This window comes from Scatophagus argus, chromosome 19, assembly GCF_020382885.2.
Source record: "Scatophagus argus isolate fScaArg1 chromosome 19, fScaArg1.pri, whole genome shotgun sequence".
NCBI lineage: Eukaryota > Metazoa > Chordata > Actinopteri > Scatophagidae > Scatophagus > Scatophagus argus.
In genome coordinates this window covers 10453387-10569195 of record NC_058511.1, presented here as the reverse complement: position 1 = coordinate 10569195, position 115809 = coordinate 10453387, and the positions used below count along the sequence as shown (strand labels likewise).

General features: G+C 40.3%; 4 protein-coding genes and 2 long non-coding RNA genes across 10 annotated transcripts; 4 read left to right on the top strand and 2 right to left on the bottom strand.

Moving 5' to 3' along the window:
- Window positions 1–11408: 11408 nt before the first annotated feature.
- Window positions 11409–18510, top strand: si:ch211-142k18.1. Its single transcript, XM_046372660.1, has 3 exons — window positions 11409–11646; window positions 15923–16464; window positions 17412–18510. Exons 2-3 carry the CDS (start codon window positions 15929–15931, stop codon window positions 17548–17550), a joined length of 675 nt encoding a protein of 224 aa, XP_046228616.1. The 5' UTR covers window positions 11409–11646; window positions 15923–15928; the 3' UTR covers window positions 17551–18510.
- LOC124050290 lies at window positions 15941–18937 on the bottom strand. Its single transcript, XR_006841590.1, has 3 exons — window positions 18879–18937; window positions 17346–17520; window positions 15941–16076 (listed from the first exon to the last, which is right to left on the bottom strand). It is a non-coding gene; the product is annotated as an uncharacterized LOC124050290 (long non-coding RNA).
- A 606-nt stretch (window positions 18938–19543) lies between these two features.
- Window positions 19544–28744, top strand: chrna2b (cholinergic receptor, nicotinic, alpha 2b (neuronal)). The gene is made up of 6 exons (XM_046372659.1): window positions 19544–19676; window positions 23476–23624; window positions 24226–24270; window positions 24437–24546; window positions 25478–26645; window positions 27337–28744. The coding sequence occupies exons 1-6, from the start codon at window positions 19610–19612 to the stop codon at window positions 27460–27462; spliced, it is 1665 nt and encodes a 554-aa protein (XP_046228615.1). The 5' UTR covers window positions 19544–19609; the 3' UTR covers window positions 27463–28744.
- A 51-nt stretch (window positions 28745–28795) lies between these two features.
- On the bottom strand, window positions 28796–46625 carry ptk2bb (protein tyrosine kinase 2 beta, b). Of its 4 annotated transcripts, none has more exons than XM_046372654.1 (31): window positions 46488–46625; window positions 40834–41069; window positions 40237–40415; window positions 40017–40104; window positions 39423–39502; window positions 39204–39266; window positions 38903–38957; window positions 38652–38792; window positions 38422–38496; window positions 37268–37369; window positions 36988–37105; window positions 36795–36834; window positions 36587–36621; window positions 36369–36413; window positions 36178–36275; window positions 35751–35832; window positions 35563–35663; window positions 35211–35326; window positions 34084–34184; window positions 33723–33812; window positions 33300–33504; window positions 32713–32821; window positions 32564–32623; window positions 32332–32454; window positions 32056–32208; window positions 31780–31815; window positions 31008–31032; window positions 30870–30904; window positions 30485–30619; window positions 30270–30350; window positions 28796–29684 (listed from the first exon to the last, which is right to left on the bottom strand). In XM_046372654.1, the coding sequence occupies exons 2-31, from the start codon at window positions 41029–41031 to the stop codon at window positions 29469–29471; spliced, it is 2985 nt and encodes a 994-aa protein (XP_046228610.1). In that variant the 5' UTR covers window positions 41032–41069; window positions 46488–46625; the 3' UTR covers window positions 28796–29468. The 4 variants fall into 4 exon arrangements, with proteins under 4 accessions (XP_046228610.1, XP_046228612.1, XP_046228613.1 ...); XM_046372656.1 differs by having other exon boundaries at window positions 36587–36618; XM_046372657.1 differs by having other exon boundaries at window positions 36587–36615.
- Window positions 46497–48959, top strand: LOC124050289. The gene is made up of 2 exons (XR_006841589.1): window positions 46497–46633; window positions 47517–48959. It is a non-coding gene; the product is annotated as an uncharacterized LOC124050289 (long non-coding RNA).
- A 21927-nt stretch (window positions 48960–70886) lies between these two features.
- On the top strand, window positions 70887–82257 carry LOC124050652 (bcl-2-modifying factor-like). 2 transcript variants are annotated; one of them, XM_046373395.1, is made up of 4 exons: window positions 70887–71010; window positions 74073–74321; window positions 75770–75990; window positions 79020–82257. In XM_046373395.1, exons 1-4 carry the CDS (start codon window positions 70950–70952, stop codon window positions 79134–79136), a joined length of 648 nt encoding a protein of 215 aa, XP_046229351.1. In that variant the 5' UTR covers window positions 70887–70949; the 3' UTR covers window positions 79137–82257. The 2 variants fall into 2 exon arrangements, with proteins under 2 accessions (XP_046229351.1, XP_046229352.1); XM_046373396.1 differs by having other exon boundaries at window positions 70917–71066.
- The last annotated feature ends 33552 nt before the right edge of the window (window positions 82258–115809 follow it).

The following is a 115809-nucleotide window of genomic DNA, read 5'->3' as shown; positions in this document are numbered from 1 at the left end:
CAAAAAAGTATAACCGACACTTCATCTGGTCAAAGTATTTTGAATCCACCATGAGCTGTGATTGACTTTCCTGCTACTAAAAAGAAATAGATGAAATAAAGCTCCTTTTTCCTGTGAATGTTAAAATACCTGTTTAGCATATGACTGAAATACACTGCAGAAAACAGCTAGGTTTACAGTCAGAGTCAAAACTGTTACAGGCAGCGACGGTGCGTCATCATCCGGTAATGGGCTGCAGAGTGATCACTCAGCACTTCAGGAAATACACACACACACACACAAATGTACTTACATCCTCAACATAAGGTCTATCCCTCCCCTACTTTTGTCTGACCGTTGTAGCTGCTGTATATTTTAGTTGACAAACTAGATGTCTGGTTGTTTCCTCCTGTTGTCTTGAATTTGAAAGGAAACAGCAACTAAATCACCTCTGCAGTGTTCTCTCCTCAAACAAAGACCAGATTGAGGTGTCTGGACACAGCACTGCTAGCCCATGTGCCCTACTATACAACAACATTTTAATAATTCCAGCAGGAGAGCTGCACTGGACTCCATAAGGAAGACATGAAAGATGCATGGATGACACTTTCCATGGTCATAAAACAATACACACAAAAAAGGGCCGCATCAAGAATCTGCATGTGGATGTTTGTTTATTCAGACAAAAGGGAGGGGTGCTTTATCTCCATTAGCATAGCAATATCTATTCTAATTAATTTCATATTCACCTTAAGAGATGGAGCATTTCATTAAGATGTAATAGATGAATTTTGCGTAATAATACAATTTGTGTGAAGCGTTAGACAAAGCTTTGTGGACAGGTAATGTCCAAGAGGTAATGCGACCACTGAGCAAATTCAGTCCTTGTCAAATTTCATGAAACATTGTGTCACTAATGATTGTATGAGTGTGTGTGTGTGTGTGTGTGTGTGTGCGTTTGTCCAAAGGTGAAAGGACAGGAAACACAAAGGAAGTGAGGAGCAAGCAGCCAAAACAGCAGAAATTCCAGACGCAGCAAGGTGCTGGATATTAGCACGAAAAGTGTTCAACTACAACCTATTTACACTAAGCAGATCAGCTAAAATCAGTGTTAATGTTTGAACTGTACGAAGTGTGTGGCAAACCCGGAGCAGCACCACCATTTAATCCTCTGCTCGGTGCTCAGCTGCTCAGTGGAGCGAGCTATTATTTCCTGGGCATTAACACGTGCCACAGCCTCTTTTTAAAGTCAATGTAACATTGTGAAATTCAATTTGGGACTCGAGTGCACCTTTTCCCAGAAATATTATTCTCCCACATTAGCGCCCACTGAGTTTGTATGTAATGTGTGGAAATCCCATTATTAAGGCAGACTGACGAGAGTCTGAAGGACAGCCTGATTCCCTCAGGGCTATCTTGAGTGTGTTTGGCACAGGTGTGATCTGAATGCCAATGGCAGGCAGCATAGCAGTGCACGTTTGAAAACCGACATCAAGAGAGGATGAAGGAAGAGTTGTGTTGAAGGAGATTATTTTACCAAATGTCTGTTCTTCCCAATTTAATTTTACTTTTGAAGAGACAAATCAAATACCGCACTGCTGACAGAGCAAGAGTAAAAACCAAAAACTTTTTGCCTAAACCTTAAACCAAATCTCATTAAGCGACAGATAAGAAAACACATATCGTTTCTACTCTTCTTCATACAGATAGGTCAGCACCCAAAGATCCTCTGGAATCCCAGTGTTCAATTTAGCACACAAGACTGTCTCGATATTTGTGACCTTGACCCTTGATATTCTTGACATGAAGCTTTTGGCTGCCTGCTCTTGATTAAGAGTTCCTGCATGGATGAGGACACAGCTGGGGTCCTGATTCTCACTTTCCCTCTTGCTGACCTCCCTCCATTACCTACCAGAGAGGCACAGAGGGACAGAGGAAGCCGTGGATACACGTGGGAATCACCTCAGCTGAACCACTAATACTATTTCCTGTAGTTTTAATAAATGCTACTAAAGTATGACTTTCATGCTATGAGAAAATGAGGGTTTTTAGGGTTTAATTATAGACAGTAAATTTTGCTTTTTTTACAATGATAGCCAAAGGGACATGCAAGAATCCAAGACTGCTTAAATCTATTTTTAACTTTAAAAAGTGCCTTTGTTTCTTCAAAACTTCTCGTTTATCTACGCTCACCAGTGACAAGGGGGTTTCAAGCAGTCATCGCTTCATTTTAAGCATTCACAAGACCAAAAGGTTGGGATCAACTGCTCTTAAACAAGACTGCTCCTCAACAACTGCTAACAAGACCTGCATTTTGCAAAAACGTGTCTTTCAAGCACAGCAAGTTTAGAGAGTTTACTTTTTTCCCCCCAGATGAAATCAAACACATCCAAGGCTTCCTCTTTGTACAGTATGGCTCCTCAAATTCTTTTCATGTATAGCAAATGTATGGAAAAGATCAAACGTATCATAATTGTAAGAAGAAAGAAAAAATCAATGTATCCAACCTTAATCAGAAAACCTCAGCAAGCGAATCTCCAACTGTGACTTACATAGTATAACAGACTTTACTTGCTATATTGAGTAAATTGTTGCCTCAGGTCCCTTATCGCATTTCTAACAATATTCCTAACTTCATGGATATTTGCAAGAAAAGAGGGAGATAGGAAAAAAAGAGGATGATAAAAATTAGGGCCAAAAATATGGATTAGCATGTAAGAGACTTCAGGAGAGCTTAAATAGCAAGAAAGTAAAAAAAAAAAAAAAAAAAAACACAAGAAAAGTGAATAAAACTTTAAGGAGTGCTGCCTACTGAAGATTTTTACTTTGCTATTTCAGATTTGTAAGGCTTGACTGTGACGAATGAGCACCAAGGGTTCTCAAATGCTGTTTTCTTTAGAGTTTCTTCCTATCCTGCTTTGATTTCTCCTATTTAAGGACTACGGCAAGCTGTGTGGCCAAGGGCCTGTATTACTGACACTATCACATCAAACAAACAAATGCCCCCCCCCAGGAGATCAGACAGTAGGACTGTGCACTAAACTTCTCCCAGTGGGGGGACTGAGTGGGTGCACAATGAAGGTTTTCAGTAAAAAAAAGCTCATCTTTCACTGTTAAGCTGGTGGAAGTTAGTAAAAAAAAGAAAGAAGAAGAAGTCTTTAACAGTGGCAAAGCAAAACAAATTTTGTTCAGCTACAATGTTGCATGAATACAACATACTGCTGCTTTAACTGCTTTATACGGCTTTGCCTGGCTGCATGCACTCAGTACTGACTGCTGCTGTTGTATTTCTGCATGTGTTTCTTCCTATTGGTCTGCATGAGTTTGTGAGCGTGTGCAGGTTCACTGTGTTGTGCATGCTGATTTTGTTGCTTTTACTGACGTTTTGATATCCTTCTGTCTTGTGTTTTGCATTTAGACAGATACTGTCATGTCTTTGGTTTCAGAAGATTCTGCCAAAGGACTGCAACTGCAAACTAGCAGGCTAAAAACTGATGACGGAGTTTTGTCTCTCTAAATAAAGAAATTAAATACTGTATGAGGCATTACTTCACAGTGACAAGAGGATATGGATGGCTCGTGTACAAACAAAGTTACAGGTATGCAAATGAATCCTAACTATAGTACTGTATGCCAAAGGCATCAGGTGCCAGCTTTCAATACCTTCATTTCCAGTCATATTCCATCAGAGAAATCCCTTTCATTACTGTTTCTACAATCAGTGCTGCTTCAGCAAACTGGCAAAACATGTGAGGTGTGTATTTACATGGACAGCTAGTGGCTAAATTCTAGACAGGAAGTCCAGCTAAAACCACAAGCGACTGGCACTAAAGTCATCACATAGTGTGTGTGTGAGTATGCGCCATGCAACAACAGCATAAGCAGAGGCAATCCAATACAAAATCTACAATTAATGTTTGCTAAAACCATGTCAGAGTGCTGTTCATAAAACTATTAAACAATTTTTCTGGCTGTTTTTTGTGGTGTTGTTGTATTGGACAGCATTACATGTACATTGTGACCGTGTCCAAGTCCTGCAAAGCCTGTGTGATATTTCTCTTGGTTTTATACATCTTGCTTCAGGCAACAGTGGTGGCAATGAAGTTACAGAACATGAAAACATGATTATCCAACGGAACCCCCCCCCCCCTGAATATTTCTCTACAGAAGTACAGTATTGCCGGTGAATGTAATCAAAATTCAAGCTGAAAAGAAATCATTGAACTTTCCCCACTTTTTCTGAGATGATTGACTTTTTTAACACTGAAAGTGCCAATAGTACATCACAATTCAGAATGTAAATATAATATTTCGGTGTTTACTTTCAAGCAATAAAAGTAATTAATGAATAAGCCTAAAATCAAACACACTTTTCTTTTGGTTACGTTAATGAGAAAGAAACAAATCCCTAATTAAATCTAAACACTTCCTCCGTATCTCCATGACGATGTCACCTTAGTCTGGGAACTACAATGACCAAGAGAGCAACACACTGCAGCTTAAGAAAACAAAAGCAAATAAAGAAAACTTGTTCATTAATTTGACAATACATGCATTGAGAATACATACAATGCAAACCAAGAGACAACCATTGAAACTCCAGGCAAGACCAAGACTGTGACCACAGTGCTGTGGACACTAAACCACACCATATGTCTCTCTAACACACACACACACACACACACACACAGACCCACTTCAGATTTCCTGACATGGAAAACAATTTCTTTTGAAATTAGTAACCTGTAACACCTGACACCCCATTTACTTCACACCTCTCAGACTTGTGAAGGTGATCAAACCTCCTTCTGGTGTCACTGTAGCAGTGTGTTCCCCTCCCACATCTTTCCTAAGCCACATAAATCAATTTAAATTAAAAAAGAAAAAAACAAAAAACAAAAACGGGATAATTGTGAGCGAGGAGTCAACAGTGCGTTATCTCCCCTGAATTTAATGATCACTGAGTGACACCATGGAAGATCTCCAAGCTTTTAATGATATTGCTGTTAAATAGTCAAAAGCAGTCCAAAATGTGCAAAGTTGTCTGAATTAAGGGGGCAATTTCACAATTTGATTTGTAGGGTTGGTTCCAGATATGTGTGTTTAGATATTTAGCATATGGAAACAAAGATTTAATAAGAAACAGCTTCCTTGTATATACAAAGATTTTACATGCTTAATATCTTCCTGACACTGTACTATGGTACTTCCTCATGCAATGTTTGTATTTATCATTTAATTTACATGTAATTTAGTTATCATATTTTTTTGGCAAATGACGACCTAACCGTAAGAGGATGGAGTCACACAATTACTTCCATTATGTAGTCATTTATTCTGTCCTCGTGGTCTCCAGGAAGAGTCCAAACTGGGTAATTATGTTTGCCTGATTAAATTTTGGCTTGCCTCCTAACCATTTATCATATATTTATCCAGGGATACTTAATTTCATTAAACATAAGGTAAGAGAACTGGGATGTAACAGAGCACAGCCCTTGATATGTGCAGACACTTGTGCTTCCATTGGTCCAAATCAGTGTCAGTCTGATTGATCAGCGCTCACAATATCCTCCGGCTGTCTCATTTCCTGCTGGTTGACTTATATAATGAGGTCTGGACGGAGGTCTGCGTTGTCTTTTCCTAGGCTGGCATCTGCTGTGAAACACATAAGGTAGCCCAGGCACATCATGCAGAGCCAAGTGCCCTTTGGCTGCAGGGCAGGGATAGCAGGGATTCAACTTATAGCCTTTCAGTTTCCACTTAAACGCCATCGAGGGGCCTTGTTTTTGTGAAACAAGATGTGTAGCTTTAAGTGTGGTCAAGTGTGCAGTTTGCAGAGGGCGTGATGACACTTTTAGTATCTTTGTGACCTGTGGCCCTCTTGGAAATGGGGTGAGATTAGGAAGGACCAGTATTACAGTAGCAGCTCACATCGATCATAGCCAATCACAGCACATCCTATTCCTTTGCGTCAGCAGAGTCCTGCTCAACTTCTGAAAAAAGTGCAAACTCACATTGCTCGGAGAAATGTAATCGTACAGCAGCTCAAAAGCAAGTATTTCCTTAAGTCAAAACCTGGACACAATGTGCAATAATATGCACAATAACGTGCGGTTATATTTGAGATCGCAATAATCCTCAAAATAGACAATCAGTACCATTTCAAACATACGTTGTATTGCACAAACTGGGTAGCTGGGTAAAATACTAATGCTTTTTTACAGCATCCTGTTCCACAAGGCTTAATCAAGGAAAGGAAGAGGAACTAGCATAGTTTCATTTTGAACATATGCACCACACAATTCAAAGTCTATCTCTTCAACCAGCTTTAGGGAATCAACTGAAAGCCTCCGTAAAGCCTACAAGCTGCTGAAGACAGATGCCAGTAAGAATTAGAAAATAATCTACATCCATACATACAAGACTCACTGGCACAATTGACACAGTTGGAGTAAAATTGGATTTTGCTGGCTATCTATCCTACCTACACATGTCCACTTGTGGGGCAAATAAGACTAAAATGTTTAGGTCTACAGTACTTTAATAAGCTGAAAACAAGTCCATATCACATCGAGTCCATTTTCATGTTAAAGGTCTTCTCTCATTGACAGCAACACAACCAGCTGCTTCAATTTAAAGCTACATTAAGTATCAATGTGCATGGCGTGTCAAAATGTACATGTGTGTCGGTTGGCTGTCGGCTGTTTTGCAGCGTGCTCAAGTGCAGCTTTATTAATGGGCCTCTGTTGTTGCTTGTTATTTCAGATCACTCTGGTGTGTCAGGACCCCGACAAGGTAAATTTGTCATTGTTCTGCCCTAAATTTCATAGAACATTTCCAGTGACGGACTTAATTAATTGTTGGACACAATTTGACATGTTATAGATTTAAAAGTGAATGTTATCACAAATCCCTGCCAGTTACTCCCAAAGCTCTGTGCTGTAAAAGGGAACATGGATAAAGTGGCACGCTGGTTCTGAGCACTAAGCAAAGCCTGAACTGTGTTGGGTTCCCAGAGTGGATTAGCCGAGTTTATCAGCACTGGCACACTGTGGCACTCATTGCCTGTGCACTGCTGTGGATAAGTGGCTGCAGAAAGCACTGAGTCCTTGGCTTTGGTCAATAACAGCCCCAGGGGTAAACTAGGTGCTGGTCAATTAGAAAATGAATGCTGAAACAGTTTCTTAGTCAATATATTCATGGTCACAACCTGATCTACTATGTATTTTGTAAACACTCCAGTGGATCGTTGTGTGAATTCATATGTTGCTTTCATTTTAAACTAAATTCACATTAGATGATTTTAACACGGGAGCAGGTGAAGTAGTAGGAAAGGGAACAAACTATAAAAACTAAAAAAAAAAAGTGCAAATAGACAAAACTAACAAAATAAATCAAGAAAAGATCTTCATCAATTTGAAGATGCAAATGAGACGCAAATACAGAAACACGCTGCTAATACAGAAAGGAACAAGAAAAGTGTTTCCACAGGACATTAGTGCTGAACACGGCTTTGACACGCTTGTTGTTGCTACAGTTTGTGACCCATGAAGCTACTAAGGTTGAATGGGTGCCAGTTTTCTTAAGATGGCAAAGGAATGACCTGCCCCACTCTGTCTCTGAATGGCAAATACTTTTGGAATATGTTGTCTGGGTTCAGGCAGGAGGAGCGATGATTGGTTAGGGTCAAGAATATCAGATTAAGCCAATCAGAGAGAGAGGAGGACGGGTCATTTCATTGCCAGATTGCTGTGGGTGCAGCATCGCTTTTCCTGCATGTGCTCTTAATTTACTTGAGTTTTATATACTTGCATGAGTTCTATGTACTTGCATGTGTTTTCCGCCATACTGTTCTGTTTTGTTTTTTAAATCAGCAGAATGTGTTACATCAGACATCTTATAAGCCTTCAAACAGCTCTGTTGGGGTGTCTATCTGCCAAATCACTTTGAGGTTTTAAAGGAAATTTAGTATTAGAAATCCACTTTTGCCTCTGAAAACATTCTTACTAAGTTACAGTATGAACGATTGGATTTGTTATCTGTTGTCCAACAGCTATCTTTCCCACCTACATAATGGCAACTACTGCAGTTCACGTAACGTTCATTACAAATGTCAAGGATGTTGCAGTCAGTTATGCGCACCATATGGGAGCTGTTTTTTCAACGTAAAACAGCTCCCATATGGTGCCTTCCTGTCCTTCAGGGCAATATATTGAGCGTCCTGCTACATGTACATCGGAACATGGCTGAGAGCCTTTAACACTGACGTTTGACAAAGACTATGTGGCCCACTGCAACATGAGGATTACATGTGTGTGGTTCAAAAGTGTTGTCAAGATTCCTTGAAATGTTTGAGAAAGAAAGATTCAAATTATACAGTAAAAGTAGGAAATTATGTTAAAAGGTTGTGGATGCTGGATGCCAAACTACCACAATGTTGCTCTTTTTAAATCCTTTCTGCATGTGTTCAGGTTACACTTGCCTTTAAATTATGATGATGCGATTTTCAATTAGGGATTGATGGATTTTCTCAAGGGGCGGCACGGTGGTGCAGTGGTTAGCACTGTCGCCTCATAGCAAGAGGGTTCCAGGTTCGAATCCCGGTCTGGGCCCTTCTATGTGGAGTTTGCATGTTCTCCCTGTGCCTGCGTGGGTTTTCTCCGGGTACTCCGGCTTCCTCCCACAATACCAAAAACATGCACATTAGGTTAATTGGCTACTCTAAGTTGTCCCTAGGTGTGAGTGTGAGAGTGTGTGGTTGTCTGTCTTTGTGTGTTGGCCCTGCGATTGACTGGCGACCAGTCCAGAGTGTACCCCGCCTCTCGCCCGTAGTCAGCTGGGATAGGCTCCAGCTCCCCGGCGACCCTGACGGATAAGCGGTATAGAAAATGGATGGATGGATGGATTTTCTCAAGGCCGGTACAGATTGGATAATTTCACATTTTTGTATTTTCAAAAACAGGTTAAGAAAGACACAATGAGGTAAGATGGTAGATTTAATATTCCTTTGCTGTCAGTCATGGGGCCTGTCGCATTTTGGTGGATTTCTGATTATTCCTAATAAGTCTCCTCTCTCCACAGGTTTGTTGTACAACATTTCTTATAAAATGAGGATGAGTTACAGCCTCAGCTAACAATTCTAATAAAAAGTTTGTCCTTCCTGAATTCTTTTTGACACCAAAAGAAAATAAATAAACTCATGATGCACAGTTAAGTGCTGCATTACTCGCTGTCAGTCATCTGAGTTTGATTTCCCCCTCGTGGATCCATACAGCGCAGATGATGCAGGATGACAAAGGCCAAAACCGTCCAATAAATCATCATGTCAGTCCATATGAAATCATGTTTACTCCTGTTGGGCTTTTTATATGAAGTCTGTGCAAACACAAGCTGAACCAAAAAATAATGCAGCAATTAAACATCTGAACGAGAAATATGAAAGTGACCTAAATGCAAGATGCCATGAGGATATAATTAACAAAACCGTGTTTTACATCAATCCTTAAATCAAAGGTGCTGTTATTAAAGCATCATATGAGGTCAAAGCAACGCATAAAGTAAATATATCTTATCAACACAACAGCACGGATACTGCTATTGCACATTCCTATATCAGATACTTCATTATCCATGACTTCTAATGTGTTTAATCCTCTTCTCAGATAAGTTAAACTGTACCAGAGACCCGTCAATGTTATGTCTCACTTGCCTATTAGAGGTCGATAAAAATCATAGATCTCCTCCATGCCCTTTTAAAATTCAGCCTCCAGTGAAACATTGTTCTGCAGTGAGTATCATGAATCATTCAAATCATCTGATCTGGATTACTGCACACCGTCAGCAGCTGTCAAGGATTTGTACCTCCAAGATTAAGTCAGTGAACCCACCTGCCTGTGGCCATCTTCCAAAATGACTGTTTTCTAGCACTTCTTAGAACATCTGGGAATGGTGGGGGAATGAAAAAGATCCCATTTATACCTGGTGTTAAATGCCCTCTGTGCATGTCGTTTTGTCAAAACAAAGCAAACAAGACTTGGTCATTAGATGTGAAGCGGTGCCGCCTCTATTTTATTTTAAATGGAAAACATTGTCTTTTATGACTCTTGTGCACATTATGGTCATTTTTTTTCCTACTGTGGTGTGCAGCTGCTGTGAATTGCTTTCGATGAACGGATGCCTCAATGAGTGCTGTGAGAAAAACAAAATGTTATTGTAATTGTTATGTTATTCTGCAAAGTATTTTAGTGTATGTCCAATACCGAAGTTTTTAAAATTATGGCACACTGCAACTATAGAAGTACTGTAACTGTTAGGTCACTACATTAAAACATAGTTACAGTTAATAAAAATATACATGGGAATAAATTCCTACAAATACTAACGCCCCTTTTGCTTTTTAAGGAAATCCTTCAGTTTAATTTTAACTTTACTTCTTTTCTTGCTTTTACACTGATGAAGGTTTTTGTTCATCATCGCAGAGCTTTTCTACTGTAAAGCTCTACGTACTCTACATCTTAGTTAGCAGGAAGAACTGTGTTCCAGTTCAGTCTAACAGAGCGATAATTAATCCCACAAGCATCTAACGTACAGTTTTGTTTTCAATAAAATAACACTCATACTGTAGGGATACTTGCTGTACTGTATTTTCTAATCCACAGCATGAAGCTGAAATAAGAACATACATTTAAATAACTCTAAAGTTAAGTGCAGATAGAAAGACACCCAACTGCACACTAAATTCCCCTTTAATGCCAGGTGTAAATGTGATAAAAGCTCCTTGGCCTGACGCTGATTACATGCTGTGTAACTACTCACTTATGGCTTATTCTTTCATAATAGACAGACTGGTATAGGAACGCTGATGCAAAACTAAGAAGTTTTTAAAGAATCGGAACAATCAAAGAATTTTTTTTTTATAACGTTGCTGTATGTAAAAGGGAAATTCTTTTTAGTTTGAGTTTACGAATCAGAGTTACAAATGAGGTGATGCCTACATGCCAGTGCTCTCAAATACTCTGTGTTTTTCGGAAAACATTTCATTACAGGTAAATAAAATTAAATGACGTTATTGGAGCTTTTAGCAGTTTGGCCAACCAACCAATAAAGTCAACTTTACAGTCTATTTTTAATGTATCACTACTTAGTTTGGAAGTCATAATAAGTGCTGGGGAAAAATACCTTGGTGGGTTTTTTTTCCACATTTTATCAAAGTGCATACTTCATCCATGTTGTCATTACTAGAATAAATAGAAAATCTCTATCCTTTAAAAATACCCCACCCCACCCCCATGTTTCCTCTGTCCCCCACCAGAGCCCACAGATGTGAAGTAGATTACGCCCCTTCTTTAGCCCTCCTTTTGCCAGCCCCTCTTTCCACTGCGAAGAAAGAAATCATTCAGTTTCAGCCTTCTCTACAAACAGCCCCCTCCCCTGCCTTCCCCTCCCAACAGCAGGCAGGGGCACACAGACGACCACACTCTCCAGCCAAACCCTAATTGTGTGTGCGTGTGTCTGCATTTTTTTCCCCCCCCTGACATGAAGAAGGAAACTAAGTGAGTATTTGTTCTCTGTGCCTCTGAATTGTAGTCCTGAGCCTTTTGAGTCGTTCTGCTTGACAAGAAAAAGTGGAGGTGGCAGAATTTAGCTGTGACAAATTACTGGAGTTCGGTAAGTTTGGTTTCTGGATTTACAAAACTTTGGTGGTAGATAATAATGGGGGACTAGAACTTTCTCATCTGATGCAATAAGTCTACTGTTGCATTTCTGTGGCATTAAAACATTTGTATACACATAAATATGTTTGGTTGCAAAATACTGTTATTGATGTGGATGGTTACTTTATGGTTCACTAGAAATGTAGATAAAAGAAGTAGAGATGTGACCTTTTTACTACATCTAATGGTATTTGTGTTCAGTCCGTTTGTGCAAACATCTCTCTAGTATGTTTCCATCTTACCTGATTACCTACAAGGCCCATGAACCTCTGAGGCTGTTCTATGCTCCACTGCCTCAGTGCCAAAGAGCCTTGTTGTCATAGTGACACTGAAGCGGCTGAGTGTTGTGACACCTGTGAAACACACCTGTTCAGGCTTTTGACAAGAGGGGCCACAGGGCTGAGCTGCAGCTACACCACATGCGCTCAGATTAGCTCTGATCCACAGCTAATGAGGCAGCCAGGAATGATTATCAAATCTAAGATCCACTTTTACATGTAAAACGTAGGGAAATGAGACATTTCAGTGATAAATGTAACATAACTGTGCTGTTCTGCAAATGACTTGCTCTTAATCGACACCAAATTAAGAGTGGCAGAATTAACTTGAATTTAGTTAGGAGTTACTAAAGAAGGATTTATAGTCGTCTGTGCTTTTCTTAAAGATTACAAAGAAGAAACGAAATATCCTCTTGTTCATGTTCTGCGTTACTGGCAGTGAACTGCTTGCTCTGCTTTTTGCCAACGAGCTTCAGCTATTTAAAGCCAAAAAAAAAAAAAGTCAGCCTATGAAAGCCGCTTCACAATGTCAGATCCTTCACGGTGATGCCAAAAAAGGTCACCACAGTCCACAGAGTCCAACACAAACACTGTTTCAACTAAAACATAAGGCGCCAGCGTGGAAAGAAAGCGCAGACATTTTCCAAAAGACAAAGGCAACTGCTCCTGCCAATCTGTGACACAGAGAAGAGCATGTGAGCTTCTTGTCAGCAGGCCTTTTAGAGAGTGAATTAATGTCACTAAGTGTCCTCTGACTTGTGCCTTTTACTGCTGCAGCGGTAATTGGATACAGAGACAAAGTTAGGTTTTAAGATGAAGTGTGTTTCCATTTGGCTGTATGCTGTCATTAGGCTGAAATTGTTGTCACTCTATGCCATAAGGTTTTGATTTATTATTAAAGTCCAAACAAGTGCAGCAAAAGTTCAGAACGATATAAAGTTTTGGATGTGCTGTTTTCTGCTTTCACTCAATGAAAACTTTCACCTGCAAATGTTTTTTTTTTTCTTCTTTTTTATGTGTCGTTACATTACACTAATGTTACTCTTCACATTTTTTTGTTTTCCAAAGATCTGCACACTGTCTACTATATGATAGGCGGGTTTAAGGTCAAAGACTGACTAGGAAAGCAGCAGATATCTACTCTAGTACAAATTTATCACCTCTGGAAAAACTCATTAAACCTGTTTTATTCTGGTGCACAAATCAATCAAAAGAAATAAGCAAATTTATTACTCTTACTGCTGTTTTTATGTATTTATTCTATATTTAGATCTTTATCTGTTTTCTACGACATTTATGTTCATTTTCTATCCTTTTTCATGTTCATTCTATGCCTTTATATTGGTGAATGTTTATTATTTCACTTTTAGCTGCACTTATTGTATGAAAGGTGCTCATGATGCAAAGCACCTGGATTGTGTCTCTACTTGCAGTCTGGATTAGATTGAAGGTTTCTGTTTACTACTCGGCTTACAGCTGCTGTAACATGCGTGAGGTCACCATTTTAAATAAACAGAAACAGGGGGAGGGAAAGGGCCGCCAACAGTTGGCTGTTTTATGGGGTTTTGGCCACACCAACACTCATCTTAAAATAAATAAGACAATTTTATGGTGTCTGTTCCAGCAAACATTATAGCGTATTTATTCTGTGTTTCTCGACGGAGCATGGAAATATGTGCAACGCAACCAACTGAAATTTTCATTTCAGCTATGAGAAGTTCAAATAGTTTCAAGGCTGCTGTAAAAAGTGAACTGCAGTTGAAACCAAATGTGCCCTGAGAGCAGAAAGAGCTGTGCAGTGCCTCCGCCTCACAAGCCTGGTTCGGGGTTTTTAAACATATTTCCAGATGCAGAAGAGGAAAAGCACGGATGGCAGTCTGCATCATGATAAAGTGGCAATGCTGCTGTCAGAGTGAACCCTCTAACACATGCAGGCTCTTTGAGAAAACAAACCCTCTTTTGTGAGAGAAACCCACCTGACGTAAGACATTTTGCAAAAGCAGCTCCGTCTCTGTACTTTGAGGATTTACGAGGTGAATGGATGTTGTGAAAGATCCCCAGACACCTACTAGTTACCAAAAACAACACAAATACTGCTTCACGAGGCTATATCAACTTTTAAAGCCCCAGCGTGACACACCTCATGCATCTGCGACAGTAAGCCATGGCCCACCACAGAGCGTCAGGCCCTCTCAAGCCTGTCAACGTAACATAAAACAGCACACGGCTCGGTGCAACATTTTTACAGATAACAGTGGAAAAAGCATGAACAAATAATCAAAAGTACAGTCTAGGATGTTGTCACATGGATTTCTATGGACGCAAGGACTAATTAGAATCTTATCAGAAAGCAAACTCCTCACTTTCTTTGCATAATTTAAACCATTACAAATCAATTTGAAGAACTCGATTTTAAATGACTGATTTATTGATTAAAAGCCTGATCTAAAAATTCAGGTCAAAAACTCAAGACTTGAACATCTGAGCGACATGGGGATAGCTTTTCATTGGACGTAAGCTGACAGGACTGAGGTCTGATCAATCACTGACAGCCTGGATGTTCAAGTGTGAACATCAAAATCTGATCAACCTGAACTTAACTGAACTTGTACCAGCACTGCAGGACTTTGAAATGAACGTCAGTTACCTTCAAGCTCTTGCCAAACGAGTTCACGCAATGCTGATTAAGCACCGCCACATAACTCTTTCTGTATTTCACAGCAGACTGTTGGTTTTAAATCTGTCTGTGGTGCCTTACCTGCACTAGCACACCAACAGTGATGTGGTTTATGTCAACTAGCAAAGACCGGTCCGAGAGAACTGAAGGGGTTAGCGACCGTAGAGACGGAGTAGACTACAGCCTGGATAAAAACATGAAGTCCTCCTAATATCACTTCAAACTTACTCAGTTACTGTAGTAAGTGCTGGCTTCTTTGACTAAATAATTTATGTTGCGTTTGATGACTTTGTACAGTTTATTTTGTCAAAGACATATTGCATAAGTTCAAGGAAATGTTAGCTGATACAGTATACGCGGGTATGGATTGATCACTGCTAAAATATGCAGTGTGACATTCAGAGTGTCACATTTTTGAGCCACTACAGTATTAAAAGATTAAATTGCAGCTATTTCTATGTAACTCAAAGGTACACTGTGACAGAAGGAGTGACAACTGGGAGATGTGTACAATAAATGTGTAAAGGTCAGGGAACAGATTTAAGTCCCCATTATGTGATTTAGCCTTTAAGGCCACCAGAGCACCTTTCTTTTAGCATAATAACAATCCACAGTATCTGTGTGATCTTAATAAAGCTGCTTGAAATATGGAGATGCTGAAAGTACCATGGGAAAGCTTCTGATGAGGTTTTAAGCTGTGCTAAAGTACCTGAGAAAAAAAAAACACACCCCATCTTTGGATTCACAAGTGAAATCATATAAAAACTGAAGTGTTTACCTCTGATGACTGAGGCAGCAGAGCTTATTTGTTGGCAGTTTAGATGGAAAAAGGTGACTGAGGACAAATGAGGAGCAGCACTTAATGTTCTCTCCAAAGGTCTGCAAAAATATTAACTTTCTAAACAATATACTAGAAAATGAATTTTAAATTTTTTTTTTAAGTAGAATCGTCACTTAATTAGCACCCGAGTCATGTGAAGTGAATGATTTCATCTTGAAGGATGTAACAGTTACACTAATGTCCATAGTTTATCTATAGTTTTGCTTACTAAGGACACTACATGTACAAAAAAAGGTACATAGAAAATGTTGGTCTGTACTCTTTGGGAAATAACATTCATTCACTTCTTGCAGAGAGTCATATGACAACATTGATATCACTTTTATTTTATTGCATAATGTCAGACAACCCCTTTAAAGTGTCACCTCATCTGTTGATCAAATTCACAGTTATCACAAGTTATCCATAGTCACTCACCTTCTCCTCTTTTCAGGCTAAAATGTGCCGTTGTTGGATGCCCTTCATCCTGGCCTGGGTATCCATGGCAACTCCAACACTCTGCCAAAGTGGAGACTGGGGTTCAGGCTTTGACATCTACTCTGCGGTAATGTCCACCAACGCCACCACGCAGGCGATTGGTGATGAACCTGAGAGGATGAGTGACAACAAGGACTGGATCACATCCGCAGCTTTCTCACCATCATCCTTACCTACGCTACAGTATGAACCTCATCCGGACAAGTGCTCAGTCCACTTCAGCACAAACGCTGCTTTACTTCGGAGACAGAAGGCACAGAAAGAAGAGCTGGCCTACCTGCAGGCCATCCAGCATGGAAACAAGGCAGTGATTGAGAACTTGGCACAGTTTGTGGGAGCAGAGCTGGGAGATCAGAGCTACGAAGATGTGATTAAGGAAAACATAATTGGCATCCAGGAGGACCAGAAGAGCTGCCATGAAGTGGTAGAGAAAGCAGAAGAGGATCTAGAAAAGCAGCTGGAAGGAGAAGTGTCAAGCGCCATCACTGGGATGCAGAAGTGAGTGCAAAGAATCAGTTTTTTAATAAATTTAAAGATCAAGTGTGTAGGATTCAATCGGGCTGCCAACTGAACAACTTTTGTCATCTCATCCTCCTTATTGTGGCCGCTAAAATGACAAAAGCCTCTCTAGACCCTGTGGTTTGTCCGCTCTAGGCTACTGTAAAAACATGGCAGACGCTGTGGAAGAGGACCAGCTCCCTCTGTAAATATAAAGGTCTGACTCTAGGGTAACAAAACAATAATAATGACAATGACAACAATGATGATTCTTAGTTTCAGGGATTATACGCTAATGAAAACATAATTATGAATATTATATTCCATTTGTACCCCTACATCACACACACTGGGCCTTAAAGAAGAATCAGTTTGAGTTTCATAGAGGTTGCAATGTAAAGATAAGGAAAGATCAGCTCATTTGTTGGTGTGAAGATCTGTGTTCAAACGATAGCAGTCAGACAATATTTTCTGAAATTCATTGAACTAAACAATGGATTGAAAAACAATAAACAGATTAAATAATGACAATAATCATTATTTGCAGCCCTGGAGATGAATAAATCTGTATCCAGTGATTCATCTGATATGCAGCAGCATGTTCTTCAAAGTTTCATCTGCAAATGATGAGTACAAATTATACTACTAAGGAACATTCATGTCTACAGGTACAGATATTACTGATGATGAGGTGCACCTCTAACTTGACTATTTCTTACTACAGGCACTAATTATGTCTGCAAAATTACCCTCTTACTGCTTCTAACATTTCTAACATCTTTGTAATGTCTTTTACCTCGTATATGATTTGGCTTCCCCTGTACCCAAACCTCCCCAAGACAAAAGCAGCGTTAACAGCAAACAGCTTCTCTTCGACTTACTCTGTCTATCTTTCCTCCATCCCTTCACTCCACCTGGTGATTGGGATCATTTGTCTTATGGAGCAGGATCAGAGAGGAGTCCAGAGCCTTTGAAGACATGCTTCGTGCTGCTGCAGACATTGCCAACAGGCTGGAGATCTCATCGCAGGTCCTGCATGCTTCATTCACCAAGCAGCTGAAAGACATTGCCAAAAGACATCGTTAAGAAGGTGCTGAAGACCTTGGACGCTGCACACGTCATCCCCAGACTTGTGAAAGGTGTTTATTATACTGTGTGAGAAAATAAGGCAAATTATCCATCCTGCAATTTTATATTTTCACTTAACCATGTGGGATTTACAGCACTGAGATACAACAATGTGTCAAGGTCAGTTTTTACGTCAACTGTAGAAATGGTTCGAAGGAGACCAGCCCAAACAATGGGAGAGCACACAATGCTTTCCTTTCACTGAAGTTATAACCCCATAACCCATGAAATATTATTTTCCATCCAGGCATTATTTGTGGAATTTGGTGAGGTCAGATGTGGCAACAGTATGTGGGGCAGGTTTAAGCCAAGCTGAGTGCTTATGGATCAAACTAGATTGGCCCTCGGAGAGCGAACATAATGGCTCTGTTAGTCTTCTCTCGAGGAGGCTATGCATCGGCCATCTGGTTCCAGGGTGAGGATGGAGGCCAGGACAGGATGGCTGGTGTGTACCAGAGATGATTTTGTTTTTGCAACAAAAAAGGAGTACATCTTGGAGAACTTTGCTAAAAACAAAAAAAACATTGCTATCTGTTGTTTGGAGAAAAATAATGATGTGTGGATGAGAGAGAAGATATTGTATTAACAGTCAGACAGCTCCTGTGATTAGTAGGAAATAAACTGGAAACTCAGCAGAAAGCTTGAAGCTAAGAAAACTTGACAAAGCTTTTAAAACAAAGAAACTGAATCTGCACATTGTTAAAAGTACTGCAGGATTTACAGAAATGGTCTAAGTCAGATTTACCTATTAAAACATCAGTTATGCATTAGCTGTGTCTCCAGCTCCAATATAACATTCTCTCTTTAACCCTGCCAGGGCTCATGAGAGAGAATATTTTCATGTTTGCCATCATAAAATGTGTAATAATATGAATTTGTACAATGTTTGATATTGACATGTATACTTTATCCAGTAAAAAGCAACAAACAAAAAAAATCAGCATTTGGATAAGTACATTTTTGACAGATTATTTGTTTATTGCATATCTTCTTCTCAAATCAATATTTTAGGGGAACTAAAACTTTACCACGCATATTAATTCACCCAGTCTGCCCTCTAGCTGTTTCCCACAAAAATATCCCATGGTGGTTTGTTTGTTCAGCTGCGTGCGCACACACACTTTAATGTTTTACAAAATGAACAGTCAGTCTTTTGAGCTACTGGTTGATCACTTCCCACAAGTTCAGTGTGTGTGTCTGTGTGTGTGTGTGAGTGAATGTGGGGGAGAGAGAGAGTGGAAGAGAGTGAGCAAGAGAGAGAAAGGAGGAGGGACTGTAATAGGTACCAGATGAAAGTGCTGAATGTGTCCTGCCTTCTCAGAGTGGATGATGGTTCTGTGGACCTAATAAACAAGAGGGGGCATTAACAATGCTTTATCTGGGAGACGAAATGAATTTGAAACTGAAAAACGGATATCAAATCTCAGATTAGATTCACCAAGGACGCGTAAATACTTGGCACCGTGCGTAAAAACGTGGAAATTGTTTGGGCAACATATACTTAAACAGAAACAAACCGGAATATTTTCTTAAACAGCGAATTAATTTCTTGATAGTAAAGGATATTCACAGGCAGTACTGTGAAGCGGTATTTAAGTCTGCAGACCCACCAGAGGTCCGCGACACTGTCACGGTGCCGCTCCCTGATTCAGCGCCGGGTGATGGATAGCTCACCGACTCCGTGCGCGAGCAGGCTGGCGGAGCGCGGAAACAAAAGGCACATCACATCTCTTTCCTCCGGTCTAAACAGCGCCGAAGTGAGAAGAGGTAAAACAACCATCGATCTTCCAGTCTAAGCTTTTAAGTTAAATCATTCGGTTCAGGCTTCGTTAAACTCACTCCCCGCCCACAGACAGAAACGGAGCTCGTGGTGAAGTTGCCCTGATATGCCTCCCAGCTGCGAAGATGACTGATTCTGCTCACACATCACGGCTTCAAGATAACGTTTTGACACTGGACGGTAACAGCTCCGCGCTCTCCGGTGAAGTTGGACTTTTTATCACCAGCACAAAACAAAATGGGACACAACCACCTGTTCTCTGTGAGCACGGCTCTTGTCTGCTCGCTACTCTTGTGTCGGTCAGGTAAGAACATTTTTTAAATGTCATCTCTTGGTCTCCAAGTGTCTAAATGAAACGGAAAATAAAATAGAAAAAAATAAAGATGTGTAATGTTTAAGCCTACATTTTACACGACGGACGGACAGGTGAACATTTTTAGTTAGTGATACCAGGCACAAAAGTAACAAAAGGTAAGCTTACCTTTCAGTCGTCACACCTGCGCGCTTTCACCCAAAACTCCCATAATGCATTTCTCATATTTAAAGATCACCACATTATTCTACTAAACAAAATTAGTCATCTCGCTTCGTATAACATCTTGACAACATGATACAATGTTCCACTGTTGATTATTTCTTTAAATTTACTCTGGAGTCCTCATTCTTTCATTTTCACTCATTTTTACTTTTATAGCACAACCTAATGTTAGCAAAATCCTTCTCTCTTTTAACCAGACTTTGGTATCTTTAACTGTGCAAATTTAGAAATTGCCTACAGATGCAGTGCACTTCACCACAAATGTAAAAGTTCCCAGAATAGTGCAAGAAAATATTCCACACAATATGCTACAGCAGTTTAGACAGTCTTAATGTTTTATGTGGATGTTAATTGTAACAGTGGACAAGACAAAGATGCATATTTATAGTAAGAATTTTGAGAGAATGTCGTAACTTTTTATTAAAGTATTGCATTAAAGTGCATCAAGAGAATAACACCTTTTGTGAGGAAACAGTAAACTAGTAATGATTCATTTCACTTGGATTTTAAATACATTAAACTTGGCTCTGGAAATCGTGGCAGCTCAGGTTGGAAGTTGATTCAGGAGCTTCTATATTGTGTCTCTTCACTTAAATGCAAAGAAGGATTGTGTGCACAAACTAGTGCTCACTAAGAGGTCTAAGATAATCTGTCTCCTTGTGGCATACAACAATCAAATCTGCAGGTGTCTGATCTCCTGCCAACATACTTCTCATTGTGATACTGACAGAGCTCGGCTATCTAATGTAGCTTTTTGTTTTAGTCATCTCATGCACAATTGTTGCATGTGATGAGCTTTTTTAATTTAAGTTTTTGACAGTCCAGTTTCACAAGAACACCTTTTCCCAAGAAGCTGCTGACTCGATTATCCTAAACTGGTCTGTACACCCCATACACTTTTTGCCAAGGGGCTTGGCATTGGTCCAACATCCACAACCCACTGTGCTGGATGCTGGAGGTGTCATCTCATTTCAAGTCTCTGCTGGCAGAAGGCTTTGATCTATGGCACCCAGGAGCCTTTTTTTTCCCATCCCCACATCTGGTCCTTCCCAGATGCACGGACAGATGAACACGCTCCGCCCTGACTGTCAGGAGAACAGATAAGAACTCTCTGGTGCATCCTTGTTTGCCAGAATGAAATTACTTCATGACTGCAGAAGAGGAGCCCAAGAGTACTGTTGGCAAATTAACTCTGAATTCATACTATTTACCTTGTTTAATGCCATGCCTTTTTTAAAAAATAATAAATAAATAAATAAAAATCCTGCCTTCGCTTGATTTCCACAGACCGCATTTGTAATTTGTAAGTTGCATTACAGAGAGACTTGTTTGGCCTTGCATCTGCGCATTTGTTCAGCCTTTCTTTATTAAAGACCCTCAAGCTACAGAATTAACATAGGCAATAAATCATTTGAACAGGTCTGCATGTTTCCCTCAGGTTAGCTCCATGCAGCATTTAAGCCCCTCTCCTGGGTATCCTCTACTGGACTGTCCTGCAGTTGTGGGATTTAAATATGTGGCCTCGGGTGAAGTGATCATGACTGCTGCCAGATGCAGTCATTTTAGGATCCTTGATGGAAGCACATTTTATTGTGTTGCATTAAACCCTCATACTGTCAAACAGAGATCCAATAGGGAGTGGGTGTTAATGGCATGAAAACCCAATCTCAGTAGATTTTTTTAAAAAAAATACTGATTCATGAGCTTTGGCTTTGGTGTGAAGCTTGAACATTTCCTTACATAAATCTATAAAGAGAATGTGTCATTAGATATTAGATCTCTTTCTGTACACCAAACAATGAATACATGTATTGCATTTTACAGTGAAAATGAAGCTTGAGCTAACAGATAGCTACCTTAGCATAACAAATAGAAGATTATTCTTTTGGCAGGGATAATTTGCAAAGCAAAATATTTACTGTTTAGTGTGTGTTAACAAAACACAAGATATAAGATGTTAATTATGAGCTGTAAGTTTTGTTACATCAGACAGACTGATGACAGACAGGATAGCTGTGTCTTTGTGTGTCCAGTCTTTATGCTAAGCTAAACTGACCAGCTGCTGGCTTCAGCTTCATATTAACAATACAGACATGAGAGTGGTATCAATCTCCTTATCTAATTTTTGGCATTAAAGTGAACAAGAGTATTTCCAAAAGAGAATTATTTCCAAAATATCAGCCCAGAGATAACGAGTACCAGCAGTATAGTAAGAGCAAGATGTTTGAGGTAGTTTGACAGACACTGACAGCGTACTTTTTTAAAAAATGTCAGATGTCCCTCTCAGTAGCTTGTGGCAATTAAGAGAATGAAAGAAAAAAAAAACAAACTTAAAAATTTTTCTTTTAGCTGTGTATTCCTGTTAAAAATGAATATTGGTGATGCGTGATCATGATTATTTTAGAACTCTGAAATATCAAATGCTCACACACGTTTCAAACATCCAGCATCTGTTGGGACATGCACGAATGCACACTATCGTCACCCTCCGATTCAACTGTCAGTTAATTGTTTTATGCATCAATTGTTACACAGAGTGACAGTCAGCTCAACAATAAACACCCTTCACTAGTGAGAAATTAGCTCACCTCCACTTAACACAAGCAAGTAATGATGTGTGTAATTGACTCCGACTGCGTTGATGAAGGTGGAAGCGGTAATCCCTAAAGGATGGGATTTCTGTCTCTCTCTCTGTGCTATTCATTCTGCAGACAAATAATAGAGTGACTCAGTCCCGGCTTGTACGCAAATATGTCTAGACTGCATATTCAAAATCAATTTAATTAAGCCACCTCTCATTGTGAAGGCACACATATATTATAATAACACTACTGAGATAAAGCAGCTGTCGAGGGAGAAGAGATACTTCCTCAGTCTCATCCTGCTCACCTCAAGAGATTTCAGGAGGCAGCCCACAAGATCAACAGATTTGCTAAGACGTGGGAAAGTCAATAAGATTTTACAGAGAAAAGTCTTAGATGTTCGGAGTAGGCTTTTGTGCTGAAACATGAGATGTTCACAATACGTACTCTCACCTCCAAAAGCCATAATATCACGCCAGCCTGATTTACCACTTTTTGTTAAGAGAGGATTAGGATAGACATGGATGAAAGAACATGGATATGATCCCAGCATTCCCTTTGCAGTTCACTCCTGTCCTCTTCCACTGCACTCATTTTCCATTGTTTGTATATCATACCATTAGATCATAACTGCTGAATGCCAGCTAAACAAAGGCACGAGTTAAAGCTGTCCAAATGGCCAGAATGGTCAAAATGTTAGGACATCTTCTCTAACATCAGTTACTTTAGTTTTAACAGTGTCATATTAGCTTGTGGTTGCAAGAGTGATAGTTTAAAGAAAAACTTTGTAGATCTAGTAATTGTACATTCAAATGAAAAAAAAAAAAAAAAAGATTGATATGAAATTTAATAGAATCTGAAATTTTCCTTGTATGGTGCTGAATAAATCTGACTAATTTATAAATTCCATTACCCTGGATCTGTCCTCTATAAATGTTTAACACTCAAATGAAGAAGACTTTAAAATTTAAATGTATCTACAGTTCTTTGTGACAAGACCCACTCGCACGCCGAGGATGATCTCTTCAAGACGCTGTTCACTGGATACAACAAGTGGTCGAGGCCAGTGCCAAACATCTCTGATGTGGTCATCGTCAAGTTCGGACTGTCCATAGCGCAGCTCATTGATGTGGTGAGTCATCAACATGCATGGACGGCTTAAGGCATGTTTGTCCAACTCGTGGTACATAAACACATGTGGCTTCGTAATAGGATTATGTCATTTCTGTTTTGTCTCCTCAGTTAAGTCTGTCTGTTTAAAGCCCTTTATTAAAGTATGGATTTTTACATGGATGTGAATGAAATGCTGCAAATTTCAAGGTCAGACTGAATAGTGGGCATTTTAGTTTAATTTTGAGTGCAAGAACTTTTAACTTTAATATGATTAATACACCATATTCCTCCCCACATTTACCTAAGCTGTAACTGTGACCCCTTTTACCCTCTAAGTTTTACACTATATGTGGGTTTTCAACAGTATGTCTTAGTATTTTTATATACAGCAGCAAAAACAAAGTTAGAAAAACTAGATTATGCACCCTCTGCCCTGTCACAGAAATAAAAACTGTTATGGAATGCTTCACATCCATAAAATTTTTGAAGTAAAGTTGCTGCAAGCTATATTTGGGTCTGCTCTGACAAACCTCCAAGAACCTCTCACACTGATTCATCTGGCCTGAACCTGGAGCTGACAGCCTTAACTCAGTCAGTCTGTCTGTCTGTCTGTCTGCTAGGATGAGAAGAACCAAATGATGACAACCAATGTGTGGCTTAAGCAGGTCAGTAACATTTGTTTCGGTGTCGGTGTGTTATTTTTTCTTGGTGATATACAGTGTTAGGAATATAAAAGCCTACCTGTGCAGTGCTCAAGAGACTGAATGACTTAAACCTTTAAATTACTATTAATGTAATGGTCATGTCGCTAAATTATCTGTGTTGTTCCAGGAGTGGAATGACTACAAACTTCGCTGGAGACCATCTGACTTTGACAATGTGACATCCATAAGAGTGCCATCAGAGCTCATATGGGTACCAGACATTGTCCTCTACAACAAGTAAGAGTGATATGACAGACTGACAAACAGATGCTGACAAACATGACAGTACATGAACCTTAAAATTATGTCTGCAATTAAAACTTATTATCATTTTTGTTCATAAAATATCAGAAAATAGTGAAGAGTGGCAATCACAATTTCCCACATTTGAAGCTGACTACACATTTGAAGTAATTCGAGGACAATAAAACTTTTCTTTTCTTAACATGCTACAGTGGATGTTTGCAAAGCAGTTGCAGACAAATAAAACAGCTGCACCCATCATATAATGATGAACTGGTGCATATTGATATCTCCTTACTGAGTGGTAGGAAGATGGCGCCATCTAGTGGACTTCATATGACATCTTCTGTTCAGATTTGAAACAAATTCTGCTATAACTTGAACAGCTCTCTGTTTCAAATTGTAAGTTATGTTAAACATTTATATTGGTTTGCATCTCTATTGACATAAGTTTATTTTTTTTGAAAATCTTCACAACCATATTGCTTCAGCAAGTCAGCGAGTCTGCTGGGAAATAGATTCTGCTTAAATCCCCTCATGGAGATCAAACTGAGGGGGTTGATGATGGAGTTCTGCTCCATCGAGCCAGTGTAATCACATTCTGTAAGTGAAATTAAAAAAGGTGTGAAACTGATGAAATGATAAAGACTCATCATTATGTTTTCAGGAGAAGCTATTATCACCATTAAAGCGATGAATGGAGGGGAGATTTCTGGAGAAGATTATTACTGGGATATCATAACATTTTTTCACTGCCTATTTTCTAAAGTGATACAAGACATTTTTCCCAGCAAAAGGGTTATTACAAGTTCTCACAATGCAGGATATGACTGTTTAAATGCTATTTTAACATTTGTTCTCACTTAACTGAGGTGTCTTGCTGCATGTCACCATCACTCTCATATGACATCTTTTGCTTTTCCAGTGCTGACGGTGAGTTTGCTGTGACCCATATGACAAAAGCTCACTTATTCCACACTGGTAAAGTTCGCTGGGTCCCTCCTGCCATTTACAAGAGCTCCTGCAGCATTGATGTCACCTTCTTCCCCTTTGATCAACAGAACTGCAAAATGAAATTTGGCTCTTGGACGTATGACAAGGCCAAGATTGACCTGGAGCGAATTGAAAACACTGTGGACCTGAACAATTACTGGGAGAGCGGCGAATGGGCCATCATAAAGGCTGTGGGGACATACAATACAAAGAAATATGACTGTTGCCATGAGATCTACCCAGACATCACCTACTTCTTCATCATTCGGAGGCTGCCCTTGTTTTACACCATCAACCTGATCATCCCCTGTTTGCTGATCTCTTGCCTAACCGTTTTGGTTTTCTATCTGCCCTCAGACTGTGGTGAGAAGATCACCCTGTGCATCTCTGTGTTGCTGTCCCTCACCGTTTTCCTTCTCCTCATCACAGAAATCATACCATCCACATCCCTTGTCATCCCACTCATCGGTGAGTACCTCCTCTTCACCATGATTTTTGTCACCCTCTCCATCGTCATCACTGTCTTTGTGCTCAATGTGCACCATCGCTCTCCCAGCACTCACAAGATGCCCCGCTGGGTTCACTCAGTGTTCCTGGACCTGATCCCACGCTGGCTGTTCATGCGACGACCTGCACCAGATGGCCGGCGTCGAAGGCTGTTGCTACTGCAGCAGGAAGCAGTGGCAGAGAGGCGACAAGGCCGGATAGCCGGGTACAAATCTGGCAATTGCCTCAGCACCTCGGCGAATTGGTTAATAGATGGGACCACATCAGAGGACCCTGAAAGAAGCAGTTATGAGGATTTAGAGCTGGGAACGCTGACATCATATTTCTCCTTTCGTCCTCCTTCACCCAGACCGCCAGGGTCAACTCCTCCACCACAACAGAAAAACCCACAGAACAACCAAAACCGACAAGAGGGGGCTGCTGGGACAAACAGACAGTTAACAGGGACGAGAGTCAATCCTACTCACAGGCCAACAAAAGTTGATAACACAGTATCAGACTCAACATTCCTGCTTTCACCAAGTGTTATACGAGCTCTGGAAGGAGTGCACTACATTGCAGACCACCTGAGGGCTGAGGATGCTGACTTTAGTGTGAGTATCAATGAGCAGTCTTCATATTATGTGCCCATGTGAATGTACTTTGTGTACCCAACTGTGAGCAGGTCTCAGCTCACAACATCAAATGACTAATTAAAACCAAACTTATAAAATATCTGAACACTTGAATGGTTAGGCCTCCAGACCAACAACAATGGTCTGCAGGGGCGTTGGTCACTGTTGTTAATGATATCTGCATTTGAATGCAAAAGTTAATAAAAACTACATCATCAGATGACAGGGTTTGCATTTTGGTCAATGTTTTGCCTGTAATCAATATTTTTATAATAACAAAGTCAAATTATTATGTGAAAACAATGAGGCATTACTTGTAGTGATGACATAATAAAAAACTAACTGCAGCTCATTTATGGAGCTTTATATTGAGTTTTCAGCTCATTTTAACTGGTGTCTCACATTCATAGCTTACTTTTCAGTCAAAGCAGACAGCTCTTTTCAGTGAAAAAGCTATAAAAATTGTCTCAGGAGTTGGTAGAAGTAGAAGAAGAGTGAAAAGAGAGTGGATATTGGATCAATATTGACAATGCATGAAATAAAACCTGATTCAAGATCATTTTTATAAAGAAAACTATGGACAATATGAAGAATTTCATGACTGTAACTTTTTAATTTTTCTTTAATTTTTAATTTTAATTTTCTCTCTCTTGCTCTTGACTCCACACAGGTAAAAGAGGACTGGAAGTATGTCGCCATGGTGATAGATCGCATTTTCCTGTGGATGTTCATTATTGTGTGCCTACTTGGGACCATTGGCCTCTTCCTACCCCCTTGGCTAGCTGGCATGATCTAGCTCTTAAGAGGAAGTGTGAAAAATCTCTAATCATGACTAGTTAGTGAAGTCTGACATTCAAAATGTAGCTGAACTCTGCTTTAAGACTGGGAATGTGAGTGTGAAGTTTTTAATGCGCTATGTTATCAGCCTCATGAGGCCACAACGGTCACTACAGACCACAAACCAAAATGTTAGCATTTTTAGATTCTCATTACTAGTGATGCAGAAATCAAAAAGGTTTATCCTCTGTACAGTTATAGCTCAGATATCTCAGACTCAGCTTGTCAGGCTCAGATGTCAAACTCAAAAAAAAAAAACTCAACTTTCATCTCAGCTACACCTCGTCAAATTTCAGGTGTACTTCCTTAGCCTCACTGGTTGCGTTTGACCTGAGTGTGAACATTTGTGCGTTAACATGCTCAGAATTGGCAGTTTATGTTTAGTTTACTATTGGATGTTAACATGTTAATGATTAGCATGTAAGATTTGGATATGTTTTGAATGGTGTCTCATCTTGGTTTGCGTATCATGCTAGTCTTAAAGCATGGTGAAAATCCAATTTAAAATTCAGTAACTTAATTACATTTAGAAGTTACGGCTATTAGTAATCTTGCAGTTTGAGGGCGGGATGATCAGTTTTTCATCTCTGTAGGATATGAAAAGAAATATGGCTAGTATTTGGTTACATTTTCAAGTACCAATCTGAGTATGTCATTATATTTCCTTGTAACTTGCCCAACATTAGTCAGCAGCAGTAATCTAAAATACGGATAAAGTATCCAGTCATGAACTCAAGAGGAAATTTAGATCTTTTGGTGATGCTTGATGAGCTTTATAACTGGATCAGCAGGTACTGGATTTCAGCTTTTGGGGACAATTAATGTACAAAATTTCATAGAAATCGACTTCTATGTCATTCAAAGGTTGGACTGACAGTGAAAGACTGAAGTGTCATTCTGCCTAAAATGGGGTGGCATTTACCTTGTAAGTTTCTGAACCAACAGTGGTATGTTGTACTAGGAATAAGTAGTATACTGTACTTTTGGAAAGAAATTCTTTTTACTTTTTTTGACGGGTTTTTCTTTCTGGCCATGCATTCATGATTACTCTTATTTTTGATTGATCACACTATGTAATAAATACCCAGATGAAAACCTGTAACAAATATTCACCTATATCATATCATTTATTGATTGGTGTGAATGACCAAAGAACGCCCACAGGTTGAGTCAGTCCTGCAGATGTTCATTCAAAATACACTGTCACAATACAACACAATACTATAGAGGTGCAGGGCCACAAAATTCTCTAAGTCAGCAGCAAGAGATATATTTCAGTGAATAGGCATTAATTAATGTAGTATACCTCATGACATTTATTTCCATATCACTTGATTTACATGCTGGAATTTCATATTTTATAATATTGAAAAAACGTTGACTCTTTCAAGTTGAACTTGGCGGAATTATTGATAATCCAATATCTATACCACTCATTATGTTACTTGAGATATGTACTGTGTGTATATATATAAAACAATTCAGTGGTTGACAAACCTTTTGGTTTGATCATCTTTACATTTCAGTCAGGTTTAAAAGAGTAAACATTTATTTGGTGTTTCAATTTCCTTTTTCCTTTTCTATGTGGTCATAATCACGAGTCATAAGACATACATCATATATTTACAAAGATAATTCAGTTTCTGAACAGATAATTAAGTCAATAACTCAACAATCACAAATAAGAACATGTCTGAAATGACGGCATCCTCAATATGATGCCAATGAACCATCATTAATTTCATTATACATCCACTTTTTTCCAAGTTGTCCATATCCAATGAGTTGTAGCATCATGTTAAAACTTAACAACACACATTTACAGGTATGATGACTCCACCACAACCTTCTTTTAGTAAGTTTGATTACAAAAAATACAACTGTGTGCACATTTCTCACTGACAGGCATGAAAAAAGTCTTATTTCTGTTTGATGTGCAACCAGAATAAGAGAGTTTACAGTCCACTAGGGGGCCACTGGCTTGGCTAAGTTGGCTCTGACTCTGGCTTGGTCCACAGCATCCAACATGTTCTTGCTGTCCATAGCCAAAGTGTGTGCTGCAGCCAGCATCTGTTTCTTGCACTCCTCCTTCAAAGAGGTGATGGCATTCTGCTGGGCCAGACGCATTTTGCTGATCAGCTCCGCCATGTCGTTATTTAGCAATTTCTGTGTGCCCTCAATCTGCGGGGATGGGGGACAAATGTAATGTATCTATTAACCAAATGTAATGTGTGGGGGACTTGTTTTGTCAAGGAAGACATTTTGATGTGTCACAGTAAGAAAATCACAGGTGTGAATAAATGAAATAAGTAAATAAATAAATTTATAATGAATAAAATGAATTCCATTTAGGAGGTTCAGTTTTTAGGTCCTCATATTGTGCATGCAGCTCGCTGTTACACTGTCACGGCTTAGTAAGAAACCTTAACATAGCAGAACCACCTGTCCTTTTCCTATTTTAATAAGACAGAACACATATTGTCAGCAGTTGATACTATTTTGTCCATACAATTTGAAAGAAATGCATCAAATTTAAAAGCAATATTGTTCTGTAGAAACTGTTCTAATATGCAAGTTATAGACTTGTTATGGACGTCTGAAGAAAAAACACGAATTGGTCACTTCCCTTTTGCTTTCTTAGTGTTTGAAGGGCAGTTCTGTCACTTTTTGTTTCAGGGACAAGTAGCAGGAACAGCTTTGTGGAGGGGATCAATAAAAACAAAGATGAGAAAACACTGTAAACAAGTTGCAGGTAATATACCGTACCTCAGTCCTGACAGACTCGTGTAACGTGGGCAGTATGTCATCCACGCTGTGGATCAGATCTCGTAAAGCCATCCCAACAGACTGTGGCCAGAGATTAATGCAGCAAATTAATCAGCTTTATGACACAAGGTTTAATCAGCTTTATGACACACAAGGTTTGTTTTTCATTACAATTCACACACCTTAAGTTTGAAGTGAAAAACAGATTTGTGTACCTGGACAAGGGTGATATATTGTTCTGGTTTCAGCTCGGTGATGTCATTCTTGAGTTGGACCACTACTTTGACAAGACCCATGACAGCATGATACACTTTGTCATCAGAGCGGTCCAGCTCAGCTGTGGGTGCAGGCTACAGAAGAGGGAATACTGTGTGTTAATGACAAAAATCCTCATTATTTTAGACAAAGGACCAGTGGACATTATTTTAACTGTATGGTAACATCAATGTCCTTTCAACTGAAGGGTACTTTTACTTTTCTGAGAAGATGGAGTTCATTATAAATTCTTTTTTAATCTAAAAGGCAAAGATGGTATAATTAAATGGTCTTTTCAGTGGACTAAAAAGCTATTACAATACAAATAGAAAGTGTTATAATTACCTGTGCTGTGAGCCGCGGGGGCTTCTCTGGAGGTGCTGCAGGGCAGAAAGACAAACAGTGTGAGCGACAGAGAAAGAGAGAGAAAAGACAGATAGGAAGATTGCGAGAGAGAGGCCTAATAGTAGTTGAAGCACTTACCACTCTGAACATCAGGTTCAGGGGACTATAAAAGAATAAAAGACACATCTCGTGAGGACTTGAAAATATAAACATCCTCTCCATAATATCACAAGATATTCAGTAACGCATAAATACTATGGACAACAAAGGTAATCTTAGTAAACACCAGAAGAACTGATTTCAGAAGAACGCGTTTGGAGATATAATTAAGATTCCTCCTAGAAAAGAAATACAGAAATACAAATTTTAAAGGGGAACTTCCCCTTGTTTTCTGTTGAATATCGAAAATTTGTGACTAGATCTTAACATGTGGCCAGTTATGATTGTGTTGGACTGTTGCAGTAATTCATACATGTGATCACAAAAGGAGGATGTAAAGCATGCACTCATATGTATATTTAGATTTAGTAAACATATATTAATATGTATCATTATAATATATCTTAATTAAAGTTGATATAAGTTGTCCAATGCACGGTTTTCCTTTTCCAGCGACCACAAACTCTCTTCACTGGGCTTCACTGATTTCCAATTAAACAATCAGGGCTACTTCACTGTTGCTGCAAAAATTTTAAAAAGCTGGAAAAAAAATAATTTCTAACTCCTTGCAGCTGTACTGCAAATATCATGTACACAAACCAGTACATGTTGTGTAACATACTGACAACACTGTCCAACAGGAAGAAAGCAAACTGGGCTAAGAAATTGTTGAAAGCTGTTTAGTGAATATGCTTAAAAGTGGATTCCTCTTTTAATCTGACTCTGAAAGTTTGTAAATGCGGACACCTACCACTGGGCTGTTAATGTCCTCTGGTCCCATGGGGTCCTGCAAAAGAACAGGCAGGTTCATTTTACAGAATATGGACGTGGACCCCCTCTTTGGAACTGTAATCAGGGGAACATTCAATTTAAAACTAGTGGGGCGTCGAGAATGAACGAGTGGGCTGATATTGCTTAACGACGCCTTGTTCAGCGTAGCCTCCAGGGCCACATTGAGTTTGGAAGCAGGAGGACACAGAGACACAGAGAGGGGTTTGACAAAAGTTAATGATGCTCTGCTTCCCACCAGGAGTCTTTCCTCCTTCTCCAGCCACTTTTCATCCTCCATCATCTGCTCTTTCTGCTGGCGGAGCATGTCCTGCATCTGCTGCCTCTCCCTCTGCCACAGGCGCTGGGCGTCCTCCCTGCTGGTGGCTTCCACTCGGAGAAACTCGCCCTCCTGGAATCAGAAGAGTATCACACATATAGTCTCTTAATGCATTCATTTTTAACTTAGACGCAGTGCTTTAATATTACAGGCTTAGCAACGTTTGAACAAGTGACTACAAAGAAGCTTTCTTACCCCCATACTTCGGCGCCGAGGAGACCTGACTGGCAATGCAAGTGTGTTCATGGAGTCAACGGGTGACTGATATTCACATGGGCTGGCCAGATCAGGTGAGCTGGCACACAAAGCCTCATTCAGCTGCAGGGACATACACACACTAATCAGTTTCGTAAAAATCATTTTGACATGAAGTTTGTCATGTTGAAGGAAACAGACATCCAGAGGTCACCTGGGTTCACTACTGTACCTGAATGTGTAGACCAATACTGAGCGTGTTTCCAAACCTCCCTGGTTTCATTCTTGAAGGCTACAGTAAATATTGAAAAGATGTATTAAAACATGCATTAAATCTGAATCAAGTGTTTTTTTTTTATTTGTTTTTCTGAACATTCACACCTTGGGAGGTGGCTCGCTAAAGTTGAGTTTGGACTCGAAAAATTTGGTGGAGCGAGCTCTGTCCCTTTCTCTCTCCACTTCCTGTTCCTTCTCCATCTTGTGGACATCGCTGAGTGATTAGACAACAAGTTATGTTATATATCAGTAAAAAGGGTAGATGGATAGTTTGTATTCAGTGCACTGCTCAACTTTAATATTTGTTCTTTTTACGATTGAAAAGCTAAGCGGCAAACAGTGGATCTGCCTTCCTCTATAGTGAACTTCCTCTCAGAAAGTACCTGGATTAATACATTCATTTTAAGACTATTCTTGCAGCTTTGAGAAGGCTGCAATAAAACACTGCAACCAGTAAGTCTTTGTCATTCTTGTTCATGCATCAGCAGAAATTGGCAATTGTGTGTCAAAACATTCACTTATGAGAAAAACAACTACCATCTGTTTACATGAACTGTTGTGGGTTATTCCATCATCAACGCTGAGTGAAAAGTCTTAACATCACAGTAGATTCAACTTGTAAATGTGTATTTTCTGTGTAATCAGGCTTTTTGTAAGAGTAGAGCTCTTCTATATATTTAATACAGAAATACCTGATCTTGACCACCAGCTCGGTGAAGTTGGGCCTCTCTCTGGGGTCATAGGACCAGCAGCGGGTCATGAGTGAGTAGAGGGCAGGAGGGCAGTTCTCTGGCTTGGGCAACCGGATTCCCTGCTCCAGTTGGTTGATTACGTCTCTGTTCTCCAGCCAGAAAAACGGCTGCTTCCCCAAGCTCATTATCTCCCACATACATACAGCTACCAGAGAAACACAGGCAAAGGGGAAGATTTGAGCACTGATGATGAGTACATATTTATAAAACAGCTGATTTAGAAAGAAGTGGTCTGCTGCAGAGGTCAAACAGACCAGCAGCATTGAAGGTAAGGTGGTGTGGTAATGAGGGCCAACTGCAGGAATTGTTTTCCTGTCTAAATGAACCCCCTAAATGTCTTTGCAACGAGTATCGCAAGCTCACCAAACATCCAGACGTCGCTGGCTGTTGTGAAACGTCTGAAGTTGATCGATTCTGGGGCCATCCACTTGATAGGCAACCGAGTAATAGATGCTGCAAAGAAATGAGAGACACTGATTATTTGTGGTCAACATTTTTCTATTCTGATAAGGACTATATAGTAAAGAGACAACGATAATACTTTACTAGTCTATTCTGAACAATTATGTGTATAATTATAATTTTTAAATTATATTTTTCTCTGTGTAATTCAATTTAATCCGAAGAAATAGTGAACTGTACAACAAATCAAACAATTTATGATTCATAAAAAATAAAGTGCACCATTCAAGTCAGCTTTTACTTTCCCAAGTTCCTGTTTCACCTTTGTAGTATTCTTCATCCTCAATGTATCTCGACAGGCCGAAGTCTCCGAGCTTCACACAGTCTGGACTGGCGACTAGCACGTTACGAACCGCAATGTCTCTGTAACAAAACACAAACAAGACACACTGAAAGGTTTTCAGGTGTACAAATAAAGATGTATGTACAAATAGACTGTATTTGTACTTGCAAAGTAGCCTGATGCAGATATGACCAGTGAACCGATAACATGATGGAGTCTGTTATGGGCAGGACAGAGAGACTTAAACAACCTTAACCCTGCACTGGCTGACCTGAATTGGCCCCTCAATCAGCGCTGTCACGACTGCAGCAGGTAATAAGACGGAAGGGATGTTTGCATTTTCCACGTGGGCAGAAACTAATTTCCTTTGTCTGTGTTTTTCCTTCACGGGAAATTGAATCCACAAGTTGCTGCTTTGCTGCCTGAAACCTGATGATAACGTTCTGCAGAAACGACCTTTTCTGTTATCTCACATTAACTTTCTGTGATGTGTATATATGTGTGTATGAATAAAAAAGTTTGTTGTTGTCATTCCACTTCATATTCAGATGTTGTTTGTTTTTGACTAAATCTTTCCTTTCTCCTCAACATCCCTGTGGATTACCACTGTGGACATTCTCTAACTGAGTTATGGGCCCAGAGGATTACAGGTTGTGTCTCTTTTCTTATGACTGTGACAAAGGGCCTAATTTATTTATAAAAGACCAATTACTGCTACAGTTTCAATACTGAGATACTGCAAACATTATCACTTCATACAAAGTCAGCATGGGTTAGCCGGTCACGGTGACTTAAGAGTGCAGTCAAAAAGAGGTTAAACCTTTTGCTACACTCTAAATATGAAGCCTTGGTTTTCTGCTAAACATTTTGGGGCAAACAGTAGCTAAATTATTATAGTTTTGTGACAGATTTTGAAACCTTGGGATCATTTTACTTAACTTGTTTCCTAGTTAATTAAGGCCACAGTTTGCATATTCACAAATATTTAGCCTTTAGCTTTAAATGTGTGCTGTTATACAATACATATGTATGTTACAATTTAGCGCCATCGGATTACAGATTTCATTCAGACAGGACAAGGCACTCAAAAGTACATATGCTCTCACCTGTGAACCATGTTGACCCCTTCGAGGTAGACAAGAGCTTTGCAGATCTGCAGGCTGAACAGCACCAGCGTTGTGTTTGTCAGCTTGTTCTGGTTCTGAGTCAGATAGTTCCCCAGCTGCAAGATTGTCCACATTTAAGTGAGACAGGAATTCACATGCAGAGTCGCTGTCACATTTTGCGTCACGCTGAGATGCATGAATCTAGCTGTAATAAGATCAGACATGAATACTGCCAGAAGCGTGCAAGATTTCGGGCTTCAGTCCTTTTTCGTGTCAATCCTGTTGAGAGTAATGTCCTCTCGAACTGCATTAAAAGTGAAAAACAAACCATGAAATTAAGGGTGGCACTAACCTCACCGTACTCATAGAGCTCCATCACAATCCACACAGGATCCTCTTCTATGATCCCAATCAGTTTGACGATGTGCTGATGATTGAGGTTCTTCATAATTACTGGCATACACACAAAGTTTACAATGTTAAGGTCAGTTATTTCTATCACAGTTACTTAACTGTTTTCTACATGTTTTGTCTAATTACCTGCTTCACTCATGAACTTCTCCATCACATCAGGTGAACAGTCTTTGCAGGTCTTCACTGCCACATTAACTCTGTCGCCATTCTGTTCGATGAACAACCGACAGAGACACAGTGATGCTAGAAACATTATAACTAGTAAGAGCATTTCTGTTTTCAGTTTTGCGTATTTGTTGTTTTTCTTCGTCTTACATAACAATAAACATGTTATATTTTTTGAGTGTTAGACTGCTGGACAGACAAAACAAGGAATCTGAAGCCCTTAGGTTTTAGGTTTTGGATGACTGTGACACCCAGTTTTTGCTATTTTCTGACAATAACCAATAAACTATACAATAATATGTTATATTATAAAAGGTTTTCTATAATGAAATGGCCATGTAAATATTTTACACATCCATATTGCTCCAATAAATGTCCCAGCACTTACATCGCTTTTGTAAACTCCCACGTAGACTTCCCCAAAGAACCCCTCACCAAGAATTCGGCCGAGTACGATGTCATTTCGGTTGATCCCATACTTAACAACTACAGAACAAGATTTATATTTATGACAGTTCAAAATTGAGTTCCCACAGTTATTATTCTGCAATAGACGCAAGCACAAAAATTTCAACAGACCTGATTTCGGCCTTTCATCCAGAATCTCACAATAGATATCTGACCCTGAAAATACAAAAAACAAGAACTTTTTTCCCCTCTTGATCATAACATCACCACTTCTGGCAATTTCCTTGTTTATGCAGAATCATGAGATAAAGGTCTGGCTTTTCAAATAACAAATGAAGATGCTGTGTATTTATAAAGGTTGTGTTAAAACATGAAAAGTGTCGGCTTACCCATGCTGTGTCTGATCGAGCTGGTGTCTCTGCTGATGCACAGGAAAGAGAGAATGAGAGAAAGCCCCACTCATAAATTTTCAACTTATGGCTCCTCTGTGATTGAATAAAACAGCCTTTCTCAACATTAACTCTAACTTTTAATTTCATATTACAACCAAAGGCAAGTTGAGTAGGCTACAGTGTGGACAGCCAAAAAACCACTCACCCTACAGGAATATCAGGTAGGGAACTCCGTGTGTTGGCATCTGGGACATAAATTAGTTATGATAATTCCAAATCAGTTTAAATAATACATTTCAAGTATTTCATATGGCTTTGAAGGCATCCAACTATGCACCTTTTTTTAAAAAAAGGTAGCCATGCTCTTTATTGTAACTAAGTACCTGAGTCGTACACACCTTTGTTTGGTCTGTAGATAACAGTATCATCTGTGTCTCTTTCCAAGCGGCAGTACCCATCAATAAGGTCCATCATGTTCTCTGCCATAGGGACTGTGGCCACGTTGATCGATAGGCGCTAATGAGATAGAAGATGAAAAGGGCATGGCAACAAACTGGTTCAAATTTCCTGTCTTTACACTCTCTATAGTAAATGAATATATGAATTTGAAACTAATCTCAGCTATTCTGATTCTGTACAAAGTAATATATTGCATAACAGTGTTGTTGTGGTACTTACTTGTCTAGCCCCCTCTATGTCAAGATTAATGAGAGCCTTGCCATCGCTCTGAGGTAAGCACTGTATTTTCTTGATCTGCTTGAAGTCGGCTAGAAAAACAGGCTGAGGCACAATACCAAGGAATAAGGGATATTAAACATTTTTTTGTAAAATATGTCTATACTTCAAAAATCATGAAGAAACTTGAAGAAATTATGAGATTATTTGCAAAATAAATGTGCTTATTCACTTTCTTGCCCAGAGCTGATGAGAAGACTGATGCACTATGTAGAAAAAAGTATCCAGACAAATTTCTTTATAGCTGTTATTTGGGGATTGGCTCAGCTCCTTACTTCCAGTGAAGGGAGATCTTAATGTTTCAGCATACCAAGACATTTTGGACAATGCTATGCTTCCAACTTTGTGGCAACAGTTTGGGGAAGGTCTTTTTCTATTCCAGCATGACTGTGCCCCAGTGCACAAAGCAAAGTCCATAAAGACACGGCTGGAGGAGTTTGGTGGAAGAAATTGACAGAGTCCTGACCTCAACCCCATCAAACCCCTTCGGGATCAACTGGAATGAAGACTGTGAGCCAGGCCTTTTGGTCCAACATCAGTGCCTGACCTCACAAATGCTTTTCTGCATGAATGAGCAAAAACTGCCACAGAAACACTCCAAAATCTTGTGGAAAGGGTTGAAAGAGTGGAAGCTGTTATAGCTGTAAAGTTGTCTATGTGTTTAGAATGTCATTAAATCCCTGTTGGTGCTGTCAGGTGGCCCAATCCATTAGTCTATGCAGTGTGTGAAGCAGCCAATTAGCTTAGCTTAGCATACAGACTGGAAATAGGGAAAAAGCTAGCCTGTCTCTCTCCAAATGTGATTTCCGCCCAGCAGCACCCCTAAGGCTCACTAAGTCACATGTTGTATGTCATTTGTTTCAACTGTACAAAAACTGAAAACCACAAATTGTGGTTTCACATTGGGTTATGTACTATTTCTTGGCCTTGGAGCAGCTGGCAGACATAAGAGTGGCATCAATCTTGTCATGTAACTCTCTGTAAGAAAGCGAATAAACAAAAAGGCTAGGCTGGATAGATAACACAATACAATGCACATTATATGATGAAAGGTCAAAGTCCTCTGAAGTAAAGCGTAAATCCGACAGCATACTTACTGCTGAATTCTTCTGTGTGCGCTGACGAATTCCTCTCCCACCGATGACCAGCTCTACTGACAAACTCCAACCTTGCTGTTGAGAAATGACAGTCATTAAATGTTTGTAACATTAACATGAATAAGGACAGGCTGCAGTTTGGTGCTCCTGATGTTTATAACTATGAATATCACGGGATCAAAAGAAGAGCTGTTGCTCAGAATAACACTGAACATAATGTTTCTACTGACCACTAGTTCACATGGGAAAACCTCTTCATCATAACTGATGAAATCTTTGAGGGTCTCGAAAAACTTGACCATGCAGTCGTCTTCCTTGAGTGTTGCGTACTGTTGAAACGTTTGCTGAATCAACTTCCGTAGCTGCTTTGACTGGATAACAAACAGGCAAATTTATTGTTATTTTTTTTAATGACAGACTGAGTGGTAGTGGTTGTCTAGTGATTAAGAACTGAAATCACGTTTATATTATTATATTTTACCTTCATGCTGTTAATCAGCTGTTGAGGAAAGAAAAGAACCAGGCCCACTTCTTTTCTTCATTGGCGAAGCACAATTCAGAAAAACATTAAAACAATGTCAGATTAAAAGAATCATATGCTGTCAATGTCACTAACTTTCATTGAAGAAAATGGCCAAGCTGCTATTTCTAATGTTATCCAGTGGCTTTTAAAAGGCTTTGAGTAATGCAAGAATCAATATGAATCCATACAGAGTAAAGTCTTCATCTGAGTGAAGTTAATGTTGCCAAAATTACAGAATCAAGGGAACATAAAAACTTACTCTAGCAGTTCAAAGTTGGACTTCTTCTCTAGACCTTTGGCATTCATGTCCTTATAGAACCTCCTGTAAGAAAACAACATCTCAACAACTAACAAATTCTGTGCGAACAAATGTTCTTCATCCTAAACAATAAGCCTTTACAACTGCACTCAGTAAAACAAATTAAATCGAAAGTTTAACCACCACAAGCCAAAGAATGAGAGGAATGCAGTGACTCACCTGATTTCCAAACAGCCGAGCTGCAGCGCCATCCCATCGCTGACCTTACTGGCGTGATACTGCATGTAATCACTACGTACCTGTCACGAAAAGAAACACATAAATAACACTTATACTGGACTATGATGCAATTTCCTTTTTTCTTTCTTTTCTCTTCCCATCGCAGACTATTTTTAAATTGGTTGGCAAACAGCACAGTTTTGATGTTAATCTCAATGCTGACAGATTTCTCATCTGTGTACTGATGATTTGTTATACTTAAAAAACTACTCACTTTTCATCAAAAGCATGACAAAGAAGAGGAAAAGTGCAGCAAAGAAAGACCAAGTTTACGGTAATTACCACAAGAATAGCCTGTAATACTCTATACATTTGTATACATTACAATTCATAGATTCGTTTGAAACAGGAATAACACCAACATAAATTGTATCAACACAAAACCCAAGGTAAGTCATCACAACTGAATCTAACAATCTAACAATCGTTTATGTGGTATGATAACAACACATGCCAAACATCCACTGAAAAAAAAATATGAAAACAAAAAGTGATTTCTGTGCCAGTCCAGTTCCAAATAAAATAGCTTGTTACCTGCTGGTAAAAATAAAAGAACGTAGATCTGTCATCTTTGAATTTTTCCAGGAAATTGACAGGAATGTATCTGATACGAAGGTCATACCTGCATTCAAAAAGAAAACAGAAGTTTATCAAATGCCTGACTTTAATGTACTTTATCTCAACAGAAAACATTCAGTCGCTCACTCTACAAGATAAAAATCTAATAAAAAACATCCCAGTAATCGATCTGTACCTCCACTCAGCTTCCACATGATGGCTCTCATAGCGTTCTTCCACCTCCCCGACAGTCAGATCTGGATGCAGCCAGTGAAGTTCTTCTGACTTCAGGTGTTTCAGCAGGAGACCATAGCATCCGACCCCTTTGACATTCGGCCCCAGCCGACCGCTGATCAGAATCGAACGAATTATGGCCTGTGGAGACAGAGCGAGACTTTTATTTTTACAAAAAAAATGTTTTGTGAAATTTTAGGTACTCCTTAGTCCTGTACTTTGTGATTAATTTTTGTCTTTGTGTAGTGGCTAACAAATGAGCTTTGAAATTGATGAGAGGAAGAACAGGAAAAAACATGTTAACCTTTAATTTTTTTCCTTCAGTGGTACACTCAGAGAGAGAATAAGATTATTTGTAGCATCATCTATCTATGCTATCTTATAGTATCTTTTCTGCAGGTTACAGAGGCCAAATAAAACAGATTTTTGGCTCATATAAAAAACACCACCTCTACTTTGAATCTGTCATCCAAACTATCTCAAATAGATTTCTCTCTTTATCACAGCCTTCTGACACAACACCGCTCTTCCCCATAGTTTTATGTTCGATCACTCTCACCCGTATTTGCCAGGAGCTGTCACATTTAACCAGCTTGAAGTTCTTGCCCAGGTTGTTGTTGGTACAGAAGCACACTTTGAGGATCTTGACAGGCCCTCCATCCCCTTCGAAGTGTGTTTCGGAGTTGGACTCTAAGCCACTTTGTCTTGGACTTGGCACCTTCCAAGACAAGGTGTCACCGGACATCACCTCATACATTGTCAAAGCTGGGTCGGGACCATCATATCCAAACCATCCTTTCAACAGACAGAAAGACTTCAATTAACATCTTACCCTAAGTTGTCTACCGTGACGGAGACAATTTGGAAACAAAGAAGAGGACATTAAAGCAAGTTTTTAAAGTAAGTAAGTTTTTAAGGACTGCACTCCAGTCAGACAGTGTTGACTGTCGTGACAATACTGTGACTTTAACCCAAGAGTACGAACTGTTCTGTGACTTGCCTCATCGTTGTTCGACAGTCATGCAATGCTTCACATTGATGCTGTGATCTTGTGCCATGTGGTGTATGTGACTCACATCATTTGACTCTCAGATACGCCGATTACATTCCTCCTCTGACATGATTTCAAGTGAGGGCCTGTGCGGCTCACGATGCAAAATTGTAGAGACATGTATCATTTATTGTATATCAATGAGGAAAATCCTCCGTCTCATCCCCAAATGCAAATGTTACTTAAAGTTCACTGCATACCTGCTCAAAATGTTGTCCCTGTCTACAGGCTGACAGGGATAGTAAAATGTTGTAAACACTTAAATCCATCCAAAACCAAACAACAGTGAGTAAGTGCGATGACTAACCAATCCGTGTAGTAGCTTCTTAGCTCTGAACCGTTACACAACTTGTGTTGATTCATCCTACATGCAAGAATCTGAAGAAACTCCTCATTTAGATGGGAATCAGGTCTTCTGTCCCTCTTAAAGCAATGATTTGGCACTTTGGAAAGCACACCTGCTTGTTCACATTTGTAGAATTTACATGAGAAGATCAATAGAATCATATTTGTCTCATATACTGCCAGGAGCCAGGACAGATGATTAGCTTAGCTTAGCTTAAAGACTTGATACATGGCAAAACAGCTTTCCTGGCTTTCTATGAAGGTGTAAACCTTCCAGCTCCTTTAATGCTCACTTGTTAAAAGGTTACATCATGTTTACTTAATTTATACAAAAACCCAAATGTAGAGATGACAGATTGTGGTTTAAAGGGTTATGTGCCAGACTACCTCCTGGCTACAGGTGCCTGGAGGTGAATTCTGTTACCTTTGGACAGAACCAGGCAAGCTTGTTTGCAGTATTTGTGCTAAGCTAAGCTAACCATCTCCTGGCTCCAGCTTTTTATTATGGTATCAATCCTCTCATCTAGCTCACACTTAGGTGTGTTTCCAAAAAATATCAAACTACTCCTTTAAGACATTATTATAACACAGCAAACACAGCTCAGCAAAAAGAGATTTTGCTCTAAGCATGGCTTTAAACAAACATGATGACGATTACAGGAGACGGTAAAAACTGAAGCACTTCAGCCATAGCCACAAGTACACGACTGGAAACAGCTAAATGAAATCTTTTATCTTTTTTTACTGGTTGCAAAACCTGCATTCACGTTTTTATAAACCCTCAGGTCACATCTATCATTGAGATCGGTAACAACCTACTGATGCATCAAATGAAAGAAAACCAACAAGATGCATCCAGAGCTGCTCTCACCTTAAGCAGGTCTCCACTCCTCACATTAATATTCTGCCCTGTCAATCAAAAACGTGAGGGCATGTTGACTCAGCAAACACAGCAAGGGTGAGCTAAAAACTTCAAAAACAACCTAGACAACACAAATAGTTATAAGACAGAGATTCTGCCGGTTACCCACCTCACAGTAGTGTCCATCAGAAAAGTGCCTTTTGGCTGTCACAAAGTGTTTTCTTATAAATGGAGCTCCGTGCTGTTAGTCTGCTGCGAGGGAACTGAGCTGTGTTAGCTTCTCTCAGGGCTTTCCGCCGCTGTTGGACAGGGTTGTGTTTTGTTAGCCTGGGGCCATGAATTCCCCAGCAGGGCCGTGTGGGTGTGTTTGTGTGTCACTGTGCGTGTGTGTGTAGTAAAGAAAGAGAGAAAAAGAAAGAGAGAGAAGATGAGTGTGCAGCACGGCCGGCATGTTGCACCATCACCTGGGTGTGGGAGGCCTGACAAGACTGGGATTGATGAGGCGGAGGGTTAAGTTTAAGAGTACTTCCAAGAAAAAAAAAAAGACATCCATAAATTACAGGATGTGTGGGGCTGTGGATACACAAACACATTCCATGGCTTATGTAGAGGAAACAATAAGTAAACCTTGTGACATATAGACATTACGTATTGCTAACATTGCAAAAGCCGCTGCATCAAAATATTTTGCATGTATCACATCTCTAAGAGAACTGAGAGATGACAGGGAGAGTTGTGTAGGGAGTTGTCCATAAAAAAGCTTATTACATAAATAGGGGTTTTACCTGAAATAGTCAACCATGAAAAACAAAACAAGGAAAAACTGTGGCAAAAAGGAAAGGAAGTCTAGGAAGAATGGCACCATGGATAGCAGCGTTTGCGGTGAAGCTTTGGGCATGTTTTTTCTGTCACCGTTTGATCCCTGTGACCTCTAGCAAGTGTGTGACACCTGAGTTTAGTTTTTAACATTTAAACTCTAAAAGCCAAAAACAATGGGGTATAAATACAGAAGGACCGCAGGGCCTTGTACTGCCAAACAAACTTCAATACATTGTAGTGACCGCACAGGTGAGTGTATTAGCATTAATGGTGTTTCTGTTCCATTAAGTGTCTCAGGAAGCTTTTCTAGTGGGCCAGCATACACAGTACCAAGCACCGACACTGGCTCATCTTAATGGAATACAGCAGTGCTTTTCGAGACTGGACGTGTCAAAACGTCTGCTCAAAATGTGTCAGCGCTGAGCATGAAAACCTGTGCCTAAAACAATTAGAGCACGAACAATTAGTCAGTCAACTGAAATCTAATGGTGACAACTTTATTTATCAATAAGCTGTTTAAGTTATTTTTCAAGCAAATATGTCAAACACTTCCCAGTTCCATCGATTTGCTGTTTTTCTTTGTCTTGCGTAGGGTTGGCTGATGTGACGATTTCAGAACTTGATCAATTGTGAAGGAATTTACAATGTACATCTCAGGTGAATCGCAGAGGTCGCGGTACTTAATGTCCTCTTTCTAAACTTCACGTAACCTCATTGTCCAGCAGGTCTGCGATTTGTCAGATTCACAGTCTTGTGTACTATCTTGATTTGGACAGTTATAAATCACAATTTAAGTTTAAATACAAAATGTGTTTTTACATCCATGTCTTGATATCCTGTCTTTTATAAACATTAACATTTTAGAATGTTGCTTGATATAAAAAAAACTGTGTTTATATTTCGCTGGTTTGATTCCCCGTCCCGGTGTCCATGGCTGAGGTACCCTTGAGCAAGGTACCTAACCCCCACTGCTCCCCGGGCGCTGCACGCGGTCGCCCACTGCCCCGGGTTTGCTGTGTGTGTGTGCACGTCACTTGGGTGGGTTAAATGCAGGGCACAAATTTCGTTAGAGTGAGTTCCCTCCAATGACAAAATATGTCACTTTCTTTCATTTTTTTCATTTCTTAAAGTAAGGTACAGAAATAGGCATAGTATAGATACTAAAACTCCATCCATCCATTCATCCATTTTCTATACCGCTTATCCGTCAGGGTCGCGGGGGAGCTGGAGCCTATCCCAGCTGACTACGGGCGAGAGGCGGGGTACACCCTGGACTGGTCGCCAGTCAATCGCAGGGCCAACACACAAAGACAAACAACCACACACTCTCACACTCACACCTAGGGGCAATTTAGAGTAGCCAATTAACCTAATGTGCATGTTTTTGGTATTGTGGGAGGAAGTACCCGGAGAAAACCCACGCAGGCACAGGGAGAACATGCAAACGATACTAAAACTCAATTATCATATTGCCGCTGATTAATAAATATTCAAATAATCTTGTATTTAGGCAGGTCATTTCACTTTGCTTTGCTAAAATCCACGACACTGAACTCATTGTGGCACACCGAGCCTCTCTTACAATTTCACAGGACGACAGTGCAGTCTATTTTGAAGCAGGCAGTTTTCACAAAAAGTACACAAATATGAAGCGCCAAAGAACATAATGCTAAAAAACAGGCCTTTGACAGTCGTGAAGTCCTTTCTCCGAGTCGTTTTTAACAGCTCTCTGGTTTTTTTGAAACAAACAAAAGCGACACTTTCCAAGCTCACGGTGTTGTTGCCTCTCTCACTGTCATGCTGGCACTTGAGTTGTTATGGTAACTGTAACTGTTCCCGGGAGAGATTTTCATCAGAAAGTCTTCCAACGCTCAGCCACAACAAACGCTGCAGCAGGATAATAAATAGGTATATTTAGTACCCAAAACATTTGTCTAGATAAGGAGTTATTCCTGCACACTGCTGCTTCCATTCTGTCATTCCTGAGCCCTTGTGCTCTGTTTGAAATGTACATTATCTACTGGAGAGATGTCAGGAAGAGTACGAATCAGAGTGATGGGCTGTGATAAATGAGAATGGAGAAGCAACAACTTGAAATGTTGCACTTGAGAGACAGAAGAGGCTGCCTGTGGTTTTTTGTTTTTTGTTCACTCATCATGTAGGTTGAGCTCTGGGCTAAAAAAATACACTTCCTTCTACATTGGGCCTGGTGCACAGGCACAGCCTTTGATTCTCAGTGTGCTGACTGTGTGATGGAGCTGCTCAGTGGTGCAATGGAAGACATGTAGTCTTTACCAGAATCTGTCATGACATGCACTCCTGACTTTATTAACCCATCTTTAAGTGTCATCAGATGGAGGGAAACAACATTACAGTAAAACCTGACACATGACAGAGTCAGAAATCATATCATGCTACCACTTCATGGTTTTCTCTCAACTGAGAAACAAATGTTTTTGAGATTAAATTCTGATGCTTATTTAACTGTTATGTCAAATGAAATCTGGGCATTGTTGACACACCGTGAATTGTTCTTCTTACAAAGACCGGGTTATGCTATAATTTATATGAATGCTATAAACTGTGCAGCAGAGGCTCTTGCAGGTGCCTGTCAACACAGGCAGGCATTCAGACATTCAGACAGGTCTCTCCTCTCTAAACAGTGCTGTGCAGAGGGGTCTGCTTATTGCAACGTCATGACCCCGGGCACTGGAATGTGGCTGGCTGCTTCTCCACCTGCACAGACTTGCTTTGTTAACGAACAAACTTCTCTCTCGCTCTCTGGGAGGAAAAAAAAATGGCTGTCTGAGCTTCACCTTGTGTCTTTACAACCAGATCATTACCCTCAAAATACATCGATTCAAGTTTCAAAGCCACATTTTTTATTTATTTATTTATTTATTTTTTGCGTGGTCCCACCAAAAAATGAAACTGTCTTAAACAAAAAAGAAAGAAAGAAAGAAAATACATTTTGTTTATAACCAGTTTGGCACAAAATCTACACTTTAAAGCTCGTGTAATGGTTAAACGTTCAGAACTTCTAAAAAGGTGCGCCTGTTGCACTAATGACTTACTGAGCTCACCTGAGCAGAAACTGTCCACATGCTTTAAATAGACATATCAGATTCTGTCTTACCTGATTCTGGTTGAACTCCTCTGGGAATAAAAACTCGACAGAGAGTGTTATTCCTCACGGAGAGTCCAGGTCTGACAGCTTGTTTCTCACACTGTTAGCCGAGCAGGAGGTGGCAGGTGGCCACACCTACGAGATCCAGCGCTAAGGTGGGCCCACTTCCTTATTGCACGAATGTCAACGAATATGGCGGATTTCCTCTTGACAAAAATATTGTGTCTGTTTCTTTCTTCGTCTGTTGAGTCTCGCAGGTGTTTTGGATTCTTTGTGTTGTGTTGGTAAAAACTACGTCGTGTAACCGAGGTGGAAATAAGGACTTAAATGCGCTGAAGGGTTACTACTTCACTTTACTGCATTCTAAGAAAATCACCCTGTGTGCGCTTCTCATTTAAACACAGTTTCCCCTCAGAGTTCGACCAACTCGGCTGTGAACTGTTTTAATGATGTAATTACGTCGTCTAAACAGCAGATGGCGCTACAAGCTTTAAAAAAAATCACACTCATCTTTGCTTAGACTGCATACATTAATCACAGTTGTATTTCCATGTTTAATTGAATGGATGGATGAAAAGTAAGTGTTTAATGAGTGCCTCAAAGAACAACAACCAGTAATTTGCTGAAGCAAAAGCAGGTAAGTGTCATTTACAGTGTGCTTAGGGTATTAATAGTAAAAGTACTCGTTATGCAGCAAAATGGCTCATTTGAACGCGATCTTAATATATAATTTACTGTTTTATCACTGAAACACGTGTGTGAAATATGTAAACTGAAATTAAATGCTGTAGCTGGCTGAGAAGGGATTAATCTAACTGTGTAGTTTAATCTGTAGGTATGCTTTATAAATTACTATTAAAACTATGTGTTGTCAGTACAAGCTGAGTTAGTGCAAAATATTTCTAATGAACATGCAGGTTTTACTTTGTCAGCAACAAATAGCAAAAACATGTTTCATCTTCATGAACTGTAACATTTCTGGCCCTGTTATAAATACTGCTTTGTATGTGAAATGTGTGATGTTTTTTTTCTTCTCAGCGGCATCTCTTATTCACTCTGTCCGCCCTGCCTCTCGTCGTACCAGTATCCAGTGCTGCTTTTGCTGCCGGAGGGTTTGGAATATCTTAGTAGAACAGTGACAGCTGTAAGGGAGTTCAAGTCTGGGTCAGAACAAGACCAAACCACACCCACCATCCAGCAGAACGCAGCAGTGTCAAGGGCAAGAATCCACACAACAGGTGCCCGTCAAGCCCGGATTTGCATGCATTCAGACGGTAGCAGGCCCGGGCTCTGCAGTGGTAAGCTTTAGCAGTAACAATGGTTTCACTGTTCACTGGGCTCTATGCGATCATTAACACTGACTTTCTGAGACCACTCCTGCCCTGAAACCCCTAAATCAACACTATCACCTCACCTCTTCCTCCTCCTCCTCTTCCTCCTGCTCCATTTGTGCCCTCGCTGGATGCCACCTCCCTGTATGGAGCTGTGCCAGTATTTAGAAACATGAATTTGGGGCACACAGGTGGCTTTGTGGCATGCTCATGCAGAATGTCTCCTCTCCAGGGAGTCTGAGGTGTTGAGGGAAAAGTAACCAAAACCAACCAGCCAATAGTGGGATCCTGTGTTACTGTCATTTAACGATCATGATGATAACACCATGACAGTTATGTTTTGTTGATGTTTATACCCATGTCCTGAGTGAAATGCTTATGTCAACTTTATTTTCTATAGTTGGAATGACAAGTAGACACAAATATGAATGTGAACTTGAACAGACACACATATGGAATGATGGAGCAAGTGCTGGGATGCTATTCTGATAATGTAAGAGTATTGCAAGTATAAGTCCTGCCAGCTGCAGCAATTTAGTGGACGTCTTTTGCCTGTGAGCATCGCAAATGGTCACTACACATGAAGATAATATTGTAAATGTATGTAAAATTGTGATGCCGCAAAGTAACGTGTATCTTTACCCATAAAATATCATAATGGCGTAGAATAAGAAGAACATACCATAATGTGAAAACAGGGAAAAAATATCCTAAAAAAAAGGTAAACTTTATTTAAAGAAGTATCATCAAAATGTTCTTAAAGTATCAAGAAAATGAGGCATCATACTGATCAGGCAATACCTGTCTTTCAGTGCTTGAGGGGTCATTTAATTAGTTTTCAGTATATGTTATTTAAACAGGAGTAAACAGAACACGTGTTGGGGACTATTTTTAGCTGCTGATATTGACCTCCAGCGAGGTGTATTTACCACTGTAATATTAACAGTTTATATGTGACTGAAAATCAAAATACACTTCAGTGCTCATTTATGTTTGTAATCAGTCACATCAATGAGGTTCTGCAGCACAGAGAGATAAGCAGCACCAAACTGTATGCACAGACACTATTTGTTAACATGATTAATTAATTGCTGGTTTTGTTCTATTCATGTGATTAGTCATCAGTAAGAAAAGAACACAGTGCTACATATTTTATTGGACTGGTTTATTTGGGTTCATTAATGTAAAAGCAGTATTTTAATGTTGTTGCTGACAAAACACATGATTATTTTAAATTTTGTAAGGTCTAATACTTGAGTGAAAGCATTCAAGTGTGTTTACTTATCAAGATTTGTCCATGCCCTGGTGTTGTCATCTAGTGTTTTTATTCTTTTATCATCCTTGTAGCAATTCTGTCTCTGTCCACTAGAGGACTCATAGCACAAATTACCTGATGATGCATTAAATATATGGATCATCATGTTCAGAAAGTGTGTATGTATACTTTTCTATTCCACTTTTACCTAGAACATCTGATGGTTTGAAGGTTTGACTGCCAAAAGAGCAAATATTGTTATTTAACCTGCCAAAAACACCAGTTTGACTAAGCCCCATTTTTAGAAGCTGCTCTTTTGCCAGCGACCAAGTGTTATAAAAGCTCTGATGTCTCCCACTGCTGTTCAAGCATCCCGCCCTAATGACCAAAGTCCCCACCCTGAAAGCTTGCTGTGCAAATAGTTGACATGGTATGCTTTGATCTTATAGCCCCCCCCCCCCCCACAACACACAAACCACACAAAGCTCAAACCTGACTCATTATAGAAATCTTTACCCCACCTCCTGTCTGTTTAATAATGTCTGGAATATTTATCTTTCCCCTGATGCCCATTAAGTCCACATTCTTGCGGCAGTGACCTCTGAGGTCAAAGTGCTGTTGACATCACACCTCTGAGTAATGGTTAGCCAAGACTTCTCCTTCTTTCTCTATTTGTTCACCTTTTGACTTGGGGAGCGGACATCTGCAACACAAAGAGATCGGACACCAGAGCGCTGGAGGAGAAACAGGGCAGTTATTTGGTTTGGGTTGCAGGTGTGTCAGCCTCCGGTGTGTGTTTGTGTGCGTGTGCGCGTGCATGTGTGTTCTGTAAATGGGTGGTCACTGAATCCTATCCAGTCTCAGCAGGAGTCCACAGTGTTCATCGAGGTGTGAAGTGGCCAGGGCTGGGAGTGGATTATAAACCTGGTCTGCATTACAATAGAGGTGAGAAGCAGCAGGGGCCCCACATTAAAGCTCAGAGAGAAGACAAAATGCAAAAGAATATCCCACGTGTATTCTTAAAGAGGTATGTTAAAGACCTGCTGTTTGTGAAATGATATACAATTAGGCCTGTAGGAAGAGAGAGTAAAGGTCAAAGCAGTGGTTAAATCGGTCCAGCAGGTCATTAAAGACAGGTTAGACTGGTAAACAACACAGGTTAGATAGCATCACAAAACACTGTTTAAAGAGTCACACAGACTTTCAAATGTTGCAGAAATTCAGTGCTAAGTGAAAGGCCTTTTAAACTTTGTTTGGCAAAAGCAAAACCCTCATCACAGTGATTTAAATTCTTAGACCAAACTTTATTGATGCCATGTGGGGTTATTGAGACCATTAAACACATATGCATGATAAACAGTACATTTACATTAGTAATTTAAAAACTATGAATACTATATTCACTATGAGCATCTGCAATACAAAAACCACAACATAAGGTACTAAGTACGAGGCCTGAATATATCAAAGAATACAGAGACAGCGATAGTCAAATAAAGTGAGGAGACAAGGAAGTCGCAATAAAAACTATTGGATTGTTTTCAGGTTTTGTTAGGACTTGCAAAAAAAGTGGATAAAACAAAACAAAATGAAATAAAAACTGAATTCCTGTTGTAGATATTGTATCAAGACAAGCACAACCGCATAACAGCAAAATGGAGGCACATGACAGGGCATAAATTGGGTGTACAGTTCTGCAACAGGAAATGATGTGTATGAGAGCAGTCAGAGTGACCCAAAACAGAAAGTGGAAAATTAGTCTAAAAGAGGGTAAAATGTTTCATAGAGCTGAGGAGCTCTGAAGCCACAGTTTTTACATTATACACCAACATCTTATTCATTGCTAATGTGCAGATATTGATCCTAGCAGCTTGAAGTAAGAAAGAGCACACATACTTTCAAAATAAGACACTACTCCATAGACATGATGTCAAAGGGGCGCTGATTTTGCCAATGTGTAATATTTTGGTGGGACGACCCAGATGAGGTTTAAATTGTGTTATAAAAATCTAATAATGAAGTTATTTTGGTGCAGTAAAGGTCACCAAGGCCTTTTCCACTGCCATCACAAGACCAGTGGTTTGCTTCATATTTGTGGTAGAGTGATGCAAGTTCACGGACTGTAACAGAGCTAAGCTGTCCGAGACACAGAGAGTACTGTGTGTTTGCCATTGTGACAGTATGCAGGTTTTACAGAATAACCTGAGAACCTGTTTATTTCTAATTAAACATGACATGTGTTAATATTAGATGACACACTTACCTGTCACCCCCCACCATTCTCCTTTGACGCGATCTCAATGGGGCATCCAGAGCAAGTATATTTGGGGAGTGCTGGGACACGTACAAAGGGCAGTGATGGCATGGCTGGCATGCTTCAGTGGATTTAACGAGCGTCAGCTGCGGCGGGCATCAGATAGTGTAATACATGACAGAGGTCAGTCTTCAGAGTGGTCCACTGAGACACATGATGAAGACAGCAGCAATGGCCTAATGGGTTGGAGTGGATTGGATTGGTGGTTTGGGTGCTTGTTCACTGCCCTGAATTGTAGATAAGATTTATGAGATGTTATTATTAAGGCCTTATACCATACCACTGAGAAAGAAAAACCACTTTGAGGGGGATATTTTTGCTTTATGAGGTGGTCAGAAGTAAACAGACGACAAGAAATGAGGAGTGACATGCATCAATGTTTGTTGTCTTTGAGGATGATAACCAGCACCATAAGCTTTAATAAGGGAATATGGGCATGTTGCATGAACCTGGCACTGTGTAGAAGATTCAGAAGAACATTAATGGGTCATTTTACCCAAATTCTACCTAAGAAACTGTTCTGGTGAAAAGTGTGAAAACAGTAAGATTATCTGCATTAATGGTAACTTTGTATCTGGACTGAGATGAAAGAGGAAATCTACAAACCAAAATTATCCATGTGACTCAATTCAGATTCAGATCAATCAATCAGCATTTTCTTGGGAGAGCAGAAATAAGGAGCTGCACTGCTTGCATTTTTAAAATAAATTTAAATTATGGATAAAATCTATTATTTCTATAGATTGACTCAACCTTGTTTGTGGTGTTTTACTCTAGTTTGAGTACTAGTCAGTACTAGTTTGTGCTGTTTAAGATTAGCTTTAACTTTTAGTTGTTTGTTGTCTCCTGCTGTCTCCTGAGACAACAAACTAGAAGTATCAGAGAAAATATGTTTTTTATAATACAGATGAACTGTGCCTTGGTTTAATTACTTTGCAGTGTCACTTTATCTATCCTTTACATAGATTACATACTCTTGATTCCAAGTAATGTGTGCAAATCAACATGCAAAGCAACACGCCCCTGACAGTGAAGCACCTTTTTGCTAGATTAAAACACAGATTGTAACTGCATCCACACTAAATGTGACAAATAGCATTTAAGTGTCATTGAAGTAGGCTAGTCAGTTTAAAGGCATGAAAGAGGGAACACAGGCAAACATCCACTCATGCTTCTCTTGAAAATGCTTTGCTGCGCACACTCTCATACATGCCTTTCACACGCACACAAACATCCTCCCTTGCCACATAAGAGACAGAGGGGGGAGGGGCTAACAGAGGATGATGTCACCTCTGTAGACAGCTTAGCCAAGGCTTGAGATAATGGTGACATTTCAGGGAAGGTGATGTCATTCTTCCACTGCTACCTCCCCTCCTCCCTTTCTTTCCCCTCCTGTCCTCCCTTCCTCCCTCCCTCCCTCCTCTCCTCATCATCAGTGCAGGTGGCTGGCCAGGCTCTTTCAATCACAGCACAGAAGAATTAGCTTTTGAATAGGCACAGAGCATGCAGGCAATACAAACCCAGTACCCTCCCCCCACCCCCCCACCCACCCTTGTGCTGTGCTCATAGCTGAGACTCTTAATGTGTGTGGGTGTCATGTGTTTGAATGTGGGTGTTATGTGTTTTAATATGTGTGTGTGTGTTTTCTAACTGCAATGTTTGTTTGTTTTTTTGAGGATGTCATGTTGTTGTTAAAGCATTTGTTTACATCTCTTCATGTGTATTTATGTGGCAGCATGTGTACGACATGCATGTGTATGCTGCCTGTGTGCACGCATGTGTATGTAGATGGGATTTCTGCCCTCCAACCCAGTTGCCCTCTGAGACCAATCAAGCGTAGATCTGCCAGGCTGCAGGGCTGGTTGGCACTGAGTCCCTTGCTGAGCTCCTCACCCTAAGGATCTCCTCATTTTTGGTTTCCCTGACTTCACACAAATCATATTTCCTTCCAGAAATCTTTTATATCATTCATTATAGTCAGTGGTGAAGGCTTAAGCATTTCTATCCCCTGTAAATCCTTATGCTGGCTGTAAAAATGTGCATGCTGTAGGGTGGTTTTATTCAAAGAGGATTCAGAAACAAGCCACATGTCCAAAAGTATTTAATACATAATATATACTTTCAACAAAAACACATGGCTCCCATATGGTATAGAATGACAACTTCACCTTCCAGAAAGTTTAATCCGAAGACTTACCAGGCATTTGCATATTATGGAGATTTGGTTTAACCTACTTCAGCACACTGGGCTGATTGCCACAGATAGTGATGCTTCAAAGCCCAAAGGCTGTTGTACCTCTAGTCTCAGTGCTGAGCTCAAGGCTGCTCACCGGCAGTATTTTTATCCCTGAAAACTCACCGCTGCACTTTCACTCTGCCAAGTTCTGGTACGTTGTCTTTCTTCCCCTGTCGAGAGGACTCAAAGCAGCGTGTGTGAGCTGTAAACAAGTTCCCACCCCCCACCCACACTGCAGCATGCACACACACACACACTCAGGCTGTATCTGGGCAAAAAGAGCTTTCTGAAACCATAAGCATCTGTCTTATCATATGATTGCTTTTCGTATGTCACACACTTGAATCACGGGGCACAGAAGGCTTCCCTTTCACACCTAGAGGAAGTCGACCAGAAACCAGAGCACATGTTGCAACTGTAGAAAGAACAACTGTCCACAAATGTGTGCAGAATATGAACAAGAGCGCTAACAAGGCAGTATGGCAACTAAACACTGTGGAAATGTAACACATGGCACAGTTATTCACTGCCTCCAACACACACACACACACTCTCTGTATCTGTGAAAATACATGATGTTTGCTTTTAATTCTGTGGTTGTTATTTCTCTATTACATAATTGAGGTGAACCAATTTAAATCTGGATAAAATACATTCAACACCAGCAAGTTTCTGCTTAAAGTTAAAGGAAACGCTTGAGTTTCATACCAAACATGTGAGGAAATATTAGCATCCATGCGAAGCTTTAGGAATGCATTGTGAAGAAAGATATAAAACATTATAAATTACATAACAAGGATATAGTGATGTTAAGTTTTAGCAAATGACAGGATGTTGAGTAAGAAGGCTGCAGGATTAGCCTTCTTTTGAACAAATTGTGAGTTTGAATACATACTTGAGATGTAGAAATTAGGTGAGGTAACAAAAGCTAAATCATGTTTGGCAAATCAAACACATCCACTCTCATACAGATGCTGTTTTGTTTTTCTTTTTTATCTTATTTGACCTGGTTTTATGATTTTTCATAACCGTAAAGAGAGTCGCACCTGTACATAGTGCAAGATAAAAGCAAATTCCTGAATGATGATATGTGATGTGATGTTTACATGCCAGCAGTGTGATGAAAGGCTTTCCATCTTCAAGTTGAGCATTCATAGCAACAAAAAAAAAGGTAAAAATATTTACTGTAAGTGAAAGAAACAAGTGTTGATAGAAGCTGAGGCTTAAACCCATTCAGCATGAAGTGCTGTGAGTGCAGAAGAGGATGCTGATGTGTAGCGTGCAACAACCTTTTTATATTATATGAGTAATTTCACCTCCGCTATGGCTCCACAGGGACCTCTTTTCAAACTGAAATGCAAAGTTGAGTGGATGTACATCATTTTCAGTTTGATTGCTTCACCTGATGTGTGAAAATTGTGTTGGTGACTAACGGGATGTAGCATCAATAATTCAAATTTTGCTGTGCTGCCTGGGCTGGTGAGATGGTAAATCATTCATACCTTGGTGACTTTTGACATACACAGACTTAAGGTTTATGGGCCTTTAACGCTGACTTGTGGAGAATATGGAGGAAAGGAGTGAGATGTGACATTTGATGGGAAATTACTTTAACTTGCCAAAACAACGAACAGGTGCACTTACGCATGAATCTACCTGTTTGGTAAACATACACTCAGATGTGGTGACAGATGGCATTGTCAATCCAGAAACAGTCATCTGTGATACACTCGTAATCGTGATCGGAGGATCCCCCAGGACGGCGTGCTGACAGGCTGATGGACTCATTAGACACGTGTTATGTCTGTACAGGAGTGAGCCTGTTTCCACCACCCCTGGGCTGTTTATCACACACTTTCCCCAGACTGGATGGATAGTAGAAGCACTAATTAAGATGTACAGATATTCTCTGGCACCTGAGGTGTCACTGAGGAAGCTAATCCTACTCTCAGGGTTCTTGTACTTTGTTCCTCATTGATAAATTGCAGCACAGGTGCAGAGCTGCTGGGGAGTCTTTAGAAGTAATCAAGCTGGTGAAACTGAGAAGAAAAATAGTAGATCTTTCTAAGAAGAGGCACTTTGTCAAGCTTTAACTCCTGGTTTTATTTATGATCATTAAAGAGATTCATAGAAATGTATCTCCTCCTCGTCCTCTTTTTCACTGGCCTTTTAATTCATCTCGATAGCTTGTTAGAAAGTGAGAAAGCCGTGACCTTTGTTTAATAACTTAGTAACATCATTAACTGCAGGCTTGATGGTCTATGAGAAAGTGAGGAAGTCTTTAACAGACAGTCATGAGTTTCTCACCATATATTAAGCCATCCTGTCTGCGGCTGTAAATGTTTGTGCTGTCAGTAAATGAATAAAAAATTAGTAAAGATGTGGAAATGTGTGGAAAAAGCTGACATGGTTGACATTTTAAGCATAGCACTAAATGTTGTTTTAATTAAAGGCTTTTTCCTGATCTAAGAATATTAATTGTACCAAAAAACATTTTAACAGCTTTTGACAAAAATAATCAAGACTATAATTTATGAAAGAAAAGCTAAAATTCTTCTTCTTATAAGCTCAGGCTCATAACATAAGCTATTAAGCACACATTTGCTCAGTTCGATCCATATTGGTGGTACAGACTTGCAAGCTCTGCTATGACCAGTGGTTTATGGTGGCTAAGGTTAACTAGCTTGAGCTAATTATGGTAAGACATTGCTACTTTGTAAATGTCAGAACTGGGCCAGCATGAGAACATACTACTCTTCTCTGCCTGTGCTCTCTTGTTGTACTCACCATTATCGTGTTATTGCCACCATATTGTGCTGTCATCATGTTCAAAGGTCTCATACTCATTGACCCAACTGATTTCAGCCACAAAGTAACAAAGCACCTGACATTCCTGAGGTGGATTTCCCCTGCCCAGGCTGACAACACACACCAGGAATGTTTAGGTTTTAGGCCCTGTGTACCTCTGACGCCCACTGTGGGCCATCTGTGCTGCGGCCTTTCCAGTGAATCCCCCTGATACATGCACATGGGTGTTTGTTTATGAACTGCAGGTGGCTCCCAAGGGGTCACAGAAATCCCAGAGGGAGACCATAGGAGAGCTGCTTCGGGGATGTTAAGGATGACATCATTTAATCCTGATGTGTCGACGCCTCAGTCGCCACAGAAGCAGAGTCTGTGTACTGAAATGTGTGTGTGTGTGTGCGCATGTACACGTGTGTGGGAGGTGATCCTGATGTCATTGCTTCCCTCCGTTGCTGCCCCGAAGTTCTGTCCTCCCACTTAAAAGAGGGACAAAGGTTTTTGCAGCTATTTATGTCCACCTGCATGCCTCTCCCTTTACTTTCTACTGAGCAAACATTCACTTCCCTTTCTAAATCAGGGTGAGGACTTCAAAGGCATAGCTTTTACAAAAATCCCAGTCTGACGACCTGTAGGGGCTTTCGGGGGAAAAGAAGTCATGGAAGTTTTGGAAGCCTTTTATGTCCAGTCTGGACAGATGAGGTTCACTTCTAGGTATGTAGCTCACCCAAAGGGAGGCGCCGTACTAAAAATATTAAATCAATAGTTAAAATAACACCACAAGATTTCTAAAATATTTTATTTGAGAAATGAGAATTGTTGGTTACAGATGGCAAACTGCTGCTCTCAGCAGGGTTAAAGTTCAAAACAGCCAAATGACATCATCTTTGAGCTGAGCTTTTTACAGCAGGTAATATAATTAACCCCTGATAGTGAAAAAATTAGATATGCATTTTCTCACTCTCTTGTAAGAATGTGTGATAGAAGGGCAAAGACAATAGCTTGTCATTTACACTGTTACATGATTATGAATAAGTCATTAATAACGCATTGTGTATATTTTCCTTTCATTTGGGTGAGTAAGAAATATAATACAGCTTTAAGTAAATCAAAAGTTGCTTAGTTTTTTGTACAGATTTATCACTAACTAGGTGCAGCCCAAAGCCTCTGATCTCATCTCGTGCCATTGGGGATTGTCACACAAACAAGGTCAAAGGTCATGTAATGCATGTGACCTGAGAACTCCCAGTCCCCCTTCAGCCTTTAAACCATACATGTGACCTAAGTCATGGACTTAAGGCCATCAAAGAAGGCTAAATGTATGGCAGGATCTTCTATCTGGTCAGGCTGGCTTTGTGTAAAGACACTGTAATTAAGTGATGGTGTCATCTGTAACATAACCCTTTTCATGGGTTGTTTACAAGCCTTCTTTTGATCCCACACCAGTTGTGCTACCAGACGTGGTGCTGGTGCATGCAGGGAGGGGTGGGGCACATGTTTATTCAGAGACGCTCTGCAGACAAACAATGAACAAAATCATTCAACAGTATGCAAAATGAGCCATGAAGGTTGCAGCGTGAAGGATAACAAAACCGAGCAAATATATTCTTTTCTAGAGCTTTCCATGCCAGGTGGCATGAACTGGTTTGATGTGTGTAAAGATTTTTAAAAACCATTGCTTATGAGAAACAAGAGCTCCTGGGTGTTATTTTTCATGATAAGCTATTGTAGGGCGAAGCTCCGACATATGCATAAATAAATAAAATATAAATCTGCTTAACATACTGTACAATTGATTTTTAGCGTGTGGAGAAATAACTATTCACATCAAGAAACAAAAACCATGCCGTTTTTTACTTTTGCACTGCAATGCCTGATGCAAAATTAAATAAGTCACTTATTTAAATCCCGTTTTAGTCTTAATGACAACTTTGAGGCCCCAAAAAGTCCCCAAAACTCCTTAAACCACACAGGAAGTGAGGTCATCTCATTTCCCTCCACTGTGCGCATAACAACACTGTGAGTTTGGTTATGCTGGCACCCCTGCAGCTTGTGTGTGTTTGAGATAAATAGGTCTCTAGATGTAACTAATGGCAAAGAAAAACTGAAATGTGAGACAAAGCTCTTCTATATGTTATGAATTTCAGAATATGATGCATTCAGAATTTTTTTTTTTAATCAATTACTAATTAATTACTAATAGTATCTCGGTGTTCAATGGATGAATCTGTAGAACAATCTCCAGTTCACTATCCATATTGTCTGTGAGTTGTGTTGCTCTCATTATTTTTTGTCTGTAGAAAAAACTTTAAATTCTCCATCACGTTTTTTTTTTTTTTTTTTTGCTTCAGAGACTTCTCTATCTATATATCCTGTTCTTGTAGCACACAAGACACAGTGAGATGTGTTTCCAGAAACTGTTGGCGCTGTCCTCGTTGCACCCAGATCTGTATTTCCATTTCTTCACTACTAAAAAGCGGAGGCAGTCATGCTGACAGTTGCCTCTCTTCAAAGCCTCTTTAATGGCACGTCAATTCCTGCTTCCCCTGGGACGGTGACTGGGGGAAGATGAGGAGACTGACTGTGGCTGCTGGCTATGGAGGACTAGCCAGCTGCATCTCACATCCACTATACCAAAATCCACCCATCCTCTCTCAAGTAGGCAGAGACATATTCGCCTTTGTGAACTCCTGAATATAAGACATGGCTGTCACAGTGCTGTCTCTGTGTGTGAGCTCTCCTGGATGATGATCGTTTCATCCGCACAAAAACGCCCTGAGCAGAAGACAATGTCTCCAGCCATTACTGCTAGTTAGGTGCCTACCTGGTATATTCTATTATTAAATAGGCAGAGAGAGAAAAAAATCTCTTACAATTAAACTTATCTGCTGTGAAAACATCTTCATAAATATTTGATGCCATTTCTTGAAAATCCTAAGGCAGGTCCTGAACACAGCTCATTAAGTCATCATATTTTATGCTCGAGCTTTGAGTGCAAGTGGCATCATCTCTTGACTTGACATTGATCTTAAGCTTTTATTAATGCACATCCCTCCACTTTGCGCCCCTTAGAGATTTCACGGCCCTAAGTTAAATAACACATCCTCAACCAAACTAGTGGTGGGATCACTTTGGTTCAGAATTAAATATCTGAACGAAAAGAAAGAAATCCATCCATTTTCTATACCGCTTTTCTGTCAGGGTTGCGGGGGGCTATCCCAGCTAACTACAGGGGGGCTACACCCTGGACTGGTCAGTCAATCACTGACACACAAAGGCAGACAACCGCACACACGCACACTCACACCTAGGGGCAATGTAGATTAGCCAGTTAACCCAATGTGTCTGTTTTTGGGATTGTTTGAGTACCTGGAGAAAACACAGAGAAGAGACACAGAGAGAACAAGCAAGCTTTCCCATACGTAGACAAAGAACTTTTTTCAGAGACATTAGCTTTTCTGCTACATGAACACATAAAACTTTGGTCAGTTTAGGTGCTGTCTGCCCATGGCTTCAAAAGTACAGTGCAAGTTTATTTACTTTTTCTCTCAATCCCCTGCCAGTAGCCTACTGGGGCTCAGCCTTCCAGACACCAACACCCCTCCAGCCAGCTGAGAGTAAAAGTTAAAATATCTATGATTTCGCTCAAACCACTGCTGTGCCTTTATGTACAGATCCACTAACATGGCTGTCTTGTTATTCAAAGCCTTGCAATATTTGGAGTGTGTTAGCCTTTGCACCTCACACACAGTGAATTCAGCACAACCCTTTCATTCCACCAACTCCCAGCTTCAAGAATGTGCTGGTCGTCAAAAGCAGGTGGTCCTGGCCACAGGTGTGTTTGTCAAACTCCCTGCCTGAAATGGAGCCACATCTGTCGAAATGGTACAAATGGTTTTCTGGTCCCAGTACCATCCTGGTACACTGCCTGGTGACATCTGCTGCCCATGTGCTGTATGCAGCGGTGACAGAAAGCTGTGTAAGGCTCAGTCACCGAGAAAGCAAAGCCTCTGGGAAAAAAGGATGGAAGCCAGAGTATAAGACAGTAAAATTAATTTGTAGCTCAGTCATGCAGTCTCTTCCTTTTTTCTTAAATTGAGCAGAAAATAGAATTTTGCAGGCATAAAAATTCCTCTGTGGTAACTGGATCATTTCTTAACACCGACTGACAAATTTCGGCAAAGCTGCTGCTGAGGGGCACAAAATTGCATTCAGTATATTCTAACATTTGAGGTGTGAAGTATGGTGGGTGTTAGTTAAAATGCTTTGCACCACCACACTGAATGAGCTTGTGTGCACTGACTGAGATACTGGATAATGGCTGTCTAATTAAGACAACCTTAAAATTATTCAAAACATGCCCAGAACTGACTTGGTTGCAGTCTATCTGCCATTCGCGCCCTGATATTCTCCAGCTCTTTATTTTCAGGAAGACTGGGGAAATCAGGGCTCACGCTGTGTGCCTGCGTGGCTTGCTCAAGTGCCACTGCTTTAATGTGAGGAGTGCTTGCGACTGACGATATGGGCAAAATCTGTCCTCAGATCTTCAGAGAGGCTGGTAGATCAGAGGGCGGCTGTCATACCTCCAGGCAATCTTCAGTTACACAGTGGAGATCCTTCAGAGCTGCTGACCCCCCTGAGATTCACCGAGGCTGCCCAGGAAGCAGCCCAAGTATGAGAGATTTCAAAGAAAGGAGCAGCTGCTCAGTTGGTTTTGGTCGCTGTATCTCTAAACCATGTCAGAGAGGTGATGTTGTGAAATGCTTGTGAGTCTTTTATGTCTGCAAATCCAAGACAGGATAATTGATTTGGTTGATAAATGAGTTTTCGAAAAGTTGCTATGTAGGTCAGAGCTGAATGAATAAACGAGATGCAATTAAAGCTAAGTTCCCAGCATTTATAATTTAAAATTCTCTTTCCATAAGAAGTAAATTCAGTTTTTTATTATACCATAATAACGACCATGCACTTATGATGTCAAGATGATAAGACTAAGCGTTATTTGGAAGATTTACAGCCAAACATTATGGACCTCTTTTAACATAAATGAATTATGCGTATGTTAATCCCTTCCTTGGCATTTCCTGCTTAAGTAGTAATTTGCATGATAACACTACATCCTGCGGAATCAAAACTAAGAAGAAGTGTTTGTGTCAGTGTTTAGAGGAAGAAGGATTTTGCTGTCTATTCACAGACCTGTCCAACATCTTTCATTTTTTTCTTCTCTCTCTGCCAGTCCTTTCCGGCGATGGTGGTGTGCTTAAGATGCTGAACGCACACAGTTTTCATGGAGACAATATACCTTTCTGCTTTATTTCCTGGAATTATTCCCCTTGGCTGTGAAGCCCAGCTTGGTTCTCTGTTGTATCCAATTAGCTTCACACAGACAGCAGAGGCGATCCTCTACAGGCCAAACAAAAAAAAGTTGAATAGGTCATTTCATGGATGAACACAGTGTATTGCTGATTCTTCCCCCCCAGAAACCCAAGAATATGGAAATCCCTATTGCTCAGAGGGATGATGTCATACCAAACATAAAATCTTCAAAATCATGACACACACTGGCTTCCAAGAAGTGCCAAAACTGGTGAAAGACTGAGCCATGCATTGAAAAGGAGGATTTACATTCCCCTACAACTCAATTTTAATTTAGGTGAGTCATCGGATGCTTCAGGCCATTTGAAAAGGCCCTCAAGGACTGTTTGTCTTGAAGTCACCCCTTTGACATTAATGAGGCCTTGGCAAAGAGAGAAAGATCGCTGACCTTTAACAATTTACATACAGATCTGTGCAGAAAATAAGAGTTTAGTGCTGACCTTTTACATCAAGGTCTGCAAAATTTCTTGTGGTGCCCACAGTTCACAGAAGATCAAACCTTCTGATTTATGTTATGTTATAAGTCTTGCTAGACTTCCTTTAATCTCGATTGCGCACACTGCGTAGACTGTGCCTTGCTCCCACGAGCTAATATTCATCTTGACAACAGACAAGTATATGGTAGAACCCCGCAAGATTTCACAAAGGTACCTGTCCCTAAGAGAAATCCTCCTGTGATGACTGCTAAACGTAATGTGATCTTTATCCCTTAATTCCTCAGGCTATCAAGGACCCAGGGGATTCCTAATAGCAATTCATTTGGGGAACAAAGTCAGCTTCTATCATAAACAACAGACCATATGTACTGAATAACTCAAATGCAGTGGTGATTCCCCTGCTCCTCAGACAACATGAATTTGCCACTGCTCAAATGTGTATGCTCACCCACACAAAATGCAGAGATGCGTGGCCAGCAACAGAGAGTAAAAGTTACATTTTTACCAGGGGACTGTTGACACTCTTCACTGAGTTAGCGTAAAAATAGCATTGGGGACAAGGGGACACAAATGTGTCTCATCCAACTCTCACAAAAAAGTGTTTTTAAGCATATTTCCCAACATGTGGAACTTTTACTTCAATCTCAAATTCCTCGTAGTTGATAGTTTATTGGGTACGCCCATAGGAACAGAAAATTTCAGTTTGCATGGTTTGCAGTTTGGACCATTTTTATCTTTGTTTGCTTTCAACTGCCAAAGTAACAACTGTACATATGGTAGCTATACGATAGCTAAGAGTGTGCCTGTGTGTTGTGTTTATTTCAGCCTCTCTGGCTGATCTGAACTCTGCAGGGACTCAAGCCCTTTCTACTATTTTACTCCAAACTAGGTGTAGCAAATGAACTGCCAAGCGAGTGCAGTGGAGTCAAGTCCAATCAAAGAACCATTTTTTGTCAGTATTTTTGTTTGACTCGTATGTATCTTGTGCATCAAATGTAATGATTGATATTCCGTTATGTCATTACATGAAAAAAAAACACTTTCAGTAGGGTTAATATAGCACAAATAGTCCATAGAACCAGTGGTAAAGAGATTAAAAACACTTATTAGCTCCAAATCAAAATTTCAAATGAAACATTCAGTGCAGAATAAATAACACAAAGCAGCATTTATTGTTGAAAGGGAAAATAAATTCTCTAATATAGATTCATCCTCCAACCTGAGTAAACTAATTTGTTAGGGAGCTATGAGCAATTTCTGTGTTGGATGGCAATGTTGTTTTTACTAATCATAGCAGTATAATGTTCCTGCCTGAGTGCGTTTTTTTGCCTGCAGTTGTGTTAAATTAAGCAGTATGCATGGCATGCTCGATTCTCGCAGAATTATTTGAGTCCTCCTCTCCCCAAATTCATTAACTATTCAATGTGAACTCCTGATCCTGCAGGGTATTGACATTAATTCCCCACACTACTGGAGCAAGCAGTTTGGAATGTTTAAAAAGACTCGATGAACCTCGCCTGGGCTGTCTTCAAAAGCAAAGTTTTTCAAAACAAACTAACCATTTGCTAATTTGTGTCTTGCAACTTGCCCGGAGAACAGCCCTGTCAAATGCTGCATTATTAAGTGAAAAGCTAATTATGCCTTTCACTGGCCCGTGTCCATTACAAGCAACACAATAACAAGCTCATCAACAGTGACAACGGAGAGAGCACTTGTGCTGTTTAACAAGTTGTTGATCACAAGCTTTAATCCCTCACTGACATGATGAGGTAGACTTGTTACTAGGATCTTGTTCTGCTCCTGCCTGTCTAAACCAATCCCATTTCAGCAGCACGGTCTTTGCCTTGACCTTGGGCAGTGGATTTCCTTGAGGGCAGGGTGGCCACTCTGGAAGTTGAACGAACTGGCTGTGGATGGAGGTTGCAGAGCAGCTAGTGCTGAGGCAGGCAGAGAAATGTATGAATGACTGAAAACAGGAAAGCATCAAGCCAATCAGAACAAAGAGGAAATCTGTGAGCCAATCGCACGGAGCTTTTCTTCTCTCCCTCCAGCGTCTCCCTGACTTCTTTTCCTGACTGTTACCAGGTCACTGTGCCTGCCCGTGCCTCTGAATAATCTTTTTCATTGGGTCAGTGTGCCTCTCACAATGCGCCTGACTGGCTGGTCGGGCATACGCGGTTGCTAGGGAGCTCAGCCAATCAGAGCAAGGCGGAAGTTTCCCCTCGGTTTCTAGGCAGGTTTCACGTGCTGTAGATGTTTTGGCGGGAGAGGGAGAGAGCAGAAGCGGGAGGGGCGGCTGCAGGGTGAAGTGGAGCATGTGATTGTGTGTGCGTGTGTGGGAGCGAATGGGTGTGTGTATGTGAATGCACGAGTTGAGTGCGCATGTTTGCGAGTGCATGTTCATTTTGCCCTGCCTCTTGCTTTCTGATGCAACATCGAACTTTGTCTCCTGGGCTACTAGGGGACCTTGTTATGTTTTTTTTTTCTTCCTGTCCTCGCAGGAAACGAGAACCAATTGCTGTGCTGTTGCCATCGGAGCGGGGAGGTTTGTTTTCCCTCCACTTTCATCCCTGGTACCTCCCCATCGACAGTTACCGTAGAAACAAGAGCAACTCCAACTCTATTTCCATCCATGTCTCCTTTCTTCAATGATTTATCATTGCTGTCTTTTTTTAATCCACTGCACAGCACCTACCTACCAACACTTTAGCAGCCAATGAAGTATTTAGAAAATTGTGTGGCATCTCTGAAGAGGAACTGTATAAAAGCAGAGATGAAGAATAGCAGGAGCACATGCTGAGGTACAGCTTGTACAAGTGGCACCTGAACTTTAGAGCCCTGTCAGAGCTCAAAACATGTCAAGATTGTGAGCTAACAAGATTAACTGTTTCACAGAATAGGTTAGTCCCCCCCTCACCACCATATAAAACAAACTCAGACATATCTTTCACCAACATGTTATCTCGCTCACCCCCCTTGAACCCTCTGTTAACAGAGGGAAGCAGTTCATCACATCTGACATGGCCTTCCCAAAATCCCATTATTGCCACTTGAGTGCACACTGAGTTAGAAGAATTAAACTGGAGAGCAGCGAGTGAGTGGACAGACGACCACTGTGCATCCGCAAGAGAAAAACAAGGACCGGTTAAGCAACGTAAAAATGACATTTTCAATTACAGCACTTAACAATATAATATAATTATAATAATATAATGTCATATTCATATACACATATTCCTGTACTGATTTTTTGAGCTAATTCTTCTATTCAAAATAGATACAGCAAAAGTGAATTTACCAACCATATGACACATGGAAACCAGAATTTGTTCTTGTTAAGTTAAGAAAAATGTAATTAATTCTGGTTATTACAATTTTCATAACCTACTTTGTGTACCTTTGGCCATCATTCTTATTGACATATTAAGATTGTGATCACATTTAATAAAAATACAAACATTTATTGCAGGACATTGGACACAAATACGTAAAAACTTGCCTGAAAGTCAAACCTGCTACATGCCTCTCCACCAGCCTGCCCTCCACACCTTGTTTTAAGCCTCGCTACATGGAGACCACACTACTTCCTGTAAAAGCACTGAATGTAAAAGCATTAGGTGTAAATCGTGAGGCAAAATCATATGGAAAGAATTCCCATGTAACAAGGATCTAAACAAAGGAAGAAGTAACCCAAATAAATTTATAAGTCACATTTGATGAAACAACTTCCTGTTTAAACTTTAATCTGCTATCAATACGCACACAACTTTCCTGACTAATGAAGGATCATAACTGACATTTCAAGCTTGCGGACACTTTGTTTACCAGCAAAAACTGATGGTTTGATGGTATGGTTGCTTGTGATTTTTGAGTAGCAGTTTTGGGACAGTTGTCTATAAAGAGTGTTAGTCATCTAATTCATTCAAGATCTCTTTGGGTCTTGAGTCAACCAGTTCTGATTGGTTAAGTGTTGTGAAGCTTGTTCAGTGATAGATAGATAGATAGATGGATAGATGGATAGATAGATAGATAGATAGATAGATAGATAGATAGATAGATAGATAGATAGATAGATAGATAGATAGATGACTTTATTCATTCCCGAGGGGAAATTAGGTTGTCATAGCAGTCTGGTATACTTCAATACAGTATAAATACAGTAAAAGTGCTGAGTTATCTTGAAGAGAAGACAAGATGTTATTCGAATCAACCAAATCATGACAAACAATGAGTAAAATCACACTGGATTTCAGACAATAAGGGTACAGCAGTGTAACTGCAATAATATATATGGTTATACACCAGTGTAGGGATACCTGCCACTTGGATTTTTGGATGTTGCACAGGTGTCATCAATCTGCCTGACAATTGGATTGTTTACCACCTGAGCTGCTGCTGTTGCCGCTGCTCATTACTCATTAAGCGTTCATTTACTTCAACTTGCCATCACAGCTGGAAATGTGAAGATAAACTGAAAGACACAAAGCAACAAATTCATTTCCATACAACATTTCATCCAAAACATGCCCAGTGTTACTTCTGTATTGGGATACATTTCATTCATGGCATTAAAGTGGTGTCAAAATACGCATAATCATAAGGAAGTGTTTCCCCTGGGGTGGTTCTGGGCTTCAAATGTGTTACCTTTGGATGAACTCTGGGAGAGCTCAATTCATTGGCTGAGCCCCTGCTGTACCTGTGGTTAAAATCAAGAGGTGTTGACAGCATATGCAGGAAGAGGAGGGGGCGGGGGCGGACAGAGGTTTCCAATAACCTGTGAAAACTTGGCATGTCTGTCGTGAAATTTCACAATCAATTTATGTGAAAAACAGTCTCCTAAAGCAGGGATTTAGGCAGATAATTAAATGGCAAGGGGAGTGAAACCATAAAATTGAGATGGGAAAGTGCATGCAGTACAAGCACAAACACTAGTGGAGTTGTTTGGGTGTGGAATGAATTGAAGATTGAAGACAAAGCGTCTGGACGTCAGGCACCATTAGGGAAAAAGGCACAAAGCAAATTGTATCATTATGCAGTGAACTTTGAAAAATTTCAACATCCAGAGCCTTATCACCTCTGCTGGCAGCACGTAGTCAGAAATAACTCACTGTGGATAATTTTTGACTGCCTCGCTGGGGAAAATTGCTCGAATAAAAATGGGCTGGGACACATTGTCTGCCACTACAGCTGACACATTAGAAGTACTGGAAGTTTCAGTTTAGATGACAAGTTCTGAGTTCAGTGCCAACACAAAGGCTGTTTTCCCTCTTCAAAGGGGTTGAAGCTGTGCACTTGAAAGTAGACGACAGCAAATGACTTAAAACGGCGGATGAGATTGCACAATGCGTGACGTTTGTGTTTCTGAATCTCTTGCACTGACAGCGCATCATGTTATGTTCTCTGCCAAAACAGGGAACAAATCCGATTTGCAACACAAATGTGGTTAACAGCTCTGTTTTCAAAAACACTTCACCAAACCACAGTTTAACTGATGAAAAACTACTGTATTCCCCAGAGTCCACAGGCAATGTGATAACTGACTGTGATTGAAATGGACTATTCTTGGAGCTGTTGTTTGGGAACATTAATTAGTTATTGATAAAGGGAACTCGGGGGAGGAAAAAAAAGCGATGAAATGCTCATGGGCAATTCGATTTATTTCGTTTCTTTGTTTTTCAAATGCTGCACACAGTGGACTAATTAATTTTTGAAAGACTCCTCCTCCAAAAAGTGGTTTTAAAAGTGTGAACACCACATCAAACTGTTCCAAAAGTGATGTTTTAAACTTTTGAATTCCAGTGGGTTTCTTTTGTTTTGATTTTGCTTTTTATTCTTCAAAAGATGTTTTACTGATGAGGTATTTTATGGTAATTATTCCCCTAACACAGCTGTGTCCTTCAAATCCTACATACCTAAAGATAACAGGTAAAACAATATAGAATTCTGCTCACCTCGTTTAGACGATGAATACTATCATGAATAATAATTTTTATTTAAGCAACAAGTCAGCAGATCTACTGCTGCATGCAAATGGGAGCTCAACATTTGTTTTGGAGATTTAGAACAAAATTATTGTTATTTATGTTCATCCCTATGCATGCAGTCTGCTTGAATGTTCAAATTCAATTTGTTTATTGTTTGAACGTATCGATGGGCATATATAAAGAGAGGGAGAAAGAGAGAGTGAGCAACATAAAAACAACCACCATCTGATGTCTCTTATAAATTTTGGGTGGGGTCCCTTCACTGCAGGATTGGAGTTGGAGGGGCACTGGTGTGGATGGGGGGTTGGGAGCCATTAAGCAGCAGCTTAAACAAGGCTGAGCAGGAGCTGTTTTGCTGGTCTGCATGGGAATTTTGTGACAAGTTGAGAAAATCACACTTCACACGTTACCAGCTGTACAATAAAGGAGTGGGACGGTGTGAAAACATAACATCCTGTATGTGCTGACCAACACAGCGTGCAAAAGAAACAGCATCTGCTTTCATCCAGAAATTGCCTCTTGGGAAAAATCTGACTCACACGATGGATCAAATAGTCTCACTCTTCTTGCCCCCCTGTTTTGAACTCGGTAACCCCTGTTTGAGGATAAGGCTTGATGTCACTGTACATTTTTTAATCGTTCATCTTCAGGGTGATGCCATGGGTAGGCGTACCCCTGCCCTGCAATGAGGGTCACCAGCCGTGGTTGCTGTTTATTCCAGTGCCACTGTGCATCCATCAGACGAGGACACCATGTTTTACAATGGGTGCCCTCAGGAAATGAACTGAAAATGGCTCTATGCTTATGTCAATACATTGCTGTCAAGCCATTATCATGCAAGGATGCATTCAAGGACATTTGAACCCTGTTCTGTTATGTTATGCTATGTTCAATGGCACATAAATAAAAATAATGTTGAATTATCAGATAAATGTATTTAAAATATTCAAAGCAAAAAAAAAATCAATAAAGTTCATCTTATCTTAAAAGATGCATTAACCCTTGCACAGTGTTATGTTATTATGTATATCATCTGATTTTTTTTTTCAGAATCAGAATGATTCAATTCAGAATTGTGTGATGATAGTACAGCATTTTCATTTCATAGTTGAAAAATACAATATTTGCCTCTGAAATGTATTGACATATGATAAATGGGGGTAGTTAACCACTGGTTATGTTATGTCTCTTTAATATTGTTTGCATAACACCTGACACTGAGAATTTCCCCATTGTGGGACAAATAAAGGTTTATCTCATCTTCCTCTCTCTCTCTCTCTCTCTCTCTCTCTTTCTCACACACACACACACACACACACACACACACACACTTTCTTTCTTTCTCTCTCTTTCCTTCTCTCTCTCTCACACACACACACAGTGACACACGCACTCTCCCCTTGCACATCCAGTTCACTTGCACGTCATCACTCTGCACTTTATAAAAATGCACGGCCATCTGCAAATGTTTACCTCCACCATTACAGATGTATGTACATGTACATGTATACTATGTATACAGACTTGTGTATATCTGCTGCAACGTATGCCAAAACAAATTCCTCGTAAGTGGAACCAACCTGACAATCAAAGTTTTCCTGATTCTGATTCTTATTATGAGATAAGGTAATCTCATGTTTAGACATACAAACATAGTGCTATTCAATGGGTCATTGACATGCATGTGAAACAACTAAATTTGCCAGTCTGTTTGTTGCCTTGACAGTACTGAAGCCATCATCACACCGACCAGCAGTAATTGGGTAGGTACAATCAGTCTGTCTAGCGGCAGCTTCCTATCAGCTGAGCTCAGTGCTGAAAGCAGTCACATGTCTTATCTGGGTTTGTGTTTTTCCCCCTCCACGTGTCAAGCTATACGAAGCAGAAGGCGGGACCATAACAAACCATCTGATTGGCCCACTGCATGTCACCAGCTTATGGTCACCAGAAGGACTGCTCTCTTTAAAGGGCCAGACATATTATTTTCTTTCACCTCAACAACAACGTACAGCATGAGCTCAACACCTTACGCAGACACCGATCAAGCCTGTAGCAGCACATCGGTATTTATACTGTTAATGGTGAAGTTACATCCAAACTGGAATGACTTGATTCGGACAAAATCCCTATTTTTTTTAAATTAAGCACAATGTGAGGTACTTGTGTCTTATTTGAGTATGTCCATCTGGTACTTTATACTTCTGTCAAGTGTAGTTAGGCTATCACAAATTAGGATTTTTGCATACAAAACGTCAAACGAGCTTCTACGACGTCACATCGAAAATTAAAATCAGCACATTAAAATTAGCACCACTTTGATTAAGTACAGGCTAACAGTAAAACGTCACCTACGCATGGTCAGTAAACCCAGTTGCCCTAGAGGGATACATTTCTGCCCTATTGTTGGCAATAATACTTCTGCTTAAGTAACATTTTCAATGCGTGAATATCACTTGGAATTCAGTATTATTTATAGGGTGGTAGCCATCTACTTTTACTATTATCATGCAAAGCGACACAATCCCCCTCCACTGACCGTTTGCCTGCCGGTGTTGGTGTGTTTTTAGAGCAATGCCTGCATTTTGTGTCATTTCAATGCGTTTGTATTTGCATGACACTATGTAGCTGACTCTGTTCCTTTCACGTTATTAAGAAGGGGCGTGTCCAGCCACAGAGGCGGACCGTTTTGACAGGGAAAAAAAAAAAAACAACCCTCTCTCAAGTCAGCAAACATCTATGAGTGGTGGTAATGCGAAGCGGGATACGAGTCGCATCAACACAGTCCGTAGGAAACAAGGTAACAGCAAGTTGTCAAGATACCACCCATCACCACGGAAAACGCGTTTGCTGGCGGTGAGTGCGACTGTCGTGTGTTTGAATTTTAAAAATCGAGCCGTTGGACCGTCGCGTGCTTCGTGGTTCGTGGGAGTTTGTCAACAAATATGCGGGCATTTTGGGCATGCCCGGGCAGAGACGGGGTGAGCGGGCATACCGGGAGCGCTGGCGTATGGAAAGTGGGCATTTACAGATGTATTTCAGTCCCGTTCTTCACAGCATTGAGGCTTTCTGCATTTGTTTCGACGGACAAAGTTAAATAATAACCAAGTGATGGGTTCTGTTCACCTCCTCCCGTGCGTGGATTCTCAGCGTCTCGGTTGATGTTGTCCGGTGTTTGAAGCGCATCCATTGGTCTACAGTTTTTTTTGTCACTACGCAATATTATCGCTAATTAGCGTAGTGAAATACCGTCGTGTTATTACAGACAGCAAAGTGACTTGGCGTGTTTCGATTTCAGGCTTTAGTGGTTGTAAGTGACGGGTGCTATCGGCTCCGTCATCTCCGAGATGTTTGTTTTGGGGAAGAGTTGTGTGGCTAAGTGAAGAGAAAGTGCCAGCGGAGGACAATGGGAGCCATACTGTCATAACTCTGTCTTAAATGGTTTTGAAATTCTGGTCATTTGTTTCCGCTGTCAGTAAAGGAAAAATAGCCAAGACCCAGGCTAAATTTCTTACCTACATGCTTTTTTTTTAAGGGAGAAAAAAAATAGTGTGAAGAACATCTCTTAGTTTAAATTCCTAACTTTGGCTAACTCTTTATTTTGGGTTAGCATTGTGTGTCAGTGTTCGGTTTCGACAAGTTTCAATGGGAAATGTTTCGGCTGCCGGGTTGAGGATGTTATGTCTTCAGTGATGAGCGGGCGGACGCAGCGTGTTTACACGCTAAGTTGCCCCGGGCATTGTGCTCGTGATGCGGGTAGAGCTGCAGAACATTCCCGGTGGTCCTCTGGAGACCACTTATGAACGACTTCATACACTTTAATAAAATTCGAAGTTATTAACTTTTTCTAGTCGTGCAGATATAATAATATAATATCAGTCAAAATACTAATTCGGAATATTTAGCTGGACTGACACTCCTGTCCTGTGAAGTAGAGTTCATGACTTTATTGGAGACTGGGACTATTTGGTCTCCTCAGGATATGTACTGCTAGTTAAGTGAAGGCAGTAGGACAAATAGCAGCAGAGCTCACCTTGTGTGCACCCCCACACCGAGCCGTTCATGGAGGAGAGCCCGGTGCACAGATGGTGCAGCAGAGGGAGCCACTTTCTGCTGCAGCTTTGAGCCTGTGACCAACACTATGGTGGCTGCCAGGCCTCCCTGCTGCCCCAGGCAGTGTATGTGTCTATGTGTGTATGTTTGTGTGTGTGTTATGTCTTTCTGTGTGTCTCCCTGTCTATGTTTGTTTTTTATGTGTCTGACACTGTGGTTATCCTGCCAGTCCTCTGTTGACTGCCAGTATAAATTCAAGACAGGGCTCGCATTGCCATTGACACACAACACAACACAACACATTCGATCTCAGTGAAACTTACTGCACAGTTGCAGAGGAGTCCTGACTGCTTGCATAGCATTAATTACTGCCCTAGTTAATTTGCCTGGAGGAGACATTAGCGCAGATTATAGCTGTTTTGAATTCCTGTAATGCACAAGTAATTAGGCTGCATTGGCAAAATGGACTAATTTCACTCTCAAATGCCCTTGGAGCAGTGAGACGACCAGGAGGAGGATGAGTGGCTGAATGTTTTAGTTGTGTTTACCTAAGAAACTGCCTCATACTGTTTGATGCAGAGACATACATCTTACACAAATAATCTAATTATGTGGCCTGATTAATCATGCAGGGTTTTTCCACAGCTGTTCAAAATGTTGTTTCCTCCTTGAACTTCATATGATATGACATCATGCAAAGGGACACTTAAACAAAGAGATTACATGACTGGGGCCACCTCTTTTAGTAAACACAATACCAGTATATCCAGTTTCAACTTGTGCTTTTGCCAGTCACCCCAGCCTGTTTGTCTCCATGTACACTAGAAAAGAAGGTACCCTTGAGAAAAAAAAAAAAAAAAAAGATGAAACAGTAGTTCAGATTGTGGCATGTGGCCAAGGAGGAAGAGGGTGTGAGTGTTTGTGTTCAGCAGACACAGTTAAGGATGGAGTGAAACTCGTTATCTGCCTCATGAAACGGCTGCTGCTCACAGCACATGACAGTCTAGCCAGAACTTTGGTTTCACTGAGGTTTCACTCACACACCACCCGCTGCTGTTTGTGTGTGTGTCTGTGTGTTGTAGTGTATGGACAATGAGTATCAAGGTCTTAATGTTGAGCTGCAGAACTGTGCAGGAGGAAGCTAATCCCTTGACTGTACTCTGCTCTGTGGTAAACTGTTCCAGATTAAGGTAGTTCTGATGGAAAAAAGCCTCTCCGGTGGATCTCTTGGCGCTCACTTACAATTTGGCATATTATAAGGAACAGCTTGGCAAAATCTGCTGCGGGAGGGTGGCAAATCTGGCGTAGCATTTTTATCCGCCCACTGGGTCCCCCCTACACAGGGTGTTTCCATACGTTTTGCTCCTGTTGCTACTCATCACTATAAGAGATAATCGCTTTAGCAACAGCTGGTATCTTGGAGGTTTGTTGCCCTTTCTTTACATAGAAATTTGCATTGGCAGATCCATCTCTGCCTGTTTGTTTTCAGTATTGACTCACACAACATTAAGCTCTTACTCTGTATCATAATGACTAATGATTTATTTCTATTTAATGTAGACATGATGAGATAATTTTCTAACTGCCAGAGGGCAAAGTTTCCACTGATAACAGGATGCCATTTGGCACTTTTTGTTTGGTCTTGAAACAAATCACACCCAAATTACCTTTGAGCTAAAGATCATAAACACTCACATCGAGTTTAACACAATCCCGCAAACACATCTTATATTGACATTACCAGTTTATATTTACATTACCTTGTCATCTCATTCTAAAGTTTCCATGTCCTACCCCCCCACCCCCCAGGGAGCTTACCGCTGAGGCGTCGGATGGATGATGAGGAGGAGGACATGTCACAGCCCATCTCGCAGCTCTGGGGGACACCCTTTAGGGACGTCAAATACGAAGACCGACCCACACAGATTGCGACTGGACAGGCCCTTGCTGCCGTCACTGCTGCCGTGCCCACGTCGCAGAGCCACAACAACAACAACAGCATCGGCATCAGCACGCTGCCCTGCAGCTTGTATCGGCAGCTTCGCATACCCTTTCACGGTAAGGGAAGAGGCGAGATAATGTAAGCCTGCTGAGCACGATGTGGTCTTTTGGTTTTTGAAATTGAGTATACAGCATTGAATGGGATACATTCAGTGCAACTTCACACGATTAGTCATTCCTTTAATCTGGTGGATTACGAATTGGGAACCATCCTGAGAGACGCAGGTGATTAAAACTGTCAGTCCGATTTGATAAGTGTCAAACTGGAGGAGAGTAGGAGACTGCTGTTTTGTTTTTTGAATGGGCTGTTGCACAGACTCAACTCCTTTTTGAATTATTGCTGCAAAACAGACAAGAACACCAAGAAATGATTTTTCCTTTTTAGTTGGGATCCCCTTGTCCTGTGATACAGATGATGAGAACTTGACTAAGGTGTCTAGGAAATTATTTGCTTACTGTACAGACTTGCACTTATCTTTACTACATATAGTATTACAAAGAACATGCCTTTAACCTAAATCTGATAAATGATGATCATGTTTCACACTGCTGCTTCTTCATGCATTTTAAATGAGGGTATTTTGAAAAAATAAAAAGACAACACTAATTTCATACATACATAAAGGCACATACCTGCACTAATACGTCCACCAGGTTTAATCCAATATTGTTTTTCCACTTCTAATCAAATCAATGTGACATCACCCTAATTGAATTGAACAAATGTTGAAGAGGAATGTTGTTTGTTGACTCAGTGTCAGCGTGTGAGACGTATATTGTTCTGAGTTTAAAGTCACCAACACATAAATACCACTGACTGCTATTACCTTGTCCCTCATTGTATAACCAGTAATGGATGTCATGCACTTGGCCCAATGCCATTTCTTCTCGCAAATAAAGTCCAGGGCTCTCCGTTTCTTAGAGATATTATGGTCCTCCGCGAGGAAGAATAGCAGTACATTCTGTACACATGACAACATAAAAAAAATGTTTTCCCTCTAAGTGGCATGACTGCAGAAACACATGCTAGAGGCAATGAGTAAACTCAGTGACATGGCCCAGAGAAAGATTACTGTTCAGTAAAACTGTTGATTTAATAAGGTGTTTGAGTTGTTCACCTACAACACTCTCTTTCTTCTTTATGGATTCTCTGAGTGTTGTTCTCTGAGTGTCTACCTTGTTATTTGTCCATCTGAGAAGATCTGATAAAACCTGTTTGTGTTTCAGAAAGCAATATAGCAGCAGTGTAAAGTAGATACTGTAGACACAGCTGTGTTTGTGGCCATTAATAGTAATCAAGATAGCTGGGCTTATCTTAAGACTGAAAGCATAGTGTTCTCTGATGTTTTTTTTTTACTGTCTAGTAGTTTTTACTGAACTGATATCAGTAATGCCTCTCAGTCTGATACTCATTTTGGCACTGACAGAGACAACAGCCTCTTGGTATTTTAAAGATGCGACAACAACAACACAAGTTTTAAAAGAACTTAATGTTTTCCTTTTAGGCAACGCTGGATTACGGTCACATTTCCCCGCTCAGTTTGAGCCCATGGAGGACCGGGGAGAGAGGCAGAATGAAGAGGAGGAGGAGGAAGAGGGCAGAGGGGAGGAAGATGACAGGATGGCAGAGGGGCCAGGGCAGCAGGCAGGGGTGAGCGTCGAGGCGCAAATTGGTCGTAAACTTCGGGAGATCGGAGACAAGTTCCAGCAGGATCATGTTGAATTGGTAAGCCTAACCCCCTAGTAGTGAAGTGGATCCTAAAATGACCCCATTTCAAACAGCCAGCTGCAGAGCCTTCATGCTCTTTTGAAACTTATGTAAACAGTGTGAACACATGGTGACTTACATTACATTAATACCTAACTAAATGCTCTGTTTGCCTGTTGGACATCTGTTCAACGAGACACAACTGCAGCGAGGGATGGTGGGTTTCGGAGTATGCTAGGACCTGAAACTATATTTTGTTTATGCGAGACAAAAAGTTTGTGTTTGTGGGCCACTATTTATGTGTGTCAGCTTTTACTTGATTAGAGACACAAAGCTACCTTGTGCCAATTTGTGGCTCACTCTTAGGAAGAAAGGGGCTGAACATTTTGCCAGCTGAATTGGCCACAACCCACACTTGATAAAAATAGTTTGTGCAGTGATTCAACCGCTTTCTTGGCCACACTGAAGAAAAAATTCTAAATCACTAATAGGGCATGGTGTACTAACTTCATACAGGATACAGTACCTACATAATTAATATGTCAGTGTCTCTGTCTGTTTGGAATACATTGTGACAACTGATACTGTCACAGAAACACACTTTTTCCCTGCCGATACCTAAATATTGATTCTTAGTTTGACACTGTGGTAAAGGTCATCTTTGTCTTCTAAACTACTACTACTGGACTTGGACTTGACTCGGATCAGTAGTGGACTCGACTTGAAATCGACTCAGGTTTTTCATTAATGACTTGGACTTGACTCAAACACTAGGAACTCGAAACTGGACTTTTTTGGGAAGAGCAGATTAAGTGACACCCTTTTATGACCACATTCCCTCATCCCATTGTCTCCACTCTGTCATTTAAAAGACAAAGTCGACCCCTTTGTACTTGAAAGTGTTCTTTATACTTTACATATCACATGTAGCGTGAAACAGTGTGGGACTTGTGAAGCCTGAAGCGTGGGGGCTCTCTGTTCGAAAGCTCCTGAGGGAATAGCTAAGCACATATACCATGTGTAGTTCATGATGTAGCTAATTGTGCATGTCAAGAAATAAAATTCACATGTGCTCTTTTGGCAAGATTTTGTATCACAGTGTGTTTGATAACAGGTCAGGGGGTTGCACGTATCGATGTTTGCAAAGCAGCTAGTAGCCTGACTGAGAGTTCACATCAGTCATGACTGTGAACTTAGTTAATAAGTACAAATACACTGGGAGTGGTTTCATATCTGCTGCTATGACTGTTTTGCCGTAGGGTGTTTAAAAGAAAGAAAACTAGAATTAGAAAAAAAAGAAGACAGATGAAGAGAGTGAGAGAAAAAATGAACAGAAAGTGTTATGTGGTGAGAGAATCTGACAAAGATTGAGACATAGCAGGTGAGATCGATGTGACTGTCACAAACAGGAGTGAGCTGCATGTCTGTGTCTGGGTAGACTTGGCCGGCTGTTTATACGCTCGTCTAAAAATAGAGTCTGACTCACGGCTACCCACAATACATCAGTTGTCCCGCTCACTGCCTCACTGTGCGTGTGTGTGCGCGCGTGTGTGCGTGTGTTTTGGATTGCGTGGGTAACTCTTGACAGATAGATAAGAGGGAACATTTTCTTTTTTGCCTGCTGTCTGCACTCGAGTTGGTTTTATCCTGCAGTATCCGATACTGTAAGAATATTCCAAGGGGAGAATAATCATCAGTGATCCTTCATGATATTCACTCACGTCTCTGCTACTATTGTGAAATTTTTTCACGTTTCTCCAACAGGTTTCCCGGTGTGGGTTAATGTGTGAGTTTTTGTTCATGTGGGGTAGATTGTTATGTTTTCAGTTTTGGCTGCTTTTGTGGCCAACAACAAACCACTTGTACTTTTACTTTCAGTGAAATAATGAGAATCTACATTAGGTGAAGGATGCACATTGGCATCTTTCTTAATCGACTGGATTGCATTAACCTAAAAAAATAAAATACATGCCCATCCTCCACTACTTACACAGAGGAGCCTCATGTGGAGTGAACCAGGGTGCTGTTTAAATTAGCTAGGCATTGTAGAATTAAGGCAATTAAGGACAATTAGGGTTACATTTGGCTGTGCCGGTTCAGTTCAGTTCAGCCTGCTAGTTCTGCATCAAATACCCTGTGGCGGACTCTGATTGCTAGGCTTGAAGAGACCTTGATGGAGAGGGGAGAGAGCAGGGAGAGGGATCGTAACAAGAATGCTTATGCAACAGGCTGCAATATCTGAGTGCGGCTGTTCAGAAAGCCAGAGGGGAGCTGTGCAGGATCAGAGATGGAGAGGAGCGAGCGGGTGGGGGCTGGGGGGGTTAACTGAGATTGCAGGCTGCTGCAAGAACCACTTTGTCTGTCTGCGCTCCATGCAGGCTGCACACCCCAGTAGAACATGACAGAGCTTGGGGAAGGCAGCTCCATAGGAGGGGGCAGTTTCTGTTTCCTTGGCTTTGTTTTTGCTAATTGTTCAGCTAATCTCACTGTTACAAGAGAGCTGTGATGAAATAAGCAGTGCGTTCTCTGAAAGCACTTTGAGGTTCTTGTTTAGAAGTCAACAGTGCAACATTTAGTATGTGGCTGTCACAGACCTGAGGGAAGAGGATAGAGACTATTAAGATGAGTGGCAGCCTCCGGGGAGGGGGGGGGGGGATGTAAAATGTCTTGTTTTACAGTTGTTACAAAATGAAGTCTTATATTTCTGTCTGGGATGGAGTGTCCTTAAGAAATCAGAGACCTACTGCATCTGACACTGTATATTCTGCAGAAGTATTATGCAGGATGTGCGTGTGACAGACATGTTTTCTAGACACAAACTAATGTTGTGGAAACATCCAGTCTACTTGGTCATATGGTTTGGGCTCAAAGGGTTTACCACAGTTCACAAGGCTTTACATCCAGACACTGTTATGACAAGATCAGAGTCTGGAAAGCGGTTTTTATTACTTAACTGGTGAAAATCTGACAAGCAAATTTGTGACTTAACATGCCCTTCCTGATGATAATAACCTAATGTGCATTTTTTTTCTTCCAACTTTCCGCAGTTCATGAGGCACCAGAGACAAAACCTGCCTGCCTGGATGCGCCTTACGATGGCCCTGTTTGGCTTTCTGTTTCCAAGAGAGGCTCTCTTCCCTCGCCTGAGAGGAGCGCAGAGATGAAGGGACTTCCTGCTGGTCCTCGCCTCAGCCCTTGTCGTGCCCCCCTCCCCCCCCTACAGAGACAAGGGAGCAGACATTAAGAGATGGCACTGTAAGAAGGAACACGGGTTTGGATATTCTTTTCTAATTGAATATGAAGATGAGATGAAGAAAACACTGGTCACCGCTGGACGGAGACTGATTAAAAATTTTTTTTCTTTGTTTTTCTTTTTTTTTCTTTTCTTTTTTTTTGTCTTTCCAAGAAGGAGCCATTGTGTTTGAAGAGATATTTTCGAAATATTTGTAAGATTACCTATTTTGTACAGTAAACTGCTCTTTTTATTTGTTATTTCAACTCTTGAAGGACCTCCATCAGTCCAGGGAATGCCTTATTCTCTCCTGCCACAGTACAACTCTTTTGCTTCAAGGAAATCATAAGAAAAGAGATACAATATAAGATTAGGCCACTTTTATGGTGACAGACTGTGGACGTGGACATTTCTGTGCTGAAGTTACTGACTTAAAACCTTGAGGACTCGAGGCACATTTCTAATTTATTCTCAGAAAAACAATAAGCCCTGCACTTATTCTTTACCGCTCCACACTGGCTGAGTTGAAAATGGTTGTCATGACGTTGCGGCGGTGTTACACATTGGTGTTGCACTATCGGTCAGGTTAATGTGTGTTTTACCAGCTTCCACTGTAGACGTAGGGATATTATATCAACCTGTGTCGTCCATCAGCATCCCCATCTCGATTGCCACTCATGTTGTTAAACTGGCCCACTGGGTAGATTCAGATCCTATTGATTTTAAAGGATGAACGCATACGTACTTGAATTTAGGTGTACTGATGATATTTTTGCAGAGTAACATTGTGATTGCGGTTTCAAATTTGTGATCCATGTGTATGTAGGAGTGTGTGCTCACTGTTTCCAAAATCTGCAGTAATTTTGAAGCCAAACAAGCACAAATAAGTCAAACAAATCTCCTTTGTGGGATTACAATCAGGGAACTGGAAAACAATCAGACTCCTGAAAATCTTTGGATAGATGTCATCATTTCCTAAAGCTTTTCAGGATTTCTTTCTCTGGCTGGAACTGACAATCACAACTTTGCCCTTTGCTGCGTTGTGGGTCGCCTGCAAGAGACATGACATTTCTCAGCATTTGTGAGGAGGGGGTGAGCAATATTCAAGCCAGTGGAAGGAAGGAAGTAAGATCTTAGGGATCTATTGCATTTGCAATCAAAGTGACATCCATAGATGGACATTTCCCAGAATATGGCTGCGTTCTCAATCAAATACAAATATCTTTGTTACAGACACATTTTTGGGTTAAAGTTACAGAGATGCATTTTTATTTTATTTCACTCCAGGTGTAAATCTAAATGTCTTGAGCACTGATTCAATTCTGATGTGCGTGTATCAACTCAACCTTTTGTTCAAGTGCTTTCTTTCACCAAACTGCCAGTGGTACATTGCGCTTCACTGAAAACTTTGTAAGAACAGCTTCTGTATAGTTAAAAAAAATCATTTTTACTAATCACACAGACACATTTTGGTATGAAGAAAGTTTGTACATCCTTGTGCGACAGCTGCTACATTAGCATTTTGCAGACGGCACAGCCACTGTTTCTCAGTGTAAGGTTTATCAAGGAAAACGTCTTTACGGACTTTAAATGAGATGTTATAAATTCCTCATTTGATGTATGATTTCTTTTTTTTTTTTGTAGATTCGTGATATGAGCTTTTGAAGACACTGATGGGTTTTTTTTTCTTTCCTTTGTGTTTTCTTCAGGGAGTAGTTAATAAATGTGTTGATTGTGTTTGCTAAAAATCTGCCTTTGAGTGAGGACTCCATGCGTCATTGCTGTTAGTCTTTGAGGCATGTAGTAGACGACACCAAACAAGCAAAGATTTGTCTTTTTATGTTTCTTCAAATCATATTCACTGAAAGATGTGGAGATGTGTTACAGATTGATAGGACTCTTTTTTTCTGTAACTACATGAGCTGAACCAAAAGTTTGTTTCCTGCAAACACTGAACGCTGAGCCAATTCAGATTGACGCACTCTTCAGTCCAAAGTTCATGTACTCTCACTCTGTTTCATTGAACATCATGCTTAACTACTCCCTGTCCTTACTGAGAACAAGTTTCATTTTGTTTCGTTCCTTTTAGGTAATTTATTCTAATTTATTTTGTGTATATTTGCTCAGTGCTACTGTATAGATGCCTTCTCAGTGTGTACAGTTCTTTTCTTCTCATTGTTGACTTGCATTCAGTTGTGTGTTTGATACCTGTGTGCGGGGAGGTTGGACTAAAGCCATGTGCCTCGTGCTTTCTCGCACGAACGGTGTGAGTCTTTACAAATCACATGAACAACAGACAATCAAATGTACAAAATGTGCCTTGTGAGTAAGAGACCTGCCACCAGACCTGCCATCATCAACATTTGGCATAATTACCCAAAGTCACTGCTGGTCACAGCTCTTGTTTCACTTGGGCTCTGTGAGATCAACATACTCTGATACAACAGAGTTGGCACAAACGTTTTTGTTGTGTCTTGCTACAAAAAAAAATAAAAAAAACAACATCAGTTTGATTCCTCGCATCTGCTCACGAGGCACAGGCTCAACCTTTGACATCTCTCAGCACGAACGGCGAGTTTCACCACGCAAAACCTTCTCAATGTCAGAAACGACTGTTTGCAGTCAATGTGCACTGTAAAAAAAACAACAAAAAAAACATTTTTTTAAATCTGTATACTGTATTTTGCGCCTCTCTCTTTCTACTCCTGTGCTGAACTTCCCCTCTAGATTCCTGATGTTTTTTTGGTTTTTTTTTTTTAAGATCTGTAATATGCTGGATCGGCCCAGTTTGTCTGGGTTTTCTGCTTTTTTATCTACAATCTAGTAGGGCTGTGGGTTTACACTTGAAGGAGGAATGAGCCACCATGGTGCCCAGTATTATTTGTATGTGAAATGGGTTGAACAGCCACTGCGTCGGTGTGGCGTTGATCTGAGCCTGTCGTTACCAACCACTGTTGCAACCCTGACTCAAGTGAAACATTTTTTTATTCATTCAACCTTCAGTGTCTTTAATATCAAATCTATTCGATTTTTTTTTTTTTTTTAATATCCAAGAAAGAGTGCATCCTTACTGTCAAGTGCTGTGATTTGGTGTTTTTTATACATTAGACATGAATTTGACACAGCTGTTGTTGCTATCTTTATATAAAAAAAATTTTAGCGAAAATTTTCCATATCTTTTTGTAAGAAGACCAAGAAAGAACTACAACAACACAACTTTTTTGCTTTTCTATGATTGCTTTTTTTTTTTCCTTTTTCTTTTTTTTGTCAATGTTGTGGCATTTTTAATTTTGGATCTTGCCAAGTCTGCTGTGTCACTCTCAGTTCAAGGGCTTTTCCAATATATGTAAATGGAGTAAAAATGCATGTCCGACATTCCTGAAAAAAAATCTGTATCTTAAGGGTTTGAATGTAATTTAATGGAGTGAAAACCACAATATCTCTTTTAATACATGAACTGAACAGTGGAACATATTTCAGACCCCCGTGTTGCGAGCGCGGGGCGTTTGTATCGTCTTCACATTGCTTTCTTTACGTTCAGAGTGGTCTCAAGGATTTCACATTCATGTGTCGTTTGAAGTGAGACCCAGGCCAGATGTAGCAGTTTTTCGTTGAAGCATTGGCTGTGTTATCGTTGGGACTGCTCTGTGTCTGCTGCACAGTTTTCAAACAGCACAGAAACATGGAGCGACGGAGGGGACGGAGGAGGGCTGGGGATGTTTGTTCTTTTTCTAGTGCAATATGCTGTACATAAGAGCTTGGCTCTCAAAATCTTACAATTTCTCTTAATTTCTTTTGTTGTTAAATGGGTACATTGCTGTTTGTTTTATTTTTTTTCATTAAAACTTTATGGACAGTTGAAATGGCTTGCGCTTCATTTCTTTTACTAAACACAAACAGTACAACTAGAAGATGATTTGTTTTAGCACGCCTGCAGTTTTTACCCTCAATAACACCAAGAAAACCACATTGAAAATCATCGGTAATAATTTAAGTGTCTTTCCAGCCCACACAAAATTTTCCCATTTAAATTTTATTACAGATTTTCTATGATTAACAGACACACAAGAAAGACACTACAAAGATGTAGCTTTTACACAGACAGGACAAACAATGTATGCATGTGTTACTGTTTACCACATAGTGTGTCTGTGGAATACTTGTAATTTTGCAGCACATGCTTTGCTCCGACACATGAATAATCACTTTTAAATATTACTGAGGCAAACAAGATGGCTGACACCAGGAGAGAATATTACAAGTCCAACTACAACCATGTCCTAGAGGGGGGGGGTGGGGGGTGATGGTGTGAGTGCAGGGAGAACCTTGTCTGGTCTCATGAGCTGGAGGGCTGTCCCCTGTCCAGATGTGACAAAGATTGTGCAGTTGCTTCCATCCTTAAGATTTAGAAAGTCATCCATCCATTTAAGTTACACATAAACTGTGTGGACTATGAAACATATTTGTTGTATCTGTCAAAATGGTTATTATTTGGCAGAAAATGATGCCTGTAACTGACACAAGGCCTTTTTGCTGCAGGTGCTCATCACTGGTTTTGACTGGTCTTTGAGCAGTCTATCTATCCATTGTAAGTCCACATTGTTAGCAGGAAAATGAGCCTGGACACGTGAAATCTGGAGTGCACTATTTATTTATTTATTTGCAGGAACTCTTCCGTTATTAGTGAGTAGATGGAGAAGTGAATCCACCACTGTGGTAAATTCAGTCCAGACAGCCATACCAAAGTAACTTCATATTTTAATCTGAGGTAACTCAGACTCTAATACAGAAAGTTATGTCAAAGACACAACACAGAAAGCTGGATGTGCACCAGGTTGCTCAGTGTTCCATGAAAACGTCATATTCCAGATGTGATCCAAAGCAGGATAAGATTTAATATTAAGTTACTAATGCATGTTAGCACTCAGTGAAGCAGTAGAAATGAAGTTACCAGCTCTCAGTGTGTCCTAAAGTAAAGTCCTAAAGTAATTTGATTTGTTTAAGAGACATCCAGTAACAAGACTTTAAGAGCCTGCGCAGTTATGCTTTGGGCTAACACATCTTAGTTTTGTGTGTTAGCAAACAAAGAAACAAAAACAACAGCTGAGGGTGATGGGGATAATTTGTTAAATTTAAATTCTGACTTGGTGTAGATGCTAGACCAAAATTCCAGCCATCACAAAGCATACGCCCTGAGGGTGGCGTGAATGCTTCTACCAAACTTTGCAGCAATCCACACCGTAGTTGTTGAGACATTTCAGTTAAAACTCTGCTGGTGCTTGAAAGGAAGAGAGTGGATTACCAAAGTCAGGAGGATTCATCTTCTAGGAGCCATGATTGATAAGTTGGAGCTTGGACCTGCTGGTGGTGATATAAGAAAAAGGAAAGGGGATCAGAAAAGTCGATGTGGCTTGTTCTCTGGGGACAATGGATGTGCAAAACCTCATCTCAGCCTGTCCAGCAGTTGTTCAGACATTTCAGTCTCGCGGAGGGCTGTGAAATTTCCATCCACCGAGCCATTTCGCTACCACCCATAAAAATCACACGGGATCATTTTAATCGGTCATGTGTGTGTCACCTCGCAAACGTCCGCAGCAACAATCAGCAACAATTCCAAAAAGTCACAGTCACTGAATAAAAACCTCCTCTGTGACTAGACACCAGTGATTTATCCCCACCGAAAGTCCCTAAAAACGTTCATTTAGCACGAACAATAGAAGCATTTCATAAGCCCTGAAGGCAACGTCGGAGCTCAACACATCGTTTCTTTTTTCTTTGCTATTGCCCCTGTGGGGTAAAGGTGCAAACTTACATAAACTGTGATTCAGTTTTCTGTCACCAGGTTTCTAAAGTGATCTCCTTTAGGCAGCTGCTTTGTGTAGACAGGGGAAGTCAAAGGAGTTCGGGCGTGCAGAAACACATGGTCTCAGGAAGATAGAGAATTCAGTCCTGACCTGAACCAGATGAACACATTGTTGTGCTGCAGGGCAAACTGTTATCACTCTATATATATAATAACGTGTCAAAAGCAGTTAGTTACAGCTGTCACCTTTGGGGTTGGCTTCTTTTTTTTTTTTTTTGTAACTATTCAAACAGAAAGTGTGTGTTTGTTTCTGCTTTTAGCAAACAGTGTGTTAAGGTAAGCGAGAGTCACTGTGTGTTTAAACACAGACGCTCAGCACAAATCACTTGCAGACAGGCTGCCAGGCCTTTATCTACACAGTACTAGCTCCTTAAGAACATTTCAAGACACATTACAAATTCTGAATTGTCAAGTTACTTCAAAGAATATTGCCATATTGTTTGTGCTCCCAGAAGTACACCACATTGCACATGGATCTAATGAGACACTGACATGTTTTCATTCTCATTTGTGATTCCACAATAATTTGATGCTCTGATTTATGTGAAACATTTTCATTTTTGCCTGAGCACTAAATAAACCAGGCCTCATTCAAAAAGACATGTCAGTTTATTTTTCTCTCTGTGCACTCTTGGCAAAAATTCACAGTGAAAATTACAAGCAGACCAGTCACCAGAGTTTTTTGTATACAAAACGTTAATTATTTTAATCCTCCTAATGGTTTAGAGATGAAGAGCAGACAAGTCGATTTAACTGCAAATCCAGCTTGAAACTCATTGCAGCAGGTTATATTAAAGCTTAAAAATACAGCTCAAAATGCCGTGCTAACATATCCACTTTTAACCACAAAACAGACTCTGTGTTCCCCTACTTTAGCCTTCCACCAGCTGAAGGGAAAAGCCTCGTCCCCCTGGGACTGCCGGCAAACACAGACAAGTGTGTGTATAAGCATTTGTGTGAGTCTTCAGGGAGAAAGAAAAAAAAAAAACAAGGGGCTGGGAGGGGAGGAGGAGAGGAGGGGTGGGGGTGGGGTGCGAGGGCCTGCTTAGCTCAGCACTTTTTCGCACACAGCCCTGACAAAGGCCTCTCTGTTCTCTCGGCCCGCCACTCAGGGAAACGCCCTCATGATAGCCCGGGTGCCTATCTCACGGGTCACGCCTTGACTTCAGCAGCAGAGAGACGCTCCAGTCCCCGGCTCTTTTTGTTTATTTCTGCCTCTCTGCCTGGCAGCACCGCAAGTTAACCCTCTGATGTCTGACTCCAGCCTGCAATGCTGCCAACAAGCAAACACTCTTGTCTGTTTTTGCTCAGTAATGTTGGCCTGATGTGTCTTTTCTTGTGTCTCTGTGTCAAATTTGCATTTTCTCTCACTCTGTGTCTGACTTTTACCATAATTGTGGACTACCATTTAGACTCCCTATTTCTTTGTTCGGTTGTTTCATATTTCCCCATCTGTTTTGTGCTGCTGCTGTGAGATAAAAACAACGTGAGGAGAAAAATGAGCTCACCATATCTGCCTGCTTTATGAATCCACAGACCAATCAATCCCATGAAATGTATCACAGAGTGATGACATTTCAATTATCACCTTCCAAAAGCTATCTGTGACTTACAGTTGCTGTCAGGGAAACAGGTCAAGGAAGGTGCATTGTGAGTGTCAGTAACATCCATTTTTAACGTAAGAAATATTCAATCTCTGTTGAGTTGTACTCACTTTGTGCACTATGCTGGACTTCCAGCAACAGTTAGCATGAAAAAAAGATGAAAGCAAAGTTCAGCAAGTGCAAAAAAACACAACAGAAATAGGCGTTTAAGGGAAAAAATAATAACATGGCATTATGAAATTCAATAGGTGTGGTTCCATCCTCTGAGGAAATGAACTTCCTGTCCACAGAGAATAGGTCCTGCTGCTCTGAAAGGGCACACATGTCAGGTGTAGCACTTCAGCAGGGTGTTAGGTCAAAACACGCTGGTGCAGCTGCAGCTGAGGAGTAGCTCTGGGGAACAGCGTGACTTCCTTCATTGATGGGTTTCTGTTCTGTGGACCATGTCACAATAACTGACTCGTATCCAAACACCTACTTGTGTTTTGGAGGTGACAATTTATTTGCATGTGCCAAAAAATCCTGCAGAATAATGCTGTATGAGGATTAAAAACTGGCAGCAAGCAAGTGATTTTTGAGACTGGTGCAATAAAAAGAGATCATTGTTATGCTGTGAATACAATTGTACAATGTTTTAAAGCAGTAATTATCTGGGTCAAAACTTAGTGAAATCTGACAATTTGGCATCTATTTCACATTCATATTTAAAACGATCAAATCAAAAATCATGGAAATACATAATTCAGCATGTACATTTTCACAGTAAGTACAAAACAGATCTAGAAACCAAACACCACAATTGCTGCTCTGTGGCTTGTGGGTGCCTAATGCCCACAAGCCTAATGCAGTCAAATTTAGCCTACTGCACTCTCTGTCACAGAAAAACAGTGAAGTGCTGCTAACATATAAGAGCTATATCAAGTTAAAGTTAGCCGTAGCTGAAGGTTAAATTAACTTTTTTTTTTTTAGCCTTCTTTGTATTTGAAAAATATCAGTTTTGATGGATTGACTTGTTGGTCATGCATGGCAGAAATGAATTAGCCTAGTTTCAGCAACTGCTATCTTAGCTTTTCGCTCAAGTGCAGTTAATGCAGTTCGGTCTGTTAAAGTTACCTTTACATCACATACTTACCTGTTTCAAAGACGAAAGATTTTATATCGATTTCAATCTCAATTGTAAGAGAGTACACACGGCTGACACGTCTGATGAGTCTCGCTTGACAGAAAATAAACAGTCACACGTCGTTTTCAATTTGTGCCTCAGCAAGAAGGTTTTCAAGTCATCTACACAGACAGCTGTTTAAACCACACACATGTCCCACTGTATACATGTCTTTGGCTGATTATCCGGACTTTGACTGATCAGCTCCCAGTCTGTTGGTGAGCAGCAGGTTCCCCTCACTCGCTGTGGGAAAATCAAATCAATAACTACAAACGCTGTTAATTTCTTCCCGTGAGGCTGCCATGAAAAGCATTTTGGTTCAGTAAGTGTCTGCTGGCAGTCAACCAGGTAACTTGTCCAGCCGTGGTCCTCTCAGCTCCCCAGCTGCTTCTGTGGACAGGGATGTTGAATGCAGAACTGAAAACTTATCTCCATGTCTCCATGGGCATGTGATAAACACACTGTACAGTAAGACATTTTAAAAGCCTAAAATCTTATGTACTATTTTTTTCTCAACTTCATACTGTAGTGGTTGCTGCCCCTGTAAGTCAGAATAGGTTACTGAAATCAATGGACTGAGAAACAAATGCACCAGAAAAACTAGAAATAATATAAATGTTTTGCAGTTAAAGCTCATTGTCACTTGCACACAGCCTTGCAGATGCTTGACAACAGTGGATTTGTGTTCTATCCTGCTGCTTTAAAGATGTACACATCACAAGTTACCAAAATTACTGCATCATGACAAAATTAAACAATCTACAAGATAAAAATAGACTTATGAATCACAGTTTCTTGGAGGGCAGCTTTTGTACATTTGTGGCGGGGCTCCTTAGTTACCTGGCTCCGCTCAGACTGAGCCGCGCTGCCTTCACTTTACAACCACAGCCCCTCGTATATGCACACAACACCACCAAATAAGGGTGGGGAGCAGCCAATCCATCTCCTTGGGTAATAAAATTTAAATGCAGCCCCTGAGTCGAGACATGCCTCCAGGGGTACTTGGTACAATGGGCGTCCAATATTGTCTCTGTCATCGCAGGCCTTTATCAGGGGAGGATAAACTACTGAGATGATGAGTGGGTATTTATATGGTGGTGACTGCTGGCTAATTCAAGACAGATGAGAAGTAAAAGACTGCAGCAGTTGGCCAAACAGTCTCTGGAGGCTGGAGAACAACCTCTTTCTCTCCTGTGCCCCAGTATGTCTGGGATAAAGGGGAGATATGATAAAAAACCATGTTCAACATGACAGTTTAGCATGTAAGCAGGGTAACATTTGCTAATTAGCCAAACATCAAAGTTATCACAGTTGTTGTTGAGATAAATCAGCGTGGACCAAAGTGATGGACTGATCGACATCAGTGGGGACACACCGGCAGCACGGATGAAAGAGTTGTTATTTTACTCACGCATACTTCAGCTGAATTTTGACTTTGAAGGAACAGCAAATGAGGACTGTGTTGAATTTTGAACTGTGTCATACGTGGTATGACTCTGCCCATCAACAGTGAACAAGCTAACACTGAAATGTGGTCTTACAGCAATATGTCATTTTCTAAGAGCACTACATGATTTAATAAAAGATTTTTAATGATCGTCAACACGGTGCCTCAGATTCCTTGTGAGATTGCTGACAATGCCTCAGACTCCCTTTAAACAGTTAACAGCTTAACTGTTTCTTTTACTGTTTTCTTTTACTTGATCATTTCATCTCTATTGCACTCATTTCTAACGTCCAAACACAGATTGCTTTGTGTATGATTTAGAATCTGTCATCCACACTGTCTGATGTCGTCTGAAAGATCCTCTTTCTGATGTTTACAGTGAATCTCTGGCGTGTTCCTTCCCGGCAGGTTTTTGTTTATGACCGTATGCCTGTTGGACGGTGGGGTCAGTCTCTGATGATTGTGTTTGTTGACTCAGCAAACAACCATGAATACTTCCAGAAACCCGAGTTGGTGACAGTATCGATTTACACAGACGCATAATGCCTTGGTGACACGACGCCTGGCTTGTCAGGTACACGTGTGATATGTAAGTAGTTATGTAAGAACAGTGGAGCAACAATGTCCAGCCTGTAGTCTGCCTTTGATTCGTGGATGTGATGAATTAGCTTTGCAAAAGATGGAAAACAATTATGTTTGTGTTCACAGAGATGAATTATATGTGAGTAGTGAACACGCCACATAGGTTTTGAGGCCTTTTTAAGAGGCGCACGCAGACAGACAAGATATTTATGGAAAGCACAAGCCTCGTGGAAAGGATGAAGTATGGGATGGGAACAAAAGCACTGACTGGCTGACTTATTGCAGGATCAACAAAAATCCACTGAATGTCTTTGGTGTACATGATAGAGTTTATCATTAGTCCCCCGTTTCAAGTATACTGCACATGTAGAAGATCAGCAAATTAAAAGCGCAAAGTACTCTTGAGTTAAGGTTTTTGTTGGTTGGTGATTATGAATGTGTGAAGGCTCAGGGTGCTCATAAAATTTAAACACATAAGGTTTGAGCTTATTTGTATTTTATTTTATGAAATTATTTAAGAGATGCACGATGATAAGATTGAAGTGCTAAATGTGAAGGCGACCGGATATCTTTAGGTTGTTGAAGATGTTTCAACACGTGTCATCAGAAAGGCTTCTTCTGTCCTAAGACTTATTGTTCCAGGTATTGATAAGAGCACGTCATCGATCTTTAAAGTGAAATGTCCTGCACTGGCCTGAATGCATTCTGCTGATACTACTGGTCGATAAGATTACTTATCAACTTATGCAAAGCAAACAGTTGACTGTGTATACAATAGTAGTTTTGTTTTTTGTTTTTTTAAAGCATTTTATTTTATGTCTGCATCTGTCAGTGGGCCATCACAGTATGAGTAGACATAATAATGTGTTAATTCCACTACAGGAGTGAATTGTGTTGGTATCCTCATCGGCAAAGAGACAAAAGTTGGAAAATATTCATACATTAGACATAAACAAAAATCCAATATTGTGCATTCCGAATATTTTTGTTTATTAAAGGGACACTTTACACATGAAGACGTGTTTAGTCATCATTGAAGGATGCTATTCTGCCAGTGATAACACCAGGGCCACACAGATTGTGTGAACAGTACGACTGTGTCTCACACATGGGTGTGTGTTTCCACACAGACAGCGCTGCTGCTGTGCTGCTGCTGCTGTGCTGCTGCTGCTGTGCTGCTGCTGCACTCAGCTCTGTCTTTCTACAGGGAGTTTGCCTGTGATAATAATCAATAAGGATGATGATGTGATTTTCCTTTACCTTTGTTCAGAGAGAAAGAGAGAGGAAGAGGGAAAATGTGAGTGCACCAGAAAAATCCTGCTCTTCGTCCGATGATTTTTTCATGTCTGTGCTAAAGTCAGGATACAAAGACAATGAAACTGCAGTGAAATGCTGCTATGATGTCTGTGGTATGGCCATCATTTTCGGGTCTACTTTTGCTGGGACCTGCCTGTGTGGCGCAAGTAAAAGTCAAAGGACAAAATCATCAGTATAGGGTGACCTCTGTTTCTTTTGTTTTCTTCTGGTCTACGAATTTTATCGGAGAAAAACACAAAATCAAAAGTGAAAAGTGAAAAGTACACCATGAAAAAGTCAACTGAGGAGGACAAAACAGCATAAGCACATCTCTACAACACTGGGAAAAACAGGCCATTATTAGATTTAGAAAGCTCATATTTTTTCCTCAGAAAAGCTGTACTATATTTCATTAAATTATAAAGATATTTATGATATTGTGTCATTTCCTGGAGATACTCTGTGCATCAGTCATGGTTTATTGCTGTTCTTTTTAAAGTGGACAGAATATATGGACGTTTTGGTCAAGGGTGTCATACGCTGTGGTTAATAAAGCATCTAAAAGCAAACTTAAAAAATGGTGATTCAATTTGTGTCATTTTAGGGTCCACAGAACTGAAAAAGTTTGATCTAAGGGTTGGGGTTAAATGAGGCCAAGTCATTCACAGGTTGTACAGTTTAAAAACACACACCCAAAGTGCAAGGTGAACTTTCTTTTTATAAAGGTCCTTTTTTATTCTCACAAATGGAGAAATCTATTTAATATTAGTTTTTACTTTAATACGGTCATAACCAAGTAATGTGATGAGATTTGACGAAATCTGATCAGTGGTTTAGCTGAGTTATTGCACATAATGGACGAACAAATAAAGGAGACATCGACACAGCTCATGAGTACAGAGAAAATGTCAGGACACACTGAAGGCACTCAAAAAAGATAAAAGAATAAAAAAAAAAATCTGTAACTCTTTGAAATAGCATAGCATTTTCAGATCCTCCTGCATTCACCATCATGAATATATTAATGGTGGCTTTGTTTTTGAAACAGGCTGACTTCTTGATTGTTATTTCTTGCTGTATGCCTCTCCTCCACTGCCAACTGGAACAGAGGAGGTCTATTAATACTGTAATATGATGTGAAGGGCAAACAACGTGAGCAGCCATTATGTCTTCCCTTAAAACACAGATCCTTTTCCTTCCAGTGTTTTCATTTCAATTACTCAGCCTGAGTATAATTTCCTCTGAGTGCCCTGAAAAACCTAAGGTCCCTGCATTAACAGTGGCCTTAAGAAGTCCATTGTAAACTTAAAAGAAAATGAATTGGACTCTCTCCTTGTTTAGCGCAATGAACGGATATGAGATGTGACTTCGGGTCTCATGGGAATGTGTAGAAAAGAGAGCTAAAGAGTCTGGGAGGAGTAACCGGGAAAACCCTCAAGCCAAGTTATTGTGTTTTATCAGTGTTTACATAGCAGGGTGGATAAATGTAGCAGTGGCTCATGAAAGAGCACGTTAGAAGTATATAAAATTCTATTGAACATAAATGTTTAAATTTGTCCAGCAACTCTGAAAGTATTGGTGTAATTTTGGATGGATGACATTTTGGAGAATAACAGCTATATACTGATGATCCCAAATGCATTAACCTCACGCAGGCAACAAAAATAATTGTGGTGTGTGCAGCGAACAGCTGCCACCATCACTTTGGTTGTGTGGATGCAAATGTAGCATAAGTTGGACCTTCTAACACAAAGGTGTTATAGCCTGAAAGTCAAAACCGGGGGAGGGGGTTAAAAGTTCACACATGATGTTATTACCACCAGCTCACCCTCTGAGCACGAGCAGCTAGCTTGGATGTTGTGTATGTTTGCACTCTCCAGCAGTCGCTGCCCCGCTCTGCAGCTGGAAGAGCACGGGATAGAGGCATTGTTTTGTATGTTAACACAGTCTGTCCCACCGAGGTAAAAATAGTTCCCAGCTCTATTCTCTCGCAGCAGAGCCCGCGATGGCTCAGCCAAAAACAATATTTGGACATGGCAGCAGATGTCCCCAAACAAGCCCAGGAGGACAGGCCTGCGAGGGGAACTTTTGGCATCGGCTGACTCCAGGGAGAGGGGGAAAAGCTGGAAACAATGTGGTTTATGAGGACACTTGAGGGAGAGCATAAGTGCTAGCTTGTGTCTCAACTCGAGACACTCAATGGGAAGCTCAGATTTATAGATGATGAAGAACCTGCCTCTTTAAATGAAGAGCGGTTCATTGAGTTTGCCAGCTTTATTCCTGGCTTTTACATGCCTGCACTCAGTCAAGGAAGCTTTTCTGTGATTTGGGAGCTGAGAAAGAGATCTTTTGCTTTTGTGTTTGTTTGGGTTTTATGTAGTGTGATATCTGTGCACTGAAACAGAAAATTACAGGAAATGAGCACTAATGCTTGCATTTAAAACACAGTTACTCTGATCGCTGTCAGATTTCCCAGACAGCAATCTTCTTCACGGATCTTTTTGCTACTATTTATCCGTCTTCTTAAGAGCTGCACATGCAATGGTGTTCCAGAAGATCACTGATGAGTGTAGTCTCACATGCAAAAAAAAAAAAAAAAAAAGGTCTACAAGTTTCATGGAAAAACAGTATAGAGCCAAGACAGACTCCAACCTGGAGGATCTGACAAGTAAATCACTTTAATGCATATGGAAATTGACAAAGCTTACACACACTTTTGTTCCACATGTACTAACTACTCTCATGATCATAACTTCTGTATCTTATTTTAATGTTTATTTTTCTTCTTATTCATTTCAAAATAGGTGGTCATGCAAGTCCCAAAAAATTGCATGTTGCACATTTTTTGCATGAGTGGATCTTTCATAGAAACGAAATGAAACTTTCTGGCAACATTTTTTTTTCAATATGTGGATGTGGTATTATGTTTGTTAAAAATTGTATTTCTTGATTTCTTGTTACAAATTAGTGTTAGATAAATGTAAGGACATGTGGTTGGTATGTTTTACCAGGATTGATTGTTCTTGCTGTTGATATTAGACAGTTTTCAATTAGAAGACAAAACTGTGACCTCTGAGGATTTGTAATGTGGGTTGACAAACAAACAATCTTGCTGTATTGATGTGATAATGATTATCACTTAGATTATCACTTGCTCTTTGCGTAAAAAACAATCTAAAACAGTAAATGAATCAGTGCTGAGTAGCTAGTTGTCTTATAAACTGTTTTAGAAGTTAAACAGCTTGTTTTCCCCTCTAACCTGAACACACAACACAAAGGCTTTGCTTCCCTGCCTTGTGTACACAAACCAGCTCTGTAGTAGTTTAGTATTTAGCGCCAGCAACCAACACAAACAGTTTTTGTGTTGGTTGCTGGTTTCAGCTGCTGTAGACAAGAGAAAGTGATATTCAGTATAAGTCAAGATGGATTCAAGTTATTGAGCCAGATCCTTCTAAATGTATAACTTCATCGACCATTTGTCACGTCTTTTCTCGTGACGCTGGGAGACACTTCAACACCCCTAAGAGCTGCAGTGCTGATTTTCCATCTCAATCAGCAGTATCAGCGAGAGAGAGAGAGAGAGAGAGAGAGAGAGAAAGAGAGAAACCTATACCACCTCCAGAGACCATCAGACAATAGTCCTCACATCAGTTTTTACTCCCCCCTCCTAAAGCAGGCTAACAAACTGTGACCTGAACCTGGCACTCTGACATGGCAGCGAATCAAATCGTCAAGCTAAGAGACACGAGTGCTACATGATCCTGTTTTATTCTGGCAGGCTTATAATACCGCCGGCGATACGGCCAAAATACAGAGACAACAGGGATTGTAGGTTTCTTAAACACATGTAATGCCCTTTTTTATGCAGTGTTCTTTTGTTATTCATAGAATAAACACCTTAATCATGCTGCTTTCTTTTACTAATCTGATATTACAACATGTTGACTATCCAAGCAGACTGCAATCAAACAAAATAATTTCCCCAACACTCTGCTGCAGTCTGAGAAGTCTTTCTCGTTACAGATGCATTAAAAACACCTGAGTGTATACCCTCTGGCCCTAAGTGAGCCAGTTTGGTAACATAAGGTTGTGTGACATGAGCAAGGATACCAGAGTTGTTTTTTAGTCATTGGCAGAGCTAACCAGCTGAACTAGAAATAAATTAGCGTGTATTTGAGGTTTAAAGTTTTGCCCTCCATTATATAATACGCTGATCTTGTCAAGCAAGAGTGTGACAAGTGCAACAATGCAGGACCTGCATAGGTGTACTCCCTAGTAGTTACATTTAATTATACGGTTTGAAGAACTGACAACAGAAGTTGAAACACTTTGTAGTCTCGTTCCACAGCTGTGTCCCACAGTGCCGTCAGGAGAACGGGAGAGAGCGGAGGGAAGGAAAAAGGCAAAGGAGCAGCTCTCATTGTCACCACGCCTGGTTATTGTTCACACTCCTCCACATGCAACCCTCTGCCTCAGGCTTTTTTATCATGTTGTGGCACGTGAGCAGCAGCTGAGAGGTCCTTTCTCTATCTGAGGAAAAGGCCACTTGGCTGCCGCTGAGTGAAGGTGAGGAAGGAAACTGTGACAGAATGGTCATGCGTTGGACTTCCTCCGATAAAGTCGGCCATGTATTAAGACCTTTAAAGAGCAGCTGTGGCTCTGGAGATAAAGCGGGTCGTTCAAAATGTCCTCCAGTCTGCATGTTGAAGCGTCCTTGGGCAAGACAGCTAACTCCAAACTGCTGCTGATGACTGTACCATCAGTATGTGAACAACTGAGGGGCACGGGGCACTTTGAATACAAAGCTCTACATCACTCCTGATGGACAGATCGACACCTTGCATGGCAGACTCATGTGTGAATGTGAGAAATGCTGTAAAGCACTTTTAGTAAATAACTTGAAAAGCACTATATAAATGCAGTTTTAAGCATGTTTAATGGTGGCATAATGTTGAAATGATCATGAAAAAGTTAAAAGGTCCTAAAGGTCTACCTAAAGGTCTGAGAGGACATTACAATTGTTTTGCAGAAGTTATGATTTGGCTTCAGTGTTGTTGGGATCAATTTGTACTGAACCTGCTTTATTTTTGCTCAGTTTGTGAGCTGAGAGATAAAGTTTCCTATAAGTAAAATGGCAAAGTGTTGGGCCTGCTGACAGACCAATATTTCCATTCATACAGCCTTGCCACTAATGTGGCTCGATGACTAATGCTGTGTTGTGTGTGAAAACGATTTTATAACCCAGTTGACCAAGTTTCAGATCAGAGCCATAAATCACCCAACTTTCCTCTATCTGACTCGGCAGTTTACGGTCCTGCTGTTGTCGTCTCTCCATCCAACATATCATCCAAATTTAGTAAATTGCCATAATTATTAGCAAAGCAAACTTTATTACGATGCATGCACATTTCTTACAGTCACATGCATGTGTTATTTGTTACAGAGCAGTAATTTCCAACATTTTTTGCCTTGTGAATCTTAAAACAGTATAACATAAACTCAAGACACTGTATCTGTGGGTATATATCTCCATGAGAGCGAACACTTCATCAATTAAATTTTAAGCATGACACAAAACGTTCAGAATGGTCCATCCACTGGTCCAGATGGTGACTGTCATACAGCACATCTCTGTTCTGGTTTGTTTCAAAGGTGACACAGTAGTTTGGATAGTTTGGATTTTGGCCCTTAATGGACTTTTCTCAATGGTAAAAGCACTAAGTGTGATGGACTGCGTCTTCTTGAAAACCTAAATCTCAGCTGTGTGGACATCAACTGTGCAGTGTTACAAAGCTTTTCAGATAGGGTATGAAGTTACAAAACACTTTGAAAAAGTCACATTCTGGAAACTAATGTGGTACGAGCGGTAACATTGAAGTCACGTTATTAGTCACTAGTTTTTTAGTCTCTAGTCACTTTTTTCACTTATAGTAGTTTGGATATATCACCAATTCTGTAAATTACAGTCATTAGAGATACTGGTGGGTTTTCCATATAAGCACATGGCTTCTATAAGTGATGAGTCTTTCTTAAGGTCAAAAGGTCAACATTTCAAACTCATGTCTCTCTTTATTCACACTGCTGTTGTTTTGGTCTTGGATTATACTTTAATTTAACCATTTAGCCAAACCAAAGCAGAAAAATATTGGTAGAAAAACTTTTTTTTAAAAAAACGAAAAAAAAAAACAAATCTAATGGCAAAACTCATTTTATAGTAAAATAATTCAGCAGTCCGTCACTGGGCATGAATTCATTTGCATATAATTTATGTGTGGTAAAGCCTGATCGTTAAGAAATATAGTTCACTGTAAAGATTTTGCCCTGCTTAGCGTAGCGTCTTGAGCTCTGCATAATGAACTGTACAGATTAATTTCTAGTTACACCAGTGATAGAAATAGAGGGCCTCAGGGGGCAGAGTTTATTATATTATTGTTCTGAATTTTGAGGGAGGAGAGAGAACAGTTTTTGGAGCTCAGTATATACTGTATTTATATACAATTTGCTTTAACCAATGTTTTTATATTAATAATAAATCAAATTGTTGACTTAAGCTGATGAATCCACGTGAGTGTTTTAGCATCTTTTAGCTATTTGTGTTGGTTTTATGGCACACAATACATTTCACTCCCACCTGCTCTCATCAGTGTTGCTTACAGCTGAAGCAGGTAGCCATTTTCAGTAAAATAAAAAATAAAATAAAATAAAATAAAATAAAAGCTAATCTAATAAACCTACTGTACTCAACCAGCTCATCTCCAGACAGCAGACAGACAAAATGAAGCGAGTAGCTGGTGAACAGAGTGGAGCATTTAGCAGTTAAAGGGTCAGATAGGTGTTGGAGGAGACCAAACACAAAGCTAAAATAAGATTTAATATTGAAACACAATTATAAATGAATTCAGTGATGTTCTGTATCAACTGGATATATGAATGGACAGTCAACAGCTGGCCATAACAGCTTTATAGTTTGATAATGTATAACTGTTGTGTTTACAGCTTGTTGAACTGCTTCCAAATAGCAAAATAATAACAAACCATTGGTTTACTACTACTGCCAAATTCCACAGGTTTGCAGGTTTTGCTCTAGTGACTCATTCCTTGGTTGGATAAACAGTTGAGCCAGTCTTTCAGTCTTTGGGCTAAGTTAGGTTCCACCATTACCATTTCCATCATTTCATCATTACACACACACACAAAATAATATTCTTATCAGTATCCCCACATACAATGTTCTACTTACGCCAATTGCTTGAATTAACAGAATTTCAGTCCCACTCAAGACTTAAACAACTAATGTGAACTATTTCTGTAAAAACTAAAAACTAATACTTAAACATGACATGACATGACATGACTGTGTAAACCTTTAGAAGAGGACTAACTGGTGCAGTTGTTTTATGATTGACAGATTAACTTACTCATACTAGATGTAATATCTATGGGCATCTCTTTACCATGACCGGAAAATGTCAACAGACAAGTCGTTTTCATCTTATCAATACCAGTCTATAAGTGTCACGATCTATGAGACATGGTGTCTTTCACTCTGAGGCTGTGTTATCACAATTAGGGTGTGAAATGCTGTTCCCATCAGACACTTTCCCACAGCTTGAACGACGTCAGACGCTGACTGGTTTTGATAATGTTGTGGTTTTAGACATTCGTGTTAAACGGGATGTACCGTATACAGATATGGTTGAACCCACATGCACTGCACATGATGCTGCACATATTATTCTAGTGTTTTCCCCTGCAAATAGATCACAAACAACACAGCCACTAGCCCCTACCTTTACCTTGGGGTCTTTGTTTTCTGTGTTCTGTGTCATTACATCATCAAATCCAGGGAGAGTCTGCTGCTGCATTAAAAGCAAATTGTGTGATATGAGGTTAAGATGATGTGTTTGTTGAAGAAGTACTTTTGTTGTTACAGTCTCAGGGTTTAATTAATATGAATGAAGCAGCAACAGAGTGTAAACTGTAACTGACACAACTCATTTGATCTAATATAACACAATTTTCAGCTATGCTGGCAGCATGGGATGACAATGTGCAGGCTGAAATATCTCACCAACTACTGCATGGATTACCATGAACTGGACAGACAACAATTTTGTACACTCGTGGCTGGCTTTGTTGATTCTGTGGTTTTTTCTCTAGTGCCACCAGCAGGTTAACATTTGTGGTTTAATGTTAAATGTCAGAGCTGTTGGATGGATTTGTGGTATCTGTGAATCATTGCATCAAGTTTTCAGTTTGTCCAATACTTTGGTTTGTTGACATACATACAGTGAGCCTTGCACAGCTGCTAGCTTGGCTGTTGACTCTTGTTCCTAATTTTCTCATGAGGCCATTTCCCCTGATAGAAACACATTTTAGATGAAGCATACAGTCACCCGTTTTTTTTTGTTTGTTTTGTTTTTTTTTTTATTTCTGTAACCACTAATAGCAACTTAACAGTCCCTAAAATACCATGTGGAACTTTAAAAAAAAAAATAAATAAATTTCCAGAACATGCTCAATGGCAATTTATAGTTTATTGAAACCTGTATTGTTTTGCAGGGTATGGTTATATTTCGAAACTACATAGTTATGAAATGAGTAAGACTCCCACAGCTTTACTTTCACCTACACTACATGAACCTCACACTTATTCTGCTGCAACCTTGCAGAAGTTCCCAGATGTCAAAAACTGAACATCTTCCTTTTAACATTACATTTTAATAAGCTGTACGTGACTTTTCTGACAGCTGACTAACGTGAAATGCCTGATGTGAAAAATTTCACTTCAAGTCTAACATAGGCCAAAGCCAGCTTTTCCCACTGTGAATAAGTTTTATTAAAAAATTGCCCTGACTGTCATGACACTGAGTGATGGGGAGCTTGTCCATTTTGGCACGGGCTTAATTTCGTGTGGAGAACATTAAAACTTCTGGTTGCTCGGCAGTGCACAGTGAAACAGCCCTTGGCTCCACAGACACTTACAAAAGGCCAAAAGGGGAGCTGTGCAGAGCACATGCAAACATGAATAATGACATCCAGCTGCTGGCGCATGCACACACACAGACACAAACACACACACTCAAGCACGTGCACACACACACACACACAACCTGTTAATGACACAACCCAGTTCAGTAGTCTGCAGATTCAAGGAACAACATTATGCTAACTTTAGAGATTAAAACCTGGCAATTTCTTATACTGACCATACTGATGTTTTGCTTTACTTCATATACTGTACATTGTGTGACCGGAGACAGTCACGTACCAAACATGCACCGTTTCAACCTCTATTTTGTACACTTTGTGCATGAAGAATATCTGCAAATGTCACATATCTGTCTTCCTCATCAGGTTAAAAGCTGTAGGTGATGAGATTAGAAAGCTGTGCTGGGCCAATATTGTGGCTGCTGATGATCACACTCACCCCTGCACTGAAAACCCACAGATATTAGAAACTTTAATCCAGTGCTCTGGTGAATCAGGTTTCTGTTTGCACACAGTGGTTTAGAAAGGGATGGGAGACTAAACCAACAGGAGCATAACGACTTTTCTTGATATGAGACCTCACTAAACCAGTTTCTTAAATGAGCTCGGACAGTCACGCACAGGGGATTTTCCAGGCTCTTATCTAACACTTGGAGAGGTGACATCACCGTCCATGGAGACCATCCTAACAGAGAGACATTTATAGCACAGCGTGACAACTTACAAGTTTCGGTCCTCTTTATCAGTCTGCCACAGTCTTAAAGACTGTAAAATGAAAACTGAAATGTGAAGATGCTCATTCATGTATTAACCTGCTTATTCATTTTAAAGGGACATCCCAGTATTGATTAATGTGGAGCTGGTTATTTTGTCCATTATGTGATATCAATTTAAGCCTTACAAAAGAAACATTTGTAAAACAATGACATGATTTGAGCCATTGGGTAAAATACAAATTTTAAACTTAAAAAATATTAGTTATTTCTGATCATTTTTTAAATACGGTGATTACAATGCTTCATTGTCATCCCCCGCTTTCAGTCTTTTATGAAAGGCATTCATTGTGTTGCACACTGTTGATACACAAAGGAATTAAAGATAAGCTAAATTCCTGACCTAACATCTCACCTCCACCTGACCAGTCAGCGTGTGAAGTGGCTGTAATTGACGGACTGATGGTTTCATCAATTCCCTCACCCAGTTCTGACACTGGAAAGAGAAGGGAAGTGGGGAGGAGGGGGGGCGTTCGGACACTTTTCTACCATTCGTATAAAAGCTTTATATGCACATGCTCTTTGGACCACAAAATACAGAAGCTTGAAGAAATTATTTGAAGTACATCATGTAACTGTTAAGGTGTAAACTGTTCACGTTTCATTTAATGCCACAGCATAATCAGTGTAGGCTCTAGTCATAGTTACATGCTGTAGAACTGCCAGGTGGTTTGGAAACAACTACAGTGACAAGTGTTAAATATTATTTCTGATGATTTAAAATGTGTCTGAAAGCTATATGTGACTTGTTTAAAGCTCCCGGGGAAGCTAGCAGTTCATCACAGGACATATGTTCTTCTTGGGTATATATCAGCTTTAAGAGCCAGCAACAAGGTCAAAGGAATCATGAATCATCATTTGATTGTCCTTTTTCTCTGCTTTCCTGAAGTATTTACAGTATTTACAATATAACCATATAAAACTACAGACACTCAGCATGTACAGGACTGGGTTTTGTTTAGATAGCATGATCTCCTCTATGTATACACCAAGGAAAATACGAGAATCAGGTGAAAGCAGCTGTCCAGTTCCGCAAAGCTATAGTGCTAAATGTATAAACAACATGAGCCACATTTAAAGAGCACTTAAACTTTGATTCTGCAACTCAAATGAACGGGCTGTGGCAGGTTATAATTTCTGTGTCAGCCGAGGGAAACACTTTAGGGTTTTGGGGGCACCAGCTGTGTCTCCCTGTCCAGGCCAAAGCCTCAGCTGGGAATTTTTCTCTGTTACAAAGTTGACAGGAAAACACAGAGTCACCGTAACCTGAGATCAGAGATGGAGGGAGCGAGGATAGAGGGAACGCAGAAAAACAAATCCTTTCAATGCTGCCAGTGTGTGTGTTAAAGAGAGAGGGATGGATTAACGAAGGGCAGGGTGGTGGAGCATCCCTCCCCCCTCCTTGACGGATAACTCCATGCTCACACAGAGAGAGACAGAGACACAAAGGAGGAGGGAGGAGGTGCAGCGAAAAAAAAGAGAAGAAATATGGCATGATGATAAAAGCACATAATAACATGTTACAGAAATGAAACCTCAAAATGGGCTTAAACAGAATAACTGATGTGATTTTTGATATCGCTGGGAAACATTGTGGTGCCATAACTGTCTGGTCTGTCTGCATTATGAAAAACGTATGTTGAGGACTTAAAGCTTTGAACACTACAATCAAACTTATTTTGTTGTTTAATTCAACACCATTCATCAGTAGTGTTTAAATACATGTAAAAATCAGCAGCACTTCGAGGTGCTGCGACTGTCGATCAGCAAGCGATTTAGAAAACTACCCCATGAGGACACTTGGACACAAGTGGTAGGCGATTTTAAATTACTGGAGAATCATTAAAATTTGAGTTTTTACTTCACCAGCGCAGTATTTCTAGCTTCTGACGTGACTCAGCTCAGCCAATCACAGTGCACCCTGTGACTTGAGTCAATGGAAGAGACACTGACACACACACACACAGGGAGCGATAAAGAAAAAAGTGAAATAAGTGAGCCAGCGAAAAGAAACTCATATGATGTGTTCTAAAAAGAGAAGAGGAGATGGCAAGAACAGAGCGTTTAATCGAGAAGCGGCAGAGTCCTACATGTTCATTTTTCCCACGGGCAGTTCAAAACCACAGTTTCTCATATCCAGGACCGGGCGATTATTAAAAGCAGCTATTGAGCAAACATACCCACTCAAATCTGAGACGAGGTCACAGAAAGTAAAATATTTTCTATGGCACTGAACTGGACTTCTTTAAATTTTTTATTTTTTTTTCCTCTCATCCTTCAGATCAATAATCTTTTGATGCAGGGTGGGGGAGTGCCCCATTAAACATTAGCCAATCGCATACTGTACAGAAGTACAGTGAGAGAATGTCTCATTAATGTGAATATGTCATATATACCGTTGTTTAGACTTGTAGACCAATAAGTCCATGCAATATTTATTGTTCACCAGGCAAGTTACCAATAAAGGGATCGTTCATAATTTTGGGAGATGCGTTTATTTGCCCTCTTGCTGAGAGTTAGATCAGCTCAATTGCACTCTCAAAAAACACATACTGTTAATGTATTTACATTTTTGTTTGTAACATCACGTTTATTGCTCCACTAAACTGGTTTAACTACCCCAGATAACACTGAATCCAGCAACTCCAAACTCTCATTATCTTTGAACTGTAAGTGTCCTTTCTTGTGTATGCTCTGTGTGTGGAGTGTATGTTGTGTTGTCTTGTGTTTGGTTCTTTTTGTGGGCGTACCTTTGTTTATTCTAAACATACCACATGTATAAAGATTTACTTATTGAAATACAACATTGTGGCTCCATAGTCATTGTAAGGCTGTTGGAGGGGGGATTTTCTCACTACCACTGTGTAGACATCGAGAGTACCAGCTGTAACCCCATGCTTGACCCCTGAAGCCCCTGAAGCCCCTGTAGCCCCTGTAGCCCCTGTGACCCACATCCCAATCTGCAGACAAGACAGGATAAAAAAATGAGCACTGAAAATGTGTCTGTATGACACAGTCCGTCACTGTCACCAGGAAAGCTAATACAAAAAAAAACAAGACAGATGAAAAAGATTAAAAATTTGTGCCGCACAAACACAAAACAACTAACACCAAACCAAAACAAAGGGGTATATCCTGTTTTTCTAGAGCCCACTACTCCGAGAATAGCACTGCATCGCAGGGAGGCTGTTATCGCTCTCATCACAGCCCGCATTATAATGGCCTATGTGGCGAGGAAACATCCCTTATTGTTTTCTCACAGGCTTCCTTTCAGACTGGGGGTTGAAGGGGGCGCCGTGCTCGTAGTATCACCATCGTTCTCCTCCTGCACTACCCGCCTCATTAAGACATTGTATCTCCAGCAGCGTTTCTACTAATGTTACACAAACCCAACACCACCCCTCCCCCAACCCTATCTTGAGTTGCCGGAGCATATGGAGGAGGGTGTGTTGTACAAACATGTACAGGCGCACACTCATCTCACAACACAATTTCATCTGCCACTTTTACTGGTGCAGTGACATGCGTACAACAGTATCTGCTATGCTTACACAACCTTTAAACATTTGACAAGCAGAGTACTTGAGTTGTGTCAGCAATGTTTCAGGAGCTATAAGTAAATAGCGTAGCAATGCATGAACTAACATGCCTCTTGTACACATGCAGTGCATATCTCAGCAAGAATCCCATGCATCTATATGCACTGCAGATTGCTTACACTCAGCTATGGTTTGCGTATCGTAAACACACACACACACACAGAGAGACACACGAGACACATTCACACATCAGCTACACCCATATCTGTGTCAGCCCCCTGAGCGTGCCACTTCTCTTATCTACACTCACTGATAGTTTGGTATGTGAAAGTATCTCAGGCTCATAACAAGCAGCTTTACACAGCAGCTGCTGCTCTGCTGGCACACCTTACTCCATAAGTAAACCCACAGTCCAGGTATTTGTGGCATGCGATCCGGGCCAAGCCAGGGGCATTGTGCACTTGTGCGGGGGATCAAGGAAAACTTCAGCAGAGGTCGAAAAGTCAGCAATTTGAACACCATGGATAAAACTTTCAAATGGAGAGCAAGTTGGGCAGCTGGGCTTCGGGAGGGGAAGGTGTTGCAGCTTTATTTCTTCCCTAAGGAGGAGCTTCACTTTTAGTGTGTGTGTTACCATGGTGAACATGTGTTTGTGAGTTTCTTGTGTTGTAAAGTTTGTCCTGATGGGACAATTGAGGCTGTGGTGTTTACTCCATTTGGCTCATGGTACATTTTCTATTTGTAGTGCTACAATATCTGCCCTCTGGTCTAGAAGACCCACTCATGCCAAATTGAATCGCTTCCTGTGTGCGTATATACACAGTATCCTCCAACGTTATGTGCAGACATGGCTGAGCTTCACTAGGCATAGCTGTGCCCTTAGCATGTACTTAGATTTTTGTTGGGGTTTTTTATAATAGCTGTCAATCATCGTTGATGGTTTGGTTTGTGGTCTGGGATGTATTTCAGCTACAAGCCTTTTAAGTGACACCTAACATCATTACGGAGCTGATCTATGGTCAGACTTATAATCCTTAGTATATTTATCCCTCTGGGCAAAACCGAACATCTAGACAAAACACACAATGACAGAGAGTGAACGCCTTTACATGCAGACTGTGTCCAAACAGACTGGTGTAACCTTAGGCTTGCATTGACTCCTGTAATTTTCCAGTGTAAACATGAGTCAGTTTAATGTTAACGCAAACAGAAAGGTCCTCCCTATTCATGAGTCAAGGTCAATATGGTGGAGCGACGCGGACACTGAATGCACAGCATAGTGAGAGATGTGCACCTGTCTAGCTAACTGTCAGGGCCAACTGCCGAGGACAGACGGTCGTGGGAAAAGTCCGGACAAAGTGTGCTGTGATGTTTTGTTAGACTGTCTCAGCTGAGTGAGGAGATGACTTGCCAGCTAAATTTACAGTGCAGAGGAGCACTTGACTTGCCATATGCGCAATAACAAGAATTATATTCTAATCTACTGAGAGTATTTTTAGAGACTCTGACGTCAGTTTAGTCTGTTTGTGTGTTTGTGTTTGTTATGTTTATGGGGATCATACACATCTTGAATCGATGATATATTTGGTAGGCTACTGTACTGTATTGACTAAACAAATATTAGCTTGTTGAGACAAGAGAGTTTTTTTATTTTAATTATTATTACTTTAAATAAGAATTCGTTCCTCAAATAAGTAAATAAAAGTTTTATGCACTTTTAATGAGAGTCAAGAAACACGTTTTTCGAGGCATTATTTATTTTTTATTAGAATTTATGATAATAAAATGAGTTAAATGTATGCTGTGCAGAATCAGCCGTGCAACCCGTGGTTCACAGGAGGACAGTTGACAGGGTCTGTCTCACATATCACCTGCACTGTCTGATCTCGGGCAGTGCAGGAGAAATGTCTGTCTTCAGTCTGAATTTTGCTGCACGTGGTTCACCACACTTTTCAAGTGAATTGTTTACATCTGAGCCGCATTTGAGGAACTAGAGGGAAATTTTAAGAGGCTTTCATGTTAAGTAAGACCTGCATGCACATGATGATGATTCTGTGCAATACTGTGTGTGTCTTTAAAGGGAAGTAGCCTATTGTGTGGTCAGTTTTGTGTGATCATGCATGGTCATGTGTGTTTTAACATACTGAACTTTACATTCTCACTCCCATATTACAGTATATTCCTCCACTGTGAACAGAAGCAGAGAAAAGTGGCTTCTCATTTTTGGCTGGCAATCGTCGATTTTGCAGGCTGAGATGAAACTGTTATCATGGATCCCACAGCTTTTCTTGGCAAGACCCTCCTCTCCATCTGATTGCTTGCCTGCCTTCATGGGTTGGGTAGTTTAGGTTTAGGAATGATTCAAGAGACAAGTTGACTGGTTGTCGATAGCATGTTTTCATTAGCAGTGGTACTAAAGAAAAGGATTTTAGGATGAGTGTTAACAGATGAGCATCCAGGACTGGCATCAGCACAGTGATGAATATTAGACAGCAGATGTGCTTGTTGTGAACAGGGCTTCTGTTTTTGTTTTTACCTTATCCTGTAACCCCACAAACTAATGATAAGCTCCTTGGTCTTGGAAGTAACTAGCTAACCGGAACTGATACACTGTATAGACAAAAGTATTGGGACACCTGACCTGACCATTATACCTACAGGGACTTTAATGACATCACATTCGAAATACACAGATGGCTTTGGAGCTATAACAGCTTCCACTCTTCTGGAAAAATTTTACACATTATTTTGGAGTGTTTCTGTGGGAATTTCTGCCTATTCATGCTGTAGATAAATAGTGAGGCCAGGCCCTGATGTTGGACCAAAAGGCCTGGCTCACAATGTCCATACCAGTTCATCCCAAAGGTGTTTGATGGGGTTGAGGTCAGGACTCTGTGTGGGCCAGTCTAGTTCTTCCACACCAAACTCATCCAACCATGTCTTGGCACTGGGGCACAGTCATGCTGAAATAGAAAAGGGCCTTCCCCCTGTCTTTGTGGCAACAGTTTGGGGAAGGCTTTAAGATTTCCCTTCACTGGAAATAAGAGGAAGTAAGAGGCCGAACCCAAACAATGAAAAACAGCCACATATTGAGGTGTGTCTGAATACTTTTGTCTATGTAGTGATGACAGCAGACTGACAGGTCTGGCATTGCTAAGCTGTGATTGGATCAATGTATGTAGGGGGTGTGTTAGCAGTTCAGTTGTGCATCCAAATGTTGGTTTGTTAAATAGAAAGGGGACCAAAATGATAGGACAATAAAATCTTCAGTAACGGTTAAGATCAAAGCAGGTTTTTGCGGCCTTTGAGTCACCTGTGCTCATCCACCACCTGACCTGTTACTTCAGTGTCACACTATTCACAAATCACAATGAGTCAACAAGTCAGTTCTGGCAGGAAAAAGGTGAAAGTGTGAGAAACTAATCTAAATGGCTCCTTTAACAACAGTTCTCCAGACCCGACTGAGAAAGTTTAATTATCAGCACCAAAGGTTATCACTCTGACGTGGCTTCAGATTTTTTTGACAGTATCTCCTAATTGGTCAAGGTGTGGTGCCAAAATTCAATGCGGGAGTGAAGAAGTGAAGCGATGCCAGCAGAATAGCCATGCCACAGGAGGAAGGAGTACTGTTCTTGGCTTGGATAGAAGTGACTAAATCCAAGCACCCAGATGGACTCCAACCGGCTCCAGCAATAATACACACACCGAGAGGGAATGGAGGTCACCTAAGGATACACACACAATAAATCCATTGTGAGTGGCTGTCTCTTTTCAAAGACATTTCACTGTTAGCAGACCTTATCTACCCCAGCACGCCAAGGAGAACTAATTGGTGAACAATCACTTTAAAATCTAAACAGAGACCAGGCACTCAAGAACAGCACAAATGATGGTTTTAAAGTGTCTATAGAGCTGGACACTGGTCTGACTTCTTTTATACGTGCACCACAAACCCACAGTAACGTCTGCATTCAGGAAATCTACTGCCCTCTTTTACTATGTGAAAGCATTATTGAGATTCAGTCATTGTTAGGCTCTTGTCCAAGATCTGCTTTAGTGCCTCTCGTTTAAATTCATTATGTGAGTACACCAGCACTGCACTGTTTGAACTTGAAAGATGTCTCTATGCACTATTAAAGCAGCTGGTGCATTAAAGAGTGTTTTGTTTGATTTCAGTTTGAGTGTATTTTTTCTAGCAAATAAATGATGCAAGCCAGGTTAAAGTGCGGATCCGACTGTCACCATTGCAAATAGTAAAATTAGCTTTAGTTAATTGCTTCATGATTGCTGCAGGTGTTATGTCAACAAATGGGTGGCAACTGGAAACCTGCTTCTAATGTGTATCTATGCAAGTAGGAGAGTTTGCAAATTTTTAACAGGTTGCTCTTCGCTCAGATGACATGTTTATGTCAACACATTAACGGAATAACCTGATCATTTTCTACAATATCTACATGTGGTACTGATGTCTAGACCAATGCAGACAGGCAGACAGACATATACATGCATGTATAAAAAAAGAATATGCATACGCAAACCGCAAAATAAGAAAGGTGGAAACTCCACCCACAGAAAAATCACACATTTATTCGCACGTCATCCTCAAATGTAACTTTCAGCTTCATGCAAGCCAACACAGAGCCTACTATTAGCAGCAGCATAACAAGTACACGTGTGTGCTGTGAATGTGACTGGATTACAGAGAATTTTCAGCCTATGTAAGCTGAACCGGACATCTCTGAATGAGACAAATGTTTTGTCTCTCTCTCTCCGTCTCTTTGTCACTACTCGTTCCCTCTATCTCCAGGTTTTTCTCTCAGGAAAACAAAAAATAAATAAATAAATAAAATGCAGCAGCCATAGCGACAGAGAGCAAAGGAAGACCTGGCCCGGGCCTGTCACCTTTGGAGCATCCTGATTGGTTGAGGACTGCTGTGTGAGCTTTGTTGCCGTGTGGACGGCGAGGCAGACAGTTCTCTGAGCGTTGCTGTGGACGCAGAGCTATCTCAGCAGTCCTGTCAGGGTGGATTTACACCACAGGCTCAAAGCTGATCTCCTCTCTTGTGACACATTTTGTTGCTGGATAAATGGAAACCTCAGTTCATATTAATTTCAGGAGCAAAATAACTGCTGACTTATTGAGTAATTTAGATTTCTTATGTTTTTCTAAATTAGAGAAGAATCAGATGGCCTTTCTGCTTGTTGTGTTTTGACAGAAGTGAAGTAGTCTTTAGTAGTCTAGAGTTTGCTGTTTGTGCACTTATGCATCTTAAAAACTTAATAACATGTAATTATTTTCACTTTTGTACTAATTTTGACCATAAGGACAAGTCAGTCACACCCAGACACATCAGGTGCATTAATTAAACTAATCACAAATTTAAGAGAAAAAAAATAATAAAAGGAAATTAGTGAAAAAAGTTTTAAAGTTCTTTGACTCAAGGAATGAGTTTCTAAGTTGAGACCTGCTCTCTGTTCTTTTTAGCAATTAAAATGTGTCTGTGATGCCTGTTTCCTCATTTGGAAAAAACATATCTTTGTCTTTATGAGTCTGTTAGTCCGAATTAATGTCCAGGCTAAAAACAATTGCAGAAACAATATAAAACCAGAACAGTTAGCTAAAAGATGCTAAAACGCTACGTAGCATCGAAGGTAACCACACAGCTCGGTGATAATTGTCTGTGGATTCCTCAACATAGGTGACTCTTTTCATACCACATGTAGTTATTTGATCCATTGTTCATATGAATATCTTGTGAAGCTTCCACTCACAAAGTATCTGTCATTTTGCTTTAACCAAATTAACAAAACAACCTCCTGTCAGACAGAAAACAGCTAACATGAAATCAGTGTCAGACTGAGTGAATAAAATAGCAATCAGGCTGATGAATCAGTAAAATTTTAGCAGAAGATAGTCTTCACCAATTCAGTGAACTTTTTTAACGGATTTATGCCATGTTATGGCGTCAAGGTCACGGCGCTTAGCCTTGTGAATTAAGACACAGGTATGCTAGTGCCTTCTAGATGTCGGTGATGATGTCCAGTGGTGACAAATGTTCTGAATAAGTAATCGAATGACACTGTGGTAAATGACATTCAGTGTCGCAGCAGTCAGTACACATTTCTGTTCCAGTATATATATATATATAAAAAATAACAACTTTAATCTTTAGATCCCATCCATACATTTTCCATGCCTGCATATCCTTTTCGGGGTCACAGAGTGTGTTGGTGCCAATCACAGCATAGCATGCACTGTGTCATCGGTTCATTGTAGTGCTTTCTCTTATTCTTCCACTAAAGTTCAGGTAGGAAATGGTGCAGATGTAAATCCGCTTTCATTGTTAGTCATCCTATCCTCGTTTGTTATTGCCCTGGGGCACGGTGTTGATAGATGAGGTTAAAATACAGTGAATAACTAGTGACAGTTGTTTCCTTCATAGGAAGAAGACATACAATGAGTTCTCTGATTTTGTTGTTCCCAGACTGGGTCCAGATTGAGGTGATGACTTCCTATGACTCCTCTGACTCACTTTTGTCTGCATCGTGGATCCACAGTATGTTGAATCCAGACCCCAAGTGTCTGTCAAAAATAACAGAGTGTGGATGAAGTGAGAAAATTCAGAACTCACACCCTGCTTTCGCAATTTTGTTTTTTTGTTTTTCCCCATTTTCGACACTGATTGATGTAATGCAAAAAACACTGCTCACATTCACAAATGGTTGCTTTAAATTCAGACAATATAACTAATAATGCAATCTTACATTCATTCTTCACCTAAAAGGCAACGTCATTTTTAAATCAGGTTGCAGACAAAGGCTAAGACAACCAACACAGCCCGCAAAATACGGTCATATGGTGAAGTGATTAATCCCACGCTGGCTTGGCAGACGAAGCCAGACATGACAAGAACTGAATGTGCAACTTGTAGACATTATCAAACAACACTTCTATCCGCAAATTACACGTGCAGCACTCAAGAATGGAGGCTAACCTAACATGTCCACAAATAGTGTTCGTGCACATGTTTTTGACACATAGGCTGTTCATTTTTTGTATTTGTGAATCACAGGCAACAAATGTTACTCCTACAATCCAGTAACACTACGCTTGGCCAGTACGCACTTTAATTGTGTGTTTCTGTCGACATGCACTGGCACGTTTCATACAGCTGTGCAGTATGTGGCCTGTAATTACCTGCTAATGTGTCACAGCATTAGACAGAGCTGTGACCCCCTGATGGTTGTGAGATTCCCCAGAGAACAGCCCGAGGCACTGCATTCAAGCTAAACTTTTAGCGCATATCACTGACACAAAGGATAATTGCCACTTACACAACAACACACAGGCACACATGTACACACACTATATGTAAGAGCATTCACAAAGACTCACAAGCATACAAAAGCTCAGCAATTCAGACAATAATAGTAACAGCTGTTACTGACAATAACCTGCTTTAGCAACTAAAGGGGACAGCAGAAATCAGTTGTTAATACAGCACTGACATGGAAAAGTTGCAATATTTTGTCACATTTTGGGCAACTTGGTGAACATAAGAACAATATTCATTCACTTACGAGCTAATATTCACTATCCCACTCGCTCTGTTTTTAGTCTATGCCAGCTCCAGAGGGAAAAATCTGGCTCTTTAGTTACTAAATGCTCCACTATGTTTAGCTTTCTCACAACAAGCAGCTGCCTGCTGCACACAAAAACTACCTCCCCCAGAGAGGTCAGAGTGAACCAGAGCAGCAAAGTTGTGGCTGGAAAGTTAAACTATGAACTGAAACTGTATATTCAGCTTCAAAGGGATAGTTTACCTCTTTTTTCATGTAATGAGTTACACAAATGTAAAATCCAGTTTCTTGTAGCCAGCTGGTTGGTTGCCAGACAAAGTGAACAAGAGCAAAAGGGTCCTTAGCTGCCGGAAAGTGAATCATTTTGAAAATTAGCACTGAAAAACAAGAAAATTTCAGTCCACACAGGTTTCACCATTTCAGAAATATCTAGTCTGAAACAAATTCCAATCAACACATCATAATTTGCACAAATTGATTTGAATGCAACTCACATCCTAAACTAGGCTAAAGGATTGTTCTGTTCATTTGCAGGGCCTCCCCTGCGCTGCTTGACTGACAGTTGCTAATGTTACTCAAAGCAGCTGCATATGAAGTCAGCAAACAGCTTTATGTATACTTTGTCCATTTATGGTGTTGAATCCAAAATGCTTTCTCATTTACTTGCTAGATGGTATCATGGTTATCTGTTTAGTGTGGCTCTTTAGTTTTCTTAGTTTTTCGCTGGCGAAAGAAACCATAATTAGCCCATTTTACTGAACTAACTGTTGAAAATATGGCTTATATGTGCTGATTTTGGCATAAAAACAGCTTCATTTAAAAAATGACTGAGGAGGTATTCTACTTTGACTTGTGTTAGTAGCTAGTGTATTAGTATCATTTTACGCGGGCAGCCGTGGCCTAGAGGTTGGAAAAGTGGCTTGTGGTCGGAAGGGCACAGGTTCAATTCCCCCAGGACGGGCAGGAAAATTTCAGTGTGGTGGAGAGATTAATGTGAAAAATTCTCCCCCACTCCATAAGCTGGATGATGTGCCCTTGAGCAAGGCACTTAACCCCCCAATTTGCTTCCTAGGCAATGATGCAGCCCACTGCTCCTGTGTGTTTTACTGCATGTAATTTGCTGGGTGTTGCATGTGTGTTCAACTAAGCATGGGTTAAATGCAGAAGACAAATTCAGTGTGTGTATGTAAAAATATATATACTGCCAATAAAGCCATTCTTCTTCTTCTACTTATGGCAAGCTAGGAAGGAATTCCCCACTCAAGTCCCTCCCGTAAAACTGATTAAGTTAAAGAAGATCGTGGGGCTGTCCCTGGGGGGAATTCTTTGAGAATGTAGGATAAAGGATTAAGGGGGACTTCATAGCCATATATGTTAGGTCCTGTTGTTTAAAAGAGACCTTATAGTAACAAGATTATGAAAATGTAAAGCATATTAAAATCAGGAGAAGGGAAATGTCAAAAGTTGTATTTACAAAGGACAGTGTGTACTGCCAGTTTGAGGATAACATGCTGCCAAGCTAATTAATTAATTTTAAAACATGTGATCAAAAATAGAAAATGCCCAGATCACAAAGTTACTCTGCGGTGAGAAAGTATTTAAATAAGTGACAAAGTTGAGGTTGTGTTTAGTCATGCGGCAGCTCAATGAAAAATCTCCCTTTCCAGTGAATTTGTCTTTTCTGCTGCTCATAATGATCATTTAAACTAATCGCTCACGGTTTAAAAGTCTGTTAAAAGCATGAACTCCATCAGAAAGTCAACTTCAAATCTGAGCAGATTACAACTAAACAGAAAACGATCCCTATTTGTATAATGTGGAAGAAAAGAAAAACTTCTCTGTCATCAGACTCTGTTCCTCATCATTTAGCGCCCATAATCTCCCAAGACTTGTCTAACCCTCTGAGATAAGTCCAGCTCCTCATGTGTTAGCCTCCCTTCTCCCAGCCGTCAGGTGTAGTGTGTCCGACAGCTTTATTCATGCAGTAACACCAGCAGTGGAGTTCACGCAAAAGTAATTAATCTGGAAACCTAAGGCTGCTCCCCATTCACTGAGCACTCGCTCGATAATTATAGCTACAGGCCTTTGGGGGGTGCAAGGGCAATGGAAGTGCTGAAAGACAGGCTTAAATGAGAGACTGATAAGTTATATTCAAAGTTTTTGTTTTTTTTCTTTTATGTTACCCTTAAGAGCTCCCATTGGGGAATGTAAATTACCATGCTGTGAGGACAGAATGCAACAAGAAAGAATGAATGAATGACTAAATGCACTAAATGAGTCAGTACAAGAAAATTAATCAGCACATTCGTCCTCCTGTCTTTGTGGTGGTGCTGAGCAAATGATGGTGCTGATAGATGAGTTAAGAGGACGAGGTCACAGCTCAAACCCGGAGGTCATGACTGCAAAATGGCCATTTTAATGAACTTGCTGTTTGGATGGTCCACAACATCTGTTGGGATTCCATATCAACTGGAATCCATCTGAAAAGTCAGTGTTTGTCTTACTGGCATCCAGACTGCAGCCGTCAAAGCTGCTGATCTTTCTGTCTGCATCAGCCTTTTGTGTAATGCTTGTAAACTCATGGTAAGTCCTGACAGGATAGGATCGCTGTTAAACCACCACTGCAAGGCTCTGTGAGGTATAAATAATGAATATAGCTCATCAAATGTTTCTCCAAGTTGAACCAGAAAGTGAGTGCTGATTAAGCAGCGTTGTGTGGTCTTTTCCCTCCATTTTCATTTGCACACTTGTGGCCAGTTTGTTAAATGCTTGTTTTTACTACAAGTGGATAATGTACTAAAATGTAGAAAATGTGTCATAATTTATGTGAATGTATAATTTATAATGCTACTTCTGAATGCATTTATTGAGTGATTTGTCATACGTAAAGCTCTTTTATTGACTTCTCTTTTAATTACTTGATCACATGCATGTAGAAACACAAAATAGCTTATAAAGGTAAATAGCTGCGCTTGAATAATGTGATTTGTGTGATACCACCGCCTCTGCAGGTGAATAGATGATTGGTCCTTTATGATTTTTTTTTTTCTGGAGAGCAAAATGGTTTATTGACTTTAAGGATGGATGGGTTACAAAAATCTAAAGGAACACAGAATAATAATTCAAAAGCAATAGACAGTAATATTTTGGCATGTACGCTTGACATACAACACATAAAAAGGCAGATAGCAGGCAAAGTTTGTTGCTTTTTCTTCAAAACTGTGTAGTGTTCAGTGTGCATGTGTCATGCTTCAGTAGTGGTCGTTGTAACTGCTTCTTGCTGTGTGGTTTTGGAAGTTTGCAGAAACGTGCGTTCACAATGAGTCACTAGTGACGAACTTCACACTCGCAGCCTGTCTACACGAATATATCCTGTTGCAGGGAGAAGTCCTTCACATGGGTGTAAGTACATCTCCATTTGGTATTCAGAGCGTTACAGGTCAGTTCCAAATAAAACATATGTTACAGGACATAATAAACCTGTCACAAGATGCTAAACCCACTGACTGAAAAGCTGTGTGATAATAATAATAATGAATTTTTTGCCCATCCACAAAAAAGGGTCACATTGAACTTTGATGAAATAGAATAGAATAGTCAGACCAAACCTTTAACCATGAACTGAAACATAATTATCTATATGAGCTTAAAAATGTCTTCTAAAACACTCAAAAGTAACATGTTAATGATCATATGATTTTCAGTGAATATCATATCTCATCATTCATGGAGGAGATCAGTCTTATCAGCAACGGTGATAAACCAGC

Bases quoted from the DNA above. Each gene is read 5' to 3' on its own strand.
- chrna2b (XM_046372659.1), top strand. From the start codon at position 19,610: ATGGGACACAACCACCTGTTCTCTGTGAGCACGGCTCTTGTCTGCTCG. The intron at 19,677-23,475 runs GTAAGAACATTT...ATGTATCTACAG, and splicing joins GCTACTCTTGTGTCGGTCAG to TTCTTTGTGACAAGACCCAC. The intron at 26,646-27,336 runs GTGAGTATCAAT...GACTCCACACAG, and splicing joins CTGAGGATGCTGACTTTAGT to GTAAAAGAGGACTGGAAGTA.
- si:ch211-142k18.1 (XM_046372660.1), top strand. From the start codon at position 15,929: ATGTGCCGTTGTTGGATGCCCTTCATCCTGGCCTGGGTATCCATGGCA. The intron at 16,465-17,411 runs GTGAGTGCAAAG...CTTATGGAGCAG, and splicing joins GCCATCACTGGGATGCAGAA to GATCAGAGAGGAGTCCAGAG.
- ptk2bb (XM_046372654.1), bottom strand. From the start codon at position 41,031: ATGTATGAGGTGATGTCCGGTGACACCTTGTCTTGGAAGGTGCCAAGT. The intron at 38,793-38,902 runs GTAAAATATAAT...TTTGTTATCCAG, and splicing joins AGCTGATTAACAGCATGAAG to TCAAAGCAGCTACGGAAGTT. The intron at 36,622-36,794 runs GTGAGTGGTTTT...TTTCCTGTGCAT, and splicing joins CTACCTGATATTCCTGTAGG to CAGCAGAGACACCAGCTCGA.
- LOC124050652 (XM_046373395.1), top strand. From the start codon at position 70,950: ATGAGTGGTGGTAATGCGAAGCGGGATACGAGTCGCATCAACACAGTC. The intron at 71,011-74,072 runs GTAACAGCAAGT...CCCACCCCCCAG, and splicing joins CACAGTCCGTAGGAAACAAG to GGAGCTTACCGCTGAGGCGT. The intron at 74,322-75,769 runs GTAAGGGAAGAG...TTTTCCTTTTAG, and splicing joins GCTTCGCATACCCTTTCACG to GCAACGCTGGATTACGGTCA.